Source organism: Pseudoliparis swirei, chromosome 4 (genome assembly GCF_029220125.1).
Source record: "Pseudoliparis swirei isolate HS2019 ecotype Mariana Trench chromosome 4, NWPU_hadal_v1, whole genome shotgun sequence".
NCBI classification, from domain to species: Eukaryota; Metazoa; Chordata; class Actinopteri; order Perciformes; family Liparidae; genus Pseudoliparis; species Pseudoliparis swirei.
The window spans coordinates 27,996,959-28,119,463 of NC_079391.1; the positions used below are offsets into that span (position 1 = coordinate 27,996,959).

The 122,505-nt window shown below is 42.0% G+C and overlaps 3 protein-coding genes across 6 annotated transcripts in view; all 3 read left to right on the forward strand.

Annotated features, from left to right (window-relative positions):
• Nucleotides 1-22,384: 22,384 nt before the first annotated feature.
• Nucleotides 22,385-80,811, forward strand: map2k5 (mitogen-activated protein kinase kinase 5). Of its 3 annotated transcripts, none has more exons than XM_056413732.1 (23): nt 22,385-22,831; nt 22,910-22,958; nt 23,750-23,817; nt 28,777-28,846; nt 29,578-29,618; nt 31,112-31,179; nt 31,286-31,334; nt 32,956-33,020; nt 40,463-40,502; nt 40,653-40,721; nt 41,494-41,575; nt 42,487-42,548; nt 44,215-44,263; nt 44,382-44,455; nt 45,988-46,038; nt 46,147-46,218; nt 47,425-47,454; nt 53,896-53,922; nt 54,257-54,289; nt 63,329-63,390; nt 65,638-65,683; nt 73,961-74,127; nt 78,432-78,520. In XM_056413732.1, the coding sequence occupies exons 1-22, from the start codon at nt 22,700-22,702 to the stop codon at nt 74,078-74,080; spliced, it is 1,359 nt and encodes a 452-aa protein (XP_056269707.1). In that variant the 5' UTR covers nt 22,385-22,699; the 3' UTR covers nt 74,081-74,127; nt 78,432-78,520. The 3 variants fall into 3 exon arrangements, 2 of the variants coding, with proteins under 2 accessions (XP_056269707.1, XP_056269708.1); XR_008831534.1 differs by lacking the exon at nt 73,961-74,127 and adding an exon at nt 79,233-80,811 and having other exon boundaries at nt 22,388-22,831; nt 78,432-78,673; XM_056413733.1 differs by lacking the exon at nt 73,961-74,127 and having other exon boundaries at nt 22,388-22,831; nt 78,432-80,811.
• Nucleotides 80,812-90,685: 9,874 nt separating this feature from the next.
• On the forward strand, nt 90,686-99,250 carry skor1a (SKI family transcriptional corepressor 1a). The gene is given in 9 exon segments (XM_056413713.1): nt 90,686-91,838; nt 91,841-92,451; nt 92,973-93,063; nt 93,183-93,254; nt 93,426-93,488; nt 95,011-95,085; nt 95,315-95,389; nt 95,981-96,043; nt 98,120-99,250. Coding segments are annotated over 9 exon segments (2,301 nt in total). The 3' UTR covers nt 98,218-99,250.
• Nucleotides 99,251-105,614: 6,364 nt separating this feature from the next.
• LOC130193269 (E3 SUMO-protein ligase PIAS1-like) overlaps nt 105,615-122,505 on the forward strand; it is a 49,764-nt gene continuing 32,873 nt past the window's right edge. For both annotated transcript variants that reach the window (XM_056413726.1, XM_056413727.1), the window contains exon 1: nt 105,615-105,620. The gene's annotated coding sequence lies outside the window, so the exon portion shown is untranslated. The remainder of the gene's footprint in view (nt 105,621-122,505) is intronic.

The window sequence follows — 122,505 nt, forward strand, 5'->3', positions numbered from 1 at the left end:
CCCTTTAACGGCCTGTTTCAGCCCTCGTGATTACAGCTAATCGTGATTAAAGGAGCGCGGCGGAGGAGTGTCCGATTGATACGACTCGGCGTTGACGAGCGGCCGCAAAGATGAACGGATGAGCGCCGTCCGGCTCCGTCCCTGAAGGTCACTCTGGAGCAGGTGTTGGTAAACAAATCCATCTTTTTCAAAGGTCACCGTTTGTCTTCTCTCCTCGTCTCGATTCGTCTCTCTCCCTCTTCCCTGCTCTCTCTTGTTCACTTCTCTTGAGTTATTTCCACGAGGAAGGCCCGTCGTCCGGTCGGCCGCATGCTCCGTCTGCCAGGGCGGAGGAAGACTGCAGCATCATCATCATCCTCATCATCCTCGGCCCTTCAGTAGCCACCGACCTGATTGCACGGCCACGGGTGGCTACGCGTTGCAGCTGTCTCTGGACAGCAGCAGGTACCCCGGCCCTGCATGCCAATGGAGACGGGCACACACACGCACACACACACACACACACACACCAGCCAGCACACACCCTCCCCACCCACCACTCCCCTGTCAGCTGTACCACCCGTGCAGGAGAGGAGCGTGTGTCGCACCGTCTCAAGCGAGCAGACGTTTTTCTTCCATCAACATTCATAAACACCTGGCCATCACTTATGTTCAGTGCAAAAGAACAAACATGCATATAAGATGCTCAAAAAGCAAGCTGGTTGTATGAGTGTGTCTGGTGAAGGCAGGGGGGGGGGAACAAGCGACAGAGTTTAATTTATTTTCCCCCCTCCGAGCAATTTTCTGCTCCTCGGTGTGTGTTTTTTTCTTTCTTTTCTTGTTTTTTTTCTCCAGTTCTCGGTCGATTCAAAACTACATCCGACTTCAATGTGTAGCGGAACGCTTCCTCCATCGCTGGTTCCTGATATTAACGATAAAGATCAAAGCGAGAGCAGGTCAACGTTAAACCCCGAAGAAGAGGGTGGAAAGAACAATCATAGGAGCGATAGAAAGAGAGAGAGGGAGAGAAAGGGAAAGGAAAGTGTTGGTAAAAAGAGGCAGTGAGGGAAACATATTTACTGACATCCATGGGCTGTCACCACTCTGATTTATGGCGGCTGGAACCCCTGCCTGGTGAGAAAGGTGTTGTTGGGGTGGAGAGAAAGCCCAGGCGCTGACCTAGAACTAATAGCATTCGACTTGAACAAGCTGTCCGACCTGAGAGAGCGGGCTCTGCTGCGGGCCGCCACGGCAACCGGGCCGGAGAGGAGAGGAAAATCAGAAAAAGTTTGAAACGTGGAAAACACAGAAAGAAGGTTCACATCCATAACCTTTGACCTTTGACCACCTGGCCGGACTCCGTTGGTTGTTCTCTACATAATACACAAGCAATAGTTTGACATCAAGTAGTGTGCAGTGAATATGAGATACTCCTGAATCAACTGGGAGGGATTTAAAAGGTAAAACATTGAGGGAATCGTGGCCCGATGAGAACAATGAGAACATGTTGTTGGACTTCGGACCGTGAGCTCAGTTTTTCTGAAACTCCGGCTCTCGTGGCATTTTCTGCAAAATAAGTCGCGTTTATTTTTTTAACCCTCAGACGTCGCCAAGACTCGTCTTCAATTTAAGTTCACTGTGCGTCTTTGACAGCTGAGCCCAGCACCTGTCAATCATCTTGTTTCCTCCGTGAGGACGCAAAAGGTCATTTTTCGCTAAATATTAAGCAGGTAAAATGTTCATCTTAAGGGGCCATCTTAGTTAAAGCGTGTTAGCGGGCTATAAGATAAGATAGGATAATCCTTTATTAGTCCCTCAGTGGGGAAATTGCAGGATTACAGTAACATGTGCACAGTAGTTAGCAGTAATACAGATAAAATGGCAATATTAAATATGCAGACGTAATAATAGTATAATAATAATAAAGTCAACAAATCAAAGTGTGCAAAGTGACAAGTGATCCAGTGTTTGTGTTTCTGTGTTCTACTGCCAGCTCAGATAGTTGTGCAGCCGGAAGGAAGGACTTCCGGTACCTCTCCCTCATCTGTTAAGTAGCAGCAGTAGGTTGATGGGAATGTCGTTCATGCTGCAGGTATTTGATCATCAACCCAAAAAACCAGCCTGACAAGTCAAACGTTTGACCTGATGACGAAAAGCTTCATTTCACCCAACAATGTTTCCAATCCGGAGCCACAACAACAGCTCCGGAAGAAAGAAAGAAAGAAAGTTTGGATGAAGGAAAAAAAACCAATCAGAGCGAGTTTCCCCTCGTCTGAGTGTCCAGCCTGAGCCCCGCGCTGGTATCGCTTCTGAGCTCGGGCCTTTTCATGCACACGGGGTCAACTCACGTTCCCCCCCCAGCCCACCGCTGCAAAAAACACCACAGAAAAGAGGTCTTGCTTCAACTGATCTGCAGCGTATTTGCCAGGAACATCAACCTGCCGAGGTTGTTTTCCGCTGAGGGCAACAGCGAGCCCAACAGCTGGGACATAATGAAGCTTTCAGGCACTTGTTCTCCCATCGTGTCGCGCCAGCCCCTGTCTGCTTCCACCAGATGTTCCATGTTTTTTTCCCTCCAAAGGCCTCGGCTGCCAAAATGGAGGGGTGGGAGAGGTGGTGGTGGGGGGGGGGGGGCGATTGCTATAGCAAAGCGGGGTGGTGGGGGGGACCAGCTAGCTCCACAGTTGACTCGTGATTATAGGGTGATAGTTGGGTTAATTGCTTGTTTCCTGTTTATTGGGACGAGGCCCCCCTGTCACTCGGTTGTCATCTTTTTGTGTCGCGGTGAAAAGTATTCGGCTTGACAGGAAGCGGAGACGTTGTTATCTGCCCCGTCGGGAGCGGTTAAACACAACGTTGTTGATTTCTTCTTTGTTTTTTTATCAAAGATCAGGAGAAGAGCTGTCCATGTGACGAACCCGCGGTGTTTGATTAGGGAGTAAAGGACGACGCGCACATGTGTCCCCGAGACAGGAAATACTCCGCCAATCCAGATGCAGAGTTCGGAGGACGCAGCAGACATTGTGATGTGAGTCAGCGTTGCCGAATAAACGGATGGATTAAGCTCCGTGTCACGTGATGCCGGAGAGTTGAAGTTCATCCGGAGAAAAGAGACAAAGAAGTCTCGACTAATGTTTACTCTGTCACCGTCGGAGGCCTTTCGGGGTTCCTGTAGAACATCTCACAGGAAACAATGAACTGACATCGATTTGAGATCACATTTGAGAACATGTGCGCATGTGTTGACTCTTTATTAGCACAAAAAATACAAACTATTTGTGGAGCCATTTTACAAGCCATTAAGTAAATATGTGCTATCTGTATACCCTGATAATTAGGGATGGTTATCGTTTGAGTTTTTTCCGGTACCGGTGCTAAACCGGTACTTTTAAAACGATACCGGTGCCTAAACGGTGCCTGAACCGATACTTTAAAAAAAAATCACAAAACGACAATTGACAATGACGACATTAAAAACCTCCTCGGCCATATTCCCTGTCATATTGGCACCGGATTTCGGTACCCAACCCTACTGATAATACTGAGTACTTTGTTTTAAAATATTTGGTTTTTCTGGAGAGGAAAAAAAAAGTCCTTACATTACTTTTTGGGAAAAAACATTTTATTAGAAATAATTAATTAAAAAAGCATAAATATTATCAATAATAGTAATTATAATAATAAATAGTGCATGTTAATGTTCAATTGAGAAACCCTTCCTCGGATTGAGATATATATATTTATATTTATATATATATATATATCTTTAAGTCTAAGGCAAATATTCCTTAAAATAGAGACCTTATTATTTTTGTATTGCCAGTTATTTCAATACAATGAGCGAGTCTATAAAATGCCATATAGCAGACTGCTAGAAAATGGGTACATATGGGCATTAATGCACCAAATACGTAGAATTTACAGTCGTATGGAACGGAAACAAATATCTCATCCCTATGTCTGAGAGGAGTAAAGATGATTTATGATCACTGATCAAAGATCTTTCTGAATTAGCAGTCGACTTAATCGATTAACCAACCGATCATTCCAACGCCACTCTAAACTTTACAAACACGAGGCCGCCAGTTTTTAACTCAAAACTGTCATCTGTGTGAGCCGCTGATCCCTTTTTAATTAGGGTTTTCTGTGTGTCGCGTCGTGATGCATTTCCTGTTAATTACACTCTCTAATCTACCCCTTGCCGGTGGAATCACGTTGCAGGCTAACTCAATTAATTGAGACTAGATGTTGTTGTTTTTTTACATCTGTAATTAATTTAAATCATATCATTTGTGCTTCGCGCAGTTCCTGTTAAACTGAAGAGGAACATAGTCGAACCTCGTTTTTCTGTTTTTTTGGGGGCAAATGAAGAAAATCTCTATGGGCTATCCTGTCACTGATCAATGCACAGTTAGATGTCTAACATCTGGCAAGCCACTAGAAATTGGCTGCTATGGCATCACCGCGTCGCCATCCTCCTCCCGTCATTAGCTTTTCACCATTGCCCCGGGGTTCATAATGTCGTTAGCTAACGTAGAGCCGCAGTAAAGTGATGTTACATGACGTCTCTCAACTCCTTTTATTGGAGTAGCCTGCCACGCCGCCTGCTCGTCCTATTCCACGGGCACCGCGGGGAAATAAAACACGATGAGAGCAGAGGCTTGATGACATGAGGTTTGAAAATTTCTCGCGTCAAACATCATTTAATTTGGGGGGAATTAGGCAAATAAAAAGCATCACGCAACCTTAGCAGGGTGAGCTTTTCTTGCGGTGGCGTAATTTTTTACGTGCTCGCGGGAAAATGGGCCATAAAGGATTTGGTATTAAGCCAGTTTCTGCTTTTTTAATACATTTTCACAGTGTAAATTTCTGCAGCGTGACGTTAAATCTGCTACATTTGGTCCGTCCGACATCTGTACGTAACACGAAAGGTTTTAATGCAGAAAGTTGCACCATTTGCTGCACTAGTTTTAATCGAATGTGCAGTCGAAATGATTAGCCACAACGACTGAAATTATGTAGTTGTAATTACAAACAGATGGGAGGCTTTATTTGCACTTAAGGCGACTGTGTGCATGGGAAATGCAGTGTGAACAAGAATAATTAAGAAGTTAAAAGTCCTGTTTTTTTGTCTCTTTTAGTTGTGTTTAAATATACAACACGATGATGTAAATTTGTTTCAAATTAGCTATATAGTTATATGAATGCTCCGCCTGCAGCAGTCATCACCTTCTTAGCCTCGAGGATGAGATGATACACTTTCTTTTATCTTTCTTTTATGAATCTATTGAGACCTCAGTGTGTTTGTTTTCTGGAGGGAAGCAGCGTGTAAAAGGCTGCAGCGCCTCATGCTGAGATGTTTTTTCACGATACCTGAGGGCTCATCGGGACGCCGACTACTCAAGTGAGTTGGACTTTCTCTTCCAGGATGCCATTTCATTGGCGCTTTAATAACTTCCGGGCAATAAACAAGTTGCCACGGTGCAGATCGGGTCTCTCCAAGGGGTCTTGGATGAATATCGGGGTGGGGTGGGGGGGGTCACAAGATTATGAGAGGAATAAATAAAACCGACTACGTAGTCACATTAATAACATCACACGGGGGGGGGGGGGGGGGTGATAGTGTTTTTCATACTATCTCTTTTTTTTAATACAATCTCGATTACATAAGTGGGAGTTAACCGTAAATGTGGATTTGTCGTTTTCAAGGTCAAATCTTCTAATTTATAAAAAAAAAAAAGTTCATGCATTCGATGGGAAATTCTGCACATATTCATGATTGCAGGAGGGTTTATGCTCATCACACTTTTTGACTTTTTGGATCAAATTGGTTCCACGATTGGAACAAAAACATCTTTTACACAAGAAGTACTAAAGTATATGGAGCTGAACACAAAGGAGTTAAACCTGTTTACTTTAGTCGACTCTGAACTGTCCTTTCCCGATTGTCAGCTTCTTACACACAACTTCTCAATGACTGGATTTGCCATTGACGTTTATCGTGGCTACTCCTTCATAACTGTGCCTCTCTATTTCAGGAATACCACACCGTTACAACCTGGTACCACCACACTCCTACTGTTGGCCACTGAGCATCTCTAATGTGGTAGAATGTGACTTGATCAAACCTTTACTGTCAAACTCTGACGACAGAAGCATCTGTGTGTCCCAAAACCCACAATACCCTACTAGTGACCAGAAGACACTTAATATGTCAAAGAAATACCAGGACCTTCTACATCCGGTCCCATTTTGCAGTCTGCAAGTCAGCGTCCATTTCTGGCCGTTCCGACCCACAATCCTCTGAGCGCCAGATATACGAGCAAGAGGGTCAAAGGTCGAGGAAGTGTGTCCCCATTAAAATGCACTCTTCATGCAACGGGGGACACACTTCCTCGACTTTGTACAAGAAAGCGTGCGATTCGGAGCGCAGTGCACCGGCGCAGGTTTACGATGACATCTACTGGAATTATTCACGTTGTTTATTCTGCTCGTGAAATGACCTTTTCCTTCCTCCGCCGGCCTCGAGGCTTCTAACGGTAAATAATCAGAATGTTGTTTATTCTGTCCAACACACTTGAAGTATTGCAATAAATGGATGCAACCTCCATTGGCCGCGAGGTGTTCAGACTTAAGTGTTGAACCTATTTTCTTTCTTCTTCTTTTTTACTGCACATTGTCTGATATGTGTGTGTGTGTGTGTGAAGAAGTGATGGGACGCTGATATGAATGCGGTCTTCGACATATCCAGATTGCCGCTCCTGTTACCTTCACATTTACTAACATATTTTACCCTCAGGGTCAATTTGACCCAGCAATTAAAACCTCCAGAAAATTATTAGAATAAATATTGTTTCCCAAGTTTAAGTGTGAGGTACTTTATGTTTGTTTGTTGACTACCTAAATAGCCCTTTAAATATATTAAAAAGTTGATATTTCTTATATGTTTGACACAGTGAAAAACAGCCTGGGGTCAAATTGACCCCAAAGAACACCGACATTAAACATTGAATGGGGTCAAATTGACCCTAAAGGTAACAGGAGGGTTAAACCAGCCGCTTCCTTGCAGGGTGTTTGCAGTTTACTGCGTGCACAACAGAGGTCACTAGAAGCTGCCGTTGCATGAAGCCACGCCTCCTCTCCATCAGAGACTGGTGTGTCACACTTGAGTTTACGCACAAGTCTTTCTTTAAGCCACCATTAACAAAACAGCTTGTATCTTATTTCCACCCCTCTCTGATTCAGCAAACCTGCGAGCACAGGCGTGCTTTATTTACGTCCGCTGGATTTTATGCTTGACAGTTTTGCTGAGGGGGAGGAAGAAGAAGTGGAAGAAAAAAAACAAGTTCCTCCTCCTCCCTCCATGTTTCCCCCATTGATTTTTTGGCGCTCCTTTGATACCAATCTGCGCCAGAAGTGTCACTTAGATGAATCACTGTTAGTCCAAGCCGGCGTAGCTCGGCACCGGCAGAAGGGAGAATTCCACGCGGATCAAATAAATACAGATGTGAAGTAATTAGTTGTATTCCCAAGGAGCCCATTGTGGGTATGTTAAAGATGCTCGGGATCAGCTGGCTCTCCCACGAGCAGCTTTTATCAATTTAAACGAGGTGGGTCATAACCCACGAGGGCTCAGCGTGAGTCACATGACCCACCTGGCAGGTGAAAGGAGCTGCTTGGACAGTTTAAATAGAAGCCTCGCCCTCCTCTTTCACAGATAGTTAAACAAATACTCAAATGTCTCTTTAAAATTCACGATAGATGTCGTCCACAAAGTTCACACCCCTGCAAGCTGGCGCCAAAATTAAATTTATAATATTTCTGAGCCACGACTGAGGACTGTTCCACAAATTTTAATATTATTTTTGCATTCCTCCTTTTTGTTTTTGTTGTATTTAATTTGACCTTGTTTCCTTTTCCTGAAACCTTGATTCAACCAACCTGAGAGCAAACTCTTATTATTACCAATGCCATCCTGCATGATTAAAGGAATCTTAATAAGTGGGACTGGCCGAATTCTTTATTTAAACATGAGAATAAGCTCATCAAAGTATGTTCTCACAAGAATTAAGCAAAGTACAGTATGCTGATGGTCCTGTTAAAAGAGGGCTCGCCACATGCGGTCGCTTTGGTGCATTGCAATCAGGTTATAGGCCGCCATTAATTAATCTGATACACGCTTTGATCTTCACTCCGACCCAAAAAAACCACATTTGATCCAAAAGCGCTGCATCAAGCGCATCATCTTTAACAAAAAGAGTGTACGTTTGCCAAAATAATACTGTCATTACGCTTAATGCCACCCCCTTGTGAAATTGAAACCCACTTCTTATATTTTTGTTGCGCTCTCGCAATTATAGGCCCCTTCAGGAGGGGACGTGTTTATGCCCGGCAGTTAGCGATGCATTGATTTAATACGTTTCTAATCAGGACATACAGCTTCAGGCCCTGAAATGTTAATTTTTCCTGCAGCTTACAAAGTAGCCTTTGATTTTCTGTCAGGGCAGTAATTACAGTGTTTTGCCACTAGATAGGGAGAGAGCTTTGTCTCCTCTAATTATGAGCTCATCATTGCTGCGGCGCCAGCATGTTGTTCTCACCTCTTTGTTAATGACGTTTTTATTTTTTATTTTTTACAGATTCCGGCTGTCACCTTCCCTTCTAATTCACACTGTGACACCGTGTGTGTGTGTGTGTGTGTGTATGTGTGTGTTTGTGTGGGTGCTAGTGTGTGTATCTGTGTGTGCACCTGCGTGTGTGTGCATGTGTTAGTGTGGGTGCGCATATGTGTGTGTGCACGTGTGTGTGTGCATGTGTGTGTATGTGTGTGTGCCTGTGTTTGTGTGTTTAAGTGCATGTGCGTGAATGTATGTGCATGTGCGTGTGTGTGTGTGTGTGTACATGTGTGTGTATTCGCGTGTGTGAGAGCGAGTATGTGTGTGTTTGTGTGGGTGCGAGTGTGTGTGTGTCTGTGTGTGCACCTGCGTGTGTGTGCATGTGCATGTGTTAGTGTGGGTGCGCATATGTGTGTGTATGTGTGTGTGTCTGTGTTTATGTGCATGTGTGTGTGCCTGTTCTTGTGTGTTTAAGTGCATGTGCGTGAATGTATGTGCATCTGCATGTGTGTGTGTGTGTGTACATGTGTGTATTTGCGTGTGTGTGAGTGTGCGTATGTGTGTGTTTGTGTGGGTGCTAGTGTGTGTGTGTCTGTGTGTGCACCTGCGTGTGTGTGTGCATGTGCTTGTGTTAGTGTGGGCGCGCATATGCGTTTGTGTATGTGTGTGTCTGTGTTTGTGTGTATGTGTGTGTGTGCTTGTGTGTGTAAGTGCATGTGCATGTGTGTGTGCGTGTGTGTGTACGTGTGTGTGTACATGTGCGTATGTGTGTGTTTGTGTGTGCACCTGCTTGTGTGTGTGCATGTGTTTGTGTGGGCGCGCATATGCGTGTGTGTATGTGTGTGCATGTGTGTATGGGTGTGTGTGTGTGTGTGCTTGTGTGTGTGTAAGTGCATGTGCGTGAATATATGTGCGTGTGTGTATGTGCATGTGTGTGTATGCATGTCTATGTGTGTGTACATGTGCGTGTATTCGCGCACGTGTGTACTTGTGTCAGTGCGCTTATGTGTGTGTCTGTGTGTATGTGTGTGCGTGTGCACGCGTGTGTGTGTGTGTGTGTGTGTGTGTACAGTCGGAGCCTTGTAGCGGCAGTAATTGTTGTGGTGTGGGTGCTGTTAATTACTGGGGGAAACGCTTGAATCCCGGCCGGGGCCCTTTGTGGCCCTTTGTGGCCCTTTGTGGCGGCAGAGCGTCGGGCAGCAGCCGAGAAAGACAGAGGGCTGGAAAATTGTTTTTACCATCTGGGGAACCGAGGGAGAGAGAAGAGGGGGAACAGGGAGGAGGAAAGGGGGAACAGCGGCAGACAAAAAGGCCCAATTGGTGGCCAGAGCCTCGGGGTCCGGGGGCCCATATGGAAGGAAACACTTTGCCGTGCGCTTTATTGCACACCTTGCTGTTTTAATCAATGGCAAGCCTGTTCACAGAGCCTAGAGCAGCGGCGGTTGCTCCTCATCGTCTCGCTGCTACTTCCACTTTTTCCTGCTCCACTAAACCCCAACGCTCCTTTCCCAAATCTCTGAAGGGCTGTGCGGCACTTTCAGGGCCTCTCTGGAAGCCCGGAGAAGTGGATGTGCCGTGGTGAAAACGTTTACACGATGGGGACAAAAGTAAAAAAGATCCCATTTTGTAATGATGATGATTTGATACGCTTTTGGCTCCTGCCTGCGCCTTCTTCTTCTTTTTTCTTTTTTTCTCTCCTTCTAATTTCCCAGCAAAGCAGGGATACGAATGCGGACGCCCGCTGTGTTCGGAGTCGTTTCCTTAAAATGGAGGACGCCATTTCATCTGAATTCCATTTGAGTGTTCGAAGTAATGGGATTAAGCTGCGAGGAGAAGGAAAAAAAGGCGTGTTAACACCGAGACGCTGGGACGTGCGCTAATAGCGCCATAAACGTGCCAGCCAGCAGTCGTCCGACTCCCTCGTAACCCCCACCCTGGTTGGAGGCAACGCTGGTAATCACCCCCCTCAGACCAAGCACCGGGTAGAGGAGCGAGGAGGAAGCCGATTGGCTGCGTGGGAGGCTGAGTGTTCCTGCGTCGATATTTCATCACATTAGACCCATTTGGTAAAGAACGCACTAAACAGGTGAAGCTACCTGTTTGAAATGGAGGACCCTGCTGTTTTGATTCCGTGGGCAACATCTTAGATAAGTAGGAACGGAGCCGCAATCAAACGGGGGATTACTTTGCACTCATATCGTCTAATGTATATAATGATAATAAAAGTTTACATCCATTCAAATTACAATTCATGGTGTTCGCCGTGATGGAGGGCAACTCCAGTTTACTTATCATGTTAGTACACGGGTGTAATAACACATGATTTCTGTTGAGTGTATACAAGTACATCTTGATTTTATTTGGCAATTCTTCTTCTTTTAGTGGAATAAAACTAATTAATATCTCAAGTACTGCATTATGCACACATTTGGACATTCTTATACTTGAATATTTTCATTTCTGGTACTTTGTACTCCCCTAAATATGGAGTTACTGGTTAAATCTTGACATAGAAATGGATGGATGATATTTTGTATACGATATGATGCAGTACTTATAGCTCTAAACTTCCAATTAGTATGAATAATTTCTAAAATTGGCTCCACGTTGATGATAAAAAACAATACTATGATGTTCTATAATCATATCACACTTTGAAATCATCTGTTTTTCCGACAATCATCAGTCAATGACGGTGATAACCCCCATTAGTGAGATAAAGACTCATTAATAAGCGGGCATCTTAGAGATGGACCACCGTATACTTCGTCGTGTCACCACTAAAACACGTAAGCCAGATGTTTTTGAAGCTCAATAAAGTTCACAGATGAGTTTCAAAAGAGATCTTTGAGGATTCTTTAGGGGTTAATAAAACGTTGCCCCGGAAAAAAAACCCCCCACTGCCTCTATAGTGTGTGTAGGCTGGATGATGTCATCCCGATGTCAACATGCTGCAGTAAACAGGAACACAATCCAGCGTCATGTCTCTACTTCCAAGGAGTCGGGGCTGCCACAGTCGGCCCCGTCTCTCCTCCTCGTAAACCGACACTGTGCCCGTTGTTTGGCTGCTTGTATTACAGCCACTGCCATTACTCGGATTTGTGATTAAATTTAGCAAAGTGCTGCCGATAGCCGAATTGTCCAGCCACTCTCAATTACCGTCTTGGGAGGGTACCTGAGAAAGCTTAACGCAGCAATTAACAACTTAATTAAGTGCCACAGCCATTGTGGCACTTCTGGAGCCGTGCAACAAGGGGCGTATTGATTGCAGGGGATTGCCAGTTGGTCCCCAATTGATCGCCCAATTGATTGGCTTGGATAGGCATTCCTCAATGACTCAGTGAAGGAGTGCGCGGGCGTGTGTGTGTGTGTGTGTGTGTGTGTTTTGTCTCAGAGGAAGTAGCCGTCACGCCGCCGTGTGACACACTGATAATGACCTGCCAGACTGGCTGCATGGCCTCTCCCAATCCCCCTGGGTGTGACACGCATGTCTGCTGTCAATCACTCACTCACTCTCTCTGTCTCTTACTCTCACTTCACACACACACACACACACTGACAAACACACACTCACAGAGGCCTCAAGACCGCGCTTGAATCCTAAGTAACATCTGTAGTCTATTTATTGTAAATACAGCTGACAGGGATACAGTAATAAACACACGTGCGCACACACACACACACTACATCATACATTGTGAGTGTGGAATACACAGGTAAAGTACAAACTGATACCTTGACATTAGAAACACACTTTCATTTAATGTCATTGCATTTGTTTACATCATTTCATCAAATTTATGCTGGTAAGATTTTATTCGTAATTATTTTATCAGTGTATGATAAACGATCGGCTTCGGTTTCAGAAGCTGTTGTCGAGAAACGTTGGTCACAGATACACACACACACACACACACACACGCAGGTCCAGCACTCCCTGGGGAGCAGTTAGGGTGCAGGGCGGGGCTGCATGTAGGAGGGGAGAGAAGTGGTGGTAAGATGTCAAATAAACTGTCATCTCTTATTGTGCCAATGAAGTAATTCCCTTTTAAAGGCTTGACCTTTCACCTCGGAGGAGCTCGGCCAATTGCACAGAGCAGTGGAGGAGACGTGGGGCGATAACAAACTGAAGGGGGGGGTGGGGGGGCTGCTGCGGTGAACTCAACCTGGACCGGTTAAAAAGGATGTGTCCGAAATCAATCATCAATAACCCCCACACCTTCAGAACCAAGTGTTTAGCTAGTTGCCAGTATTCAGGTGATATTACAATTCATGATTAATTAAATTAAACGTTTGTATGAATGTTAAAGAATGTGTTATCAACTATATGTTTAATTCTCTAGATTACGGTCCAACTAAACCCCATCTCCCTTTCTCATTTCTCTAACTGCGCTTCACTCAAAGCAGTAGTAGTTCCTTGCTTCACCACTAGGGGGGAGTGTTATATGGACAGACTTGAGGACAGCTCTCTATGAGATACTCTGACTTCCTGCCTCATTCAGCTTTGATCAAATACGTTTTTTGGCAAATACATTCACAACTTCCGGGATGGTTTTACAGCGCTAAGATTGCGAGGAAAATTGATGGTTGTTTGTTTGACACACACACACACACACATATACACACACACACCGAGTGCTTGACAGGCTGAGCTCTCCCTGCGCCTGCTGTGGTTCTGAGGTGGTCAACTTATGACCTGTAATTACTTTCCTACTTTGCTCACACATCTCACCGGAGCAGGTTGGTCTCAGACACTTCAATTACCTCACTTCAATACCTCTGTTGCTCTCACATGGCCGGCAAAAATCATAATGATAGCCCAGGGAATGGACTCATACAAATTGTACAACATGTGCCACAGGAATTGTTGGCAATAGAAGCAACAAAAAACAACAAGATAGATTAATCCTAATGGTTGATATGATTTGCATGTATCAAAACAGGTTTTATTTACCTGGGGAATATAACCTTCACCTCTCGTGCATCCTCATAGACAGGCTCGTGGCCTCTTGGACCTTTTCTATGTGCAGATATTTCAGTTCTAAAACAAGCTAAGCTTTGAGGAAACACCACAGCGAGGCCAACGATAATGCCCAGCACATATTCTTAAAGAAAAAAAGGGTCTGCATCAATTTGTATTCAAACTAGTTGTAAAATAGAGAAGAGCAAAATATCCATCTATTGTGGCATATTTGAAGGTTGTGTCCAGGTCGCATATGTTTGCCCTTGCATTGCTCCGTCACATTGTGGTGTAACGGAGCCTCAGCTGCGCGATTGCAGTTTTTAATGAAAAAGTGGGGGCCTTGTTATATCCCACAATGAAGCCATGTGGACACACACACACACACACTGAGTCGTGGCTGATAATGCACCCATGTGTTTGTCTGTGAAAAGCAAATTGTGTGACGTTTAGTTGATAATCTGTGTCAGATATTCAATGTCTCACAACCTCCATCAAATATTTTAGGAAACATTTGGGGTTATTAAGTTCCAGGAAAATGCAATTTCTTATTCTTCATATTTTTGGAAATAGAGTAAAACAGGCAGCCAGATATTCTCACAGCCTTTTGGAGGTTTATTGTGGAGCTCAAGGCCAGGCTTGTTCAAAAAATGTCATCATTTTCTTTCCCAAGTAATGATTTTTCTCTCTTTTTTTCCTCTTCTCATATTTAACGATAGTCTTGTATCAGCCGGCCTTCAGCAAAGTGATTATTACCATCACACTATATTTGTTAACTGATTTGGGGATTTAATTAGGTATGTGTAATACAATAAACGTAAAAAAAGATCCTTTAAAAAGTTGAACATTTATATAAGTTTGTGCACGGAGAACAGAATCAGCTAGAAAAAGCCTCTAAGTGGCACTTACGACTTCTCGGTGTAAAAATTGCACCTGCTCTCGTTGCTATTTTATGGTTTGTCATTAAAGTGATACATTGATCCCAATAATTTACAACAACTTATTGATAAATGGGAGGAGGGATCTGATTATTTCGGAGCTGGTTGACGTGGCAGCGGGACTTCTCCTGAATGTCTGTCTTCAGTCCGATGCACGTCTTTGAAGACGACTCATCGTGGTGGGATAGAAACACTCACCTCCACGCCTCACTCTTTCACCCAATAATTTCATCCCCAACAGTTTGTTTGCTCAGCATTTGAGAAACAAAGACGAGAGCACTGACTTGCTCAGAAATCAAAAATTGTTGGCATGTGTAACCGTTGTCTCTTGTTTGTTTTTCATAATTCATTAAGCTTGAATCTGTTCTTTTGTCTCCAACCAGCAGTGTGTTACCCTGCTGGACTCACACACCTGGACCTCATCACAACAGAGAGATTTCATTTATATACGTCTCACTGCCAGCTGCAGTGGCGTGAGAATTTCTAAATTGTTGTATTGGTACTTTTTTACTTTGCTTAACGATCTGAAAACTTCCTTCACCGCTGCACAGGAATGATAAACTAAAGGGACGGCTGACACGTGCAGCTCCAAAGAGTCCACTCAGCAGTTCACAAACCGCCATCTGCCGGAAAAGAACATGAAATTTTTTTTTCAAAATCAATATTAGAAAATATGTTAAACGGCGATCCTTTTGCCAAAAATGAATCAGATCCTTTTATGTGCAAAGCTTTTTTGCATTTTAGCTTTTTAGCTTACAATGTTCCGTTAAATCTATAATACAATTTTTTTCCTACTTTTTAAGCAGGTCAACTATTAGCATTAGCATTATTAAACCAATCAGTAATTTAAGCTTTCTTGGTATTTAAGAATATAAATGTGCCAGTGCAGTTTTTTATGTTGATTTTGTATCATATTGTTAATTATATAATTGGCTTTTAGTGTTCCAGTTCACTAATAACACTTGAACAATTTACTTGACAAACGGTGTTTCAAATCATGTCTCACATAACCATTTTGAATGTGCCGTTTACATGTGTGTCAGGGCTTTTTCAAACATATTACATAGTGTGGGAATCTGTGTTTGGTCTGCCCGGAGACGTGCCTCACTTCACGCTGACAGTATTGCTTAAATACTCTCCTTCGGTGGGAATGGGAACCATAAAAACGCTGTGCAGCCACTATTGATAATTGTGAGCAGAAGGTCAGACAATAGGTGGAAGGATAAAGATTTAGGTGTGTTGGCAGTCCGGAGAATCTCATCTGACAGGAAGGACCAACACACACCACAACTTTCCACTGAGTCACCGCAGTATCAGGTAAGTTGGCGGCCATAAATACGACCAAAGGGATGCTAATGGCCGACTTCATTAACCTCAACTTCAATAATGTTCCATCCACTTCTTGTACTGAATCGCATAATCACGTTCAATTTCATTGATCCTGAAATGAAGTATTTCTCCCTCAAGGGAGGTCAGAGGTCATGTTTGCTGCCACGGTTTCCTTGGAGCTGCTAGAAAGCGTCTATTTGATGGACTGCAGAATGATGGCTGCTTTTTTTTGTGGTAACTGGAATTCAAACAACTTTCAAAGGATGTATAGTTCACAGGGGGTTAATGAATCAAATAATGAACCCTGTTTGTGTGTCATAATCCTTTTTTCATGCTGCCGGTCCAGCCGTCTTTACCTTTTAGCGCATGTGTGTGCAGGCTAGCTCGTCTCCACTGCTCCGCGCGGCGCTTACACGCACGCCATTACTGCCGGTCACGCCGCCCCGACCGACGGCATTTCCCTGGGAGCGCAGTGGCCAGTCCCCGGTTCCCCCTCAGGTTCAAACTGTGAGCTCTATTCGCGTTGTTTGTGGTGTTTGTGCTGTTAGCCCCGTTAGCTAGGAGCCAGCGGCTCAGTCGTCACCATGTTGAGAACCATGTGGAGGCAATCCCTCAATTATACGTATGCTCTAATTTATAATATAGCACTTTCTATGAAAACGCTTCAATAACATACAATTCATTTACATCCCATTTTGAAGCTAAATGATACAAACATATATTCACTGTGATTTTGTGGGTGCAATGTCTCAATTAAGCATCTTATTATACACTCGCCGTTCGAATTTAATACGACAAAATTCCCGATTTACAAACGCGGGTTTGTAGAAGAAATAGGCCCAGAAAGAAAACATTTTGTATCAAATGATTAAATTAATTGTCCTTCTTTCATTATATTATTTCTTTTCTTATTACTTTCACTGTTCCGTTCATTGTGACGGGCTTTATGTGACATGTGAGCACCGACCATGAGGAGTTCTTTCACACACCAAAGGTCAGAGGCATCACTTACAGCAAGAGAAGGACCCCCTCCCAAACACTCACTAAGTCATTTACCTCATTCCCTATCAATTATTGAAATGCAGTTGTCAGTTGAAAAGCCAGCCAGACTTTCCGTTGATCTGTTTGATGAATATTTCAGCTGACAAACAGGCTACCTGACACTCTGCACCAAATCAATGTGTGGTTGGCCACAGTCATGCACGTCTGGATGCACATGTATATACAGTTACAGTGTTATTGTTGTTCCTATTCTCATCCAAATGTGTATTCATTGTTTATTTACAAGGATTTCCCCATTGAGTACGATACAATATATACCATAGTGTAACACTGCTGTTGATTTTGAATGCAGGGCTTTTATATTTAACAGGGTGCATTTACAACATGTATTTAGGTATGTATTTATGAACATTAGAATGTAAAACAGGTGAAAACAAGAAGGTTTGTTTTTAGTTTAATGCTCTGTATGTCCCACAATATGAGTTGGTAACAAACCCCAGGGGGAAAAGTCCAAATGTTATCCATGTCCAGGATCAAACGTCTGCAAGAGGCACCACAAAAACATACGTTTGAGTCCAATATTCCGACGGATCTGCCATACATGACAGTAAAGAAGAAGAGCAGAGTAGAACGACACAGTCTGTGTGGAAGTATTGGATTTAAAAGTTGGCGTCGCCCCGGGCAAACATTTTACCATTCCATGCATAAAGCAGACATCTGTGAGATCCTTCAAAAAAAAATTACAAAAAAACACCTTTGAAGAATGAGACGCCACCCACTGCTGGAAAGAGTCAAATTGGCAAAATTGGCAAAAGCAAAGTGAAACAATTTATGTCTCTCAGCTATTTTACGGCATCGTGTGAAAAGCAACACCGTGTATTCACATCTTGCATTCAATAAAGTCACTTGACCACACCGTGAAAGAGGAGCCAACGGAGCTCTGGTGAACTGGGTGATGTGTTATTTATGTCACGCTCAGTTCAAAAGCAGCCTCAATAGAGAAGACACACCCCATAAATTCTCCTATGGCCCCTATGAGCAGGTCAGGAAGGCACCGATATTTCCTCTTTATTAGAAACAACGGAAACAACACGCGGCCATAAAAGGGTGCTCAGAGGTGAACCTGACACACGGGGACTGGCAGTGGAAGCTGCTCCGAGAGCCGAGAGGTGCGGTCGTCACACGGGGTCCGTTCCTCCCTGCTTCGTCCACGTATATCGGTCTCACGCCGGTGACTCGCAAACTCCCCCCCCGTGCTTCCAATCCTCACAGGTCAACCTGGAGATGAACTTGAAAAGGAAGGTGTAACAAATGGTCGCGGCCTCTCGGGCAATTCATATCGGCTGAAAGTGCCATAACCCTCTACATTTCCTGACCTCAATTTGGAGTCTGCGTGTCGAAGGCCCATCTGAGGGAGATGGTATCGATCTGAGCAGCGACTCTGGCAGCATCAATAAACAACAGGCTTCGGGCTTCAAGGCTGAGGAGACACATCTCTATTTCAGCCGGAGGGTTCGCATCTGGATACCCGAGTTGGGACGTGGCCCCGGACAGATGGCGGGACGACATTTTTCCCTCGCTTAACTCGCAGCGGCAGGTCCGGCTTCTTTTGTGAGAGCAACACCCAGTGATAACTTCCTTACTGTTGGTTATATCGAGGTAAATAAAGCCTTAAACCACCACACGCACATTATTACTTTGAATAATCACCATTAATGTTGAGGGACATGGTAAATAGAAAGCTACCAAGTAACAGTCGATATCCGTGAGAAGGATCGATGCTTAACCAGCAGCAGACAAATGGTGTTTCAAGACCTTCTAGATCAGCATTACAGTGCAGGAGGACAGTTGTGACTTTGGCTCATTAATCAATAAACACAACAAGCCAACCAATACATTTGACATGGACTAATGGAATAATAATCATCATTAGATGAGGAGAAGAGGAAGAGGAGGAGGAGAATGAAGAAGCCAACACAGGCTGCATTTGCACACTTTGTTGCACACACAAAAACAGCCAAATCGGAAATTAAAACCACAGTGAATAAGTAATGGGCAATCTAGCTGGACAATTTTGTTGCTGTCTTGTTTACTCGCGTTTCCCTCTTTGCTGAGAAAGTTAAATATGTGTGCCTCATACGTTCAGAGTCAAACTGAGCTCACTTTGCGCTAAGCAGCTTGTCAATAGCAAGGAAAGAGGCACCGGGTAAGAGAGGAGGTCTGATCAAATGACTTTTAATTACCAGACGGTGAATGCCCGGCCTTCCTTTTCCACTTTCTTCCTCACAGCTAAGTCAGGAGTTTGATTTCTGATAATGTGGATTGCTGACTGGGCTTCATCCTCGTGGCCCCTAAAGCAGAAGGACCTAATGTCAGGTCCGATGAGAGTGTGTTTGACAAAGTGCCACATAGATCCTCGGCTTTTCATCAGAGTGCAGTGCTGGTGGAGGCACTAATCACAACGCCTTTGTTTTTGTTGTCCGTTTACTCTCCTGTAACAATTAAGCCACGTTAATAATTTCATGGCATTACATGGAAATCAATGAGTGTTTAACCCGGCGGTTGGGACAGGTGTAAGACATTAGATAAGTGCAGGTCGATGCAACGGCCTTGTAACCTTTGTGTGTGTGTGTGTGTGCACGTGTGTTTGTTTGACAGTTGCTAATAGAACGACTAGCTGATAGATATTATGTAGATAGATGGATAGATGATAGATAGATAGATGGATAGATGATAGATAGATAGACATACATACATAGATAGATAGATAGATACATAGATAGATACATACATATATAGATAGATGCATACATATTTATATGTATATATATATAGATAGATAGATACATACTGTAGATAGAAAGATAGATACATACATAGATAGATAGATAGATACATAGATAGATACATACTGTACATACATATATAGATAGATGCATACATATTTATATGTATATATATACAGGACTGTCTCAGAAAATTAGAATATTGTGATGAAGTTCTTTATTTTCTGTAATGCAATTAAAAAAACAAAAATGTCATGCATTCTGGATTCATTACAAATCAACTGAAATATTGCAAGCCTTTTATTCTGATTTATTGCTGATTATGGCTTACAGCTTAAGAAAACTCAAATATCCTATCTCTAAATATTAGAATATCATGAAAAAGTATACTAGTAGGGTATTAAACAAATCACTTGAATTGTCTAATTAACTCGAAACACCTGCAAGGGTTTCCTGAGCCTTGACAAACACTCAGCTGTTATAAATCTTTTTTTAACTTGGTCTGAGGAAATATTAAAATTTTATGAGATAGGATTTTAGAGTTTTCTTAAGCTGTAAGCCATAATCAGCAATATTAAAAGAATAAAAGGCTTGCAATATTTCAGTTGATTTGTAATGAATCCAGAATGCATGACATTTTTGTTTTTTTAATTGCATTACAGAAAATAAAGAACTTTATCACAATATTCTAATTTTCTGAGACAGTCCTGTATATACATATATAGATAGATAGATATATAGACGGATAGATAGATGGATAGATAGATATATAGATAGATACATATATTGATATATATAGATAGATAGATAGATAGTGAAATGTACATACTCAAGTACTGCACTTAATTACAGTTTTGAAGTATTGTTATTTACTTGACTATTTCCATTTAATGATACTTTCGTACAACGACAAGTACAACTATTGTAGTTTTTAATCTACTACTTTAATCAATAATAGTTCCTTTTAGGGTTATGAAAAAAATAGTTATATAATTCTATAAACTCTCAAATTTATGATTTTGCATCTCCCACTTTTGCTACTTTTAGAATATGTTGCTGATAATATTCCTGAACTGCACTTTTTCATCAGTACAATTTTAAACGTAGACTTCTACTTGTAATCGAGTATTTCATCGGCAACAACAAACGAAAAGGAGGTTGAGCCGTCGGCCAACCAGCAGGGAAGACCTTTGTGTTAGCAGCCAGTGAAACCCAACCTACAGCAATGGCTGCCACAGCACATCTCATTGATACTGTCCAGCCAGACCTGAGCCACGGGGACACAGAACCCGCTTTAACAAGTTCTTATCACTCCAGAGAAACTGTTGGGTATCAGCTCTGTGAGCGGAGCGCTGTAAATTAACAGGAAAAGAGACTTCGTTGTGCACAAGGATCAATGTCTTGTTCTTGGAACTGCAATCAGAGCTTAAGGGTGAGCGGGCAGGGAGACTGATGCGGATCCTCAATCATAAGGCCGTAATCAACAACGGTTTTAAGTGCCCCTTTGTTTTACATTCAATTATACACTAATGACTCATGCGTAGTGGAAACATTTAAATACTAATGCTGTGTTAATGTAGAGGGAAAGGGGAATACACCTCTTTGAAGCCGTGAGGGCACACACTCCTCAGTGCACCTCCTCCTGTTTAAAATGAGTTTAGCTCAGCTGTGTTGTCAATATGGTCGAGGAGCCGCGTCGATTCCACTTTGGTGAAAGTGAGGGTCATTTATTCATTCTTCAAAAATTTTAACTTTTACAATAGTGATCTACCGTCAATTGCAGAAAGAATATTCACCCGTTATATACCGACCCGTTACGCCCCCTGAACGATATTGAACACTTGGAATTGGATCTCACATCAAAACAGTCCGAGGTGACAATAATCTCTTTTCATGATGCATTCAATTATTTCAATTCAGTGTAAAAGACTAAATTGGACATTTTTAGTCTCACTCTTTTTATAGTCCAAATTACATTAATAACTAGAGTGACTCAGAAGTGAATGATGAGAACAACAGAAACATCCCAGTATTTACAATCCAATACCTCTTTTAAATGCATTTAAAAACTAAACTAATATTTTAAGTTTATTTGTTATTGGGCAAAAAAGGTAATGCGTTAAAAAATATATCTGAGAACTGCAGTTGCTAATCAGGTCCTCACGAATATGATTGGAAATGTCTTCTTTTGTAGGAAAAGCACACACACACACAAACACTGTCATTTAGATAAAAGGGTGCTTTGACATATTATGCAAATATGTGACTGAGCTGCTTGATTTGAATGCAGACCAGTTATGTTGATCAAGTAGGGACAACACATGTTGTTGTTGTTTTTGTTTTTGTTGTTTTGAGTGGTCAGTAATACAATATGTATTTCAGTAAAAGTAACAAAACCCCAACATACACATATTTTTCTGTTAACGGTTCTGCAAAGGTAGATGTGCTTATTAACATACAAATATACTTAAATTACCAAAGGTAAATAAAAGTGCTCATTATGCCAAATATAATATATTACTACTGATGTCAAAAGAATATAGTGGAGTAACTGTGTACTACACTCGTGTAACTTGTGTAAGTATAAAGTAGCACAAAATGGAAATACTCATGTAAAATACAAGTTCTTCAAAACTGTATTTAACTAAAGTAGTTTAGTTAATGTACTTAGTTACTCTCCATTCCTGGAAATACCTTTTCTACACCTTGCCTCTTACTCGACTACAGAACTAGCAGTGCTTTGAGCGGCTACGCGGATGGAAGTCCTTTATTTTGAAATTCCCTGAGCGGATGTTGATTCGGAAACGCTGTTGGAGCGGCTGAGTTTTCCTCAAAACTAGCTTAATGACTAAATATCTCTGATAACACAGCGTACAACTTTTGCCTCAGGTTCTGAGCTAATATTATATTTACAGTTAGAGCTAACCCTCGCATCTGGTCATGACGTTATATCTGCGCATTCCTTGAGGAAAGGACCGGACCGAGCAGGATGCCAGCGTGTGTGTCGTCGGCAAAACACACTGCAGGACATTAGCTTGTTAGCTTAAACAGCCAGTGAAGTGTTAGTATGTGGCTCGAGTTTCCCTCTTTATGCTCGTACTCGATGTAAATAACCTCTGCGCAATGGACACCGGGGCAATAGTGATCCGTATAAAGACGCCGGCGGGGGACATGGACTCGGCGGTTGACTGTCCATCGCTTCTGAACTTCAACGACTTGCTGGTGAGTCTCCAACATGCCAGACAGCTGGGTTTTGTTATGGTTCCTGTTTTATAATTCACTCTGCGGAACTATTTGCAGGTTGCAATCCGAGATGTCATGCCTGAATCCACTGTCACCGCCTTTGAATGTAAGTGCTCATACTTGTCCTACTTTACTTCTGAAACAGAGACTCGAGGTGTAGTCATGTGACCCCTAGTGTGACCCCTGTTGTGTTTCTAGTTGTTGATCAACAAAACATTCATCCTATAATGAACTAACTTGCATACTGTTACTGACAACTCCCCATGTTGCTGTATTCCCTTAATTCTGCACTTAATATGAGGTGTCACTGGTTTAGATGTGGGTACTGTACGTGGAAAGGGGAGGAATTGGCATCACTCAATTATTGTTTTGCTCCTGAAAGGTTTTTGCTGATGTTCTTTCTCTACATGTTCCTCAAAGTGATGTGTACAGATTCAAAATGAGTGAAATAAGATGAGTTATGTTTACAGTTTTTATATGGAAGAGTTTCATTGTAATATAATTTAATGTATTTGCGTTAGGACATGTACAGATGGCTTAACAAGTGACCCTCAAGCCAAAAATATCGTAAAACATGAAAGACAAAAGCAATCTGCGATTTGAGATGAATGTACGCCAGACAAAGAAATGATAATAATTCAATTTAAATACAGAATAACTTAAATAAATACCGGTTCATACATATATTATATATTATACATATTGTAAGACATATGTAAGCCAAGGCGAGACAGTGACACTGAAGTGCTTTACAACAAGTGCACATAACTACAATAAATACGTTAACTGACAAGCAACCAACGTTGGCACTTTGAATCAATCCAGATTTCTGTAAAAAAAAAAAAGTTTGGGGATTTTGTTATCTTTGATATTGAAAGCTATTTTTATGTTTTTCAGATGAAGACGAGGTGGGAGACAGAATCACTGTAAGAAGTGATGAAGAACTGAAAGCCATGTTGTCATATGTAAGTACATACAATAATTTCTTTTGCCATACTTTTATGTTGCAGCTTTTTTCAAGGTTATTTCTTAATTAAAAAGTAGTTCTGATGACAACTGTACACAGTAAGCAATTTATGTCTACAATGTGACATCCACGGTTTGACTGAACATCTGAGCTCTCTGTTGACGTTTCTTTCTGTGCGGCTTTTTCAGTCCAGAGTGTTGTTTGTTGTACAGGTTGTAAACTACAACGAGGCCAATTAGTCATTTTGGGGTAAACAAATACAATATACTTGACTTGAGTGTTACCAGGACATTCTTTTAGATGCCTTGAATGTTTCGAGTGCAAAGTGCAGCATGACGAAATATTTCCAATTCATTGGACAGACATCTCAAAAGGTTGGCACATACAAGTCAAATCGTCATCTTAAGTGTTTCCTGTGGACCCCTCTAACTGGCATGAACATGGCTTATGGTGTGTATATATATATATATATATATACACTACCGTTCAAAAGTTTGGGGTCACTTAGAGATGTCCTTATATTTCAAAGAAAAGCACAGTTTTTTTCAATGAAGATAATATTAAATTAATTAGAAATACACTCAATACATTGTTAATGTGGTAAATGACTATTCTAGGTCGAAACATCTGTTTTTTAATGAAATATCTACATGGATCTATAGAGGCTCATCTCCAGTGTTCTAATGGTGCATTGTGTTTGTTCATCGCCTTAGAAGACTAATGAAGGGTTAGAAAACCCTCATACCATTATGTTGGCACAGCTGAAAACAGTTATGCTGGTGAGAGAAGCTATACAACTGACCTTCATTTGAGCGATAAGTTTGAAGAACAAAATTAATATTTCAAATAAAAAACATTATTTCTAGCCTTGTCAATGTCTTGACTATCTTCTCTATTCATTTTGCAAATCATTTGATCAATAAAAGTGTGAGTTTTCATAGAAAACACGAAATTGTCTGGGTGACCCCAAACTTTTTAACGTCAGTGTATCCATAAAAACAAACTTCAATGGTACGTATGTTTTTGGTCCAGTCGTGAATTTCCAAAGTACAATATATATATACAATATAATGAATGTTTCAGCGCTGTCAGATTTATCAGATGGTGTATTTAAAGAAAGCGCTTGCTGTAATGTGATGAAAGGGGCACAATTGATCTGGAAAAGAAAAGCATCTAAAAAGCTAGAGGTGCTGATAGGTTTCTCAAATTGTGACTTCTTGCTTCCACGTCTCCACTGACATTGTATTCATCTGCAACTAGGCGACCTAATAAGACTCTGATAGATTCATCCAGTGAGGTCTTTAACCTCAGGTAAAAAAAAGTCAACTGTTTATCTGTATTTTTCAGCCACTCAGATGCACACGTGTCCACTCCCCATTCAGCTCCTCCACCTAGTGCTGTACACTTTCATATCCCGCCATACTTACTGTTCACGCCACGGACAGTAAGAGTAATGGCGTGTAATGGGTTTCTCTACGAGGTACACTGAAAGCTAGATGAACTGTCAATTTTTATTATTTATTATTCAGTACTTAAAGTTTTGCCTCATTAAAGAGCGAGGCCCCCTGGGCTGCAGAATTGTTCAAAATCTACTTTCATCTGAGGATGTCTTTTACCCCCATCAGCTCACAATGATGCTGCTGGAGCCACGGGCACAATTTACTCCTTGTTTTTTGTCCGTTTCCATCATGCATTCACTTGTGGTTGCTTTTTAATCATTAAGTAGCGTAGGGTAGCGGGGTGATTAAGCAAAACGAGACAGCTGTGCGTTGTGAAACAGAGATAGGAAAAAGTATTGACCTCATCTTTATTATTCACAAATCCGGTCGACATGTTTTTTGAGCTTCTTGCAATTTTGGACTGATGTGCCGTTTGCCCTCTTGAATGGGAGGAGCTTACAGTATTGGCACAATATTGACATACAATGTAAGTTATTTGGAGTTCCCTGTGTTGTGGTATTACCACCAATGTTCTGTAACCTGACCCGCCAGATGGTTTGCTACACTGAACCCTCGGAGAGCCTTCATGAGGAACCTTTCGGGATTGGGCGGGCCTTTTAAGAAACTTTTTGGCAGGTTATTGGATAAACCATCTGCCAATCAAGCTCTCGCCAAAGTGAGTCGGGAGGAGAGCAAAAACAATCTTTTCCCATGGAGAAAAGTTTCTTCTGACATCTCACACACTCTTTAGCTAATATTGTTATCGTGACACAATTTGATTTTCGATTAATTCTAAGTATTGTGGGTGAAATGCAGTATGTTGGATTGGTAAAGGGCATTAAGAGAACAGTCTGGGAACATCACTTTACTGTAATGCAGCCTTTAAAACCGTAAAAAGACCAAACGTGGGCCATATTACGTTTCTACAATATCCAAAATCTAGGCTGATGTCCAGCCTCCTATCACTATATCAATGGTATAGAATAATATATTGTCCTGTCCTAACTAAACAACTTCAAGCTACAACTGGAGCCATCACTTTAACCTGCAAGAAATTCACTTTGGTCACTGCCTTGTGTATATATTTAGTTTCCTCTGTATATTTAGTTTTTGAGTATTAGTATTTAGTATTGTGTTTTATTTGTTATCTTTTATTAATGCTCTAATGTGCACCTGCTGCTGTGATCCTGAAATGTCACTACTGTGGGACTAATAAAGGAATATCTAATCTAATATAATCTAATCAGTGGTCAGTTTTCTCAGTTCAGTTCATTTTGTTAAATGTTTCCTATAAAAAACAAACACACCGGCTACAATAGACATCCAGTGTTATTTCATTTCGCAATGCATAATGGCCTCTTATTGTCCCAGCTCTCGGGTGATGTGACATGTCTTAACGGCACATTCATTTAAGACGCTGACCTGAAGCGTAAACATTTAGTACCCACAACACCGCACTGCCTCGTCTACAGATTTCAGAAGCCACAATTAATTTTCGCCATACAAATCCCGGTCTGTAATGGCTTTCTACTCCTTGTGGGAGAGGCAAGTGCACAAAAAGCTGCTGATCACCCTGAAAAATATTGGTCCCTCTAAAATATAATCTATCGGAGTACTTTAAATGTCTTGAGCAAGGGTTATGCATTTCAGCAGTCATTTGCATTTGTACTCTGAGGAGTTTTTGTGGTTGTTTGCTGTGGTTGCCATTTGGCCTCCGTAGAGACCTCAGTGGATTTCATTTTTTTTTGCCTCAGTGTTGTTAATTCCAGGTGAGCAGACAGCCATTATGTGAAATTAATAGGAATTAAGGGAAACCAGCATGTTAGGTGAAAGGTGGGATAATTCATTAGTCTCTCCTGGTTGCCTCTTGTGTGCATGTGTTTCTGTGTGTGGATGTGTTTGGTAATTAAATGATGAATACATAGCCACACTTCTAAATACACTGTATATACATGTGTATTTTGTTCTTATTTTAAAACGACATTGCGAGAGAAAAAAAGTTCCTGCTCCTGGTTGCTGAGCAAAATTAATGCTCAAATTCAGCACTTAATTAACACGAGTGTGCAGAGGGCATTTATTGTGAGAAGTGTCCCCCATCAACGAGAACATTGATTGCTACACGCCCCGGTGAGACCCACTAGTCTTCCAGGCATCTCTAATCATTGTTCGACACCTTGAAAGACAGACGCCCCTGTTCAAAGTTAAAGACTGGCCTCGTGTCGGGTACGAAAAGAAACATGTGACCTCATCCTCGTTCCGTGCTCAGCTCCCCCTGGAGGTAGCGGCTCTAATTCCACCGTTCGTACTCCCATTTCCCCTTTCGCCTGCTAATGATGATGAGAGCCACTCTCCGCTCGCGCTCTCTACCCACTTGTCCCTTAAGGCTGAGCGATGGTATTTGGGAGCGGACACTGTTTAGTTATTGGCCAACAATGGAGAATGTCTTTTAATAGCACACCTACTACAGATTAGGTGGTAATTGCAGCCTTAATCAATAAGCTAGTTGAGCGGAAAATTAAAGGTACGTGGAGCCCGACCCCCCCCCCCCCCCCCGCCCCACACATCCTCAACACACACAACATGGTTTTTTGGTATTAGGCCCATTGTTCAGATGTGGCCGAGTGAGAACGCCGGAGGGTGAAAAGCAGAGGGCTAGCAGCGAGGAGGGATCTGACAGTGATAAATAGGCCTTTTAATAACAGCTGCGCCACTTGGGTAGCCATTCTGATCCATTCCCATCCAAGCCGGTCCCACCGTCCTCCCTCCCTCCCTCCCTCCCTCCCTCCCTCCCACACTCACTCACTCCCTCCCTCCCTCCCCCACAATGAGAGAGCACATTTACATATCGCAGTGATGACTTGGTAATTCATATATCGGACTGTAAATGAAACACAATGAACACACGTCCATGTGGACCGCCGAGAGATCATCTTCTAAAGCGTCTAACTATGTATTGGTTGATGTCTTGCTGTTCATTTTTGTTGGTTTGAAGCCTCAATAGGGAGACAAACAAAACACACACACACACACACACACACACTCACACACAGTTTAACAGATGGTTTGGTTAACTGAAACATCAATTATTGCATTGCCTTGGCAAGCATCTGAGAGGCCCCAGTGTGTGTGTGTGTGTGTGTGTGCGCGTGTGTGTTAGTCCTGTAGGATATGAGTGTTTGGTGAGCTGTTGACCTGGAGGAGAAACGGGTTAATGCTACACTCCTTCAGTACAGGCCCACGGGGCATCGGTCCTCATCGGCAACAGATTTCCACACAGCATGTTCACATTCTGGGAATACTGTGGATTAATCCTGACGTCGTTTAAATAAACATTTTGGGAGTGTAAATGTGTGATATTCTAAAATGTGTCTGTGAGGTGCTTTATCAAACTTAGCAGAGCTTTTTTTTTTTTCCCTATGAAACCAAGTATATTTAAGTTCCAGTATGTGTAATAATCACTTCCAACAGCTATTGTTCTCCATTTTTCAATCTCTATTATCTTTCTTTTCCCCCTTCAGTACTTCAACACGATGAACGAACAACGCATCAACGGGCTGCTGCCGGACCCTCTGCAGATCTTTCCGCGAGGTATGAAGTGACGTGTTGCAGTTCATCATGGATTGGTTATGCTTAAAGGCTCAATGGGTCTTTTGTAATTAAAGCGTTGACAATTAATCACACGCAACATTTAAATATATACAAATATTCACACTTTCCCAGTAAACCGAAATCTGGGTGAATCCCCGATGTGTTCAAAACACACGGAAACGGGAGCGTTTGGTTTTGCTTGCAGTAACAACGCAGCCTCTGGAACACATTACAATTCAGTGGCTCATCCTGTTATTGTGTTGACAGTCATTTATAAATCTACATATAGTTCAGTGTTCAGGCCGAGCCTTGCTTCGCGTTGTCTAGTTTTGGACTACGAGTGCTTATTTTTTTTTTTCAATCCATCTACGATTTCCATATCTTCTTGTAGCTTTCCCACCACTCAAAGTCGAGCGTGTTCCCTAACTGGCCCCACGGGCAAAGTTTATTGTCTTACCCTGCATCTCTTACGATCTTTCTCTTTTCTCTTACTGTGTGAATCTGTTCCCTTCCTTCGTTTCCCTTCCTTTCCTACCACCAGCTGTCTCAAGAGCCCGACTTCTCAATCACTTTCTTGCTTAATTTCGGAGTAACCCTCATTTCATTTTCATCTTTTTCTTCTTCTTCTTCTTCTTCTGCTCCTTCTTTCTTTACAAAGAACTGATTCCCTTTCAGCACATTTGTAAATGGCCCAGTGATGTGTTCTACAATCTAGTCAATTACTGTTTCAGCCGGCAAGACTCCAGGGATCCGGAACATACATGGCCTGAAGGTACCTATCTCAATAATTGTTTCAGCTGCCTTACACGGAGAACAAGGGGAGGGGAGGGGAGGGAAGTTGCGGCAAATGGATTGGTAACGCTGTGTTCCACTTATTGAAATGTCAATTGAAGTCACGGCTCTCCTTCTCTCTCACAACCTTCTCTCGCTTTCCCATGTTTATGTATGACGTCTCTCCCCTTTCTCTTATCGAAGAGTATTTTCGCCGGGTTAGTCATCTAAAAGCAAGGCACTGTGCTAAATCCTTGATTTCCCCCCCCTCCTTCATCAGCAGTGTTATGATCCTCACATTCCATATGATATGGAGAACATCAGCTCTGGTTAAAGGAGAAAAAGAAAGTCACTAAAAAGATGTCATTGTTCAACCATGAAATTGTCATTACCAAGCCCCCCTCTGCCGTTTACAAATGGCCTTCCGCAGAACTTCCCCGTTTTATGTCAGGCATATGTTGCTATTGAAACTCGTTGCTAATTACCACGGGTTAAATGACTTGACACCTCCTCCATCTCTCCAGATGATCCATATTATATCCATCTCCATTTCAATGATCAAATCACCACCCCTCCTCTCCCGACAGCGAACGTGCTTCATTTAATGTATCCTCTGAGGAGCTTTGGTAACAGCCACTGAACTGTGTCGGTTTTCTTTTTTACGGTCAAGGGTCTGTTTTGATAAGATTATGTTTTTCCCCCCAAAAAAACCTGAAGTCCTTTTGTAATCTGCTCCCTCTTCTTTTTCTCCTGTTTTTTTAATATAAAAATAATTGGCGGAGGGGAGTCTTGTGCTCTGTTTAAATTAGGTCTTCCTGGGCACTAATTAAAGAGAGGATCCCAGTGCGTTACTGGACCCAACACATCGGCCTTTTGACCTCAATTAAAAGAGTTATTTTTAGCATACCCTTTACAGGATCTCGTCTCTCCTGGGTTGAGTACAGACATCTTTGTCGTAAACATTTCTGCGCATGAATAAACGTAAAGAACAGTGTTCCGAGTGAGGCACGGCATTTCTTTTACACCGGGGGAACTCATCCCACATTACGCAACGTCCCCCGGTTAATTTGTTGCATGTCTTACCCCCCCCCCCCCCTCTCCCCCTCTCTGTCTCGCTCTCTCCTCTCGGCCTCGACAACGTAATCCGTCAAAGAAAAGGCTCAAACTGCCAACAAAAATAAACTTTATTGTCCAAAATCTGTCTCACTCCCCCCCCCCCCCCGATCATATTGTGTTTCTTTCATGCAAATATACGTTTGCCTCTCCTCCCCTTCCCCCTTCTGCTGTCTGTCATCCCTTCACCTCCTTCTTCCTTTCACCTCCTTTCTTCTCCGCCTCTGCGACGAAAGCCAATTAACCTCCAGGCTGAACTGGGGAGCTTGTGTTTTGTTATTGTTCATTAGGGGGGTCTGGCCATATGTCTGTCTGTCTTTTGGCCTTGACCACTCCCTGTGTGTGTGTGTGTGTGTTGTGTTTGGGTTTCCACACCTCCAGGTGAATACGAGACCTAACCCAGCCAATGAATGCCCTCATGCCATCCCAGACTCCATGGCCAACAACAGGTGAGCTGGCACGGGGAGCTCGTTGCGCTGCCTGGGATGAACTAGATAGCGAGTAGAAAGATGTCTGTGATACGTGCGTCACCTGTGCGGTGTTCCTTCCTTCCAGCCTAAAAAAGTCTTCTGCGGAGCTGAACAGGATCCTGACCAATGGGCAGGTGAGCACGGCTTTGAGTTTAAGTAGAATTGGACTGACCGCAGTTAACTCACTGCTCCGCCTCTCGCACTGGTTTCCACCGAGTGGAAACACTTTCCCTCTTGTGGTTGGCTCCTCCCCCTTTTGGTGTCCTTTGACACCATCTGTGGGCGTGTTATACACAGTGTGTATTTCTGTTATTGCCTCTTCACTGCAGGAGGTCTGTGTGTTTCTAGGATCAAGCTGCTACAGTAATGTTTCTCTCTCACACACACACACACAGGTGCGAGTGTGCCAAGCAGATAATTAAGCCACGTCCTCTCAGGTTTCTGCTGTAACACCGTGAACTAATGGAGCTGTTTTACTCTCCTCTCCTCCGTCTCTTCTCGTTCTCTTCACCTCCCTCCTCTCCCCCGCGTTATAAAATCAATTGGGTTGGACTGGGAGTGTTTGGGCTCACATGTATTTTGTCATGCTTTCCTCTGTCTATACAAAATCTGTTTTGACAGCCCCACATTGACATCATATCAATGTCAATCATTGAGCACCACACACACACACGCACACGCACACACAAATGGTACATGCACATGTTGGAGTGCTTCAATGCAGTATAGACGGGGGAAAGAATCAATTAAGATCATTTTTCAGCAGACGTTGCACATTTCTGGCCATTTTGGATGCAAAGATAAACTGATTTTCCTAGACTATTATATTTATGTATGAATTAGTACATCATTATTTTTGAAATTGTACATTTCCTTTTATCGATAGGACATATTGATCTATTGATGAAATGATAAAGCTTTTACAATTTAAAATACATAGTAGTTAATATGTTTACGTGAATGTAAAACAGTTTTCTTAGTGTATGCATTTAAAATATTTAGGTTTTATTTAGCTTGTGTCACTTTGCATTTTAGGCGTAGTTTAGTATAAGAGTAGTATAGTTTAATATTATCGTAGCTACTGTTATTTGTAACTGGTAGTTACTCTTGAAATGCAGTAATTATCACTCTAAAATTTCCAGGATCAACACAACATAATATTTATTCATTCATTAGTTTATAAAATATTCCACACTTAAAATAATAAAAGTTATTTATTTATTTTTATTTTGTACATTATTTTTTTACATTTTTGTTATAACTGCTTTTTAACATTTTGTAACGCATTTAAAATGTGCAATTTTATATATCTGATGAACTTTCCTCAGTGTTAATCCGTTACAATAATCCACACATCAGACAAGCAATTACCCCAATCTAGTCGATACTGAGTACTAATTGTATTTAACAAAGTCGTAACAACAAGATTATTTTATCGGTTGAGAGGAGGAAACTGTTGCTCGGACCAACCATGTGACCATTACTCTACGTCAGCTACTCGCCAACTCAGCCAAACACAATGCCATTTTGCAAATTGGGAAGCAAATATTGTATTCATCTCCTCTTCTCCTCTTTCTTACCCTCTGCTGCTTTCTCTCCTTACGTTGCTGAACTTGGAGTGACCTGAACGCATGTCTAGTTTCTCTCTCTCTCTCCTCTCTGCCTCATCTGTGCAGTTACACATGTCATCCACTGGTCGGATTTCTATTCATGTTATAACATCTAATTACCGTAATTGTATATCTGTATCTACAGATAAATGCTCAAGATATCCACTATCAAGAGCAGCTTGGCCATGGAAACGGAGGCACGGTTTACAAGTAAGTCTTTTCTGCTTCCAAGGCCAAACACACACAACAGCAGCTGGTGACACTGAAGAGATACTTTTCAAAGCCAGTGAGACGGTCTGAATGATTCACGGTGCCGAATATGAAGGAAGAATGTCGCCATTTCGAGAGTGTGATGCGATTCTTTCCTTTTTTATATATTTTTTTTCTGCTCCGTTTTTTCCATTTTTTTACGACAAGTACATCACCCCGCACTAGGGTTCTGCGAAGGGTTCCCCATTGTTCACCTCCGCTTCCATCCGTCCATTTATCTCTCTGTGTCAGGGTGGTTTGTGTCTTTACCTTCATTTATTTATTCTGGTTTGAAGGTTGCAAACGTATATGATATTGATTTGGGGCTGTAAAGTATGACAGCAATTGACCTAATCTGTCTATAGTTCCGCACATTACCTGCCACGATAGGAGAGCTCCATCCTCTCCTGGCTGGACAAATGTATTACGGCCCTGCTGGCGTTATGACAAGGTTGGCATTTGTGTTGTTCTTTTCCCCACCTTGTGTTTTCTCCTTCTCATCAATCCTCAGCTATTGAGCTGTTTTATTGAGATTGAAGTATTGATCACTGCTCAGACTGACCTTGACTTGACAGAGTGGTCTGCTTCCCACAGTCCCCAGCAAACCCAGTAAACGTCTTATCCAGCAAATCTTCAAAAATGTCGTTTTTCTTCTTCTTTTTCCCCCCCTCTCTCTTTCCAACCACCTTTTCCTGTTTTATGACTTTGAGATAGTTTCATTAAGAGCCAATCTTTCATAGTTGCAGGAGAATAAGATTGCTTATCAGTTTGGCACCAAAAAATGGTTACACTGCAGCGGGGTAGGCCAATATTGCAAGCCCAACAACTTCTCAGTCAATTTAGTCCAGCAAAAAATCCATACGCTTTGGTCCTGAAATTTATATGGTTGGAAGGAGAATATAAAAAACAAAATGCAGTTACCCCAGCCTGATTGTTTGTGCTATTTCGATGTTGTAGAATGTTCCATGCTTATTTTAGATAACGGTTCTCTTTACAATATTCAGCACATTAATATAGCAGCAGCTACTATTTGCAATGGAGAGATATAGTGGAGTAATGTCTACCTGAGCAGAGAATGAAGTCGCTCTCTCTCTCATTCTCTCTCTCTCTCGCTCTGTGTGTGTGTGTGTGTCTCTGTCTGTGTGTGTAATCCGAGCTTTGCTGTGCTTTTATTTAGTGCCTGTGCGGTTACAGCTGAAGATGCTTTTCCGGCCAATAGTTCTATCGCGGAAACGTAGCACCCCCTCCCCCCACAGCATTATGTCCAGTTTCGGAGCTACTGTATTTGCCCCTTCATCCCTCCAGAAAGGTCTCAGTTGAGGGGGGTGGGGGCCTGTCCTTTTATGCATCAACAAATGCTTGTTTTTGACATTTTAAAGGTGCGTTCACACCAAAAGCGAAACTATTTTTCGCGTCGCCCAAAACTCGTGAGTTTACTCGCTCGACCATTTGCCGTGTTCAAGCCATAAGCGTCGAGACGCTCCGCGAGGGGCGGGGCTTATCTCCGTGTCTCGTCTCCGTAAAGACCGTTATCATCTCCTTCATCCACCAGAATGATTATTATGAATAACTAACCACTAGTTCTGCTTTATATTTGTTGTGGACATCCCACACACTAACGCCCTCGTGTTTGGGTTGATGACATCACCCGTAGGCTCACTCAGCTCGGTCACTTTCACCGATGAAGTTCCTGTTTCGTCTGAAAGACTTCCGCTTCCAGCGCTACGAGAGCGGAACTCAAGAGCTGATTGGCCCGAGTTGCGAGATGACCGCCTCAAAGTTGAAATATTTAAACTCGGGGCGAAAATTGTGCCGCTGAAAACGCGCCGCTGTAAACGCGTCGCCCACATCGCGTCGCCCCAAACGTCCCAAACGTGCCGCCCGGGAAAATATTGCATCTATTGCAGCCACACGCGTCTGTACGTTGACTTTTCATGGGATTCGGTCGCGCGAAAAAATAGTTTTGCTTTTGGTGTGAACGCACCTTAAGGGTACCCGTCATAAGTCCACAGCCGACCAATGGGCTTTTGCTCCCCAAACTACCCCAGCTGCCGCCCTACTGGTCTGCCGATCGCCTTCTGCTCAGTCAGCGGTAGGATAGCCAGCACCACTTGTGTTCTGGGCCTCTTCTTCCTCCGCAAAAGTTGGAAAAACAGTTCACTCGTATACCCAATCTCCCATCGTGACACTGGAGAGGCCAGATCCCGGCTGAAAGCTGAGGTCAGTCATTGCCAACAAACATGTTTTACCGAACGCCGTCCATCAGCATCAACTGACATTAGATCCAACTCCAGAGCAGAACAGTGACTCATGTGTTTCATTGTTAAAACAGCAACATAGTGACTGTGGACCACAGTTCAGATCTGGCCTGACTACCCTGCACTCACACAATCACAGACACACATGCCCTTAATGCACCACACTGCATGACTACAAGTTTGTGGGGACTAAAAACATCCATAAAAGTCCTCTTCTCGAAGTAGGTTCGCTTATTTCGAGTGCATCAAAAATATTTATCCAGTCTGTCCTCACAAAAGCTTTATCAAATACAATGTGCCCCTGGACAGTATGCTGATATTATCTAATCAGGTGCACAAAGAGGAGAACACATTATTGGCCAAGATCACCATAATCTGCCGTCCATCTCACCTTCGGTTGACCCCAAACTGGCAGGTGTAGTTCGGTAGAAAAAAAACAAGTCTTACCTGAAACTGCTGACATTGCACGGTCTGCTGATTATCTGGATTATCCTGGTCCCGATTTAATGTGAAGAGAATTTACCAAATGTATTTTTCTGGCACTTGTGCCTCCCAGTTCCATGATATGAGAGAGACGGCAGACATCTCTACGAACGATGCATCCAAAACTAGGCGGCTCAATCCAAAACAAGCTAGATTAAAAACCTACTGTCTGCATATTCATCGGTTTCCTGGTTTCTTTGCTGCTTGCTCCTAAACCCTGTCCTCTTCAGCCTCTGCCATTTGCTCCAGCTTATATGAGGCCTATCATGTGTGAAAACACTAGCAATGGCTCCCCCACCTTTTAACCTCTTATCCCATTTATGACCCAGAGCCATTTAGACTCAATTGGATGTTACCAACACCACAGCTCTCCATAACCACGCGCTGACCTAGCCATCCATCAATGTCGGCCTTTGTTTTTTATTACACACTCTCTCAGAGGTCCATCTTGTCCAGCAATCTAACAGACTCCCTGGCTTATAAATACAATAACAAGGACACACGGGCCATTTTCGTGACTCATGGATCCAGCAGTGCAATTAAAACGGGCGCATTTGCCTGACTGTGACTGTGGTGACATCTACTTAGACACCCACAGCTGTTCCTTCAGTCTCTCAGCCCATTTTCTACATTGATTCTGGTTTTTTTTTCACCTCATTGATTAGACTGTATATTGAAGGACCAAAGCTCTTTGTTAATTGGTTGTAACCTAGTATCTTGTGTCCACATGTGTTCAGATTGGGTCTCCGGCTAGCAGAATGGAATTACTGTTTAAATAATTTGTATATCTCTTGTTTATGGGTAGACTTGTGGCTCTTTGATCATTTCTCCAGACCATTAGGCTAAACTATCGAACGGTTAGGAAAGTCATCTGAAGCGTGGTTGAAAAAATATATAAAAATACATTCACGGAAAAAATATTTCAAATCCAAAATGTCATGTTTTACAGCCTCAAGCTATGTAAATCATTTTGGAAATTACTTCAAATTATTGCAAATGTGGTGTCCGCTGTAGGTTAGTCTGACACAATGTAGTTCCAATTATTTGTAATTGTGCGTCGTATTAACTGTGAAACCTACAATGAAGACATAAAAAACCCTAAAGTATACACACAACAAACTGCTTTAACACCTGTTGGTGTTGCGAGATGTTCAAGTTTTGCCATTTCTGCTGTCCGTGCCTGTCGATAGCGACATTGACAAGTCTTCATCTGCTGTTACTTTCCTTTCCTGGTTGTGGCGCTGATGAACGAATACTATCGGACACCCTCAAAGTGCAGAAATCCACAGCGTGTCGTGTGGCCGTGGTGTCATATAGTCCATTCATTTAGAATGAAGGAATGTTGTCTTTCCCTGTTATTAGCATAGGATACAAACAAAACAAGTCTTTCTACTTTGTTATTTGAGCTTCTCGGCCCTCGCTGTGTTTCATGTGCTGGATATTTAGCACGCCTTTGTGTGTAAATCCATGTCTGCTTGCGCTTAGGTTTCTATGTGTCAGCGAGGACATCCATTACCGCCCTATACGACGAGAGAGAAACGTGGCCCGTCATCCAGTGTAAAAGTACCACGTTAGCCCTGATCCGGGAGGCCAGCGTCTCTAACCCAAAGAGAGGGGCCTATGAATACTGCATGATGGAGCTTTTATTACAGAGCGAGCTGGAGTGTAAATAAGATCCAGGCAATGGGGCACGTTTACTGGGGTCAGATCAAGGGAAGTGGCGGGGGGTGGCTATGTAACCTTGTCCCCATGTCTCCCGCTGTCACACGCCTGTCACTGTAACTCATACAGGGATGCTCGGCCCTGAGGTGGTCAAGGGCGGTCTGAGAATAAAGCTTTAACAAAGCAGTAGTCACACACCACATCTCCAGACCGAAAACATGCCCGTAAAGGTTTAAACTTTTCTTAACTCTTATATATCTAACTTAGACATACATTTAATTATCACTGTATAACAATGAACGCTGCTTTGTGAACATGCCTATTGGGCCAGTTGTGCTTGAAGGGATCGTTCAGGTCTTTTGAAGTGGGGTTGTATTATTACATTACATAACATGTCATTTAGCTGACGCTTTTATCCAAAGCGATTTACAATCCTGTTACAATCTGCAGCTCCAAGGAGCACTTCAGGGTTAAGTGTCTTGCTCAAGGACCCATCGACTAGGATTGAACCTCCAACCCCCTGATTGAAAGACAGACCTGCTAACCACTGACCCACAGTCACCCCATGCATGTTGTACTTATCCCTATAGAAAGCGTTTTACCTTCAGAAAATGGTGGTCGGAATGCCAGCATGGAGGCTAGCCGTGTACTGCTGGAGACGGGGGCAGCAACACGACTTATTTCAGCCATCTAGAAACGGGCTCACCCAAAGATCAATCAGTTTAACTTTACACTATATAAAGAATATTCTCACTGTCAGACAGCTCTTTCGAATGAGGAACCGAAACCATTCTATCCATCCGTGCTCTCTTCAAAGTCCACCCGATTCGATTGACAAAATCACTCATTTTCCCTCGCAGAGCACGGGAGCTGCTGGTCGAGCAATCAGTTGCTTTGTTTGCGTCGTTGTGTGAATCCAAACTATCCTAACCTTATAAAAGAGTCTGGCTGCTTTAAAGGGAGCGTAGTGGACGGCTTCAGTTCCCAGTCGGAAGGGCTGTCTGACTCCAGGTAGGTAATACACTCACGACGGATAAGTTACTCATACAACTATCCCTTTAAAGGTATAATATGTGCATATTTCCCTTTTTAATTTAATGTAAAGCATATTTAAGACACCACTGTGTGATGAAAGTACATTTGTACATGGATGGCTTTAATGTGTGTTTACCTTGCTCTGACTTGGCCAAAATAATTCGAACACGTCAGAAAAAGAACTAGCAACATGGCATCAGTGAAAAAAACACGTGATACTTTATACAATCAGTGTGCATTGACCTCCATCCGCACACACACTAACTCGGATGACGCGTGTGCACATGCCCACGAACACGTGCTTAAAGAAGTAGTTGGATGCCGTGTTTATAACATGTCTACCTCCGCGATCTTGCCTCAATTAACATCTTTATCTTAATTAAGAGGCAGCGCTCATGCGTAACTGATATTGATTGGAGCTTAAAAGAAGACTGAGACATCAAAATGGGAACACGGTCGTCAGCATTTCGGGTAAAGAGCTCTTTCGCACACAAAAAAGATTACACATAAGACCGGAGACGCTCACTAACACTCTTGGGCAAAAATAAACAACGCAGTATCTTTTGCTATTCCATATTTGTTTGTATCCTTTTGTGTGTTCAATTTTCAGGGTTCGTACGGTCAAGGAAAACCTGGAAAAGTCATGGAATTTTAAAATGGTCATTTCCAGGCCTGGAAAAGTCATGGAAAAAACTTAAACCATAACATTTTTGGAAAAGTCATGGAAATGTGTTATAATCACGTGTTCATTTACGCCGAGTTTTAAAGAAAGACGCTCAAAATATAAGCCGGCGTACGCTCTCAATACACAAAATGTTCTAAATTGTTCATGTTTTTACCGAGATTTCAGTTTGGTCATGGAAATTTGGTTTAAAATCAGGTAAAAGTCATGGAAAAGTCATGGAAATCCATCGGTCAAAATGAGTAAGAACCCTGAATTTTGAACATAGCTGCCCGACTCCTTTAAGCATATCTGAAAAGTCCATAGTTTTGTTTTTGACTTATTATTAAAGATGTGTAAACTGCATCTCACACACACACACACACACACACACACACACACACGGCTACGGCCAGACACCAGTGTTTGTTCAAACTGTGGGTAATTACCTGGCATGGCACTAATAGGTGGCATTAATTAAAGGCCTGGGCCAGTTTTTCGGTGTCTGGCCGAAGAGCAACGCGATCCTCCGATCTAAAACGCATTAATCACACCTCGCACCATGCGCGTTCTCTCTCCTCGGAGAACCACTGACAGATGAGTCGCCAGGTATCATATTTACTGAGCCTGCTCGTTGTAAGCTAACCGGCCCGTGTGACATGCACGGCCTCCGCCTCGCCCCCATCGCCTGACAGCTGTTGGACAGTATTCGTCCTTGAGGATTGTGTGTTGAGAGGTACCGAGGTGTTGCCTCCGGTGCCGTAAACGTACCTTCAAGGGCTGTAACTAAAGCCGATGTTTGGCATTAAGGAGTTTGATAATTAAATCATTACCGGGGCGGTTCTGTGGCTGCTGCTTTACCTGCAACTCAAAACTCTGTCTGGAACATCGAGCGATAGGGTTGACTGGATCTGGTTTTGGGTGATGACTTCTGACCTTTAACAGGCATGACGGAGGCATTTTGACATGTTAATTTAGACTCTTCTGTCGCTCCGATACTCGGAGACCTTTTGAGTTTTTATCTGCTTTTCAGTAACCATTACTTGAACTTTATCACCGTGTTTGGTATAATATTCCTACATCACGTTAACATTTGGTTATCATTGATTATTTATGTACCACATCGGAACACCTTATTTCTGGGCGGCGGTTTTCGCTGAAGGAAAGTAAAGTGAGACCCTATCATATTATAGAGATTTTGCAAATGATCGGAGCTCCTGACTTGGAAGAAATGAAAAAGAAAACTACACTATAAACTATTTGAACAGTTTTTTTTCATACAGTCTTCTGCTTTGTCCCCGCAGAGCGTACCATCTTCTGGGCAAGTGGGTCTTAGCCGTCAAGGTGAGACCTCCTTCCATGTTGATGACCGTGCTTCCTTGATAATTGACCCTCGAACAAGTCCAAACCATCAGAAGCTCAAAAGAACTCGTTAATGTGTTTATTAGAGGTTATATCAATTTTTTTGCCAATGTTCCCCTTTTTTGATTACAGGTCATTCCCCTGGATATCACGGTGGAATTACAGAAGCAGATCATGTCGGAATTAGAAATTCTCTACAAGGTCAGTTTGACTTGTTCCTCTTCACAGAAAATCTAATTCTCTTTTCTCCGCTGAATGTTGCCGCCCTGTCAGATCTACTATAGTCCACCCAGAGTCGTAACTAAGCGTCATTCATCAGCGATACATGGAAACACGCCCGACGCGAGTCACGTGAGTTAACTGACCACGGCCTCTGAATTTCTCTCCGTGCTCAACACGAGGGTGTTTCCGTCGCCCTTATCTGTGAGCATGGTACCCCACTTAAACTGCTCATGAATGGATCGTTTCTAGCGACATGCAACATGAAGAAAGAAGCTGCGGCTCAACCAGGTCGACGACTCGACTGACCTGAGCTCAGCATATTGATGCGTTTCTCCACGGCCCCGCTTTAGTCCGCGAGCCCTCTCCCTACGCTATGTGTGTGGAATCAAACTTTGTTTTTATTATCTTTATTTAAATGGGACCATGTACAGCTAATTAACATCTGTAGTCCCTTGGCAGACCATAACAAACATAAAACAATGACAAACAGTCCAGGATAAGACGCACTACAACAGTATATGTGGCGAGAAGAACACAAAATACACACAATGCGAAGCTACACTACAGCACGTTACAAATAAGTGATGCATGCTATTAAAAGTAAGTAATAAAAACAATTAAAAGTATTTTTAGTGTTATTTTCCAAACCAAAATAGTCGATGGGCTCGATGCACAAATCCCTTTTCTTCTTGCGGATACATCTGTTGGCATGCTCTGTGATGAACGCGCTGCCTCTTTTCTTGACTTGCAGTGCGACTCCCCCTACATCATCACTTTCTTCAGTGCCTTTTTTGTCGAGAACAGGATATCCATATGCACGGAATTCATGGACGGTGAGTTTCTTGTCGGTTTAAGCCGGCGAATCGTGTGTTTTAATCTCTGCTAGCCCCAGCTGTGTGGGAGAGACGTCGGGGAGCCGCCCCCCCCGTCTCCCCACCGCGTATCCATTTACACTTCTGCGGATCAAGAGAGCGTCTTATCGCTGTGAGCTGCTTAGCATGCCCGTGTGCTAAAAGCTACAAGGGCGCGATAAATCTGGACTTGAGTGCATTTGTTGGTGCATTTTTACGTGTGTTTCTAGATTGGTGTGAGATGGGGGACTGTCTGTGTTTGTAGGTGTGTGTGTTTGTCCGAGTTTGTGTTAATGCAGTTATTCCCCCGTTTCACACGTTGGCCAGCTTGTGAGCAGCGTCTAACCTCTCACAGCACTCTTTATTGCACGGAACTTTTCTTCGATTAATCATTTGTAGTTTTAATTGATTACTACAAACAAGAAATGGCAGTGCTTTAAAAAATATTATTTCATAATATAACATAAATATATTTATCATCTTGTTTCTTGATTTTATTAACATGTTAAGCAAATACAATGAATGTGTCACAGTCAGTGGAATTATATCGTGTGTAGATTTTAATTTCCACGTACATTTAGAAATACCTGGAATGTGTCTTCTGCATTTAAACCAGTTTAAATATTATGTGCAGCTATTCTGGAAATAAAACTTTGAAAAAGATGGTTTGTGTGAATATCCAGTGTAAGAGCACCAGCAGTTTGTTCTTGGCCCCTGGGAAATGCTGGTTGACCTCATTTAGATCCGGACCATCTATGTTTTCAGTTGTCTGGATGAGCGTTTAGCAATCAGCATGGCCAATAAAAATGGGATTTTATGAAAAAGCCTCTTTTTTTTATCGGAAATAAATTGTACAAAATGTGTAGAAAATGTAATACTTTTGTCTGTTGCAGGAGGTTCTCTGGACGTTTACAAAAGCGTTCCAGAGCACGTGCTGGGGAGGATCGCAGTGGCGGTAAGTTTTCATCAAAGACTCAAAATCTCCCCGTTGGTGGTCTGAACGGCATTTGAATGAGGAGGTGTGTTCTGGAGTTTTTATTTAAGTGTACTGGGGGTGTGATTGTCCCATGTGTGTCCCAGACCTGTTATTCGTTTGTCGAAATACAGAAGAGGAGTATTTTACTCATTTTAAGTGAAACCACAGGTGTGACTTTTTCAATTAGCTTCTATTTGCCGTTGTTTACTCCCCTCTTTCTACTCTGTCAGAAACTAGCAGTTTGATAAGAAATAGCCTTGATGTTGCTAAATGCACGTCTCTTTTTTCCACACTCATTCCCCTTCCCCTCTCTCCACCTCCTCTTTTCTGCCCCCCCTCCGACCCCAATCTCCCCCCTTAACTTCTTTCCGTAATCAAACAATGACAGCTATTTAGTCAGTGTTAATTATAATTCACAGCTTTCCCTCCTTTCCACTGTCACAGTTGTTAATTATCACAGAAGGAAAAGCACCCAAGAGGGTGCGAGCGAAGCTGCAGTTGTCGCGCTCGCACCACCAGCGTTTGAAGGCAGCAGGACTTCAGAGAGCTTTTGTTGCCTTCTTAATTTACCGCGGAGGTTGATGGATGACAGGAGGCGAGAGGCTGGACTCGAGAAGCGCTCGCATCCAATATAAATGGATAACGACGTCTTTACAGCAGCGAGGAGGAACAAAGATCGACTGGCACATTGAGAGCTTTCATGTGCAACTCAGTTCTCTCTTTTCCACCACAGTTTGAGACGGTCTGCGCAGAACAGCCGACGCACTTGAACTGTAGTCGATTTCAGGATCCCTGATCCCGTCAATGAGAGTGAACAATAGCTGAAATCCTCTACTTTGGTCCGATTCTCCTGGGTTGACTGAGTAGGTGTATTAAGTAGAGTTAATTATTGTCTTCAAACTGGAGACCAGCACATTTAGGTCGAAGCCGCGATCACAGTCAGACAAAATCATGCAATTGATGCTATTCTCAGGTCTCTCTAGACCTGCTCCTACACATCAATTACATACAACCATGGTCATGGACAAGTTAGACCAATGTTGGAATTTTGTTATTGTCCAGAATACAACAACAGCTCTCACTCCAAAGCCCATTCTGTCATAGCGCCGTCTTCAGAAGTTCTTGTGAAACACAGTTTTCGGCCCAATTCAAGATTCAAGGGGCACGTCAGAAGAGAAAATGACTACCAGTCTGTTTAAAGAAAGAAAGAAGGAAAAAAAAGGGTAACTCTGCAACAGCCAGGATTCAACCCACACTGTTGCTCTTTAGTGTGAGATTTTAAAAAAAATGGCCAGTGTCTCCTCTCCGGCTAATCGGCGTCAACACACCCTCCGGTCCTTGTTTGTGAAACGGAGAGCTCCGCTGCTGATTACCAATCTAAAGGCCACATCAATACAACATTAGAGACGTGCGTGAACCATGACAGCGCGGCGGTATCCCAACCTTTCAGTATTTCAGGCTGAATCTTGTTCAAACCCTTTGCCTCTTCGGCTGACGGGCGACATCTAGTTTGTTTCCCGACCTATAAGTTAGGTGTGTATAGTTCAACCGGCTCCACACGAGCCGAGACAATTTATTATTAAACCACATGTGCTGGTTATACGTTGAATGATCATCTATTGTTTTCTTTTATTTGTGTCTCCAGGTAGTCGAAGGCCTGACATATCTGTGGAGCCTGAAGATACTTCACAGAGGTGAGTAAGGTAGCGTTAATAACACAGACACACACATACACACACACACAAAGAACAGAGTTGATAAAAGCTGTAGAGTGCTGATGTTGCAGTTTCATCGAGCAGTTTGTCTCTGCAGATGTCAAGCCTTCCAATATGCTGGTGAACACCCGAGGACAAGTCAAGCTCTGTGACTTTGGTGTCAGCACACAGGTACACTGATTTGTTTGTGTGAGCATGAGAGAGAGAGAGAGAGAGAGAGAGAGAGAGAGAGAGAGAGAGAGAGAGAGAGAGAGAGAGAGAGAGAGAGAGAGAGAGTGTGTGTGTGTGTGTGTGTGTGTGTGTGTGTGTGTGTGTGTGTGTGTGTGTGTGTGTGTGTGTGTGTGTGTGTGTGTGTGTGTGTGTGTGTGTGTGTGTGTGTGTGTGTGTGTGTGTGTGTGTGCGCAACATTTCAATCACTGCATTCATCTTCAACTCAAAACATCGGCGCTGTCTCAGGGGTCTTCCTCTCACATTAACTTCCCCCCCCACCGCCATTGTTCTGCATCCTCCAAAAAATCACTTGTTATAATTATGACCCGCACACACACACAACGGCAAAGCCTCATTGATATGTATTCAGTAGATGTGGGGAAAGCGTGGGTGGCAGACAATGGCCCTGTGTGTGTGTGTGTGTGTGTTTGCAATGTAGTCATCAGGGACAGACCTTCAACGTTCCCTAAAACATCAACCCTGAGGACTCTGTCTCCCTTTCGACACACACACAAGCACACACAAGCACACACACTCACACACCATATTTTCTGTGGCAAATTGTTATTCATTTTTAACCTCTACTTTCTTGGAAGCTCCAAGGTGAATGTTCCACCCTGCATGTATAACACGAGCAGCATTGACTTGTCCTCTGTCTTTTTTAACTCTATTTTTCTGTTTCTCTCTCTCACACACACACACACACACACCCTCCCCCTCCCACATTGTAGGGCATGCTAAAAGGAAGAGAGGGGGAAAAACACACACAGCCATGTGGGAACAGACACTCATTATCACAGCCCTGTCATTGATGGCATGTGCCATTGTGTGTACACACACACACACACACTAATGTATCCTTGTCGTACTCCTGTTCCCTTGTGCGAGGGTTTAGATAAGCCTAAAATATTAACCTGACATGTCAATAGATTTAGATAATGTAAGTTTGGCCCGTCGTCCATCTTTATTTGTATTCCCTAATATAGGACACTGGAGGGCTGACTTTTAAAAGTTATTTATAAGGGTTCAGGTAGCTTTTTTTCTTCTTCTTTTTTATTAACAAAAAAAAAAATCCAAATATTTGTAGTGAAATAGCATTTACATTTTGTTCTGCTGAAAATATTATTTTACAAAAAGAAAATATACAAATGTATAACCTTGTAGAAATCACCACACAAGGATGATGTTTTTTTTTTTTTTTAACATAAGATGAAAACAAGGAGGGAAAAAAAAAGAGAAGAAAAAAAACAAGACAAAACAAAAACATTACACAAACTTTTCCCCATCCCACCCCTCCCCTTGTATGGCTCTGTTTCCTTTCATTTATACATCTACACAGTCTCTACACAGTTTACCTACACCCATCCGTACACATTTATATTTCTGATATAAATGTTCAGGTAGCTTATTGTGGTCAGTTGAATACACTGAATTGACGTTGATGTGCAGCAGAATTATTTACTTATTCACCGTTTAATTCAATTCTGTTGCAGTTGGTGAACTCTATTGCCAAAACGTACGTGGGAACTAACGCGTACATGGCGGTGAGCGACCCCTTTAAGTTCAGTCTCATGTCAAATCATTTCTAACCGGAGCCTTTTTAACTTCCTCCTTACAATTGTCTATATCATTTTTTTTGTTTTGCTCCGCAGCCAGAAAGGATATCAGGAGAGCAGTATGGTATCCACGCAGATGTCTGGAGTGTGGGAATCTCCTTCATGGAGGTGCGACGACGTCTTCAAGGCGTCACGCTACGTTTATGAAGGGAACACTCGATTCTAACAAAAGCGGTTCATTGACTTTTTTTTGCCGATGTGTATTTAGACGCACGCGTGTGCATCAGGACCTCTGCTTGACTTGACGCCCCGCGCTTTCAAATAGCGTTTTAATTTGAGCGTAGCGTTCCCCCCCCCCCCCCGCTCTCTCGTCCTCCCACTGACACTATTGATTCTCCATCTGTTTTCTGTCCACAGCTCTCCCCGCCGCAGCGTTCCAAATGATTTGGGTTTCTGCCTCGCCTTTTTGTTTGTCAATAATGTTTCATAACATTACAATTATAACGGTAATAGATGAGTTCAGGGGGAGGCAGCCGTGTCAAAATTATTGACGTGATCTCCGTGTGATAAAGATGGAGGTGTATAGCAGTGGACACCCCTGGCCCCCGGCCTCTTTTATTTCTTGCTGTGGATGTGTGCGTTCAGCTAAATGAAATGGCTTCCTGTCCCACTCGATTCGGATTGATCTTTAGCCTACGAGTTGGTCTATTTATGTTCAAGGAAAGACGGTGAGCGTTTTGATGTTTTGATAACGTAATGTTGCCAATAAGCCGCCCCTTGACCGAGATGAAAAATGCCCACCCCAAGTGAATTGCCATTGGCGAGCTCTGTCCCCCCCCCCCCCCCCCCCCACGCACATTACATACAAGCGTCCCACAACCCCGTGCTGCTTCTCTTCATCCCCCTATTTGGTTCTCCGCAGGTGGTCATCGTGGGGGGGAGGTGATTAACTAATAGGTGGTGTTGTTTGATGAGCAAGTGTTATCAGCAGGTGGGCACTAAGCTCACCTCAAAGACAGAAAGTCTCAGGTTCTGCACGCATCGGTGGCTTCAGCAGAATCTTCTTCCTGTGTCTTAAATTATATGTCAGTAAGACATTGGCAATGGAAAGGTATACATTCATGCATGTGTACGAGCACCCATTCAGTATCTGTCGGGGGGGGGGGGGTGGGCGTAGTATGTTCCACCAATAATTCATTGGAAAATTAACATTAACATTTTGGAGGCTCTTTGTGGTTGCATAACATTAGTTTGCAGATGTTTCCTCCGGACCAGTAATGAGTCCAACTTTTCCCAGATGTTTTTATTATATCAAATGTCTCAAGAGGAATATAAGAGTATCCTGCACTTATTATGTATTTCTTCTTTCCACAGTTGGCGCTAGGCATGTTCCCCTATCCACAGGTGAGTTATTTTGTCATTTATTTTTATGAGGTGAAATATGTGATCAATCTACCATGAATATATCAGAATTCTGAATGCTATACCTTTCTGAAATTCTTCTAAGTCAATCTTATGAGCTCTAGTTACAGCAACATTTAACCCTCCTGATGCCTTCGGGTCAATTTGACCCGATTCAATGTTTAACCCTCCTGTTACCTTTATATTTACTGACATATTATACCCTTGGGGTCAATTTGAGCCCAGCAATTAAAACCTCCAGAGAATTATTAGAATTAATATTGTTTTCCAAGTTTAAGTGTGAAGTACTTTATGTTTGTTTGTTAACTACCGAAAGAACACCGACATTAAACATTGAATCGGATCAAATTGACCCGAAGGCATCAGGAGGGTTACAAAAAATTGTCTGATCATTAATTACGTGAGGCACTTATTATCTTTAAAATCACCAAATGAGTCGAAGAGGACCTCAAAATATCATCTCCTTTCATCTGTATTACTTTCTACAACTTTAAATGTAAGAATCTACTGTTTTTCTTCCTCTTTTTTCCTCCCCTCATTACACTAAGTTAAAATCCTGTTCAAATGTAATTGCCGACCTCCGGATGGGACTTCCCAATCCCATCAAGTCTTAATTAGCCCTTTTAAGATGGGTTTATCTCACTAATCCTGAGCGGAGCAATCTAAATATGGTTACCTCAGGTTACCTCCCGGCCACCTGCCTTCCCAGAGTGTGATGGAGCCGATTGTATCTCATGTAGAGTTTGTTCTTTAGACTACAGTGTGATGTGTGGTGAACATGTGTTTTTACAAATTACAGTTGTGATCCTCGCAATGAACAGATATCTGCATATGAATCTAGAAACTGTTCACAACGGGGCAAGATTTTTGTAGAGATGCACCGATGAGGTTTTTTGTGCCGATCACCGATCACTGAAATCAGTATCTGCCGATCTGATAATACCGATCACCGATCACGGTGTCGATTGAAGCATTCTATTTATTGTGTAGCATTATTGCTATGAGGACTATGAGGAAATACATATATAAAGCATCTCAAACATTAAAGAAATTACAGATTTCTTTAAACATTTAGGACTTTTACTTTGAAAAATGTCCTAATTGATACATTAAAATTGTTTGATTGCTATTGTAGGGGATTTCAGATATGTATGGGACACATCTGCATCATTCATTTCCTGGAACTCTTGGGGAAATCTATATACAAGACTTTTTTTAACATACAAAAGTCTGACTTATTTTTATAAACTCTTCCTTGGTACAGTAAAATGTTTTAATGTTAGCATAATTTAAGCTAAATCTCAGAAACGATCTATAAAGATACAAAATCAGTTCATTGTTTACTTTTATATGTAATTGTGTATGATTTGTCGACATCTTATTTTGAAAAACGGATGTTGTTTCACGTGGTTCTTTCCGCTAACTTTGCAAATCCGGATGTTGTCACTTAAATCCTTCCGCTAACTTTATCAAAACCCTCGCGCGCTCCCGATCGAATGCGTTTACCCTCAACATCAGTCTATAGGGGCAGACATGTGAGAGTCGGCTGAGTTGACCCAGTGATTCAACTCGGGGGACGGGGACGCCGCTCGGTGGTGAGGATCCCCTCTGACCTCTCACCCTGCGGCCCTCGCCGGGCGCATCGTCTCCGTTGCGGTGCGCGGCGATTGAAACGTCTGATAGTTCTCACAGATGTTAAGTCATCTGATCGGCCGTTTTGAGAACGCCGATCAAAACCGATAATGGGAATATCGGCCGATATGGATCGGCGGCGATCAGATCGGTGCATCCCTAGATTTTTGGTATCTGAAGAGTTCTGGTTTCCGTTTGTAGTCCCAGTAATATTGACCTATCACGTTTGAATGGGCTTTGGTTGAACCCAGGTGACCTGTCTTTCCGTCGATGATTTAGTCAGGCAAGGAGGCATAGAAGGAAGGAAAGTAGGTATGGAAGAAAGGAAAGGAGGAATGGAAGGAAAGGCAGCCACGAAAGGAGGCATAGAAGGAAGGAGATGAAGCATGGATGGATGGAAGCAAGGAAGGAAGGAAGGAAGGAAGGGAAGCCAGGCAAGGAGGCAAGGAAGAAAGGGAAGGAAGCCAAGCAAGGAAGGAAGGAAGGAAAGTAGGTATGGAAGGAAGGAGGCAAGGAAGGAAGGAACCCCCCCACCTGCACTCTCTCTGTGTGTCTCCAACCCCCCACCCCCACTTGCAGGAGCAAACTGACCTCATTAGCACGAAATGTTCCAGTTATTAGAAATTGCTTCTAAACTATACTTGTGAAACTATCCTATCGGACTTCGTTGCCCAAATTTCCGCCGGTTGCACGAGGGCCCCAGTTTTTCCGTTTGGTCATCGGACTGAGAGCCAATGGGCTGTGAGGGTGTAGTTGTTATGTAGCCAGTCACTTGTTTTCTGTATTCGGGTTGATCCATAATTCTTCAGCCATGATGAAAAGTATAAGCAAGGCTTTTGTGCGAGGGAGCAAAGGTGTGTTTATGCAGAACTTAAATTGTATAGTGATGTAAATGTCACACGATGATGTGTGTGTGTGTGTGTGTGTGTGTGTGTTTCTGACTACAGTGGGCATGTCTGTCCCTTCCTTCATGTAATGCTTCCATGATCATGTTATTTGTCCGTGTGTATTTTTGCAAATGGTATTTTAATCTAACCTCATTGATTTTTCAACAAAAAAACGGGTGAACAAAATATTAGAAACACCTCTCGGTTCACGCGCGGCTTTCCTCCTCTCAGTGTTAATTTTCCCCGAACTCCATATGGCACTGCAGACAGTTCACCTGCAGGCTGTGGCAGAGCGGTGTGGCGAGAGCGCTCGGATCCAGCTCGTCAGGCGCAGCCAGCCAAAGTCCTCGGGCCTGAGCTGTCATTTCTGCAGACGCTGGCACAGCTGTCTGTGCAGAGAGAGAGAGAGTGAGAAAAAACCTGCGACAACTTCACAGAGAACATTTCAGTACATACATGAGTGAGATGATGAGGGAGAGATTGGAAGAGAATCGGGCGGCATCGCTGCGTTTTTTTCCGCTGCAGACTTGTGTCAAGACACGGAATGAGTTGTTACAGTCGGACTTTGGGCTTTTGAGGTGTTTGTGATTTGCACTTTTGAAAAAAAAAATAATAATAATAATTTGGTATCTCTTGTTCACCCTTTCCATTCCCGAGGAAGTGTGTGCGCTTGCTAGTTGCCTCCGTTTGTGGTTAGTTGATCTAGCATCGTCAATCATTCGCTCCGGTGTGTATGCACACACACACACACACACACACAGTGGAATCATCACCTCATGTTTGTCATGATTAGAGATGGTCTCTTTAAATCCACTTCCCCACATGTCAGGATCCACTTGCGTCCTCTGTCAGGAGTTAATGGAGTTCTTTTGCACGGCTCGCTCCGAAAGTCTTTGAAGACACCAGACCTGATGTGATGTGCACACAGCCGCCAGCACTATTGCTTCTGATTGATTTGTTTGCTCTATGGTTGCTTTTGTTTCTCTGTCTTGTCACATTTTCACAAATTTGAATGAATTTTTGGATGAAATACCGTGTCAGTTGTGTGTGTGTGTGTGTGTATTACACATCACTGCATCCATGAAACAGCACTGACGCTTTCCCTTTTTTATTTTCTTTCCTCCCCTTAAATGAAAGGGTGTCGTCGTTCTATGTGCCGGATGTGTGTTGTAAACAATGGTTGCTGTAATATTTCACCACCATATGCCGAAACCAAACTGGTTTCTACTTTCTATGGGAACTTCTTTAAGTTACTATTGCTGTATTCGGCGTCGCCTTTAGATTTGTTTACAAATGATCTGAACAAAATATCGACCCTTCCCTCTCAATCTTTGGTGCGTAAAGCTTCACCACATCTCTCACTATTGTCCCCAACACACGTTTTAACAATGCTCAACAACTGCATAACCCTGTATTTGGCTTCCCTATAGAGTGGATTGTTAATACATTGTTTTTAAGATGTATTATTCTGACAATGGTCAAACTCATTATATTTCAATCTAACCGGTATGAGGCTAAATAATCTTTTCTACAGAGACTAACAGAGACCGTGTTTACATGCATTCGAATAACTGGCTTAGTCGGACTGAAATCGAATTATCCGTTTCATGTAAACACCTTTGTTCGACTGTGCGGTCCGACTACGATCCGATTAACACCCCTGGATAACTCGATCCGAACCGGTTGATAATTCGACTATCGCGGCATGTAACGGTGAATTGGATTAGGAACTGGACTTTGCGTCTTTGCGCATGCTTGAGATCCCTCCTCCCCCCCTCCCTCCCATGTCGTGACCCGGAAGTCGAAAGAGACGATAATGTCACTATTAACATCATGCAAGAATAGTAGAGGGATGTAGCTTCGCCTTGCTCTCTGTTCGCCATCTTTCTCGAAATGTTAATTTTGTTGTTGTTGTTGTTGTTGGTAGTGGTGAAGAGGTCAAGCGGAAATGGCTGTATCACCACGAGTTGTAATGAAAACAGCGCCACCTATCGTATCGGATCTGACATGCTTTCGGCCAATGATTCGAATTACTCACTGCCATGTATATTGGGATAATAGCAGATCCCCCAAAAGATAGCATAGTCCGACTAAAGCAAGATTCGAATTATACCATCATGTAAACGCACTGACTGTGACTAAGTTGTTGTTGAGCTAATATTAAAGATTCCCCCCCATTTATTATAGATGTATCTCCATGTTGACTGCTCTTGCCCATAATAACCAAAAACATGCACGTTAACCTTTGTTGATGGTTGTGATCACAAAGGGAGCCTTTTTTTATACGTTTTCAGATACTTTACCTTTTGAAGAAGTATCTTTTGAAATTCTCAAAGGGGCAACCTGTCATCTGATCTTTTAGAAGTGTTTATTGAACGGCTCTTGAAGGGAAGAAATCACTTGTCATCCCGAAATTGTGACTTGTTATCATACTTTAAAAAGAAAAACACACACACAGGAAATGTGATGATGCACACAGCGGATGCAGTCCGACAGGACGTATCAGCTGTGTCCTTCTGCAACAGACACAACAACCTTTGCTTCTCAAACATACATCCGTTTGTTATTTTTAAACCAGGAATTAGAAGAACGTGTGAAGAAATTAATTATTGGAAAGCCTTTTAAGTATAAATGTGATATTAAGCAATGGTTACCCTGAGGAACGAACATGCTGGATAATAATATGTCTCCCAGATAATCGGCTCACGGTGGTGATACTGTGAGGAGGGAAAAGTAAGGAGGCATTTGTAAAGCTCTCTTTTTGATATGTGGTCAAGCTACCTCGTACAAGAAGAATAAGTGCTCAATTATGCTTGAATAAGTTAGTCTCCCACTATCCAATTTCAACCCCTGGAGCAGCACGCAATTTTGTCCTAGTAATTATTTCTGAACAAATTCGTTTTCCATAGTTGCCTTTAATGTGTCTGAATCAGGCAAAACTGGATATAGAGGCAGTTTAGGAGTCTCTTGGTAGTTGCAGAGTGTGAAAACCTGTATTTAATTGAGTGAATCAATAAGTGCTCTAATGCACTGTCAAAAGAACCGGAGAAATGAGCAATTTATTTACCAAACATTCTCCGAGCCGAGTTCTCAGGGCTTCTATAATTCGGTTTATATGGTGGAGGTGTAAAATTTAGTTTTTTTTTCAAATGAAAACTGATTGTTCTAATGAATTCAGCCCTGGGGGTTTCACGGAAAACGAAACGCTTATTGTAGTTTTCGCTGCGGCGTCACTTACATTTTTAAAACTAGCATCTCACATCTTCAGCGTCGAGATCTCCCAAATGAAAAGTTCAGATTATTTTCCTTTTTGGATGTTTTTAAATTTTGAGTGACCACAGAAAGTGGATTTCGTAAGCCAACTACTCGCAATATGTATATTTCTATATCTTGTTTCCTGTTCTCTCCACGCCCAACACTAGTTATTTGAGGTTATTTTTTGCCTGCACCTTTTTTTTTTTTAAAGGTCCCCTCTCAAATCACGTTTTTTCTCTTCCCCTGGGAACCCTCTCGTCCTCATTATGCAGGTAACTTAGCGTGTCCTGGCCAGTTTATTGTCTGTGCTGCACCTGAGAAATCGACACATTGAGCATGCTCATTACGAAGCTCGCTGTTTGTAACGGTTATCCCAGCACATCTCGACAACCTGGAGGGTATGAATAAAGTACTACTCTGAAAATTAGCATTAGTGGATCTTTTACCCCCATTCTCCACAAATGAGAAGAAGGCCATTAACATTTGTGTGTTTTCATTATGTAAATGGTGTTAACGCATACTCACAAATTGCCAACAGGAAAGCAATAATTTTCTCCTAGTGATCATAATGTGTCCAAGTGCAACGTCTTGATTATGACACGCTAATTACATATTGCCTCGTCCCCCTCTTCTCTGTCTTATCCTACAGATTCAGAAAAATCAAGGATCTTTAATGGTAAGTTTTATTGCTATAGGAATAAAGAAAATAGAGGTTTTTTTCCCACACTGTCGTCTGTTACTCTTGGTTGACTCTCTCATTTGGAAGACAACCCCCACTAAAATTGCATTTTTGCAATGAAATATTAGATTGTGGATAAACTGCCGGTATTACATTAGGTGCTATTATGGAATAATAAAAACAGGAGGATTGCTTTGCATGAGCTCGCTGCATTTGATTAATCTAAGTAGATCCTCTCTGTTTTTATCACACTATTTATTTTCCCTAAAAAAAAGTCCATGTAGGCTGACATGTTTTTTTCATTTCCCGTGTCTCTCCTCTCCTCTTCCAGCCTCTCCAGTTACTGCAATGCATCGTTGATGAGGTGAGTCGCCGTCTTATGTGCTTTTGCATCTAAAGTCAGTCCTAATGGCCCGGAAAGCTTATATTTTGTTTCCTAATGAAGCAAACCACTCAGGCGGCTTTGCTCCCCATTCACTCAACCCTTCACCCTATGCAACTGCCTCAGGCAATACACATATGCACACGCACATTACTGTAGAGGTTGGACCTGTCATGAGTGACACACACACACACACACATATACAGCGACAAAGCTCTAAATGCAGTGTACTACAGAGACACTACCAAAGCATTTGTTTAACCAGGACTGTTCACTAAAGGGAATATGTTCAAAAATAAACAAGATGAACCAACATAACCGCAACTATTCCATATAGTTGATGCGCATTATTCACAAGATGACATTTTAACTAAAATATCTATCTGTAAAAGCAGAAAGCTTTCTTTTTTAATGTTATTTTCCTGCCCCGGCACTTCCTCTTTCATTCAATCTCTTCCACTTTGCAGCGATTTCTCATTACGCTTGTAATTAATTTGAACACTGAAATAACGCCAGCCAAACCAAATAGACAGAAGTGTACGATGAAATTAGTTTTGAGTGATGCCGTCTTTAAGACCCTCTTTATTATGTGTTCACCTAGATTACATCAGACTCTCATGTCTCCTCTCCTTCTCCTAAAACACACACAGTGTACATAGATATATGAACTCACACTGCTTTATTTTCTCCTCAAAAGCAGCAATCGCAACCTTTCACTTTCCTCTTTCTCTTTCTCTCCCCTTTTTTTTAAATTCTTTGCTGACGTGCACTAATAGACAAAATGCCACAAAAGCTCTGCAGCCTAAATCAGCCCCCCAAAACATCCTCTCCAGCTATATCGCACATTCAACATACAATGTCACTTGCCCTGAACTGCCTATAGCTTCGGCCGTAATTAATAATTAAATGCGTTTGGGTTGTAATGGATTGACCTCGGCTGAACTGTTCATTAGTCAGCTAGACAGAGGCATCACTCAAAACTATTTTTCATGTGCCTTGTCCTGTTCCTCCCCTTGAGGCGAGAGAACATTTATGTTGTCCCCAGCGCGGCCTCACCATCCCAGCTAATGCAGTGCTCTGGAGGAGGAGACGAGAGCATAAGCACTCTTTAGAAAGATGAAGTCGCTCGGATAGACTTTTAAAGGTTGAGGACCGCACAAGAGACGCAGTGCGAGTTCAGAACCTCGTTAAAGGAACACAACTCGGGCAGAAACCTAGTGGAAATAAATCCTCCGATATACACGCACGTGTTTCTTTTGATTCAGTTTTCATATTCGTGTCTGGAGATTCTTCTGAATTGACCAACGGTTAGCATTAGATATATCATGATTTATATTCTTTCAAAATAAAATCTCAGAAAACTTGTAGGAGTTCAAAAGAAAGATTTTAATGTATGTCATCAACTGGGTGAGTTTTACCGTTTTTATTATGGATGGATTTTACAATAACTTTAAAAGGTTTTTCTCATAGACTGACCAGAAAGTCCACTTCAACTTTCCAGTTTAATTCACATTTATTTTATTATATTTTTATAGTGGGATTTGTTTATATATCATCCAGAGCTTGATCTATAGAAAATCTTGTTTCTAAAAACATGGGACATTTTTACTTTTATTTATATTTATTTTTATGGTAATTTGGCTGTTTTTTCTGATTTATGGAGTGATACAAAGATATACCCTAAAGGCCCTGAATAACAACCGTTGGCCATAATGGGAACAAGGATGAACCTGGCTTCATCCGATGTTGAGATTTCTGTTCTGGAAATGTATGCAACTATATACTACCTCATTTGCATTTTTAAACAAACATTTTCATGACCCTTTTTGCCTGGGGTGTCCTGAGGAGGAAATAATGTCTTTATTACAGCACATGCTGGAGATTATAATTCTTCTCCATCTCAGCTCAGCATTCGACACTGTTGATTGTTTTATCCAATTGGTTTGCCTTCATAGGAGGTTGCCATGCGCTGCTTTAAACTGGTTAAAATATAACCATATACAACTCATATTTATGAGACATAACTTCTCCTATTGTGCTCGACGAAGACTCTTCTACTGTGGCCCGTCTGAACTGTGTTGGTCCCCAGGGCTCCGTCCTCGGTCCCCTGTTGTTCTGTGGTGCCACTGGGACATAATCATGCGTAATAACTCCATTCGGTACCATTTGTTAAAAACAATCCAGCGAAATAAAAAATCTAATCTTCCATTCGAGTCCCCCAAAGTCCATCCCGACCGTGGCGCCCAACCTTCTGTCACAAACCCAGGTGTTATACTTGACGGTGGCCTTTTAATTTGAATAAAATTGGTCAGGCTTTGACAATCATGTTTTTACCAACTGTGTCGCATCTAGAAAATCACCTGGTCTCAAGGTCCTTCGTGCCTTTTCACTCCTCCCCCATCTCGGTTAAATTATTGTTATTTGTTGTTTTCAGGTTTAAGCCAGATAACTATCTCACACCTACAAACAATACAGTGTAATATCTTTAGAGGAGGACTTGTAGAATTTAGAAGCATTGTGAACTTGTGCGTATTTAATTTAAAGCTACGGTATTTTTGAATTGAGCTACACACACCTGGCTGTAACACCACGGCCGATGTGATGAACTATATCCGACTCATTGACAATTAATAAGTATTGCCCATTGGCACATTCTGTGGATGTGATCCAAATACCGTGTTCTTTGGCTGTGGTGCTTTGATATTGTGTGTGACTTATCCACTGGTGATTTGAAAGTTGCTTTAATGGCTGAATGAGTAATAGGTTCTGTGAGTGGATCATTAATAGTATTGTAGCTAGAGGTGTGTGTGTGGAGGGGGAGAGGGAGGGGGGGGGGGTGTAACAGTCTGCTTTTCTTTTTTTCTTTTCTTTTCCTATTACACACGGTGTAAAAAAGGCTCAAATAAAGATTTGAGTCTCATGAAGCTAAAAAATACAGATAAATAAGCAGATAAAAATGTTAAATTGAAGTTTAAAGGTACACAGAAAACAAAGATTCTGAAATATGTTTGTGACCTTGAAAAACTTGACCTCAGTAGAAAATGAAATGTAACTAAGAGAAAAAGTGGTTGCGAGTCACAGCTCATAGATAGATGGACATTTCCAAGGCAGTTTAGCCAAGTTACAAATATACATGTTCCCCCTTACCTGGCAGTATCTGGCCATATTCAAAATTACAATTTAAAAATTAAAAAGCAAAACCTCTTTTTCGGGGCCTAGTTTACGTGACGCCACTCGCCACTTGTATGTTGGTCTACAATTCGAGTAAGACAGTGGTACCTCGTGATGGGCTCGGCAATGTGGCCTAAATCTTCTACCACGATATCGGTCGTTTCATATCTCGTGATATATACACTACCGTTCAAAAGTTTGGGGTCACTTAGAAATGTCTTTATTTTTCAAAGAAAAGCACTGTTTTTTCAATAAAGATAACATTAAATTAATCAAAAATACACTCTATACATTGTTAATGTGGTAAATTAATATTCAAGGTGGAAGTGTCTGGTTTCTAATGAAATATCTCCATAGGTGTATAGAGGCCCATTTCCATCAACTATCACTCCAGTGTTCTAATGGTACATTGTGTTTGCTAATCGCCTTAGAAGACTAATGTCTGATTAGAAAACCCTTGTGCAATTATGTTAGCACAGCTGAAAACAGTTATGCTGGTGATATAAGCTATACAACTGGCCTTCCTTTGAGCTTGAAGTTTGAAGAACAAAATTAATACTTCAAATATTTATCATTATTTCTAACCTTGTCAATGTCTTGACTATATGTTCTATGAAATGTTCAATTCATTTGATAAATAAAAGTGAGTTTTCATGGAAGACACGAAATTGTCTGGGTGACCCCAAACTTTTGAACGGTAGTGTATATAAATCACTTCATACGTCTGCAATCGGGACCGTGCTGTGACGAACTTTACAGAAGGTTCCCGCGTGTTTCGTCCTCTCCATGGCGGCAAAATGGCGGTTTCGCTCCAACGTGCAACGATCCGACTGCAAAGCGAAACTAAACCTCATGGTCGCTCAATTTCAATGGATTTGTCTAGTGCATCTTTAGAAGCGTTTGTTGCTCTTAGCCTCGGGCAGAGAAAACAACGTCTTGGACGAGAAGTTCTCTGTAGTCGTCCTCAACATCTGTCCGCGGTCCACCCTCATTAATGTGCCATTAATGTGTGCTGAATAGCAAGTGGCTCCACTAATAAAGAACTCCCACTTTATTTCCAAGCCTGTAATTACTGTTCTAATTTTGCCTAATAATTGCTTCACGGCAATGACATGTATATTTACTTGTACCCTCGTCCCCTCGTAGTGTGTGTGTGTGTGTGTGTGTGTTCTGTCTCAGAGTGGAGCGCACTGACGACCAGAGGAATAATTCACGCCGGCCGGCACACTTTCATCCGCCTGCTCGTCTTTTGTGCCGCCGCCTGCTGCCACATCAAAGCTTCCGCGTTGTTCCTCTCTGCTGGACGCGTGAATACGATCATACGTGTGTGTGTGTGGTGTGTGTGTGTGCAAAAAGGTGCATGCAAAATATGCGGGGGAAAGGTGCAGAGAGATTTTGTGTCAGATACAGAGCTTACACAACGCAAATGAGGTTGTGTGGGCAACACTTTACGCTAACTGTGGGTCCAGGTGATCCAAGTGTGTGTGTGTGTGTGGGGAGGGAGGTGGTGTTTGTGTGGGATGGGAGGGAGGTGGTGTGTGTGTGTGTGTGTGTGTGTGTGTGTGTGTGTTCACCATAGTACAGTGGCTGCAAATTGTTTGGTACTCTCCCTCTAAACGGAGTGTACACTCAGGCTTGTGCTGTGCATTGCTCAAGGGCATTTGTTTGTGCGTGTGCGTGTGTGTGTGTGTGTGTGTGCATGCGCTATGATATATTGCTCATCCAAGCGGTGGCAGCACTGTGAAGTGCAGTGAGATTAGAAGGGAACCCATTCCTTTGTTAATTTAAATGGGTTCATGCATCATGCTTTGCGGGAGCCTGCCGATCAGAGCATTAAGGAATAGCGAACACTGCCCAGAGGTGTTTTTTAATGGCACAGCAGGGCTTCAGATGTAAAGAGGTTTAATTCCCTCCATTTGAATAAACGCCTGGTTGTGGAGCCAGGCTTTATGCTTTTTGTGCATATCTGAGTACTCCGTGTGTCTTCGTTCGTATCATCGGATGTCACTGCGGAATATTGTGAATCGTGTGGGACTTGACACCTCCTCTTTCCCGGTCAACTTATTTTTTTTTATATTGTCTGATATTACCTCTCGTATGGTAATCGTCTGTCTCGTAGCACATGCTGTGTGTCAGGGTGCAGTGTGTTACATTTCAACAATCAGTGGCTCGAAAGGAAGATTTTTTTATTTATTTTTTTAGAAAATGCCAAAGTCCTCTGCTTTTCTCACGTAATTTCATCCGTGGCGCTCTTCTGAAGTTCAATGGCATCGAGGCAAAAGAAAAAGGAGAACACAGGTGTTGATTTGATACCGCTTTTCCTATGCAGCGGTCCGAGTTTTCTCTCCAAAGATATTACGGATCAAATGAGTAAATATTAACAGCCGGCAGAAAGAAAGACGCACATTGAGAATAGGGAAATTGATGGAGTAATGAGGTGAGGGGCTGTACTAGAGGGGCAGCCTGGCTCAGCTGTTCTACATGTCACGGTTCATGGACCCTCCATTGACAACATGTCACACACACATACACACAGACACACACACATACATTCATATGGTTAATTTTGCCAGCAGTATTTAGTCGTTCCGAGATGAAATGTCCAAGTGAGTTTTAGCCAAATGTGGTCACCCTCGTATTGTAGTTGGAGTTAATTTGAGTCTGTTGTATAGTTGAAGAGAACTATAAACATTTGAGTAGTTTGAAGAGTTTGGTTCTAGCATCTGTTGACATAACGGATAATTAATGTTGTTTGAGTAGGGGAAAAAAATACAGCTTTTTTTTTTAAAAGCGGGAAGGGGGTATGTTGTGCTGTAAAATACATAAATTGTTCACAGTACAATAGTATGAATTCCCAAACATTCATCTGAATGCGTAACACCGCTTTTAACCTATGTAATTACCCCAGTTTCTATTTCCAGGTACCCCTCACTGTACCTCTTGGGATTGGTAGAATTTTAAAGCTTTAGGTTTTGTCTTAACAACATTTTCCGTTCGTTTCTCTCTTCCCAGTGGAGGAAAGTAGATCCAACTCCTACTCTACCAAACCTTGTTCCTGCGTCACGTTTCCTCCTCTTCATCCTCTCACTTGAGCCAAACTCTGAGTCGCTCCACAACGGTTATTGCAACAGGGGACATAAAAGGATGTTAAAATAAGCGCGGTTGTTTGCATACAAAATAAAGTATGCACTTCATACGTCATTTCACTTTCCTGCGTCATCGAAATCTCAATGGAGTATTGTATGAACTGACGAACTGACTAAAAACACTTCAATAATCCAAACAATAATAAATGTCCCTTGGTGGGTACCATGAACATTTATCAGAGGTAAACATGACATTATTTCAGATCGGTCAGGTTTTCCGTTCACCACTGCAAAACATATTTACCTTCGCATTGAAAATGCGGACGGTTATGTTTTGATCGCCGTGTATTTATTTATTTGTATGGGTGTTACTCTCATAACTAAAAAAGTATTAAACCGAAACGCATGAAATTTGGTGGGATGATTGGTTATTATCCGGGGACCATTTGATTAGATTTTGGGATCGATCGGGTCAAAGGTCAAGGTCATGAAAAGGTCCAAATCTTCTTTTTACCATAGCGCGGTCAATTTGTATCCAATTGGCATGCAACTAATGCCAAAATGTTCATAATTCAATGCCCAATCTTGTGATATGCGAAGTAGGGCTGCAACAACGAATCGATAAAATCGATAAAAATCGATTATTAAAATAGTTGGCAACGAATTTCATTATCGATTCGTTGTGTCGAGCGATTATTACGGCGCTCAATAAGTCACGGAGTATAAACAAAGTTGAGTTGAGCGCAGAGCGGCGCAGGAGAAACCAGAGCGGAGTGAGAGACGGAACGCTGCGTTGTGAGAGCCAATCAGCGCTGAGCTGCTCCTCTGTTGATGAATCTAATTGGCTGCTGCTGCTCACGTGGCGCTGGATGCGGAAATCATTCACGTAGTCGGAGACATTCACGGAGCTGTGTGCGCCTCCGGGTGACGTCATGACCCCAGACACCAGGGCGCTACATGTCACGACGTGTGTGGCATTTCCACAAGAGTATAACGTAGAAAACATGGTTATTTATTCCGTGGCGGACAGCGGAAAATATTTTTCCACGGAGAAAGGCAACGGAGATAAGACACGATGTCACTCGCTGTGTGCGCTGCGCGCGCAGACATTTAACGGAGCGGAGCAGCGTGTGCGCTCTGATCGCTCTTTTAATGAAGTATCGAGACTAAAAATATGCTAAATCACATCGTTTTTAACGTACGGTACTTTGTTAGCATCGCTACACCGTGCAGCGTGACGGCAGCGGATGTAGCGGACTAACATTCAAGCTAACCTAACTTCCCAAACGCTGTCGACATCTGAACGCTGATTGGCCGAGACGCGACACGTCAGGTGAAAAAAATAATAAATCGTAACGCGTCTCTGATATTGTTCAGGGGGCCGGTCCACATGGGGACCACTGCTCAGGAGAGGAAAGCTGTCAGTCTGTTTGTGACGGTTCATCGCCATGGTGACCAGTGAACAGGTTCATCCACATGCTGACCAGTGGATCTCCAGGACCTTTCCATGACTAAACCAAATTTCCATGATTAAACATTTTGTGAAAACTGTCTATACGTGACAAAGTGAGAAGATGTAGTATTTAAACTAACAATGAGAATTCCAAAGCATAACGTATATATACCGTGTAAATTAAAATGTGAATAAAACACATTTGCATTACTTTTCCAAATATTTTGGGATTTTATTTTTTTCAATTACTTTTATAGGCCTGCTAATAGCCATTTAAAAACTCCATGACTTTTCCAGGTTTTCCATGACCGTACGGACCCTGTTTTGAATAAAGGGTTGAAAATTAAAGTTATTTTTTGTATCCGATTAATCGATTAATCGATAGAATAATCAACCGATTAATCGATTATCAAAATAATCGTTAGTTGCAGCCCTAATGCGAAGGTATGCGCTCTACCGAGTGCCCGTTCTAGTTCTATATGTATTTAATGTACTTTTAATTTGGACTCTGTAGTGTCGTTTACATTTTGATATTTCACCTTTTGAATCGCCGGCTCTGTTGATTGGTTGAGCCAACAGTACACACCCAGCAGGTGGTGTGCATTAACTTGACTGCCAATCACCTGTGTGTGTGTGTGTGTGTGTGTTTCACTCTGAACTTCGCTGAATCCAGGCTCTTCATTGTTATATATACTCTTTGAACATTATGTTGTGTTATTAATTGTTTAATTACGGTTGATATTATTATTGCACCTTTTGGGAGCTTGTCTTTTTTTAATGCACAAAAAATGCTTGGAAAATCTTACTGCAGTCTTTTGGCAGAACCAGTTTGCAACTTTATTATAATGTTCCGTCCATGTTGTTCAACTTATTTCTGTTTTTCTCTTTAGTGGAAAACATATGGTAAATTTTTTTTTGTTTTATCTAATCAGCTTGAATTCTGTGCATTTTTTAACATTGGTCTTCGATCATAAGTTATCTTAACAGTTATCAAGGAGAAAAATAACAACGGTATTCACCCCAAACTTTTATGATTTTTAAAGCACTACCAATTCAGCTTTTTAAGGATGTTTAAACTTAAACGTTAAGAAATGTAAACTGTTTTATTATTCTACTGTATAATTCAATTGTACAGGTAGGATTAATATTTGTATATTTTCCAACTAAATAAATCTAAACTATGGCTGACCTTAATCTTAGTTTACATCCCCATAATCTATATTTCACGTGCAATTATTCGGTGCAGAGAGTTGTCGTCATCCTCGTATGAAATGCTACTTGTTCTCTAAATATTTGTGTTCCTCTCCACAGGATCCTCCAGTGCTTCCTGTCAGCGAGTTCAGTGAGAAGTTCGTTCACTTCATCACTCAGTGGTGAGTCGGTGACTGTTCAACATCCTTTTGTCTCCGGAACGACGGACAGCGGAATAATTTGATTTAACGTCCTCCGATTTTAAATGGCATCGTGTCTGTTTGCAACGGCCGTCGACTGCATATTGCATTTATTTGTGATCGTAGTTCATAACAGCGTAATAAGTGTGGCACAGTCGGCCACCTAAGCCCCACAGAGCCCGACTGAACAATTACAAAAACCACAAGCTGCATTTGACATGGACGGAACAAAAATGATGTCCGATGAATCAAAGGGCACAACGGTAACACAATGGGATTAAAGTGCATTCGCCTGTGTGTTAATGCACTGCGGTTCTAATGGTTTTAACTATGATACCCAGTGCGACCGGATTCTGAATAAAAAGCCAAGGAATGGTCGGATTATCTCGTGCAACAGGACAAAGACAGTGTTTACCCTGCGTTTGCCTCTGATTCATTAGCCTCTTGTAACCTTTACAGTTGCACAAACATCGACATACACACACCCACACCACATGCAAGCTGTGTGTGTGTGTGTGTGTGTGTGTGTGTTTGTGTGCAACACTCACTAGCTGGCTGTGCCATCTGTTGTTTATCCCCCATGCCTGCTTTATTTACTCAAACAGGGCACCTCTCTCTCTCTCAGGACAGACTGAGGTACTGGCCCTGTAGGTCGCCTTTATCTTCTCACGGGCTATTCTTAGAGAGCTACACAAACCAGTTACATGATGAACTACACACAGGTCCCTGCACTAATTCACCACTATACATACTCATAGAAACACACACGCACATCCACTGAATTAATGTTGCAGCTGCTTACATGTTAGGATATATTAATCTAAAGAAATATTCCCAGATATCCCAAAAGAAACTCCCCTTGAAACCCACCTATGTAACAAATTATGCAGATCAACAAAAGGAATAATATCTTCAATATACGGTATCGTCAACGGAAAGTCACCTGTTTATGATAAAACATCTACAAAAGGAAAATGGGAAACAGACCTAGGATGTGTCTACGAGGAGGCAGACTGGTATCACCTATTGGAACAGGCACAGACGGTATTAATCTCCACAAAACACAGACAAATTCAATTTAATATATTCCATAGGACATACTCCACCCCTTACAGGTTACATAAAATGGACAGCAACATTTCCCCCAGATGTCAGAGATGTAAAGTGACAAACGGTGATCTTCTACACATGCTCTGGAGTTGCCCATTGATAGAAGAACTTTGGAAACGCGCCACTGAATTAACCTCAAGGATAATAGGAATTCAAATTGAACAGGACCCAAAGATATGGATTCTGGGGGACACAAGCTCTATCAATGCAAACTACTATAATAAATACTTTATCTTACTTGCGAGCACTGCAGTGAAAAAATGTGTTCTGATTAACTGGAAATCTGAAAAATCACCATCAATAAGACACTGGATTAATGAGCTCGTGTCCTACTGCACACCTGAAAAGATATTATATAATGTGAGAGGGAAGCAGGCAACCTTTGGAAAAATCTGGGGCCCCTTCATAGATATTCTGCCATCTCTGGACTCGGCTGATCGTGGTGGTGTGAGACCGGCGTCAAATTCAGCCCGCTGCAGGTTATTTATTTTTTATTTTGGTTTTATTTTGTTGTGAGTGCTGTATTGGTTTATGAAGATACAAATGTGTACGGATGGGTGTAGGTAAACTGTGTAGAGACTGTGTAGATGTATAAATGAAAGGAAACTGAGAGCCATACAAGGGGAGGGGTGGGACGGGGAAAAAGTTGTGTAATGTTTTTGTTTTGTTTTGTCTTGTTTTTTGTTGTTTTTTTCTCCTTGTTTTCATCTTGTTAAAAAAAAAAAAAACATCCTTGTGTGGTGATTTCCATAAGGTTATACATTTGTATATGTTCTTTTGTAAAATAATATTTTCAGCATAACAAACTGTAAATGCTATTTCACTACAAATATTCTGTAAAACAACATTTTTGTAAATAAAAAAAAAAGGATATATTAATTGAAATTGTTAGAAATATCAATTAAATGCTTTATTTTTCAACTACATGCGCTGTGTTGTTAGCCGTTGGTCTTTATTGTCTGCCAAGCCCTCTCTTTCAAGTTATTATTATTATTATATTATTATGTGCCGTGAAAGGCTCCTTTCTGAATAGTCATTTATAAATGAAAATGAGGTCGTACACATTTACAAACGCAGTCGTGAATAGTGATGAACACCGCTTGTGTTTTTTTTTTTCAGTATGCGGCGGCAACCCAAAGAAAGGCCGGCCCCGAATAACCTCATGGTAAGTTAAAACAAGACTTTGATTAAATAGTTCCAAGGACCACAAAATATACGTGGAAAGCCGGCGGTTATTTTCATGCATTCCAATACAAATTAAATTAAACTAAATTATATTATGTGGGTCGCTTTTTGACTATACAATTGTAATTTTTGCAATGATTGAGGTGTTTTTGGGGTCAAGGACCCTGAAAGTTGTGATTGCTATGTGGAAACAACAGCAATGAACTTTTGCCTACCAATGAAAGGCAATGAGAGACCTTGAGGTGGGCCGGAGAGCAATAATTAGTTACATTCACTGCATTGGTTTCACCCAAAATTAATGAGGCCATCTGTTGTTCAAAACTCAGATAATTCTAGTTTTCCAAAATCAAGTTTTATACCGTAGTCAACATTTTTTTTTAAATATTTTTAAGTGTGTCTGCCTGTCTTTGTGCATGTAGCGGTAAGAAAGTGTGCCCATGATGACTGTTTTAACATCTAACTGTGCGGAACGTAATTAATTTTCAAATTCTGAAAAGTTTGCCGTGACCAAAATGACCATGTCTCATCGGCAAAATTAGAGCCATGGAGAGGCAACTTTATTAAACCTCAATTTATTAAACACCACTTTTCCCTTTTCGTGCATATTTTTCGATATTGTAGCCTGCACAACATCCAGGTGCCATTAAATATCCTCCGTCAGTGTGTAGCTCATACAGAGTGTCCTCACTGAAAGGACAACATTTCTAATCGGAATGGGAAATGACTATATATAAATACAAAGGTCAAGAATCCATCAATCCGTTTCCTAAGAGTATATACGGTAGCAGCACAAATATTTTTTTCTAATTTTACCCAAAAAGATTGCAAAAAAAATAATGCACACAAATTTAGTAACATTTAAATATTCTGATTAGTGTATGAAGATGAATTGGCTTTTACTCGATTTTGTCGTACATGAGAATGAAGAATGCCTCAAAATAGGACTACGTGATCATTACAGCTTATTTGAATGACTCTGTACGAAAGGTCTTTATAATTTACTCCCTATGATGATTTCCAGCAGAAACATGTTGCGTTTGAATTGTCCGCTTGGACCCAAATAAAGTCCTCTGAGCAACAGATGACGCACGCTGGGCGACAAGTAGTTCTGGTCTGAATATGAAATCGTCATCGTTCTCACATCCGGACAATGGGAACGATGCCACAGAGTAGATAGGGGCGCCTACAAGATATAGAAAGGTATTAACACGACTGGAACGCAAGCCACGCCTCCGCTCCGGCGTCGGCACACTTGGCCCCGGCAGTTTGCACAGACCGCCTTTTAAGAGTTGCGAACAGCGGCTCGGTCCACAGAGAGCGGAGGTGCGGAGGGGCGCGTTGTGGGGATGGAGGGCCGGAGGGTGTAAATGCAGAGCTGCTAACGGGTTGTATGTTCGCAGTCTCGCACCAGAAAGGAGGAGCAAAGGGAAAACGGCGTCTAGAGTCGAGACACTCACTGGGAATTCCGGCCCGGCGGATAGAAGCGGCTCTCTTGATGGAGAGGTACTTTATAAACAAACGACCTCCACTGTGTCGCGTGATGCGTGACACCTTCGGCTCGAGTCGTCAATACGTGCGCGTCTTCGTCTCTCCATATTCTGGAGAAGATGTTTACTCGGATGGACAGAAGCGTCTCGCCGCGGCTCCTTCTGTCCGTCACGACTTGGTTTCACAACCAAAGCTTCACTCCAAACGCAAACGAATAGTTATCGGACGGGACCGTGGACCGAGCGCACGCCGCTTCTCCTTCCCCCCTTTTTGCTTTTTAAAAATGCTTCGGGGTCATCGGTGGCGTTTTTCATCACTCCTGTCAATGTTTCCTTTTTCCTCACTTTCCCCTTCCTCTGCCCCACTTCCTTCAAATTCACCGTGGTCCCTGTGCTCTTTTGTAAGAAATAAATAATAAAAAGTCCACAGTTCTCTCTCTTTTCTTTCACTCTCTCCCGTTCTCCCACTTTCTCTCCATCCCTCCCGTCTTTCCTTTACCTATATTTCATTTTCCTTCTCTGAACTGAGATATAAGGTCATGGATGCCTGCCTTTGTGGCAACCGGGCTGCTGATTGTCTTTCTCTCCTCCTCCTCCTCCTCCTCCTCTTCTTTCCCTTATTCCTCACCCACCTCTCACTCCACCTCCCCATTCCCCCAGCCTCCCGAGTATATTAAAAGTCTTTACCTATTCTATCTGTATGTTAATGCAGCTAGCCACAGCTCCCCTTCTCTCCTCTCCCTCTGCTTTACAGAAAGTGCCCGTAGTGCTCTCTGTTTTTCTTTTTTGTGTGCGTGTGTGTTCTGTTTTTTTTATCGCCGCAACTCATTCCTCCTTGAAGGTAATGCAGGAGAATAACACAGTAGCGTAGACACTGAGCAAATAATGTTGTTTTATGAGTATACAAACTCACCGAGGAGCTCCGGTTTGCTCATCAGGTTTCAGCATGTGGTTTCTCTAATCACTGGTGTAGCTTTTATTGACGTCATTATTTTCACTCGGATTTTATCCTATTAGACGTTCTTTAAAGGGCCGCTGTTTGATTGCATGCGAGCTCTTGATGGGTTCCGTCCCTGAAGCTTGACACAGTGTGCGACAACCGCTTGCACCGGATGCGATGTGTGTACTGTTAATATTTCATCCTAATCAGTTCAACTTCCTCACGTCACCTGACCAGCGTGCAGCGGAATGAAAAGGGCATTTTTTCTGGAGTTGATGCTACAGTGTGTTGTCGTCGCGAATAAAGAGAGAGAGGGAGAGCACGGACAATACAAAGTTAAAGAAAGCAAAATAAGCATGAAAGAGTTGTGTGTCCCTCGTTTCCTGGCTGTGTGGTGCACTGCAGCAGGAGGTTTCAGACGTGGACGCTGCGTGACGCGTGTTGCACTTTGCTGTTATGAACCATCGTTTTCTGTGACATAAATGTTGAAACTTTCTTGGAACCCGATGGAAGCTCAGGCCCAGCTGCATGTCTGCTGGTCTGAACCTGTCCTGTGAGGCGAAGAGGAATATGATAAGGAATCTGAATATATATGTATATATACATATATATATATGTGTGTGTGTATATATATATGTATATATACATATATATGTGTGTGTATATATACATATATATATATGTGTGTGTGTGTATATGTGTATATATGTATGTATGTATAAGGATATATGTGTGTATATATTTATATATATATACAGTATATATATATTAGGGCTGTCAGCGTTAACGCGTTAATCTATGCGATTAATTTGGCCGCGATTAACGACCTAAAATATTTTAACGCAACTTTGTTTACTTCCGGTGTGCGTTGAAGTTTTTGCACTTCTCTGAGTGTCAAGCCACGGCAGTCCGCCTCCTTCCTCCCGTCTGCTCCTCGATATTCACAGAGAAACATCGGGCGACGTGTCGGTGACGCGGGGCGGAAGGTGCAGGGGACTTTTTTTGTTGCTCCGCCCCTATGCGCGCGCAGACACGCCGGCATGGAGCTCTGCGGCGCGCGAGACGGAGAGCCGAGAAGAGTGACCGACACGTAGAGACAGAACGACATGCTGCTGTTGAGACGATCAACAACAGACGTTTAGTTTAATAAAAGAATAAAGACGTCTTGAAGAAAAGAACCTTACATTACTTCTGCTGTAATCTGGCGCTATAGAGAACATTACAGGGGGGCGGGGCCTCACCCTGATAGAATGGTGGGGGAAACACTGGGATGTGTCATATGCAAAAGCCTTTAAAAGGTGAATTTAAAAATCGAGAAAATGAGCCCAGACTCCAGAGGGTTAACGTGACATATTTGTCAGTTTACCAAGGCCACCGGTTCTGCTGTTGTTCAATGTTAAAGATGACAGGACCAATGGGGTCTCAATATACACCTTTTCTTACTAATCTGGATGTTTCACTGAAGAAACAATTCATCATCCACGATATTAAATACCTCGCTGGCACTTTATAGGTAGAAGCCTCTTTGAAAACACAGCTCTGTGGTATTTTGAGTCTCTTTGTGGTTGTCTGAAGTGATTACTCGTTCATTTAGAAGATTTAGTCCTTAGAAGGAAAAAAAAACTTTGAATCGCGATTAATGAATTTCAAAATGTGCGATTAATTAGTTTAAAAAATTAATCGATTGACAGCCCTAATATCTATATATATGTTTATATGTATAGATATATATGTATGTGTGTATGTATGTATATATAAATATATATATATATTTAATTGAGCTTCTTTAAATGTGTCTCAATTAGTCAAATCTTTTGGTTGATTTCACACCAAGACAAAATGACAAGAACCTCACGAGTGAGTGAGTGGGTGAGATATGAAACTGATCGGCCGGTCGTGGCGATCAATTTGAAAACCGTCCCGGTTTTGATCATCAGTTAATCAGCAGCTTGTAATTTGATACCTGAACACCAAATGTAAATGTTGAGTTGATCAGATCCACACCATGACTGATGAGAATAAATATCTGTCTGTCTGTATCAATCTCATCAATACCTCACTTGTACGAGGTCTTTCTTCTTTTTCTTCCAAAGAAGCGCGTGATGAGCCATCGGGGAGGAAAGTGAGGGTGTGTGTGTGTGTTTCTCCCCCTTTTACACCAATGCATCTTTCATGGTGGACACCTTACCCGGTCGTCATAAGCTCATGACGTTGGTCGGTTGACGGCGAGACTTTCCGTTGGCCCGCGTCCAGGGCGTCGCTGCAGGTATTTGGTGGTGACCCGTCCTGTCTGAGGTTTCTTGCTTTCGGTTCTAAACAGGCCGTCTTCCCCCCCCCCACACACACACACTCCTTCAATGGGAGGCCTGGTCTGTGTTCGATGCGCCTAGCGACTTATTAAATTAGCTTTTAAGGCAAGAAAGACATAAATATAGTGTTTGGCTGTCATAATATTTTGCGTATCCGCGTGTTTGTTTTTGCTGATTTTTTTTAAACTGCGTGTATGAGGCGAACAGAAATCCCCAAAGTGATGATCCCGTTGTGTTTTTTGATTGTGATTTGATGGACATTTCATCAGCCCCTCCCCCCTCCCCCTCTCATCATCCCTCGCTCCCCAGCCAGCAGCCTTTTAGCACCCTTGTCAATGCGGGCCCTCCCATTCTGCTTTTCTATTCATGGGCGCGCACACGTTTCGTGGCCCCCCCCTTCAACCCCGGAGACACCAGATGAGCCCCGCGGTTCCTCACAAAGGAAATCCCTTCTGTGTCCCCTAAATCTGGTTTTGACTCACAAACGGACACACACAGATAGATGGAAGCTGAGTAGCGTCGGGTTTTATCCACTTAGATCCGCCACTAACAAAAACACGTTTGTTATCAACAAACACGCCCCGACTAGTTAATATTAATCCATTCTCCCGCTGTCATAAACCCGCCCCGTCGTTTTAATAATTTCATTCATATTCATTCTTTCATCATGTCAGGACAACGCGGATGCGTCGACTTTCCACGAGGATGCAAATTGTCTTTCGCAGATCTGTAGTTTAAGATGTTGTTTCATAGAAGCAGAGCAATGGGGACGAGCGTCTTTGAGATGAGGCGCGCGTCTTTGAGATGAGGCGCGCAGTGGACTGGAGGCCACGAGGCAGCACACACACACACACACACACGTTCCTTTTTTTACTTTATGCGGCAGATGCTCTCAGAGTATTTATCTGGGATCAAGATCTCAGCAGATCGAGCCACTCATTAAGCCTTCTTTTAACTGTAATGGAGCTCATCTTCGTCGTCCCGATTCACGTCTTTTCCTAATATGGTTCTGTTAAAGAACATTTGGGAAGATATTGCGTGAAAAAAAAAAATGCGGACTGTATTATATATGTAATCGTCTATATGTGGGTTTTATTCTTTTGGGTAATGCTCTATGTGGGCGATGTCTTGACACGCATGAGTTCTGGTTATCGTGTCTGAAACTTTTACCGTCTGAGGAGTAGGTGTTTACATCGCGGCCATGTGCGAAAAGGGTTTTCACATGCATGCTTATGTATCATCGCTTGTCTCTTCTCAGACGCGTGCCAAGTCACTCTCCTCCTCCCTAAACTCTCCTGTCAGCACCTTCCCTGCCAAATGTTTTCACATTTCACCCCATGGGTCTTCTTCACTGACATGAAGCCCCATTCACACTCATGGGGACTGCAGTGTGGGACCACCGCGCAACCTCCGGGCCACGTCCTTGCATTCAAAATTACACTACTTGGACAATAAGAAATACAATATCAAGTATAAAAAAATGAATGTTTAAAAAGAAATATATTTATGTATTTATTTATATACAGTATATCTATATATTTATGTATTTACATATATATATAAATATTTATATATATGTATGGATGTGTGTATGTATGTGTATATATATATATATACACACACTACCGGTCAAAGGTTTTGGAACACCTCAATTTCTCCAGTTTTTATTGAAATGTACACAGTTTAATTTCTCAATGTACTCTCCAATTAAAGCATAGAACAAATAAACAATTGGAGATTTAAAAAAAAAATTATGGAATTTATTTTTATAAAATGTAATCAAATCTGTTTACTCACCAAAGTATAGCCAGCTTCTGAAGATATAACAGCCGAACACACTCGTGGCATTCTTTCTACAACGGAAATATAAATAGTGTTCAGAAAGTTCTTTTCCAACACTGTTGCAGAAGCTCCCACATGTGTGTGTGTTGCACTAGTAGGTTGAACAATGGAGGAGTTCTAAAACTTTTGACCGGGAGTATATATATTTAGGCACTGTAAATATACCTTTCATGACAATCCAATCTAAATTTGACCAAATCAAGGTTTCTTTTTGTCCAATAAAATGAAAATATACATTCGTGAATATTGTAACTGAAACAACTTTGTCTAATTTTCTTATTTCTTTTGTTAATTGGTGAAATAGACTCTAATTAATTGATATCTTATAAAGTTCATTGCCCCCAAGAATGTCAATAAGTTTAAAGCAGTATTTCATTCCCAGTGTACGATGATTCTGACAGTCCATGACTACCTCATGTCTCCCTCTAAAACACACATTTCCACGGTGTAACATCTTCCCGCGTTCTCCCCGTTCTGCCTCCAGTCCCACTTCCTCTCGGTGGGCAGCCAGTAGGATTCGTTTGTCCAGCGCGGCGGTATGAATCCCGGTCGGCTGCGGCGGTGGACGTTGTGCTCTTTCGTACACTTGGCTGGTGACTGGACTCGGCCGTGAGAACGATGCTGCCTCTTACTCCGCTCTGCTCTCTTTTTTTCTTTTTTTACAACCCGTTTTTTTTTGTTCTACTTCTTTCCATCCCGGTGGCCAACGTTTAGTTTTGTGGCTCGTTGACAGGTGGCGATCTGGAGGAAGTGCTGCCTCACTGTGCAAACTGTTTTGAAAGCAGCAGATAGATTTGAAAGTAGCATTAGTTGCTTGGACCATTAAGTTTAGAGCATTGTGACTCTCCCAGGAAAAAAAATGTCCCTCCATTTCCTCTGCACTCTGATTGACCAAAGTACACACACACACACACACGCTGTTCACACCAACCAATGCCAGCCAGTTTCCAGAGGGAGCGAGTGATTAGCATGCAAATCTGTAAAGACCTAGTTATTCTCTCTACCTCTTCACCCTTCTCCCTGTCACACACACACACACTCAAACACTCACACACTCACTGACAAACACTGTTCTTCCAACACTATTCTAATGAGGTGATGACCAGCGTCTTGTTATAATTGCCTCAAACTCTTTTTAATTTCTTTTGAGCGTATTAATCATACATAGAGTTATTTAAAATCGCATAAATTAATCTCTGATTAAACAGTCCCTTCACCGGCTTCAAACAATTAAAGAGTGAGGTAGAATTTCCCCTGGGTTTAGGCCGTTTCTGTTTGAGCCGAGCAGTTGCAGGTGATTATCCCATTTTGATGGCCACGCGGTGATTAATGTAACTTTGAAATGATGCCCCCCCCCCACACACACACACACACACCTCACCTCTGTCCACACAGTCGAAACACCTTCAACGACCCATCTAAGGAGGAGTTATATCCACTCTGTATTTATAACTTCTTTATTACACGTCCCGTACTTAAGTTAAGTTGCCGGTATTCAAATTATTAGGTGTGTGTGTGTGTCTAAAAATTCTTAATAATAGACGATGAGAAAAAGGGAACACCATTGGTTGGTTGGACTGCTCATTAGACGTGCTCCCTGAGACTAAGGAATAACACAATAATAACACATTGCTTGATAATAAAAAGGGTATCATGAGAGCGGTTTCTGTGTCTTCCAGATGTGTCTTCAGAATACACATGTTGGAAGCCGGTGTTGCCACCTGCTGTGTAGAGATCAGCGATCCGAAACGTCCGACAGGTCCGTTCCCTCAGACGCGTTTGGTGTTGGCAGCAGATGAGATGCGCGTGCCGACGGCGCCGCTCTGGACACCTACAGCAGCGCATGGTACATAAAGTCTGAGTGTGCCCGCTACCTCATTAATGCAGGGAGCTTTATCTGTTGCTATTTTTAATTTAAGTTGTAACTAAATAAGGACAATTAAGTTTAACTCTGCAAAAACAATGGCTTTCTGAGAGTCCATTTACTAGCGGTTTCCGGGGCTCTCGGTTGTATCGCGTGAAGGAATGCAGCTGGAATTGGAGACGCTTAGATTTCCATATTTCTGAGCTCTGTATGAACATGTTTTTTTTTACTTTTTGTCCGTGTCGACTGAATAGTTTAGATTATCGGCTGAATAGTACGGATTATCTTGAATTTGTAAACACGAAAAAAGAAAAAAAAACTCAACACGAGGTCCAATGTATGCCACGTAATAAGTTTACTCTTCTTTTATGTCTTTTATGTTGCGTGTCTCATTCATTTTAAAATGCAATGTACACGCTTTCAATCCGCAATGATTAATTCAATTCAGTTTGTTTTTTGTTTGTGGAAGGATAAATTCAGGGAGAGAAAGATCAGGCAAAATATGTCATACACGGTTCATAAGATCACGGAAAACCTGGAATTTTTTTAATGGTTATTTTCTGTTCTGGAAAAGTGAAATCCCTAAAATTTTGGAACAGTCCTGGAAATGTGTTACATTCATATGTTCATATACGCAGTTTGATTAAAAGAATAAACATTTCAATAAATATGTATTCTTTTAATCAAAGTATTGTCTCTCATTCATTTGAGGTATTGACCCGTGCATACACCGAGACCTCACAACATGTTTGGTCATGGGAATTTGGTTTAAAGCCATGAAAAAATATATGGAAATCCATTGGTCAACATGTGTATGAACCCTGTTTCTACGGCGTCTTTGCACTCTGTGTGTGTGTTTGTGTGTGTGTGTGTGTGTGTGTGGTGATGAGCCACGCACCTTCATCCAGGTCAGATTCCAGCACTTGTCTCTGGCCTCTCGGGGTTAATTTCCGGAGGTGAAGAGCTGGATTTTTTTGTTTTGTTGAAACATCACTCAGGACTTCCTTCTTTATTCCTGTAGTACGTCCTCTCTACAGAGGCATGGAAGAATGATTGATGAGATGGGTATTCAGCACATAGGGGCACCCAGGAGCGTCCACTCCACCCGTCTCATACTGACACACACACACACACACACACAGACACGCACACACACGCGCTGATATGAGAGTAATTAACCTCAGACTGCGTTAACCCCAGCTGCCCATTAGAAGGACAACAGGATTGATGGGGCTCCCCCCCAGTCCTTCCCGATCTCTACAGTGCCACAGGATTAGAGCACGCTGGAACGTGTTAACACCTCCCCCTTTTTAAAATACATAAAACTACCCCAAACCAAACACGTGGGGATGGAATTATCATTCAAAAGTGACAGTAGTGGAAAGAACGAAGAAAAAAACAACTAGATTGTCGACAACTCACAAATGCATTCACCCTTCATGTGACTTTATTTTGATGTCCTGTGCAAATTCTTCACTTTCATAACATATATTTTCCCAGTGTAACCTGCAAATAGACGAGGAAGGACGGAAGTGGACCGTCACCGCCAGCGTGTCCTACTTTAGTTGCTGATCTTCCGAGGAGGAGGAGGAGGAGGAGGAGGAGGAGGAGGAACGGGCTTGTTGTTTGTTGTGCATTTCGAGGGAGTCGCAACGTCTAATTATCTGCCGAAAAAGTTGGGATCGGATGTAATTCTTGAATGTCCTAGATTTTGTTCGGCGGTCTTGCGATGGCCGATGTCGGATGACGCAGATGGACATCGGTGCACTTTTTAGTTTTAGTGGTCAAAGCTGTCGTCCTAGAATTGCAGAGCCGGCCGATCGCCTCGTCTGGATCCTCATCCGTCCGTACGGTGGAGAGTAGCGTGAGCACAACGTACACGATTAATAAATAACACGCTCGGTGTGTGTGTGTGTGCGTGGCCAGCGAGTTGGAGCTGACCTCCCGTTAACGGTGACCGTCTCTCGTTGTCAAGGACAGATGTCGCGGAAATCGGTGTTGACAAGTTCATTTCAACTGGCCGGCCGCCGCGTCGTTTATCTAATTGGACCTCGAGACGCGGCAAATAAAAAACAAAACAATGGTCAGCCCCCAGTTGAAGTGTCTCGTTAACAACCTCCTCGCCTCTCACCTCTGACCCCTGCGTGACCTCTGTGACCTCTGGTCTTTGACGCCCCCCCTCCCCAGATGAGGCCAGTGATTGGGGCTGTCGTCACTTGAGAGATCACGTGACGTCTGTTTTTCACGTTAACAAGTGAACGCACCGCCGGCGCTCAACGAGCCTGACGAGCTCATCCGTGTGATTGTGATTGAGACTCTATTAAAGAGTTCATATAGTCGCAAGCATTTTATTTTTTAAATAGTCGACAAAGATGGTTTGTGTTGCTGCCTTTTTACAATTTTTATTGTTTTATTACAAAGCTCATTTTACCCCCGTTATGACTTCATCAAATATATTTCTTTAATATGCCCTGATAAGCCATCAATTAAACGCGAAGCTTTTAAAACCAAATCTGTCGGACATGAATATTTAAGAGGGTTTAATGATGTACCCGTTTAGTTTATTTGTGTTTTATCATTATTCCTTTATTCGCGCTTTAGAATAATTATACAAGTAGAACTAAACCAAACGCTTCACATAAAGGGGTGATAATGTTTGTGGCTCCAATCTGTTTGATAATAAAACGTTTATATTGCAGAATAGGTATAAACTTTCTTTGATGGCTGTGAGAAATATATTTTTTCATTTTTATGAGAAAGCTCATTACTTGTGTTTTTACGGCCATTTACTTTCTGAAGGTCACACGTAAGGAGTAAGATTAGGGATTAGCATCAGATATGGGACATTTTATTGGAATATGAAAAAAAAATTCAAAAGGATTTGACTTTTTCTTACTTTTCTAGCACAATGTGAGACTTTTTAAAGGTGGTTATGGGTAGATTCAGTATTTTACGTAAAAGGTGTTATTTGGTCAGTCAACGCATTTAAAGGGACAGTTCAGATGTCGTAGGTGGTACTTTGGGATAGTTTAGATTGCCCCTCCCTCGTTCTGAGCAGCAGAGAACAAAGCCTATTCTTTCCACCTAAAAGAAAGGCCGGCCTAAAAGTGTCCGTTTAAGTGCACGCTATATTTAGAATAGTTTGGGAACTGACCCCGTCGTGTTTGCTCTCTTCGGAATCCTTCGACTAAAACAATAATAATAGTTGCTGAGTTTCTGAATTTGAAGATGTATATAATGGCTACAGCTCCTCGTCAGAAAGGGTCGCGAATAAAGCGGCGGAAATATTCTAAATGTAGCTCACACTTACACTACCGTTCAAAAGTTTGGGGTCACTTAGAAATGTCTTTATTTTTCAAAGAAAAGCACTGTTTTTTCAATAAAGATAACATTAATCAAAAATACACACTATGCATTGTAAATGTGGTAAATGACTATTCTAGGTGGAAGTGTCTGGTTTCTAATGAAATATCTCCATAGGTGTATAGAGGCCCATTTCCATCAACTATCACTCCAGTGTTCTAATGGTACATTGTGTTTGCTAATCGCCTTAGAAGACTAATATCTGATGAGAAAACCCTTGTGCAATTATGTTAGCACAGCTGAAAACAGTTATGCTGGTGATATAAGCTATACAACTGGCCTTCCTTTGAGCTTGAAGTTTGAAGAACAAAATTAATACTTCAAATATTAATCATTATTTCTAACCTTGTCAATGTCTTGACTATATTTTCTATTCAATTTTCAATTCATTTGATAAATAAAAGTGAGTTTTCATGGAAGACACGAAATTGTCTGGATGACCCCAAACTTTTGAACGGTCGTGTAAATAGATATTGACTCTTTTTGTTGTTGTTGGGGCGACAACTAAATAATCAATTTCTGCCGCCGGCCCTCGTCCACAGTTCATTGCTTTGTTCCCGTTGTGACATTCCAGACCGAGGACGAGCCGACCGCCGTCTACCGTCGAGACTGTTGATGAATACCCGCTTCAAAACATCCAAACTATGCCTTTTAGGCAAAGGAAAAAAAAGGAATAGGAAATATTTTGGCGTGAATTGCAGCGACCTTCAACGATAATCGTCGACCGCATTTCACGCCGGTTTGAAAATGTGTCATACGAGTTTACCCGTTTGATTTATTTACCTAAATAACTTTAAATGCAGCTCTTTATTGTCAGTTTTGCTAAATCCAAGGTTTGCAGGAGAAAAAAAACGTTTAAAATATAAACACGCACATTTCCTTCCGAAACACATTTTAACCAAACGATTTCGCACCTTTTCCAGGACCACTCCTTCATCATCCAGTTTAACGACGGCAACGCGGAGGTGGTGTCCATGTGGGTGTGCCGCTGTCTGGAGGAGAGACGAGCTCAGCAGCCTCAGTGACACGTCTGACGTCCTCCCGCCGCGATGGACCGGGTCGTTTTCATCTTATCTCACACTTCTCACAGGCGTCCGGGTCCAGTCCGTCCATAGGCACTGTACAACGTGACTGTATGGACAAAAGTCCCCGTTACGAGCTTTATGTGAGTCTTTATAAAATGTGTTTTATTTCACAGCACTCGCGCGTCGGGACAATAAATGAGCTCACGTTCCTTTGAACTTCGCAATTGATCTCCTGCATCCAAAAGATGGCGCTTTCTTTTCTAACGCGGGTCTCCCATCTGCAGCCCCGTCCACACGTTTTGTTTTTTTCCAGGAACATTCTTCCGTCTCGTGCTTTTTTCAGTGATGTACCCCATGTGAAATCTTTGTTACCCCTCCCCCCCTGCATAACCAGCGCACACTCATTTGTGGTTGGGGGAAAAAAAGAATACACAAGAATACATACACTTCACTTAGTTAACTTAGCCTTATAGTTTATTAAATATGTATTAAAGAGCTATTTTAAAGGACCCCCTGGAGTGCCTTCACGTACCCCCCCCCCCCCCCATTTGAGAACCACTGCTCTAGTGAATGTTGAGGTTCATGCCTGTGAGTAATTGCCCATGTGTGTAAGTAGTCTATTACCTCAGCAAACATATGTAGAATCTCCCCCCCCCACAATAATTGCTTCTTTTTTTCTTTTCCATTCCTGGACGACAGCGTGTGTATCCAGTTGTTCCTCAATGTTGTGGAGTCGTTGTTGGAGCTCGGCCTCTCTCCTCGAGGAGAGTCTGCGTCAACAACCGGCCTGCAGTGGCGGACGCTGTGAAGAGTTACTGAGTGCAATGAATTATTCACATGCATCTTTTCTTGGATCTGAAGCGTTACACAAGCAAACCAATTATTTGTTCTCACTCATCGGGAGGAGCCACAGTTTCTCTCCCTTTGAACCGGTTTTTTAACTCATTTTTAACTCAACATTTTCATTCAGGGACGATCGGTTTTTCAAATAATAACAGACATTATGGACGAGAAGAGAAACTTAACAGAAGCTATATCTCTAATAAACCAACATATATATATATACTATATATAAGTTATTGTTTTATCCACGTACTAGTAAATCCTGATTTAAGCACGATGTGCTACAGAACACATGATATTATATTTGATGGCCAAATGAGATCAGCTGACCGCTGACGATGAGTTGTATGTTAACGCCCATAACGGGTTACATGACTAAAATATTATACAAAACAATCTTGGTGTGCAGCTGTTGAAAAGTTTAGAGCTCAAGTGCAATTAAAAGCCATTTCTTCTTCCACAAAGGCGCAGCAAACGTCCACTTGGTCTGTTTTTAGTTGTTTTTAAAAAATAATTTTTATTGTCATGCATCTTATTCCCAAGATGGTTTTTTACTTAGCATTTTGCTACCTGAGGAACATTTACTTTCCTTTAGTGTGTGTTGGTAAATCCCAAGTTGTGTCCCAGCTGCATCCTACATACGTTTTCATATATGTGTGCATACAAAGTATGAATATTATATTGGCTCATTTTTTGGGGGGGTTGAAGTTAACTATAAAATTGTTTGTTTGTTGTTGTTTTTTTAGACAAACACCTGAAATTGAGGCTCAGTCTTTTTACTTGGATGTAAATACATAAACTTTGACCTTAACTTTTTAGGACTGTGCAAGAGGCCGTTTGTTTTCATAAAGAAATGAATGTCACAAAAGATGTCCCAGTGGCATCTTTACATTATACCTTTTTATATACATATGTACAGTATATTGTTAATTAGATGAACCTAACTGTCCCATTCTACTGTGGTAAGGACACATCTGTGAGACGTCCACCCCATATTAAGTTGGCCTTAAATGTAACTGAAGCTATGAATACGTGTCAGTCTAGTAAAACAAGCAACGGGTGTTAAATATTAAATGATTTTTTGCAAATCAAATGAAACCAAAAAGTTTTTCGTTTTTTTCTTGTGAGCCGATGTGCCGTTTCCAAAGAGCTCAGACCTGTCTCTAAAGGTTTTGAAATGTACTCATTGCCTGTGTTTTTAAATATGGATCTACAGTATCAGTGGAAATATTTATAGTTTTTTTACTTTCAGCTTGACTTGTTGGTTTTTTTTTATGTTTTTGACAAACCACGAAACATTAAGTCAGTGATGGGACTCAGCAGAAATATTATTGCTGTGATATTACTGGCTTATTGGAGCCTTTTCTGTAATTATCTGTGTTGGCACATATTCCGACCGTAATGCACAAACAGAATAAAAAGTATTTAAACATAATCATTTGCGTAAATTTGACATTCATTTCACTTTACTCAAGTCTGTTTCTCTATGTTGCTTTTTTTAAGGTGATACAAAACAATGAAGTTACGTTTTTATTTTTTATTTCTATTTACGTGCTTTGATAATCTTCAGGCTTCTTCTCTTTTCCATCCCAGATGTTTCAAACATTTCTATAAAGTGTAAGTTCCTTTGTCCTAATTGGGTGACTTTTATACTATACTCACTTAAGTTATCCAATTTTTTGTTTATGAAAATTATTATTTTTTGCTTTGGAAAAAAAGGTTGTCCCTTTTTCAAATCTTTTGAAATCTGACTAAATGAGAAACGATAAAATGATCGTTAAGTTAGACTCACTTGCCAGTTTATTGGGCACATCAAGCCAAATTAGCCAATGTGGTAAAATCCTGCAAAATACAAACTTTATGGTCATATTGGAAGTCGTAGTTTTATATTTTATTCTACAAATAAAAACGTCAATACCTGTGTCACTGCATTCAGACAGAAACGGGTATAAATGACACCGTACAAGCTGGTTTTCAATATGTCCAATATTTAAAAGTAATCTTTTTTCAATTTAATATATTTAAAGATACAAAATGTGTTTGATTGTTGAGTGTTATGCTGCAACACAATTGTTGGCGATAACAAAAACAACTGCAGCCTTGAAACAGTCATCACTGTAAAGTCAAACGGTTATATGACCTTCATGACCGCAGCAGTGTTGTGTTAGACTTTTAGTTTTTGGCTGTACCTAATAAAGTGGCACCTGAGTATAAAGTACATGCAGCCAGCTTGATGGCGTACAAGTCTTGAGACTCCAACTCCCCCGACTTCCAAGGTGAGGAATGAATGATGGTCGCTTCATTAATAGTTTGACATTTTCATATCTTGACCCAAACCTCTGAGCACCTTGCTGTCCGAAGTTCAATTACAATTTGCATTTCATAATTACTCGTAGTCAACCTTTTAATTAAAATCCGCCTTTTTTGTCTGTTATTAATGTGTGCCGCTTCTACTTTATTTTTATTTATTTTTTTAAACAGCCGCTACTGGTGTCAGTTATTACACGGTTTGGTCAAAGTAAATATCTTCTGCAGAAGTTGAATACTTTTCTGGCTTCCTGGTTCACATTACACATAATAATAATACATTTATTTTATAAGGCGCCTTTCAAGGCACTCAAGGTCGCCAGCCGTCAGCTCATCTCTTTGCTCTGAAGCACCACCGACGGTTAATTTACGGAGGGCAGAAGAGGTCACTTTTTTTTAAATAATGTATTCTATCAAAGTTGAATCCAGAATAAACAACAAATAAAATGCATTTCCTGCTGAAATAAACACATCTTATTCTGAAGCATGTCCTCCCTGGGCTTCCATAGAGCCTCGTGGCCTCCACAGCTTTAATTGTGTTACTTACTCTTCGTCGTTCCTTGTTCTTCCACCGGAGACCTTGCACGGTGTCATTTATACCCGTTTATGTCTGAATGCAGCTACACAGATATTGACAAGCAGCCGGATTTATTAATTATGCAGCTGTGTACAACCCACATGACCCACACCATTCAGCATCAGCGCCGTGTCACATTATCTACATATTTATTTATTTTAAAGGCCCTCATAAAGCAGAAGGACACCTGGTGTTCGCCCGCTTGATTTGATCTTTAAGTGAAAGCCGGGTTAAGAATACGACGATGTTGTGATTGAGGTTACCGGCACTGATCCTCCTGCTGTGTCAGCTATTTTACCCGACCTTTGACCCCTTTCACACTGCGACGTAAAGCCCCGATTCTCATTCTGAGGCAGTAATGAGCACTGTGAGCCAGAATGCTGCTCGTCCTTGTATTTCACTAGTCCCTTTTATTTTTCTCCACGACAAGAATCTCCGGTGGGAAAGAGAACCGCCGCTATAACGCGCGAACTTAGTGCCACCAACGTCCTAGAAAAGTGTTTCTTGTTTGAGAAAATGTATTAAAGGTTGGTGAGCGCAGGGTCGACTCTACAGGACAGCTTCTGTCCAAGCCTCCGTGCCTTTCTGGCCAGGCAGGCAATCATTTTTGCTTTTGTCACATTCGCTCTGGTATCATTTTTTTTTTAAATTTAAACCTTGGACACCTGCTGCCGGATCAATAAGAGCGTTGTCCTACAGTATCGAGCTAAAGGCTGCCGCATGCCGCCAATGAGTGGCTCTTTAGAATTTCTATCGCATTGTAAAGCTCCTCATGACGGCCTATTGATGAGGAAACATGTTCTAATCATTCTTGAAAGAAGAAGTCTCATTTTCCACAGCTTTTTGCACTTTTTATGAGCAGAATCACAGCTTTTGCCGTATAATTATATATATCTATATATAAATATATATCAGTGGCAGACTTTGCAAAGAGGTACAATCAGTTCTTTAGCAACAGAAAACTCTGAAATAGCTTTATTGCTTCACGGATGGCTGAAGACTATTGATCCAAATGGGAACCAAAACAATTCAATTCAGTTTATTTTGTATAGCCCAATATCACAATTTACAAATTTGCCTCAAAGGGCTTTACAACTGTACACATACGACATCCCTGGCCCAGGACCTCACATCGGATCAGGATAAACTCCCAAGAAATTGAAAAAAACCTTTCACAGGGAAAAAAGGGAAGCAACCTTCAGGAGAGCAACAGAGGAGGATCCCTCTCCCGGATGGACAGATGCAATAGATGTCATGTGTACAGAAGGAATCATTACAGAGTTAAAACACATTCGTAGAAGGCATGGACCACGATCCAGACCTCATCAATCAATCAGGTAGATGGAGGTAGAGAGGAGGAGTGGGCGGGGCATCAGCAGGGCCATGGCATCAGACCCAGCCAGGTCCAATGGACCCTATGAGACGTGAAGTCACAAGGACTCTGGAGAGGAAGCAGAGTTAATAATTTGCAATGGAGAGATGAAAATTCATCCATAAGTAGAGAGAGAAGAGGAGATAGGTGCTCAGTGTATCCTAAAGTGTCCCCCAGCAGCCTATTGCATCATCTCTAGGGGCTGGACCAGGTGAACCTGATTCAGCCCTAACTATAAGCTCTGTCAAAGAGGAAAGTCTTAAGTCTCCTCTTAAATGAGGTGACTGTGTCTGCCTCCCGGACTGAAGGTGGAAGCTGGTTCCATAAAAGAGGAGCTTGATAACTGAAGGCTCTGGCTTCCTTCCTACTTTTTAAGACTCTAGGAACTACAAGTAGTCCCGCATTTAGTGAGCGCAGCTCTCTAGTGGGGCAATATGGTACTACAAGCTCTTTAAGATATGATGGTGCATCACCAATCAAGGCTTTTTAGGTGAGGAGAAGAATTTAAAATGTGATTCTTGAATTTACAGGGAGCCAGTGCAGAGCAGCTAATACAGGAGTGATGTGATCTCTTTTCTTAGTTTTAGTGAGAACACGAGCTGCAAGCATTCTGGATCAACTGGAGGGACCTAAGAGACTTATTAGAGCAGCCTGAGGAATTTCAGTAATCTAATAATTGAGTATCATCTGCATAACAATGAAAGTTTATGGAATGTTTCCTGATAATATTGCCCAAAGGAAGCATGTATAAGGCAAATAAAATTGGTCTAAGCACAGAACCTTGTGGAACTCCGTGATTAACATCGGTGGTCATCAGGCGTCATCGTTTACAAATACAAACTGAGATCGATCTGATAAATAGGATTTAAACCAACAGACATGCGGCTACAAGCCTCTTTGTTGTGAAACGTGCTAAAGTCGGTTTTAATCTACATGTTGTGGCACTAAGAACCGCTTGAGGGTTGATTGGTCCAACACTTTGGTCCCAATTGAAATATCTCATCTACTGATGGATGGACGGCTGTGAACTTTTGTTTAGACATTCATGGTCCTCAGCGGATGGATCACAATAAAAGGCCGGCGGTCACTTCTTGGACTCAGCAAGGGAACGGCGTCACGAAGAGCCGTCGGCTGAACTTTGGACACGGAACCAGGACCGTCGACTTCGACGCGGATCTCTTCCACCGGAGTCGCATTCGGAAGGCGACGTCTCCGCCTACAGTGGGAACTGGAGGAAGAATAACATTGACCTGCCTCCACACGGACATGTGAGTACTGTTTTAAGGTATACTTGGAATAAAAAAAATTTAAAAACTATTCAGCTTCTTCTTCTTTTTTTACCACACAAAAAATAACATTGATTAAAAGAAGCAGGTTGAGGGATTCACTATATTTGTAAACCAGTTAGACCATTATTCACACATTATATTCTGCAGGTGGAGGTTTGCCTCAGTATTTAATAAAAAATCAAAATAAATCCTTGCTAAGGCATTGAGCAAGATTCTTGCTTCCGGTATTACGTCATACAGCTAACACGATGACTAGGGTTAACCATGCGGATCACATCGATTGAACCGACCCCCATGCATTGATGACGATCAGGTCCGTGCACGTGACAGCTTTACGCGCGCGCCACAAATGATTTCGTGTTGCATGTAAACGGTGGCGTCAGATGATCCCCGTCTGTGCGTCACGTGACCTTTAGTGATAATGTGTCTGGAAGGAAAACGTGGCCGCTGCGTGATGTCATCTGGCAGGGGGCCTCTCGCCGGGATATTGACCGGCGCTTTGTTTGGAGATGCGTCTTCATTCCCGCTGATCCGGGACCTTCAGAACAACCCAAATTCCCACCGAGCCGCGTCTCCGCTTTGTATCGGCCGATGACCTTTTATTTTTTTCTTCTTCTTTTTTTCCTTTTTTCCTTTTTCCCCCTTCTTCTCTTCCTCCTGCAGTCCGACTTGATTAGCACATGAGGCGGGACAATGAGTGGCCCGGCCTGTACACAGCCATTACCCAGATCCCTTTATCAATGTCCTGTAATTAAAATGTCACCCTTTAATTTTCGAGCCATCGCTTTTCCTCTCGGCGGAATCCCTCCTCCAATAAAAAAGTGTAATCGAAATGCTCTTTTCACTGGAAACAAAAAAGGGATACGGAGAAAGCGTTTAGCAGCGAGGGATCAATAGGCCCTTTAGTCCGGGAGGAGGATTGATTGGTCTCTAAAATGGGATTTATAGGGGTCATGGTTTTATAGGGTGCTGATACAACTGTTAATTATAAAACATTTGGCCTCAATTGCATGCTGTTATTAAACCTGTCCTGATTGAGGTGCTCTTGATTTATCTTTTTTCTACATCATTTGACCAAAAAATGCAAGTGTTTGGGAAATAAACGTTTGTAACATGATGAAACAATTTGGGCACGCTTCAGCTGCGCACGCGCTGGCGGTTTGGATCATAAATCAGTGATGGCGGCATTAAAACACACAGTACTGTTGGTTGTTTTACACTTTTTATATTTTATTTGACCATGTTTTTAACAGATTTTTGTTTCCTCCAGTGGACTTTTATATTGTTGACAAAAGCCTATAAACACGTTGTTTCCCAGTGTTTACAGGCGACATGTTTGGGACAACAACACAGGAAGTGATGTGACAGCCGTTTAAGTAAGGGGTTTGAACTTGATCTCAAGCTGCTGAGAAGATGTTCAATCAATCAATAAATCAACATAAGAGAACCCAGTTATGATGCACCATATGAACCACATCACTGGCATGTGTGATGACTGTAATAATGAAGATAGACAATGATCATTGCATGTCACATGTCAGACTTGTAGGCAACTGAAAGTCCTTTGAGAGAAAAATATGCACAAGAACAACACATTAAACACTGAAAATAACATATATATATATATATATATATATCCCAAATTTAAAAAATGTCAACGTTTCATTGGGGAGAGTAAGAAGAATTTCTCTCCTGTGATGTTTTCTGAACTGAGTTTAAATGTTTTGTCATATTTTGCATTTCATAAGCAGCTGTCCACACATCAGTCTCCACTCTTCCTGGGGGGAAAAATGAGTAAAGCTAAACTTTTTCCAAAAGAAATCAAACGCTTATTAAACGTTATTTCCTTTAACAATAAGCTATACACGAATAAAAAGAAACCGTGGCATCCAGTGTCGTGTTAAATAATCCATCAGGTCCGGGTTCACCTGGTGAGTTGGGACTCTTAATGACTTCGACCTGAAGGGCATTCATGTTTCAGGTTAAAGGTTTGTTTAAACAATTGAGCGCATATCAATGCCCGGGTAATTTGTATCCAACAGTAATAATAAAGAGCTCGCCTAAAATTACCGCTGAAATGTCTAATTAAAAACTCCTCGCTGCTGATCCAGCCACGTCAGCTCACGTTTCCCCCGGAATAAGCAGCGACAATGGCTGCATTCAAGTCGGCGGTCTAAATAATTAAAAAGAGAGGAATAATTACAGTATAAAATTGTAATTATTGGCGGGGGCTGCAGGGGAAGCCTCTTGACGGTGAAAGAGGATGCGCGCAGGATCAGGTTCAGCATCAATATTGCAGGGAGGTAAAACTGGCGAGCTCAGCCTGCACAGGCTGACGATGCACGTGAACTTCAACACACACACTCACACACACACACACACAAACACACAGAGTGTATTTTATGTTGTGTCACTCCTGATAAATCGTCCAAAAAAGTCCTTATTGGCCATTTGTTTGGTTTCTCTTTCCGCCTTCTTTGACATGCATGTGTTTTATGTATTTAAATGTAACTTATGTGCCATTTGCAGCTTCCCCATATGTTTCTACATGTACCGTCTCTCAGTGTGACGGCACTGCCGGTCAGAAGCTTTCTCGGGTCCACTGGGAAATTCTACTCACTCCCCCCCCCCCCCTCCCCCTGCCCCACATAATATACACTTGATGTATTCTTTATTTATTTTTTTCCACATTGTTATCGTCAAGAAAACCCACGAAACACCCAAACCAGTGACTTCCGGTTTATGGCACTTGACATCAGTTCCCATAGCTTTTTTACACACATTGAATATATATAAAAAAGTCCAAAAGTTAGAAATTAATTCCTGAAACAGCTGTGCAAATATTAATCAAATAGGAGGAAATAGTGAATTTTTGGGGGACTATTTTCAGCAGTGGATTAATACAATAATACTCAATATGTGTCAGCAGAACCGTGAATCACTATCCTTTGTGTTACATTTTCATGAGATTTATTCACAACAAATACGTTTCTATGACACTTTCAGTCAATAAGATGAAGTATTGCTTAAAACTATAAGTGCTGAGAATGCATCTTGATTCCTGTAAATAAAAAATGAATACAGTTTTTTTTGTTTGTATTCTTAGCCAAACCCAAACTGGAGGATATTGATATTTGGGAGTTAATAATGAACTGATAATATCAGATATCAAAATGGGAGCTTTTTTTGTAGCACCACACACACACACACACACACACAGCTTCTGAAACTCAGCATGAAAACGGGAAAGGGCGGCTCCTGTTGTCCAGAGGGCGTGGCTCTTTTTACAGCTGCATGATGTCAAAGAAAATTCTACAGCTTTTGGCTTTTTCTCATTCCACTTATTACTTCACAGATTTCCTTCATATCCTGTCTGTCCACCTGATGCAGGTATCGAGGCAGACGTGGCATCATTGGTTTAGCGATCAGCCAATCAATCCGGGAATTAATAATAAATGATGGTCTTCACGTGCAGCCAATCGGCTTGGCTGTCATCGTTTACATTACTGACATATTATATATATATATATATATATATATATAGATGGAATCCTAATTTAAATTACGTTGTGTGTGTGTGTGTGTGTGTGTGTGTGTGTGTGCGTGTGTGTGTGTATGTGTGTGTGTGTGTGTGTGTGTGTGTGTGTGTATGTGTGTGTGTGTGTGTGTGTGTGTGTGTGTGTGTGTGTGTGTGTGTGTGTGTGTGTGTGTGTGTGTGTGTGTGTGTGTGTGTGTGTGTGTGTGTGAAACAGAGAGAGACAGACATTATGGCCTGAGGCATCATCATCTGAGGCATCATCATCATCCTCATCGTCCAGATTCATTCTCAAACGTAAAACACCTTAAAATACCGATTTGATAAAGAGATAAATATATATATAGTTTTTTTGTTCATGTTATTGTCCTTCATTGCTCCCCCTCTGATCCTCTCTTGTCGCTCGGGCCTCAGATTGATTTCCGTGGCCGGTGGTGGAAGCCTAACAGATGGTCGTGTAACTTGATAAATGGAGCCGGGCCTTTTGTCATTCTTGTCCTCTAACGTGCGGCGCGCGCCGCCTCTTGTTCGTCGGCTGCGGTTGGAAATAATACAGCAGGTGAAATTATTACAGCTGAACTTAACACACACACACGCACACGCACAAACTGTGCACCATCAGGACAGACCAACAGGGGTCCTGGAGGGTCACACACACACACACACACACACACACACACGCACATCTCGGTTTCACTCTGGATGTCTTTTCGAAGCTATTTCCAAGACTATAGTTATGTTGTTCTTCTATTTACATGGAAGCCATCACACTATGTGTCTTGGGGCCAAAATGCTTCATAATTTCGGGGTCAGCATTAGGAACGTCAACCTTTTTTTCTTCCTGTTTCTGATCATGTTTGTGCGTTAGAGCTTCAAATTTGTGTATTATCAAAACTGGTGTGCAGCAGCTCAGCGCGTCTTAGAGGGAGAGAGGGGGAGGGCGAGAGAGAGAGAGAGAGAGAGAGAGAGAGAGAGAGAGAGAGAGAGAGAGAGAGAGAGGTGCCATGTGCTTCCTGTCTACACGCCATTCACCTCCCCGGGATCCGACGGGATGGAGGTGCTGCCTGCTGCACGACGTGAAGTGAAATAAAGACTCCGGCTCAGAGTTTCCTGTCAGACCTTTCCGTGTCTGTCGCATCGTCCCCTCTCTGGACTCCTCGGGCCTCCATTTACATCCATTTATCCACAATAATTATTTTGTCTTCCTTTTCATCCTAATCCTTGTTGGAGTGTCGCCTTTTTTTTGGGAGAGAAAGGTATGTGAATGTGTTTTTTTAAATATATATATTCATCATGTTTTAGATACAAATCCTGCTCATTTTGCAGTCGCTCTTTACTATTATGGTATAATAACACGTGCAATGCTGGTTGATCGATCACTTGTTAATAGTTTTATTTACGTCCGTTTTTTTGCAATACTAATAATAATAATAACCAAAGCAGCTCCGGGCTGTCCCTATATGTTTTATCGGCCTCCGTGAAGCAAACAAGTAAGTTGAACGTGAGATCGGCCGCTTCCACCCGGTTCCGTGCAACATGGCCGAGACGAGCTTTAATTATAAATAAGGCTTTTATAAACAATGCGAAGAAGCGCCCGTGGATCTGTGTAATTACCAGTAAAGCAGCTTAGATGCTCTTTACCTCTCTGCTAAGCATCTTGACGCAGCTCAGGTTGCATTTTCTTTCTGTCCTTATCCCGCGTTTAAGGATCTTATGAGACCCATAAGCAGTTTCCTCATAAGTGACTGAGCCGATTTGAAGATAAGAGCCGCAGCAGATCCCTCTGATAACCCGAGAGGAGGCCCATCCGAGATATGATTACCCAGACCTCTGATTGGTTTCACTTTTCAATTTAACCTCCTGATAAAGTCGGATGTTCATTCTAAATATTTTATTAAATGTATTAAAATAAACTTTATTATTATTTTTATTTGTAATAAAAATTGAGATTTGTGTGTCTCACAAATACACACATAAACATATCTAGAACCGCTACAGCTAATGAACAAATATGTATTAATAATAATGTGTAAAAAAAAGTGTTCTCATATTTAACATTTTGGAATATGAGGAACACGATTATATATATTTTCTTCTTTAAAAAGAAAAAACATTTTTTTTGTCTTTTTTGTCACGAGCTTAAATAATTGAAGATGATGCAGTGCATATGTGCTTCTGCACCCGGGCTCACTCCATGTGTGTCTCTTTGTGATTGACAGGCTTCCAGGGATGGAGTCGATGCCCGGCCCGCTTCGAGACGCTGGACGAGACGCTGGACGAGACTCCAGCTCTTCCCCGAGTTCTAAGCAGGACGCGGCGAGCTTCTCGGGCCCCAGCCCCCTCAAACCCAACCAAGTGAGTGAGACCGCCCTGTACGGGGTACCCATCGTATGTCTGGTCATAGACGGCAAGGAGAGACTCTGCCTGGCGCAGATTTCGAACACGCTGCTGAAAAACTACAGCTACAACGAGATCCACAACCGCAGGGTGGCTCTGGGCATCACCTGTGTCCAGTGCACCCCCGTGCAGCTGGAGCTCCTGCGGCGCGCCGGTGCCATGCCCATCTCCTCCAGGCGCTGCGGCATGATCACCAAACGGGAGGCCGAGAGGCTCTGCAAGTCCTTCCTGGGGGCGCACAGCCCCCCGAAGCTCCCAGAGAATTTCGCCTTCGACGTGACGCACGATTGCGCCTGGGGCTCCAGGGGCAGCTTCATACCCGCCAGATACAACAGCTCCAGAGCAAAGTGCATCAAGTGCAGCTTTTGCAACATGTATTTTTCGCCCAACAAATTCATTTTCCACTCCCACCGCACCTCAGAGTCCAAGTATCTGCAGCCGGACGCGGCCAACTTCAACTCGTGGAGACGCCACCTGAAGCTGACGGACAAAAAACAATCCGACGACATCCACCATGCGTGGGAGGATGTAAAGGCCATGTTTAACGGCGGGAGTAGAAAGAGGACTCTGCCCATGGGCGGCTCGGGGATGTCCTCGTCCATGAAATCGCATGCCTCGTCCAGCCTGGCCCAAACCAGTTCCCAGGAAATCCCTCACAAAACGTTACGGTGCGACGAGGACCGGAGAAATAACAACCTGAGTTTGGCGAGCGGCGCACGGACCTACCCAGTCATCCCGGTGCCCAGCAAGAGCTTTGGCCTGCTTCAGAAAATCCCCCCGCCTCTGTTCCCCCATCACCCCTACGGCTTCCCCAGCTACGGGCTGTGTCCGAAAAAGAGCGACAGTGTGCCCGACGCGAACAAACCCAACGTGTCGGGTGTGTTCTGGCCTGGCGCAAAGGACGCCCTCTACCCGGCGTTCCCCATGTTCTGGCCGACAGCTGGCGGCCTGCCCATGCCCCCCTTCTCGGGGTCTCCACCAAACCACTTCCAGAGCTGCCAGGCGTCCGGCAGGGAGACCTCGACCTATCAGACCAGAGCGACCGCGGCGCGAACACACCCAAAGACAGCAACCACCAGCCTCACCACCAGCAGGACGGCGCAGAGCGCTGCTCCAGCTCCCAGTCCTCCTCCACCAGGAACGACGAGGACAAGTCCGGGGACGAGGCCCCCCAGAGGAAAATCAGCTACATCTCGGCCTTCAGACCGGTGGGTAAAGACGCGGAGACCATCGCCAAACTCTACGGCAACCGGGACGGCTACGGCGTGCGCTCTGGCTACCTGTCCCCGGATTTTATCAGCGAGAGCTCCAGTTACAGATCGATATCACCGGACAGAGACAGCGTGGTGGACGACGACGACGACGACCCGGACGTAGACGTGGAGTCCAATCGGGGACAAGACGAGGAGGATCTGATCCAGATCTCGCCCGGAGGGGGCCACATGGACTCCCCCGTGCCGGACCGGGTCTCCTCTGGTGCTGAGGAGAGCCAGGAGCCGCCTGATGCCCCCAGCCCCGCGGCATCACCGGAGGACTCGGTGCACACCGGGTCATCAGATGAGGACAGACGGATGCGTAATGGCTCTCCTCTTCATGAAGTAAGATTAGATTAAATGCAACTTTAATGATCCCCTTGGGTGATGGGGGAGGGGGGAGGAGGGGGGGGAAGGGGGGTATGAATAGGGACCGATAAAAATGTAATCGGGATCAATTGGCCTGGATGATAAATATTACTACGAGGTTCAGGCAGCAGGTCCGATGTTATCCTCTAAATTCAGTCAAAGATCAATAAGGAGCGACATTAATTTGTACTAATGTATATCTGTTTTAAATCAGGGTAATAAAAGTATAAAACCTTCATTTATCCTGATTTATTTATGATTCTCTTTTATGCAAATGATGTGTGTGTTCTGTTCAATTATGAGACGTAATGTTGCCTCTAAATAAGTGTTCCTGCATTCAAAACCTTCACATCCAACTGCGGTGCTGCTGCTGGTTCGTTTGAAGAAGAGAAAGAAAAAAAGAAGAAAAAAACGGACCTCGATTCTGTGAAGAACTGCAGCAAATGACACATAATTGGTCCGCGTCATTAAACGCGATTGTCTGCTTCCTTTTACAGGTGTACTCTCATGAAAAGGACGGCCACGTGCTCCTCGACGAGCCTTCGTCGCGTGGTTCCAAACACTCGAGCAGCCCCCGCAGATCCAACGGTAATTATTTAGCCAATTTGAGGTTATTTTTTTGTCATTAATGCAAATTTGGGCATTTGTGTGTGTGTGTGTGTGTGTCTCTTTTACATTTCTAATGTTTGTGGCTTGCTTATGTTTAGGTGTTCATCACGTGTCTGAAATACAGAGCCAACGCAACGCGACAACCTACCAGGAGCAAAAGGACAGACAAGGTTATTTTGGATAATTTTTTTTATATATTATATTGTTATCAATTAAAATCTACTCGTTTTGATGTATTTTTGTTTTCTTTGCTGTATTTACTCAGAAGCCCATTTGTACTATATTTGTAATAGATGACTTGTTTGTAGCTCCATTAACGTGTTTTATTGTTTTTGGTGCAGCCGATGGAGCTTTACGCATCGACATCAGCGTGCATGAAAGAGACCTGGAGAGCGTGGCTAAAGGTGAGAGGCTGCTTACGGGATCAAAAAGAAATAAAAGAGAGAGCATGTGATATTAATTATCATCAGCAATTATTCGTTTTTTTGTGATGTGCCAGCCAAAGGGATATATACAGGACTGTCTCAGAAAATTAGAATATTGTGATTCTAAATATTAGAATATCATGTAAACAAATCACTTGAATCGTCTAATTAACTCGAAACACCTGGAAACACATTTTCAAATGTTTGATTTTGTTTTGCTGTTATAAATCTTTTTTTACTTGGTCTGAGGAAATATTCAAATTTTATGAGATAGGATTTTAGAGTTTTCTTGTGCCATAATCAATCAATCAAAAAAGAAAAAAGGAAAAAAGCATATTTCAGTTTCATTGTAATGAATATGAATAAGTGACATTTTGTTTTTTTTTTTTTTTGCATCACAATAAATAAAGAAAGAACTTTATCATTCTATATATGAATATATATATATTTATGAATATATATATATATATATGAATATATATATTTATGAATATATATATATATAATATATTCATAAAGCAGCTAGACTGCTGACGTGGTCACTACATTTCATATTTATTTGTTATTTTATTATTTTAAATAATTTATTCAGAAAAATATTCATTCAGTATCATTTTTTATTTGATTACAAAAGAAAAAAAGACAATTCATTCCTTTTTTAGGGGGCTTTCCGAATTTATAAAGCGAAATTAAACTCCGACACTTCGTCTAAAGAGAGTTGTTTAATTATCCAAAAAATGAAGAAACAAAACACGATGTGTATTTTATTAATATTAAACATGGAAATTCCACCTCATTTTAAATGCAGCTTTAAAACGGCCCACGGCCGGCACAAAAATGACGTGCCAAAATCTCACACACACACACACACACACACACACACACACACACAAAAAAGGGAATTTAAATGTTGTAGGCCTAAAGTGTTTCCATAGTTGTTAACCACTTAATCACGAGATGTGGGAGTTTTGACTTATTATTGTAAGAGGAAATCGTTTAGAGGCTATTAATATTTTACCGAACAGAGCCATAACCCCGAGGCACGCTAGCTAATTATTTTACAACGCTTGGAAAAACCCCGGGACTCCATTATCATCGTCTCCACCTCCGGGCAATGCATGGCAATTACTGTGGCAGCAGCGAGAGCAACGCGGCGAAATGGGTGTTATCAAGGATGTAAACGCACCTGAAGTCGCTCTACTGGGCTGACATCAATCTTTATGTGCAGAAATTCAAAATTCATCATAAGTGGAATCGAATTGATGCGAGGTAGATGAAGATAGAGTTTTGTGTGTGTGATTTCTGCAGATATGTGTTGTTATTTGGTGGTTATGGTTGCATGATTTCTCATTGCTTGTTCTTCAGATGTGCTGTAGGTGTCACAGGGGCTTTGTTCCAATGTTAGAGGGGTGACAAATGACATTTCCTCCCGCTTGGTGATGAAATTGACACACTCTTTTTGGCTGTTGTGTGTGTGTGTGTGTGTGTGTGGCTTTTGCAGAGGAATTGCAGAAGCAGCTCGTGGAGCAGGTGGAGTTGAGGAAAAAGTTGGAGAGAGAATTTCAGCATCTAAAAGGTAGGACAAAAGTGAGTCAGAGTCACGGAGAGATGTGTGTGTTTGTGTGTCTTTGTGTGTGTGTGTGTGTGTGTGTGTGTGTGTGTGTGTGTGTGTGTGTGCTCGCAGCCTCTAGATATTATGGTGGGAAGAGCCGCTTGCATTTTATCCTTCAGATGCATGTGTCTTTGAATTGATCCCCCACAATGTCAGAGAGTTTCCATCTGACGTGGCCTTCGGTACTCTTCAGATAATTTTCAGGATCAAATGAAGCGTGAGCTGTCCTACAGAGAGGAAATGGTCCAGCAGCTGCAGATTGTTCGAGGTTGGTCTCTCTCTCTCTCTCTCTCTCTCTCTCTGTACTTTGTGCCTGCCTAGATTATTACTGTATAACACAGACGTAGATCAATGCTCTTTTAGTTAATGGAAACAAATTATATATATATATATATATATATATATATATTAAAGTAACACAGGCCATATCAAATCATCTGAAGCCTCTGAACTAAAAAAAAACGAAGGAAAAGTGACACTTGCGTATTGACATATTGGCGATTTTGTGTCCAGCCTTTTTCCTGTAAACTCCATATTTCTTTCCCCCTCCCACATGTTGAGTAAATGATCAGATATCAGAAGGTGAAACTGAAACCTCGTTGTTTTGTTTGCAAAGGTTATTTTCTTCTAAATCATGCTCTGTAAAATTGAATGGACAGACCATAATGGAGTGCAGTATATCGGTTACATGCAGTAGACGGCAACTAATGCCACCGTTAAAGGATTGGTTTAATGTTACAGTCGTTTAAATACAGGGTTCAAGTACACAGAGGGGTCACTCTAGATACCACATGGGGCAAGCAGCACACTTCAGATGCAGCTTCTCTTTTTCATTGTTTGACTTTTGTTTTTTGGATAGACACTCTGTGCAGCGAGTTTGACCAAGAAAACACTCGTTATGCAATACAGCAGAGGCTAAAAGGTCATTTGATCTGGGCCAAAAGAGGAACAGGAATTCATGTCATTTTGTGGCTATAAACATAAATGTGCAAGTGCTACGTTTAAAAAAAAAAAGTCCTAAACATCTCCTGTGTGATCGATATATATATTTGCAGTGAGACACGATTACATAAAGGATGATGTGTTTTCAAGGTTATCTTAAAACGACACGCTCATGCTTGTGTGTGTGTGTGCGTTGAAAGTATTTGTGACTCTCTTTAGTTGTTCTCTTCTCAAAGCAACTCAACATAAGTGGTGGGGAACTCCACAATCCATCTTCTGTGCAAAATATTATTCAGGAAACCAGAAAATTTGAGGCTTCAGTAACTGGATTTAGTCATTTTATACAAAAACACGAGATAAAGAGTTTATAATGAAACACGGTCTATAAGTGTGTTTCTGTGCATAACAAAAAATGAGTGGAAATATTACTAAAAAGCGTTATACTCTTTACTGAGGTGAAAAAAGTGCAAAGGAAAATGATGACGCGTATGAAGCATGTGACGTGAAAACTCCTCTAAACACACTAAAAATGGCGGAATGTGTACTATACGTGTACAGTATACGACTGATGAGTATATTGAGTACTATTATACCTGTTTTAGTCTGACGCCCAGGCGTCAAGATGAAGTGACCGAGCGGGATGTCTGAGAATGCGAGGGAGCAATTTTATTCATAAAGTCAAATGAATTGATTAAAAAATGCAAACGCCTCAGACGAGGACAACAACACACACACGAGGCTTCTGCTCTCGGAATCAGAGAATGCAGCAGAACGCTAAATATCTTTGGAAATTATGAACAATTCTCTGTCAAATTCAGCAGACGGAGGCTCGAGAAACAGATGTTCACAGCTCGCAGCGATACCTCTCTCTCTCTCTCTCTCTCTCTCTCTCTCCTGCTGGCTCTCTGTCTCCCTCTTCCCCTGTATCTCTGTCTCTCTCTGTCTCCCACTGTCTCTCTCTCTCTCTCCTGCTGTCTCTCTGTCTCCCTCTTCCCCTGTATCTCTGTCTCTCTTTGCCTCCCACTGTCTCTCTCGCTCTCTCTCTCTCCCTCTCCCACTGTCTATCTGTCTCTCTCTCTACCTCCCTGTGTCCCTGTGTCTCTGTCTATCTGTTTTTCTCTCTCTCTACCTCCCTGTGTCTCTCTTACTCTCTCTCTTTACCTCCCTGTCTCCATTTCTTTCTGTCTCCATGTCTTTCTGTCTCTCTGTCTCTCTATCTTTCTGCCTCTCTCTTTCCATCTCTGTCTGTAGAACCACCAAAAGCGAGCAGACTTAGTGAGGTGTTCTCCCTAAGTGGGGGAAGGTGACCAATATTTGTTGGCTCATATAAAGTAGACGTCGTTTATTAATTCATTAAAATATTGTGTCAGACTCCAGAAGTGACCGGGCTGAGGCCTCCCTGTCCTCCCCTGTCCTCCCTTGTCCTCCCCTGTCCTCCCTCCACAGAGTTCCCCACTGCTTCACCGTCGCTCTGTTAATTACGTCATCTTCTTGCGCCTTCTTCCCCTGCCATGGTTTAATGGCAGCCAATTGGAGGAGGAGCGTCTTCAGCAGTTTGCCTCAATCAACAAACTGGATGGAGAAGCTCATTCATTCTCTTTAAAAAAAAAAAAAATCCTAGAAATTCTGCTCTAATTTACTCCACATTTGTATGAAAACCGGGCTTGTGAATTCACCCGGAGGAATTATACCATCTAAAAAGATGACATGTTGAAGATACCCACTTGACATGTAGGACTCGGACCGCTGAAGCCTCCAATTAGCATCGACTGAACTCTGGAGGTTGTTTTCACACAGAAAAAAAGGACATTTTGTCCCCATTTCTCGCATTAAAATCAGCAGATTCATTCATGACCCAAATCGACAGGAGGAACTTTTAAAATAAAAAAAATTAAATATATATGAGCATGTGAGTTTCGTTGACTCAAAACAAAATAGATGTCCAGCAATCCTTTAACAATAGAGTAAAAAAAAGCATATACCTGTAAACTGAAGTAATGAGTGAGAGTGTCGTGTGTGTGTGCATGTTCTCACTGATGGACTCGTTCCTCCCCAGAAGCTCATGACGCCCTTCACCATTTCTCCTGCAAGATGCTCACTCCTCGTCAGTGTACCGGGGGCTGCACCTTCAAACCGCCGCTGCTGCCTCCGTAGCCACGCCCCCGACCCCGACCCCGCACCTGACCCCAGCACAGCCCAAAAAAAAGAAAGAAAACTCATACTAAAAAACACTCACGCTCACACAGGCCCACCTGGTGTGTGTCCCCCTCCCCCGCCCTCTCACCACCACCACCACCTGTAACCCAAGGATTACCAACCTGCTGTATAGATACACCACTGATTTTAGCACTTGAAAAAAACCCTGAACTTTTGAGTCAAGAGATCTTAAAAGAGTTAATTTTGTGTTGTGAGTCAAAGGATTGTTGATCTGAAGCTCAAACCAAGGAGTCTCTCCGAATCCGAATCAAAGCCGTCTGCTGAAAAGAAAAAAACAATACTTTATACTTCTATATATATATATACATATATATATATATATCACGTGACGATGTGCAATGGCTTGTATAAATGTGATATTAGGTTCAAAATGTATCTCATTATTTAGCTTTTGTTGCTTTTTTGAATGAGTTTTTATTACATATATTTGTTATTTATCTTGACTTTTGGTTTCGTTTATGGTTTAGATTATTCGTAACACTGTATATGCTGTTAGCACTTTAAATGGGCAACCTTTCTGAATTTGACCATGCCGTCCAATACCAAATTCTTTTTATCGAAAATAAAAGATACGAGGATCTTTAGTTCTTTGAAACAGAGTTAATTATTATGAGCACTTACTTCCACGGGTTTGACATCAAACAATGAAAGAATTTCTGTCACACAAACTTTGAAGAGATAAGAAAAAAAAGAAACATTTGAGCCATTTATAGATATTATGTACAGTTCAAACTGAGTATTTTAACACCATTTGATCCCATGACTTTCTCTGTTTCAGGGTTCTTTCTATCATTACATGCATCAGTGAGTCACAACAGACAAATCCAAAACCTTTTTCCCATCATAGGATGGAGTTTTTATAAGTAAAAAAGACACTGTTTGTATGAAGTGTGTGTAATCTGCCACTCACACAAGCTGCATTTGATTTTCTCTTATTTGTTGTATCTGACACGATCGACCCATAACTTCCCCATTTATGTATGTACTCATGTCAATATTAATAAAATGTGAAAGCCACTTTCTGCTTTATACCCGGACTGTTTTGTGTTTCTTCGCCTGGTGTGAGCCTGACACCTGCTGGCCTCCACACAGAAGAGCTGCTCGTGAGTCGGATCATATTTCCTCTTATTGTATTTGAGTTCAACATGATCTCTTTCATTAGGCGGCCACATCAGTGCATGACATGTCCAGTCGACTTATAATGTTTGACGTGGAGTCGGGGGAGCAGGCTGATCTAATAGTGAAATCTAATTCTTCTGATGGGAGGACTAATAGATATTGATTACACGGCCCTCATCCCTGGATGCCTCATACGGAGACAGATACTCTCATAATGTCACTGACACACAATGAATGTTAATTTTCTGTGCACGTAATTGCCCTCCGTGGCAAAGTCGGTTCCCTCTGAATACTAACGAGGCCGGTGAAGATGAACAGAACTGAGCCGCCGTGGGAACGAGTGGCTGCTGTAATTTATTTTTAGTTAGCCCTTCATAATTAAGAAATACATCTGATTAAAGGTGATGTTGAGGTGACAAGCATAGATGGATTATGTGACAAGAGGACTCTGGCATGGACTATAAAAGACGCCCCTTTTTAGTTGTTTGGCTTCTCTTTGTGGCGGTTTAGTGTCTCTTTCAGTTGTGCACCTCCTTTGAGTCGCTTTGGGTCTCTTTCTAGTCGCTATGCCTCGTGTCTCTTTGTGGCTGTTTTATGTCTCATTGTGGTCGTTTTGTGTCTCCTTGTGGCTGTTTTTTGTGTCTCTTTCAGTTGTGCACCTCTTCTGAGTCATTGTGTGTCTCTTTGTGGCTGTTTTGTGTCTCTTTGTGGCTGTTTTATGTCTCAATGTGGTCGTTTTGTGTCTCCTTGTGGCTGTTTTTTGTGTCTCTTTCAGTTGTGCACCTCTTCTGAGTCATTGTGTGTCTCTTTGTGGCTGTTTTGTGTCTCTGTGGTCGTTTTGTGTCTCTGTGGCTGTTTTGTGTCTCGTCGTGGTCGTTTTGTGTCTCTTTGTGTCTGTTTTATGTCTCAATGTGGTCGTTTTGTGTCTCCTTGTGGCTGTTTCTTTTGTCTCTTTCAGTTGTGCACCTCTTCTGAGTCATTGTGTGTCTCTTTGTGGCTGTTTTGTGTCTCTTTGTGGCTGTTTTATGTCTCGTTGTGGTCGTTTTGTGTCTCTGCGGCTGTTTTGTGTCTCTTTGTGTCTGTTTTATGTCTCATTGTGGTCGTTTTGTGTCTCCTTGTGGCTGTTTTTTTGTCTCTTTCAGTTGTGCACCTCTTCTGAGTCATTGTGTGTCTCTTTGTCGCTGTTTTGTGTCTCTTTGTGGTCGTTTTGTGTCTCCTTGTGGCTGTTTTTTTGTCTCTTTCAGTTGTCCACCTCTTTTGAGTCATTGTGTGTCTCTTTGTGGCTGTTTTGTTTCTAGTTGTGGTCATTTTGTGTCTCTTTGTGGCTGTTTGTGTCTTTTTATGGTCTCTTTGTGGTCGTTTTGTGTCTCTTTGTGGCTGTTTGTGTCTTTTTATGGTCTCTTTGTGGTCGTTTTGTGTCTCTTTGTGGCTGTTTTGTGTGTCTTTCAGTTGTGCACCTTTTGAGTTGTTTTGTGTCTTTTTGTGGGTGGTTTTACTCTCTTTTTAGTCATTTCTCTTTGGGGTCCTTTTACTTCTCTTTGTGACTATTTGCCGTCTATTTGAGGTTGAAGATTCTTTGGTTCTTCTTAGTTGTTGTCGCTGTGGTCAATGTGTGTCTCTTCGTGAATGTTTTGTATTTATTTGTGGTTGTTCTGTGTCTCTTTAGTCATGTTGCGCCTCTTTATATTCATTGTATGTCTCTTTGTGGCTCTTTGGGGTCTCTTTTTAGCACCTCTTTCTAGTCCTTTTGCATTACTTTGTGGTCATGTTGCATCTTTTTTGGCTGTTTTGCATCTTGTGAGTTAATTTTGCACCACTGTGTAGTCGTTTGGCATTTTTATGAGGTCACTTTGTATCTCTTCGCACCTGTTTTGAGTCGTTCAGTATCTCTTTTGAGTTGTTTTGCATCTCTTTGTGGGCCCAGTAGCCCCGCCTGACCCCCGGTCGGCCCGCTCAGTAATCTCCTAAGCAAGGTGATTTCAAGCTTTTCTAAAGTTGAACTGTAACTGAGGACAAAAGGCCTGAAAGCTACTGACTACTGGCAGAATACATTATTTAATGATAATTTCAGAATTATGCAATATTTTAATTTGAAGTAGGACTTAAGGCGCTCATTCAAAGTGTGCCCCATGTTCCCACATTGCTCCATGGTGCATAGGAGGCATTGGCAATAAACTAAACCAATTAAAATACACAGTTGACACTTTGTGACATATTGTTATTTGTTTACTTGTTGAATACGTTCGTTTAATCCACACTTATAAGAAAAAGATAAGAATTGTCAAAATATATATAATAAAAAAGTAACCACTATACAAACACCTTTATTTGTTGTACATTTAATTGTCTAAAGAAGTTCTCCAAAGTACATGTAACATTCAAGCATTCACAATGGTATTAAAAGGAGAACAGTATCGACAAAAAAATTTACTTAAAGTATCAAAAGTAAAAGTACTTTTTCTGTGGAATGGGGAGGTTCATCATTATCGATGCATAAACAACATCACCAGCATATTCAATTTATAAGTCCTAACATTGTAAAAAAAAAATTGCGTTGATGTGTTTTGAATGAATAAACATAATCTAAAAAGGAACTCAGAACTTTATCTGTGAAATAAATGTACTGGAGTACAATGTTCAATGTAGAAGAAAATAGAAATTTGCAACTAAAGTACCTCAAATGAATATTTACAAACAGATACTCATAATTTCTTAACTTGAATTAGACATTTTACTATCCATAAGGTATGACCATTAACAGTTTCATGACATAAATATTGATATAGACAGTCTATTGATATCCCACAATAGAATGACATAAACAGGACTGCAATAGAGGGTTTTATCCATATTGCTCATAGTGTTGTTTTAAAAGTAATCAGCTGTTGGTTTTCCTGCCCCTCCACATTAAGTGTATTTACACATTAAATCAAACATTTCTAAAGAAGAATACTGTTTTATCTTACTGGCTTATTGTCTCTCGCAGTATTTGCAGTGCGTATCGCTGACATTTGCTTGTATAAACATGTATGGTCAGCGGACACCTGTCTCCTCATTGGCCATGAACAATACAGCAGATGGCAGCGATACATAATGATATGATAAAACCTCTGTGATTCTCTCTTGTACAAAACAAGCAGCAGAACTTTGTTCAATCGATTCTTTGTGTGAGAGAGCATTTTCTCATAATGGATTTGGAGATGAAGCCTAATGTGCTTGAAATTATATTTAATTTTGGTTCAGTGTAAAACCACTAAGCAAAGATGTCATTGCTTGGGAATAAATAGTCTGTACGGGCTGAAACACGGTGAAGAGGAACTGGGAATGACAGTTCACTTCATGCTATTTGGATTCATCTTCATTTGAAATGATAGAGCGCCACCTGCTGGCATTATTGGTGCATAATATCTTCTCTGGCTTTGAGTTTCTAATGCCATAACCTGCACTTCATACATCTTGATATAATGTCTGGTTTCTCAGACTGAACTAAAAGCTCATTATACAGAGAAGGCAGCGGCATCGGATTCAGTCCCCAAGAAACCAGCGTCTTCAATTTCTTTCAGAGTTTTACAGCGAGAATTCTACAAATCAAAGTTCCCCTTCAACAAATCTCAATATTACTTTACCCTGCAGCAACAGAAAAGCCGTAGCAATTTCAGATGTGTATGTATTCAGCTAAATTGGTTCTTATAATACCCCACCAAGTTAGTTTTCAAATTGTGAAATGTGTGCAAGGCACTATATGTTAAAGACACCACCTTAGTACCTTACTGTCATTGTTCCATTTTCTGCACTTTTGTGGGGTCTCAAAAAGGTGATGATGAAGGTAATATTAAAAGTATTAATGTTGAAGTCTTGATCAAAGGGCACATCATCAAAGCACATGGCTAGTGCCTGATAGTAATACTGGCTTGTATTTATACTTTCAGTTTAAGGTGCACTCCAGGCATCTATTATTGACCTTGCACATGTTGCTAGTATGAACAAGACTCTGTCAGAATAATTTCTAAAGGTATTTAGTGGACGGACATGTGAATGTGTATTTTATTTTACTGGTTGACATCCTATATGATTATAATGGAGGGGGGGGGGGGGGTCTCATTGTATTTATGAGGACAGTCGTGGTTGAGTTGCTCAAATGATGGATGATGGATGTTTGTGTCGTATTGAAAATCCTAACGGTTAAACAAAGATTTGTTAAAATCATCCTTTTAGTTGATAGATCACACACCAGAAACTCTGGATGCTACACATAAAAAGAAAGAAAATATAATCAAAATGCCCTCAGAATCATCGTGTGTGTGCTGATATGATGCTTTTGATCTCTAAACGTTCACAGTAGCTCAATACTTTTAGGAGTCATGAACTTTTCTAAAAGGAAGCACAGTTGACATGTGTATATAATAATTTTTATTATCTTGGAACTTTCCTTTGCAACTTTCGCTGCTTTTCTGCCAACTTATCTTGTTTTAAAATGTATATAAAATTATGGAATTTCCTTTTTTTAAAAGAAAGTTGTGATTCAAAATATGAGTCATTATTACAGCAATATGTATGATTGGCTGATCTACTCCCTGAGTTTTTCTTTTGTTCATATTTTTATGAGAATAATGTGTAATAAGAATACAGTGGAGTCAGCTGTTATGCAGAAATATGATCAGTGCTCAATCTCTGGGACATTCTTCTCTGATCTTTCGGAGGGTCAAAGGTCACGGTAACTTGGGCAGGTCTACTAAACACCTGACTTTGGAGTTTGAAGCTTATTCTTTTCATAAATACCACTCTGATTTATCACTCTGCTTGGTAATATTCTCCCAGACTAATATTGCATTTGTCAGAAAATAGCTTTAATGTTAGCTTAGATGACAGGCGTATTAATTATACCCTGCATACCTCTGACAAGACCAGATGGGCAGTGGGCCTGATTATGCATTGTTGAGATTCACATGACTAATATGCAGTATTTGAGGTGATACCAATGAATCCATATGACAGAAAATGTATTTCAGTTTGTTAAAATGTGCTCAAAATCTAGCCTTTAGATGCATCTCTCCTTTGATATTTTGAGTTTCTAAACATATTTAAGGTTCGAAGGGAAAGTTGTTATAAATAAAAAAGATTAAGTGCGAGAAATATATCTGGAAAATAATTACTTAAGAAAAAAAAATACAAGGCAAAGGTTCAAAAATCAAACAATTGTTTGAATACCTAGGTCTCTCCACTGTAAGAATCCATTATCACGCTTTGATTGTGCAAATGACGGATTCCCATCTATGAGGAACAAGACAGAGAGCGAACTAATGAATCCATTTTTTAATACAAGCCGAAGACAAATGCATTATTTATGTACATTATTTATATAGTCTTTTTTTCCATTTGAACAAAAGGAAGAAGAGTGGATTTACTGCAATTTGTCAGACTTATTCTAATCATCCAGACGGTGAGAATTGATTGCCAGTAGTTGCATAGGCTGGATGGATGAATAGATTTAAATTGTTGTTGGTGAAGAATGATTCAACCCACATGCAGACTGATCTGAGCCAGATTTGTGTCCAACTTGGCACTTCAGGCCTTTAGTCAGCACTGGAATATAAAATATGAGCCGAGGCTGTTGAGGTGTGGCTCTGATAGCACCGTATTTTAAAGATGGTAAACAAGATAAAGGTATTTCATTGACATTTGAGACACAGTCTGTTTAGCCCACATTGTTATGCCAGAGATGCTTTTTTCCCGATAAGGATACGGATTTTTTTATTGTCATCGTAAAAAGATGCATCGAAATACTGCTTGGCATTTTTTTTTCACAGTGTATTTAATATAATTATTTCTTAATGGAGCGTTTCAAAATAATGTAATGGCTGCTTTTGTAATAGTTGCAAAAAGGTGAATGGAAGTTTTAGAAATAAGTTATGAGGAAAAAAGATTGCATGAACATTAATATATTTTTTACCAACATTTTGTTATGGTCAACAATGTATGGGTTTCTTTCAATAAGTTAGCACTCAAGAAACCAAATGTGAGTACATTGCATCAATATTATGAATATTATCATTATTAACATCGTACATTTATTTTCCTCCATTTATTTGTGTTCCTGAACGCCTCCCCGTGGCTGTGTGCACGTTCACGCAACAGCTTTGCGCGTCCCAGTCATGTGACAGCACCTCACCACGCATGCGCGAAAAAAAGAATACAAGATGGCGGAGAGTGCGGAACTGAAGGTAAGGCGCAGCCTGAAATCATTACAATTTTACTTGGTTACCGAGCGTCTGATTGTCAAGTCCCGCAGCGCTTCCCTGATTTTAAGCACCGGGAGGCTGGGATGTTGTCAGAATTTAATGTTTATCCTTCAAACGCAACGGCAACTTAATTGAATCCGCGAGCGCCAAAGCTTGCGCGAGCATGTTTATGTTGATATTGAGACGCGCTGGTTTGGCTGAACGGGACCGTTTCTACGGCGGCAGTTGGCAGGGCGGCTTTCACTTTAAAAAAAACGTCCTCTGTGCGGTATTTTCCCGCGGAAGACAGCGACTCGCCTCCGAGCTTCACAGCTGGCTCACTCCGGTTGTTTTTTAAAATTTATACTTTCAGGAGAAAAATACCATCGGCTCTCCTGGAGAGCACTTTGTCGCGCGGACAGCAGCCCGGACTGTCTTTGAATGTGACAGCGGCGGTTCGCGTTTTTTTTTCTTCAACAAGCCCACATGGATAAGGATGATTCCTCCTGTTAATGAATGAGTCTAAAGTTGATGCCACCTGACCGAGGCAGAGTCGGTGAGCAGCTGAAGTGACGCTACCTGTTCGTTAATACCTGTGTGACGCACTTTACCTGTTGATGGGTGCGTAATAAACGTGTAACGGTTCGCCGGTTAACCGTTATGTCAGCGAAGTGGCCCGGTGGTCTGCTCTCAGAGGGTCGCAGTGGTGGAGGATCACATCCGTTACTCAATAAAGTAATACCACACATGCACACGTCCTGCATTAAAACAAGTTCATTTAAGTATAATTAGAATATTATATTTGTTGTTCGAAATTGGGCTAATTTGACCTGGGCCTACTTTATTATTACCTTCATATTGTTGGGCAGTGAGTTTAATCTACAGCGATGCATCACATTCTATAAATTCATCATAAATCGATTGCTTTTCTGTACTGTGAGAACCACACATCTCTAAAAAGTCAACTTATCATGAGCTCAGGAAAACAGTTTTGATAGGAGGCGTTTTCCAGCTCATCCAAGAGGTTGTGAACACATAAAGGAACACTTCATCCTTCAGCTCATCGCAATCATTCAAAATCCACACATCTGGAGGGGAATGGTATGACAAAAAGTCAGCCAAGTGGAGTGGAATAAAAGGTCATTTATTTGCCGCTGAGGTGCATACAATGGACATTTTAAGTACAAATAGCTCAAATATTTAACTTTAAGTCCTTGAGTTTTTCTTTCCACTTCTGATTCTTCATCACAGGTGCACCTTGCATTTTTACTTCACGGTGTTTGCTCTGAAACTGCATTAAAACACGGTTTTAATTCACCTTTTTTACAAAGCAGACTTGGTCCATATCTAGCAGTTATTGATCAGAGTCTTTGGCTATTTTTAGACTTTCCCCCACTGTGTGTCCACAGCCTGTGGATCTATACATGCTCCTTTGTGCCAGCTGCTGTTCAGCTGCTATACAGCCTGTAATGAAGCTACACCCTGCGCCTCCTTTGAAAAGCCAGATGTGGTCTTGCCATAGTTTATCAAAGGCCCCCCCCCCCCCCCCCCTCCATTAATGAAAGTGCAGTTCTTTGTGGAGGGGGTGGTTTCAACGCCTTAAACGTCTCATCTTCATAATGTGAGCTAAATGTTTGGGGGCATTCTGCAACCGGCAATTATTTGGAATGTCAATTAATCAGTAAATTATCTTCTATATCTATAAAATGTCAGACAAGAGTCATTTACTGAATCTTAAAGTATCTCCACATGCTTCTTTTTCCTGACTAACAGTGAGACATTGTTAGTTATTCTGTTTATTATCACATACTAATGAGAGGAGCAGCAAATCCTTCCAGTTGAGAAGCTTTAAACAAATATTAATATACAATCAAAACAGTTGCCGGTTGATTTTCTGATGGTTTCAATCCAACTTGGGAGTTTTTGGACAGCAGGTCAAATGAAGAAAGAAAAAAACACACACACTATTGAGCTCTATAGGTGTGATGGACATTTGTCCTCATATTCTCTTTTTATTGTAAATGAATTTTAAGATGCTCCTCAATAGTTTATGCAATTGTCGCAGCTCTAGATTGATTGATTGAGAGGCGTTTTTTGCGTCAGGCTGCTCCTGGTAAAATAATAAATGCCGTGGTCTCAATTTTGTTCTTTTTTTGCATTCATCGCAGATAAAAAATGGAGTCGAAACTGATCAGATTTAGATAATATCCATTTTTCATTTAGTTAATATCCATTTTTCAACTCCATGATTCACACTGTCAGTTTGTTCTACATTAACCCTCCTGTTACCTTGAGGGTCAATTTGACCCCATTCAATGTTTAACGTCGGTGTTCTTTGGGGTCAATTTGACCCCAGGCTGTTTTTCACTGTGTCAAACATATCAGAAATATCAACTTTTTTATATATTTAAAGGGCTATTTAGGTAGTCAACAAACAAACATAAAGTATCTCACACTTAAACTTGGGAAACAATATTAATTCTAATAATTTTCTGGAGGTTTTAATTGCTGGGGTCAAATTGACCCTGAGGGTAAAATATGTTAGTAAATGTTAATGTAACAGGAGGGTTAAATGTGTATACACCAGTAACACTTGATGCAACAGCACAGGGAAATGTTCACGTAATGTTACAGTAATCCCAACGATCCATTTCCCATTGTGTCTCTTTTGCTGTGTGAATTTCGTTCCACATTATTAGGATACAAAAAGATTATATATAAAAAATGCACCAGTAGAGAGAGGTGCACTGGCTGGGGTGTTGCACTGGGCCGGCCTTGCTCTTGCTTCTCTCCAAACACACAACAGTGACAGTGTGAGTCCACAAGACCACCAGAAAGAGACGGAGAGAGATCAGCGGGGGATGCAGAGAATATTAATGAAAAGAGAAGTTTTATCCACTAATCTGCTGTATAGTTTCTCCCTTAATTGATGCTTTTTTGTCTTCTTCTCTGAACTGAAACTGTGAAACAATCATCACATGTTTCCAGATCCTATTTAGTTCTGTATTGTCAAACCATCCAACGAATTTGCACATTTTCACATATTGGAAGCTAAAACCTGCATTTTTGTGCGAAAGAAACGATTGTATAAGGATACATTGATTATGAAAGTAGAGTTGCTGATTGAGTTTCAGTTAATCAGGTAATTGATTCAGCGTAACGTGATAATTTGGCCTTACCTTCTTTATTGTTTTGATTTAGTATAACAAATAAAAAAACGTTTGTCCTCCAGAATTGTAGGTATCGGCAAAATTATGTAATTAAGTGCAACAAACACCAGTCATTATCTGGCCTATTAAATAGTTTCCTAAAACCCAAGGTGATTTCTTGATTTTCCTATCTGACAAACTGTACAAAAACAAATTAATTGAATTCAGTTTATTAAAGCAGCAAATATTAATTCAATTTTTTTTAAATTCTCAATATCTACTGGTTTGCACTCACTGTTGTCAGATTGGGGTCTTTTTTGCTCAATTTGGGCTAACAGCGTTGGACTGGTAGATATAATTTGGGCTGGTAGGTCAACAATCAGCCGTTTTTTATATATAATAATAATATATATTTTTTGAATATTGTGACAACAACATTACCAAACAAGCTGTAATTTGACAGTAACAAATAAAGATCCACAGTTCTTTGAGATTATGGACTCATTTTGTTTGAGGACTTGAGTTTTATGAGTCGTTCCACATCAGGGGACCTACTTTCCGCTGATGTGCTCGTCATTGACACGGGAACGTTGTGCCAGTTGATCTAACATGTCATCTTTCGTTGTTTGATGCCGATTGCATGCTTTGTAAGATCCTGACGTGCCTCCTGAAGAGGATCAGGACTGGTTTTCACTTGTGATTGGGCCGTGAACTGTCAATCTGAGCTGGCGACACCGTTTGCGCCGCTGCACTTTCTTTGCTCACGGTTTCCTTTTTGCCGTTTGGTTATTTTACCGAATTGGTGCATCCATCGGAGATGCATTCTTCTTCGATTAAAAACCTTTTGCTTTGCGAAAGCCTCCGATGTTTGCCAGGCCCCCCCCCAAATGTGTCTTTGTTGAATCGCATTTTGTTTCACAGGAGTCTCGATCCGCATGAGCTTCTTTGAACTCGTCTTCTCTCTTCTCCGGAGCGGCTGCCGCAGCAGCAACCTGGCAGTACAAATAACTGTCTGTGCGCTGGCGGTTTATAGGTGGAGACAGTCTATTTGTAGAGCCCGTGGCGAGGTTAATCCCTAATGATACAGGACCTCGTCTCTGCTCCCTTACATCCTTTCAACACCTGCCTATCGCTCTGTTTGTCATCGTCGTTACCACTGCAGTTAATTTTTGCCTCCTGTTACCTTCACATTTACTAACATATTTTACCCTCTGGGTCAATTTGACCCCAGCAATTAAAACCTCCAGAAAATTATTAGAATTAATATTGTTTCCCAAGTTTAAGTGTGAGGTACTTTATGTTTGTAGCCCTTTAAATATATAAAAAAGTTGATATTTCTTATATGTTTGACACGGTGAAAAACAGCCTGGGGTCAAATTGACCCCAAAGAACACCGACGTTAAACATTGAATGGGGTCAAATTGACCCTAAAGGTAACAGGAGGGTTAAAGAGAATTAGACGTCGCCGGAGTGAATGATAACCGTCGGTGTATTTGAAGCTCATTTGCGGCGACGAAGAGTTCGATTTTGTGGTATTTCTTTGGCTCTAAAGAACTAAAAGTACTGAAAATTTAAACAAATAAATAAATCTGATTGATGACAGACGGATGTGTCGCTGTTCACGATGCAGATGTTGCGTGGCTCGTCTGCCACGGAGATGTCGGAGGTCCCTCGTGTTGAACCAACTGTTGGAGAGAGTTCATTGCCTTTCCCTTGTTCTTCCATCTGGAACCGAAAAATGGTTCTTCAGAGTGATGCCATCGAAGAAACATTTCTGGTTCCACAAAGAACCTTTCAAACATGGTTCTTCAAAGAACCATTTCCTTAAATAGTTCTTCAAATAACCTATACAAGTATCTCAAATAACCTTGAAAACATGGTTCTTTAAGGCACCGTTTCTGGTTCCACAAAGAATCTTTCAAACCAGGGTTCTTCAAAGAACCATTTTCTTAAAATAGTTCTTCAAATAACCTATAAAGGTATCTCACAGAACCTTAAAAATATGGTTCTTTAAGGCACCGTTTCTGGTTCGACAAAAAACCTTTCAAACCAGGGTTCTTCAAAGAACCGTTTCCTTAAATAGTTCTTCAAATAACCTATACAAGTATCTCAAATAACCTTGAAAATATGGTTCTTTAAGGCACCGTTTCTGGTTCGACAAAAAACCTTTCAAACCAGGGTTCTTCAAAGAACCGTTTCCTTAAATAGTTCTTCAAATAACCTTTACAAGTATCTCAAATAACCTTGAAAATATGGTTCTTTAAGGCACCGTTTATGATTCCACAAAAAACCTTTCAAACCAGGGTTCTTCAAAGAACCGTTTCCTTAAATAGTTCTTCAAATAACCTATACAAGTATCTCAAATAACCTTGAAAACATGGTTCTTTAAGGCACTGTTTCTGGTTCCACAAAGAATCTTTCAAACCAGGGTTCTTCAAAGAACCATTTCCTCAAATAGTTCTTCAAATAACCGATAAAGGTATCTCACAGAACCTTAAAAAAATGGTTCTTAAAGGCACCGTTTCTGGTTCCACAAAGAACCTTTCAAACCAGGGTTCTTCAAAGAACCGTTTCCTAAAATAGTTCTTCAAATAACCTATACAAGTATCTCAAATAACCTTGAAAACATGGTTCTTTAAGGCACCATTTCTGGTTCCACAAAAAACCTTTCAAACCAGGGTTCTTCAAAGAACCATTTCCTTAAAGAGTTCCTCAAATAACCTATAAAGGTGCCTCAATAAAAAATGGCTCTTCAGTAGGTGATGGTTCTTCCTCGAACACCAAAGCCTTTTAAATAACCATTTAAGAACCATTATTGTTCTGTGTGCACCGACTTCTGTTCTGTTGGCGAGATGGAGCTTGTTCTTAACTCCTGTGGCGATTTTGTTACACAGTCCCGTTGCCGTGGAAACCTGTCACATTTGAGACAGACACGGGGAGGAAGCAGTTTGAAGCTCGACCGTGTTTCCAAATGGAGGAAGAAGGAGAGAGAGAGAGAGACGGGCTACAGATCTTTTTTTGTTTGTTTGTTTAAATGTTTAAATATCAGAGATACTTTCGTGTGAATCCAGAGGGATACAGTCGTGAAAATAAATGCCTCGTGAAAAGCCTGTCATTGGGTTACTTTATGCTGCTTGCAGGCTTTAGTAGTCTGGTGTGTTTGTCAGACCCTCACCTTTAAGTCCATAAATACCAGAGTTTAGTCACACTGTCTCTTTTGTAATTCTTGGCTCATAACTCCCTTGTAATGTGGCAGATATACATTTTGGAATGACATGCATCAGGATTAGCTGTCGTTTTCCAATAAATCTATTTTCATGTGCAGTGTGCACCACGTTGTGTTGTTGGGTAGCAGCGACTCTGCAGGTTACCCAAATAGAAAAAATAATATTTAAAGGGACAACTGCATATATTTGCACGTTAATGGGGAAGACTTTGTCCAGTTTCTGCATGGAAGTAGGAAACATTTTCTAATTTATAGTAACTTATTGTAAAGTCAATGCCTGGCTGGCATAGCTGGTGAGGCTTGTGTGTATATTCTGGGGTGTTTTGTCCAGATGTTACTACCTTCATGTAAACGTCTCAAAGGAAACGAGGATTAAAGAGAGATGCCGTCTTTTTTTAATAAACACATAAAATGTATCCGTCACTTTGGGAGATGGAAATATAATTTTTGTTTTACGTTTGAAGATAAATGAAAAATACATTTAACGTCAGGCTATCATCAAAAGAAAAGAAAGACACTTGTACTCTTCATTAGGTTTTCGTCTTTTAAGTGGTTTCCTCTTTGATGTCTGTTTAACATCGTATCACGCGCCTGCAGCGCCGCACGCGACTGGTAAAGAGTCCCGAACAGTGAGCTGAAAGGGTTAATGCCTAATAATAGAAGTGACCTGTGACCTGAGGGATTGGCAGCTTAAGACACTGATTCAGCAAACACTCTCTACTCTTTAGGAAGTCGCCGGTTTCGAGCGGAAATTCCCTCTGCATTTTTAAGCAAACAGCTCTATGTTTTTCCCTGAAGGACAAAATAAAAATTGATGGTTGGTTTTGGCTTTATGAGTGTTTTTATGCAATAAACACTTGTATGTGAAGTTGTCTGCTCTGTGTGATACCAGCAGATGACTGGAGGAAACCAAACTATGAATGCCTATTTTTCACAATAGTGCCTGTGATAATAATTAATTAACCGTAAAAACATTTTTCCTTATTTTTGGCTATTCCATTAGTTCAGTGTGTTAATAAATTAAGAGAGTATTAAAAGTGACCTTTAGTCCAAGATAATATTTAATACTGTTAAGTCTTCGTAGTTTGGTCTATTTAGCGAAATTAAGAAAGAATAGTCTTGTCTCGAATATGCTCGTATAAAGCACTGGTGTTCATTTCAATACCCACGTCTTACTCACGACGCTTATTTTTCGTGCTACGAGACATGAAACCGATATCAGTGAATGCTATCAGACCCATACCTGGTCAGATATATATCAATATTATTGCCTCAGACGCAAAGTATTTCCAGTAATTACTTTTTCAGTTTTAAGTAGAGCTGGAAAAACTATATCAGGACGTGCTGCAGCTAGGCTCCTGCCATACAGTTCGTTACCATGAACACTTCATTACCGTTAACACTGACAGTAACAACCCGAATACCCGATACAATAAAGCTGATCATTCAAGCACCGATGAGGGTGGAAAAGCATCGAGGCGCAATGTATCATGAGCATCTTTTGTTCCCCTTTTGTTATGTTTAATTTGAGTAATTTGAATTGGCTTGAAATTGTTTTCTCTGCGTCATAGATATAATTCCAGCACAAACTAATTACGGTGTGTTCTCCTCCCATCATGCAGCTGTAGTGAGATGTGAAGCAGAGTGGAAATTGAATCGTGAGACTTTTATTCAGCACAGACCGGCCCGGTGCACCCGTCTGCGTTCGCTGTCTTTTCGCTTAATGAAGCTCGGGACTAGACCTCAGTAAAGCAATTGCGGTTCCCACGCGGCCCCCCGACATGTAGCTCGGCATCAGAGAGGCCACTCTCACGACAAAAGGGCATCTGTGCTCTTCACTCGATACCCACAACATGTTTGCTGCACGGCCTGCAGACAGGCTAGTGTCTCTTCAAGGCTAGTGTCTCTTCAAGGCGACTGTCTCTTCAAGGCTAGTGTCTCTTCAAGGCTACTGTCTCTTCAAGGCTGGTTTCTCTTCAAGGCTACTGTCTCTTCAAGGCTGGTTTCTCTTCAAGGCTAGTGTCTCTTCAAGGCTACTGTCTCTTTTATGGCTGGTGTCTCTTCAAGGCTACTGTCTCTTCAAGGCTGGTTTCTCTTCAAGGCTAGTGTCTCTTCAAGGCTACTGTCTCTTCAAGGCTAGTGTCTCTTCAAGGCTACTGTCTCTTCAAGGCTAGTGTCTCTTCAAGGCTAGTGTCTCTTCAAGGCTACTGTCTCTTCAAGGCTGGTGTCTGTTCAAGGCTAGTGTCTCTTCAAGGCTACTCTCTCTTCAAGGCTAGTGTCTCTTCAAGGCTACTGTCTCTTCAAGGCTAGTGTCTCTTCAAGGCTACTGTCTCTTCAAGGCTGGTTTCTCTTCAAGGCTAGTGTCTCTTCAAGGCTACTGTCTCTTCAAGGCTAGTGTCTCTTCAAGGCTACTCTCTCTTCAAGGCTAGTGTCTCTTCAAGGCTACTGTCTCTTCAAGGCTGGTGTCTCTTCAAGGCTACTCTCTCTTCCAGGCTAGTGTCTCTTCAAGGCTACTGTCTCTTCAAGGCTAGTGTCTCTTCAAGGCTACTGTCTCTTCAAGGCTGGTGTCTCTTCAAGGCTACTCTCTCTTCCAGGCTAGTGTCTCTTCAAGGCTACTGTCTCTTCAAGGCTAGTGTCTCTTCAAGGCTAGTGTCTCTTCAAGGCTACTGTCTCTTCAAGGCTACTCTCTCTTCAAGGCTAGTGTCTCTTCAAGGCTACTCTCTCTTCAAGGCTACTGTCTCTTCCAGGCTAGTGTCTCTTCAAGGCTACTGTCTCTTCAAGGCTAGTGTCTCTTCAAGGCTAGTGTCTCTTCCAGGCTACTGTCTCTTCCAGGCTACTGTCTCTTCCAGGCTACTCTCTCTTCCAGGCTACTCTCTCTTCCAGGCTACTGTCTCTTCTAGGCTACTCTCTCTTCCAGGCTACTGTCTCTTCCAGGCTACTCTCTCTTCCAAGCTACTCTCTCTTCCAGGCTAGTGTCTCTTCCAGGCTACTGTCTCTTCAAGGCTACTCTCTCTTCCAGGCTACTGTCTCTTCCAGGCTACTGTTTCTTCAAGGCTACTCCATCTTCCAGGCTACTCTCTCTTCCAGGCTAGTGTCTCTTCCAGGCTACTGTCTCTTCAAGGCTACTCCATCTTCCAGGCTACTCTCTCTTCCAGGCTACTCTCTCTTCCAGGCTACTCTCTCTTCCAGGCTACTGTTTCTTCCGGGCTACTGTCTCTTCCAGGCTACTGTTTCTTCCAGGCTACTGTCTCTTCTAGGCTACTGTCTCTTCCAGGCTACTCTCTCTTCCAGGCTACTCTCTCTTCCAGGCTACTCTCTCTTCCAGGCTACTCTCTCTTCCAGGCTACTGTCTCTTCAAGGCGACTGTCTCTTCAAGGCTACTCTCTCTTCCAGGCTACTCTCTCTTCCAGGCTACTGTCTCTTCCAGGCTACTGTTTCTTCCCGGCTACTGTCTCTTCAACTCCCTTTCGTCTCGATGTCTCCGGACCTCAACCAACCCTGCAGGTTTAAAAGGGTGCAGAGGCCCGAGTGACTGGGTGTCTCCCTACTCTCCGTCATTTTCTCACCAGACCAGTGCAGTGAGGTATTCGTATCTAATATCTTTTTGTTCTCAGCGTTTTTTAGCTTCCATTCCTCACTTGTTGTTTCCCCAGCACAGGAGGGTCAGATCAGTGACAATCATAACAGGTGTTTTGTTGCCCGCCCAATTGTTTGTGCCACTTTGCCGCTTCTCCGGGGTTGTTTGGTCGCTACCAGCAGCCTGTACCTGCACTGTTTTTGGCACCAGATTACAGCCCACCACTCTCATCCCATCTTTGTGGCGCTCGGCATCGAAGGGGACGGGTTTCAGATTCGCCATCTGCCTGTGGCAAGCTGGGACTAGACCGGCGTAGCCTCGGGTGTGATGACACAGTATTTAACGTGCTAATGATTCAAAGAGAAGGCATTCTGAACTCGGCCCAGCCGGGTTGCATTGACTGATCCCGCTTGGGGGAGGAATGGCTCGATGCGTGTTCAAGTCCCCGAACGCCGTCTTGTGTGTTCGATCCACCGCGCGCACCGTGATTTTGATACCACAGAGGCAGGAGGGAGAGAAAACAACAGGCGGAGGTATATCAGAGTTTAGCCTGAGTCAGAGTAGCTGGAAGGCTAAGAGGTGGGGGGGATGGGAGGACAGAGAGGGGAGGAGGATGGGGAGGGAGTTGGCGCTCACTACAGAGCCCTCTCGCCGAGAGTGGGAGCTTTATATAATGGCCAGGTATTGTGCATCGCCCCCCCCCCCCACACACACCCCCTCAATCTGCCTACACATCCTCCGCACAAACACACACACATCCTGCAGAACCTTTGCAGAAACTGCTCGGCACAACACTATAAGCCTCACCATCTCCCCAAGTCTCCTGGGACTCGGAAGAACCGCATTACTGTTCACCTCCTTTATAACCACGTAAAGTGCAGCAGCTCTACTTGCAAACGTGGAGCGCAAAGGGGAACAGTGTCGGTGGCTTAAAGCCGCGACTTCGGTCTGTTTAGGTGCATCGGCCAGCACTGCCTTCAGACATTTAATGGAACCAATTCAGTCGTACGCCGTCACGGGGTTAAACACACGTTGGCATTTGATCCCGACGTCTCAACTCTCGTCAGCCGATGTTCGCTTGTGACTCTCCATACTGGGTTGACCTCAGGTGGGACTCGGGTCATCGGGGTTTCTCTGTCGTCGATCAAAATGGTATTGAATCCTACTGACTTTGACGCGTCTTTGGACCAAATGCCCACTGAAAGAGAGAGCAAGAGAAACGGATGTGAGCTCCTCTGTTGCCGTTGTCTCGTACGCATCCCGTGGCCAAGTTTTTCCCAAGAGCATGGGTCGGCCCTCTTGAGCCACAAACCGATTCCCCACGCTGCTCTGCTGTGGTCCTGCTTGTCAGCGGGGCCGAGATCATGTGTGGCTGTGGCAAGTCTCAGTGTTCAGCTCGCAGCACTTATGTAGCTTCTACCAGAATCTCCGTGGTTACGCAGTCCTACGGTCCCGTCTGGTTCCCGTCTGGTACCTTGACTCATGTAGTTCTGTGGTATTACCAGAACTCTCTATCACAGTATTTTGATGAAGATTCTTGTTTGTTTTTTTACAGTATATGTATATTTTTGGGGCGATTTGATTGTTTATCTAAGTCAGTCAGGAGTAAATAGAATATGAGAAACATTTTAATGTCACACTGAAGGCTTTGATTACAGAGGGCGTTGCTTTGCCCCACAGAATTATATAGGAGACGAAGAAATCAGACGCGCCAAACAGTTGCAGAGTGGAAAGTGTGTTACTGTGCAAACTGCAACATCGTAAAAAAATAAAACAGAACTTAAGAAAGAAATAAGTTGCCAACAAATGTCTTTTTTCTCAAACAATATATTTTCACATTCGTTGTATAAATACAATAAAGAGACCACAGGACTCCTGTTGTAAAAAAGTGGGCGACAGTTTGGCTGGAGTACCTCATATCCTGTGTTTACGCGGAGCATCTGGCTTACACTTCGGCTTCGCTGTTTCACCGGCGCTACTGACGGCCTCGACTCCGACGGCCGTAATAGTTATTAGTTTTCCAAATTGTTGTGTGCCATGTTGTTTTAAACTGGTCAAAGAAAGTTAGTTTTAACCATGAGTGCGAAGGTTACGCAGGAAACGGGGGTCTCCTCCCAAAGATCCACACGGATATTCTGCGTTGCGTGTGTGTGATGCATTTTAAACCTTACGGGATAATTAAAACAACGTGTAGTGCAACTACGGCCAGTGTTGGTCGTGATTGGGGATCAATTGTCATTCGAGCCCTGCAAACCATCAGCAGCGTCCTCAATCGGTACAGGTCTAGGTGCACCTTAAGACGACTGCCAGTGTTTTGTGAACCTTTTTAATTGTACAATCATGATGTAGCTGAAGGCTGCGAGTCGGAGTCAGAATCAAGGTGTGGTCTCGAGATTCCTGTTTCACCGCATTACTTCTCAGTGTCGTCATGAGGGCAGGACAATATTTATGATGGACTTTGTTGCCTCAGGCAATATGGGGAAAACAGTCCTGCCTAAATGTGTCTTCCTATGCCGGCACACTTTGTCCTCGGACTTATTTTCTGAGCTGAGGTGAAGGTTACTCATTATCAAACGCACTTGAGATTAATTCACATGCACATGCAGACGTTTTCATCGTGTGCATGTCATATGATGTCACTGATGGGCCATTCGAGGCAGTTGAGCCATTTGGCCAGCGCATGCGATCGCTGCAAGGTAGGGATGGGCATCGAGAACCGGTTCTGTTTTAGAACCGGTTCCCAGTGAACCGATTGTTTGGGATCGTCAGCCAAATTCTTTAACGGTTCTGCTAACGGTCCTCTGTGGCGTTGCGCATGCGCACATTTCTTTAGTTTCGTCTTCAGACTGCAGCAAACATGGCAACGAGGCAGAAGCGGTCTAAAGTCTGGCTCTATTTCACACGACAAAATGACAACTACGCCACTTGTAACGTGTGTAAAAAGTCTATTTCGTCGAAGGGAGGAAATACAACAAATATGAATAAGCATTTGAACACAGCATGGAATTAAATGACAGGAATGTCATGTGTTCGATGCAGCAGCTCAGCGAACGCCGGCGCTTCATCTCTTTCTGTCCAAGGTAAACTCCTCAAAAGTGATCACAACCACTCACTGTGTGAAGCCATTTGCCTTTATTGTGTGGAGTCGATCAAGTTATCTTCTGTCCTTCGTTTGAAGCTCACATTTGAGCTCCGGCATTGGTCTCTCATTATTGATCACTTCACGTTTGGATTGAAAGTCCAGTTTTGAGAAATGTTTGATCGTAACGGTGTTAATTATCGGAGGGCGTGTGTTATCAGCAAACGTTCGCGTTATCGTGTTAACCCATTATTAAACTGAGCATATCGATTTTTAATCCATGATTAAATTTATCATATAGCTACGCTAGTTTAGCTATATAATCTTCCATCGTCAGCCCCCTACATTGAGGCAGAGGTCGTGTTTGCCTCCCCTCTTAATGTGGCTTTATGTCAGCTCAGCAAATTCAGCGATTTTGTTAGTGCCATTTGTTTCATTGTGTAAACCAGCTTTCACTATATAAATAATCTCCATTGCCATCCAATTTAGCTGATGACGTTCAGAGTCAGACCGGTTCAGAGGCTGGTCGTCTGTCTGGGTCACAGGCTACAGCGAGCACGTCTTGTACACCTCCACCCCATCTGAGAGAGTGTTCTCCACGGTTGGAGACACAATAAGTCCTGAGAGATCGCGTATCCTCCCGGAGAAAGCAGACATGCTTATTTTTCTGCACAAGAATTGTTGATGATCCATACAATTGATGGTTGCACACTTGGTATTTACCACTGCTAGTTTCATTTTTGGCAGCTCAGTTCATATACCCTTTTTAAAAAAGGAAGGAGCACTGTAATTTCTAGGAACATGTTTAAATTAATCAGAATACATTTTATTTAAGTTATGTAAGTTTTATTTTAAGTTCAAGAGGAATATGTATAAATGTTTTTGGTTATTTAAAAAAATGTAAATGTGTATGTATACATACTGAATATGGTGTGTGCAGCATTATAGAAAATTATATAAAAGAAAATTTATGTAAATAAACCCATTTGTGCTCTTTTTTTCACCCCTTGCCCAATAAGAATCGATAAGGAATCGATAAGCAGGAATCGATAAGGCATCGGAATCGTTAAAATCTTATCAATTCTCATCCCTACTGCAAGGGTTAATGATCTTTGCGTGTCCTGCGTGGTGCTTTGTGTGCGTTTGTGAATATGTACTCCCTCGCATGCCAACTCTTTGTGGCACGCGGCCAGCGTCTTTGTGGCCGTCCTGTGTGTGCTCACTTGATCTGAAGCACCTCGCATGACAACCGTGAAGTATTTGTTACATGTCTGCATGTTGAATATATTGGCCACTTTGTGAGTAACTTTGTTAGCAACCAACTGTGTGTGTGTGTGTGTGTGTGGCACATTTGGGAGTTTGCCGCTTCCCCCTAATTAGATTAATTAAGATAAACACACGGATAAAACAATTATAGAGCTTTTTCACTGCACACATTTTGACATTTCACAGTTGGAGGCGTAAACACGCAGTCGGGTGATTATTCCCAATTTAGTTTTTACCTAACAATTTACTTCCTTGATATCAGCAAGGGGAAAATAAAGCCGATCTTATCATCAATTGGCGTGCGAGAGTTGGTGTGCATGTTGCAGTAAGCTCAGGTATGTGTGTGTGTGTGTTTGTGTGTGTGTGTATGTGTGTGTACGAGTGTTTCGTAACATCTATAAGCCTCTGTCACTCTGAATCTCTCTGACACAACAGATGTGGAAACAAGCTTCCTTCAGTTTAGTGCTCTGTCTTAAAATATTACTATCATAGAGATTGGAGGTGGGGGGGAGGGGGTTAAAAAAGTAAAAGTCTTTATTTCACATTTTATGCTGAGGCCATGTTAGATGTTAGAAGTGAACTACGACTCCCAAGATGTATTTTGTTCAGAGACATTCAATTAATCGCAGAAAATTGTGGCCTTGTATTTGGAAGCAGAAGCTCAAGATTATTCTTTTCTAGAGACTTGATCGGCAACAATTAGTTAATGAATCAATCAACAGAAGAAGATTCTCTGGTTTTAGATTTCCATTTGATTTGCTTTTGTTTTGTGTTATGTAATTGTAAACTGGATATGTTTGGTTGTTGGTCAGACAGAACGAGGCGATTCAAGATTTCACACGATGGTCAAATTAATAATCTAGAGAACAATGGTTCTGAATCCATTTGGGATGATCTTGGCAACTAAAGGGAGGTATTTTGGTCCCAATTGCATGTCCACGCATGTGTTTTCCCCACAAAGGTTGAAGTGACTGAGGTCATTCTGTATGTGTCAGGCAGAATCAAGCTTGACTTAAACATTGCTTTCCTAACTTTGTGAACAAAATGTATCAGATGAAAACAGATATTTAAATGTACTGCATTGTTATCTATCTGATACCAGATCAGATACCGGATCCGTCAAGCTATATTTGAGTTCAGAATCGGGCCGATGTCAGTGTCGGTGCAGCTATGATTCGTGAATCTGCCCGGTTTCATCTCCATAGCAACGGTGGGCGAGCTCGCGGGTATCTTACCTACAGTACAGCCACCAGCCATACCAGACGGATGGCCAGAACTGGAGCCGTGGAGAATTTCATTTGGTATAGAGGCTCAGCTGCTTTCTCTCCGTCCCCCATCCCCCTTCCTTTTATCCCTCCATCAGTCATTCTCAACAGCTCTGGACAAAGCAAATTATCACCCCGCACACCACCTCTCTCCAGCCTGACGAGGATCTACCAAACACCCTGAGAGAGATCAGACTAGTTACCATCGTTTAAGATCCGGCTCAAAGCGAAACACCAAGACGACGTCCGCAGTTAACCGGCTAATTGGAAAAGAAACAAGAAAAAAAACACACGAAATGGTGCTAGAAGGCTATCATTTTGCGAAGATGTTTGAAATTACATAATTACAGGATATGGGGGGATATCTTGCTCCCGTTTCTCTTCGCACCAGTATGGAATAGTGCTTTGATCACGAAGCATAAGTGCGACTTGGGATCGGCGATATAAAATGACGTCCATACAGACCTTTCCACATGAAGAGGTTTACCTTTTTTGCTAACGCTTCTGTTAACTTGGTTTTATTCACCCGTTTCATTTTTATAAAAAAACGAAAAGAAAAAAAAGCTCACCTGTGAGGTGTCAAAAAACGGCAATTAAGTACGTGACACATCTTTGAGGAAGAAGATGCATCTTTAGATCTTTTAGATCTTTGGATGGATGACGGCTTGAAATATTCAGTTTGACAAAAAGAAAAAAGGGTTGTCAGAAGACGTATACCCTGATGTTGTTTTTTCTCTATCCCAAAGTGGCGCTGCATCCCGCCGAGCCGCTTCTTCTAATGTGTTGAGCCGGCTACAGATGTTTTCACAAAAAAGGAAGCGGCAAGTCTCGGCAAGCACAAGAAAGAAACCGTGCGAGGCAGAAAAAAAACACATCTAGACTTCGTCCAAAAGTCAGAGCCAGAGACACAAAGACGTAACGTTTATGTTCAGTCAGTTTGTCTTTGTGAGAAATGATGCGTTGAGTGTTGTCATGTTTACCGCACTGCCAGCGGAGTCAAACAGGTTTCTATTTATTTTCATCCTCTTCCATCTGTTCCCGCTTTGCTCCAAACTTTCTGCGAAGCCGAGTTGTGTTGATATCCAACATTTGGAGCAGTCGTCCCGTCAGAGCGGCTCCGCTGAGGGGCACATCGTTTCTTCTGCAGATATAGCGCGGTTACACTCGGTAATATTGTTTGGTTACAATAGCCACTCCTAATATTTGGTATTTAAGGGATTGTATGGATTAAGTGCTCGCTCGTGGTCAGAATGACTCATACGGCTTGGATTACATCACTCAGACAAACTCCCCCTGTCATCAGAAAGCACAACCTCGGGGGGGAGT

Excerpts from the sequence above, each read along its gene's own strand:
- map2k5 (XM_056413732.1), top strand. The coding sequence starts at position 22,700 with ATGCTCGTACTCGATGTAAATAACCTCTGCGCAATGGACACCGGGGCA. Across the intron at positions 44,264-44,381 it reads CCTGAAGATACTTCACAGAG|ATGTCAAGCCTTCCAATATG; the intron begins GTGAGTAAGGTA and ends TTGTCTCTGCAG. Across the intron at positions 65,684-73,960 it reads CGGCCCCGAATAACCTCATG|ATGTGTCTTCAGAATACACA; the intron begins GTAAGTTAAAAC and ends TGTGTCTTCCAG.